Below are 141054 nucleotides of genomic sequence, written 5' to 3'. Positions count from 1 at the left end.
AGATGAGGAGGAGGAGAAGCTGATTTCTGGCAAGGGTTTAGTGTTCCAATAGTTCCCCAAAGTTCCCAAAGAAGGCCAGTATTTAGAAGAACTGCTAATTCTCTGCAAAACAAGACTGAGGGAAATTGCATGTAGGTCAGTCAAAACAAGCAGAGAGAGTGAGGAGGTCTGATGGGATGTGACTTAGGTAAATGAGTAAGGTGATGGCAGATGCCATGCAGAGTTATCAATGCAAGAAATGTGCAGGCATATGGCATATTAGCACTGTTGACACTGCTCATACAGCAGAGTGGGCTATAGACATCATTTTTCTGTCAGACAGAAGATCTATGTTGAAAGCAGCCCAAGGCAGACATCTGCCCAGTGAGGTTCAGCAGTACAACCAGTTAGGAAGCAGGGAGGAATGGAACAGAAACTACTGCAAATATTACAGTGGTAGACTACATACCGGGAGAAGCATTCCCCTGTTCACTTCTGTTGACCCCCATCTTTGAAAAGGCAATTTCCAGACAGGGAGAATGGAGGTGCAGGTTGGGAGGAGCTGGGCACCAGGAGAAAGAGACTGGAATACAAGGCTGTTAGGCATTGAAAGAAGACAAAGAGAGTGTCCATACACAAACACACAGTTTAAAATAGTCTAGGGAAAAATTACAGACACAAGGTCAGACCACTGGTAAAGCTCTGCTGGTGTCTGTGTAGCTGCACTGATTCCTACCAGCCTTGGATAGTCTGAATACCCTCTCTGGAGGGTGATGTGTGCTCCCATACTTGGTACATCCAGGGAGAGGTTGGTGTGATTCCCCTTCACAACACCCCATGTGCCCCAGGGAATGAATACTAGCGCTTCAGAGACCTTTGGAGCATTGTCCTTCTGTCAGTGCAGGATGTGTCTCTTTTCAGATCATCCTTGGCCAATCTGGAAGCATTATTTTTCTTCAAACACACAAACACAGAGTCAAGCATCAGAAAGTCAAAGCAGGCAAAAAGCAGCATCATCCCTTCCAGGTCAGTCCTCACCTCACAGTGTCATGAACAGATTGTGTTTTTGAGTGATGGATCATTCAGGTCGCACCAGGTGGCCAGTTTCACTTCTTCCAGGTATGTGGTGTGGGAGCAGTACTCCTGGGGCCTCCCAAGTAGTCTGTAGCAGACCTGTAGTGCAATGGCATATGGGGATAAACTACCATGGTACCACTCTAACTATGGTGAGGCACAGGCAGCGTTTGATGGCTCGCTGGTCCCAGCCTGCTGTTAGCCTCATCTTCCCTCATAGACTTTGCAATGACAGGTAAGTGGCATGTCCAGCAGACAGCACACACTCTGCTACTGCACAGGACATGGGAGGAGGCTTCAGCCTCTCCCTTTCTCCAAACATCCATGCAAAAGACAGAGCTCATCACATCATGCCAGCTCAGCTGCAGAACTTTGCCAATGCCCCACTGTTCATGGTGGCTGCACGTTTGCTATTTAAAATCTGCTGTTTTTTAAAAATGCTTCATTTCCCAATAGGGAGCCAGGATATCTGAATGTAGCCCCACTTCCAAAGGGGGTGTGTCATCATCACTCCGACAGACTGTGTAAATACCAAAGGAAAGGTGACGTGAGACCATGCTTTGCAAAGTAAAGAAAATATCCGGCATGTCAAGCTAGTAAATAAAACAGGCCTCTCCTGAGCTGCTCTCTTCAAAAACAGGAGATAGTGAATAAGGCCTCTCTCCATCTTTACACTGCTCCTTAACCTTAGCTAATCTTACAGATCATAATCTTACAGATTTCCTCTGCTTTCCCTTTCACCATCAGAGTCTCCCACTCTGAGATGCATGAACATGAGAGTTTGACAGCTGTGGACTGGCTAAAGGCTGAGTTAAAATCTGCAGACCATGGGATCTTTTCATGAACTGGGAAACCATTTTGATATGTGTTAGGACTCCAAAAGCAGTCTGGGGTCCTGCTGTATGAGCAGAAAGAGTAGCTGTTCTTGGAGAGGAACCTTGTGCCTTGCACCTTGTGCTCAAAATGTTGGAGTTTGCTTCTCGGCTCAACACCCTGCTGCTGAAGATTGTAGGTGGAGCAAAGTGAAGTCAAGCAACCATTCTCTTGGTTTGATAGGCTCAGCACCCTGCTGAAAACTTCAGAAGACTACTGTGTTTGAGGTCTGGGTTGGGACACTTTTTCCACTGTTTTGTCCTCTCAAGCCAATACCCTGAGTGCTAATGTATGCATGAGCTGAGACAGTGACTGGCCTTGGCCCTGACCCCTCTGTCAAGATGCTTAAGCCTCTAAGGAGTGTGCCCCTGCATAAGAGTCCAGCTAGGGGTACATGCTCCACATTTTCTTCCCCTTTCCACCTCCCCTCCAACTTTTATTTTTAAGCATTCACCTGTGACCAGAAGAATTTGCACTGTGGCTGCTGGATAAATGAGCAACCTGTACTTTGGCATTTGTGAGTACAGCAGATTTAACCCTGATTCATACTGTGATAAGTTAGCCACTGTTGGGTCTGAGCTGAACTGCTCCCAGTGGCTATGTCTCCCGTTAAAAACAGGACAGCTTGACTTGTAACCAGTTAATCCTTTAATTCAGCTATGGTTGCTAAGGGTGGGAATCACCTCACCTAGCCACCAGGCAGGTGTGTGTCCTGTTTGAGCTGTCATGTGTGCCCTCTGTGTCACATCCTTAGGGTACTTCATGCTACCTCTGCTATGGTAGTGCAGATTGCCCTCTGAAGCTGTCTATACCCTTGGATAATAGAGGAAACCTAGATTTAACTTTTAGAGGGCTAAAGTAGGGTGAGATGATTCCTTCTTTTGGTTTCTCCAAAACCCATAAGGCAAATGTTGCTAATAATTTATTAATTCCTCTGTCACATATGGAGTCTGGAAGAGCTACTAAGATAGGAGTATTATGTTAATGAATGAAAGATGGTTGCTCTTCTGGTGTAAAATGCTCCACTAAGAAGATTTTTCGCTTTCTGTGCAGTCCTCTTACATTTATGCTAGCATCCTTCAGGAGGCAGGAAAGGAGGCATTGGCTGGCAAAGGATGGTATTTACTGGACGAATGTTGCAGCTTCCCTGAAGCCCTCTGTCATTACACAAGTCTGATGTCCTTGATTAAAGGCTGACCTTGTCTTCTCCTGGGGATTTCCCACTTCAGGTGGAATGTGCTAGAACAAATATTTTGTTTGCAAGAGGATCTTCATAAAGTCTTTCCTGCTCTTTCTTCATGTTATTTCTACATGGCTTGTTTAGAGAAGACAGTGACGATGTCAGCTCAGTGCTGTGGAGCCACGTGGGATGTCTTCAAGAGACGGCACTCAGTAGAAAAGATAGGCACCACTTCAGTGGGATATATTTTCTGCCACATATAAAAAACAATTGCCTAGAATAACATGGACTATAAATGGATTAGCACATTAACTCGCTGTCCTACAAGACAGTTGATATTTTGTTTTTCATTCCCTTGTCTAGCCATGAGATAGCTTTGTATTGCTCTCTTCCATGTATCAGGGCACCACACGGGATGGTGGCTTCCTAGCGGCTGGTGACAGTGGGGGCTCCCCATGATGGCAGGGCAGGGCCTCGCAACCAGGGCCTGTCCCACTGCCCCCCATGAGGGAGCAGGGCAGGATGGGGGGCAGCTTCCAGCCCTAGGCATCAGGCATCTCCGTGGGGATGGGGCCAGGCCAGGCAGTCGGTTTGTGGGTCAGGGTCCAGATCTGGTTCAGTGATCACTGGGCAGGTCCACAGTGATGAGGCAGGACTGACATCAAGCTGGGAAGTGAGTCTGCAGGTCCAAGTCAGGATCAACAGGAGGCCAGGCACAGGCCTCCTCCTGCACAGCTCAGGCAGGGCCTGAAGGCCCTGGGCTGACCTGAAATAGGCTCCAGGGCCCATGGGCAGGTGTGGGGGGGAGGCTCCAGATGAGGCTGCTCTGGGCCATTAAGGCCTATTAGTGCCCTCAGGGCCCTAACACTGTGCAGCATTTTTGGCTTTGGTCTGTGTGGTTAAAAAATGAGAGAGCATGGGGTTGTAATAGGTGCTGATACGTTTCACTGAAGGACATTTCTTCTGGCACTGCATAGTTGACCATATATCTATTTGTTTTTCCAAGGCTTGCTGTCCCTTTCTGCCCTCAACACATGGTCCCAGTGCATTGTGGCTGTTGTTGCGTCCATCCAGGATTTGAATGGCACAACAGAGAAAGGGGTTTCTGCCTGGAGTTGATCCCAATGGCTGATGCACAAGATGTGAAAAGGGTTTTGGTGATCAAAGAAGCATGTGGTGAAGGGCAAAACTGCTGGTGGAGGGATGTTCAGAAAGGACTGGGCCAAAACAGCAGCTCTGGGCTCAGGCACCATAGACCTGTGGGGATGGCTGTGCTGAGACCCTCAGTCACTGCCAGCAGTCAAAGGCTTCCAGCCTATGGCAGAAACCCCAGCAGGAGTTAATTTTCCTCTGTGATTAGATTTGTGGCATGAAGCCATTTCTCCCCACCAAGCATACAGTATCCTTTGTCTATAACATGACCAATCATCAGACCTACAGAGCAAAACCAAGTTCCCTCACCTTATGCAACTTTCAGTAAAACATCTGAAGCAAGACATTCTTTTAGTTCCTTCCTTATTCTTCCAACAGTTTTCAGGAGCTGTTAGGGCAGACATGCAAGGCACAGGGTGTCCTGGCTGCTCCAGAGGCTAACGAACTGCCGGAGCTCTGGGAGACAGCTGCTGAGTCCTGTTCAAATTATTTTGAGACCAAGAGAAGCTTTCCTTGCAAGACAAAATCAGTTGCCATTTTTTTTCTGTCTGAACAATGTCTCATTTCTGTTTGATTCGAATCAAAATGAACAACAGCAAATCAGATTTTAAATCACACCCCTCATAAAAGCAGGAATGGGGGATATGGGAAGGAAGGAGAAAACAAATATGAGGGAGAAAAAGAAGGACAATTCTTGTCTTGCTTCTGACAAAAGATTCAGGCAAAGGCAAACAGGTAGGTGCCCCATGTTAACGTCACCTCTCCCTGCTCTACAGTCATACCCCAAACCTCCTCTGACCCCAAACCTCCCCTTCTCTTCTTTACCACCCGATCCCAGAACTCACTCCCTGGGACCTAGGCCCCAGCTGGACACATGCCCTGGAGCCCTGCCCAAGGCCCTGCACATCTGTCTATGTTCCTTTGTCTTTACAGTTGGAAATGCTGAGAGGATTAAAAAGCCAAGGGGGCCTAAAAGCCTTCAGGAGGGGGTTTGAAATCTTCTTAGCTTGGCCTTTTGTCTCCCCCTTCTTTGCTCCTCCCTCGTTTCTTAATATCCCTGAGACTTTTATTATTTTCCATATTGCAAAACAGCAATTACTGAAAGGTACAAGGAAGTTTGAGAGCCAGGGCCCAGCAGTGCCTGCAAAGCTGTGCCAAGCCAAGGTGACCAGGGAGCAGAGTGGCAAGAACAGGAGGAGCTGTTCCCCTGGCCTGCTTGAGCCAGAATTTTATCTTGGTGAGAACATCCTGACTGACAGGCCAGGAAATTAATTTCTGGGCTTCTTGGGAGGGAGGTGGGGTTTGAAAGGTCAAGCCTGCCTTTGGACTTATTAGAGATCCTGCAATGAGGTGAGGTCTTTCACTAATGATATGGTAGTCACCAGTACTGACAGGGGAGAGGATCCTCCTGGGTCCTCTCTGCCTGCCATGCAAGAAATGCTGGGTTGTTGTGAATAATGCATCTTACAGGGTCCAGCCCTGGCTGCGGCAGGCTGCCATCCTTTGCAGAGGGGCAAAGGTAGGCGAGGGCACAGCAGTAACACATCCCCATCTCTGCATTACCTGGGAAATAAGATATGCTGCCTCGAGAGGACCTGTATCCTTCTTTACTGGGACATCATTGCTGTACTCCACCACCCTGCAGGTGTGTGGTATATCAAGTTCATAGACACCTCGGGCCTTTTGCAGCTTTCACAAAACACCAGCTCTTTGGAAGCATGTTCGTTAATGCTAAGTTTCATTGTGAGGGCCAGTGTCCCTCAGGCAATAGGCTTAGTTGCAGTCCCTGACATCAAACTGTTCTTTCAAACCCAGATGAGAAGAGAATGTGGGGTCCTAGGCCAACATTCCCCTCCCACAGCCCTGGGATACCCAAAGTGTGGTCTGTCCACACCTCAAAGTAACCAGGACATGGTAGAATAAGCTGAGAGTAATGTGGCCTGGCTCACTGGCTTGCACTGGACACAGGTTAAAAAAATCCTTCTTTCCCTTCTCCTTCTGCAAAATGCTGAGTGAGATTGCAATCTGCATCAGGTACTGGAAACAGGGAATGCAATATTAGGTTCTTGGGAATGCAGAAAGCCAAACAGACAGTGTGCAATAGCTCTAAGGGTTACTTTCAAGAATTGTAGGTGGGATTGCAGGTAGGTGTTTCAAAGGTCATTTTGGCTGTCTAATCTCTGGTCTGTAACGACCTGCGTTTTGTGTTTGTTAGCTGTTAAACCAGGCACCAAGATCCATGCGTGTCCTTGCCCATTTGCAAAGCCTGTTTTACTAGTAACTGTAAAGCTGCAAAGACCTGAGCTCTCTGGGGCTTTCTGGGCACATCAGGTGGCACGTTGGGGTCTTGACAGAGTGCCTGCAGCTGAGAGCTGGGGGGAGCTCACTGTGTTCTGCGTGGCTGGGGCAATGAGGCATTTCATACCAAGGAAACAAATTGCCAGGACATGCTCTTAGTATGTAGGTCTGAACAAAGAAAGCAGATGTTCCTGAAAGCAAAGGTTAATCATGTATCACTTCTTCAGGGACTCCAGCCTCCCTCTAAAAACAGCATTGAATGCCTTTTAGGATTTGATCTCAGCTATAGTGTCTGGGCATCCAAAGCAAGAATTCTTTGATTACATTTTTTTGCTTCACTTTTAATCAAATTAATGATTTTCATGAACTCTCCTTATTTTGAGTCTAACAGCCCTGTAAATTAATTGCCAGCAGTTAATGAGTTCATGAAAAATCTTTCTTCACCTACTTCATTGCATCAGTTTTTCTAGAAGAAAATATTGCTGCTAGGTTTTCATGGGCTAGTATTTAGTCACTGATATCATATTTTAATTAGCTATTTAGTATGGAAGGGTGAGATGTTTGCAAGACTCATGACTGTTGACCTGCCAGAACACCTCTGAAAATTTCAAACACAGAGGAAAATTAATTTGACTGGAGTTCAAGGGGTCTCCAATAAAGATTAAGCCTTTCTGTTATTTGAGGTCTCATTTCTATTAATTTCCTATAATGCTGCTTTGAAACATTTACAAAATGGCAACAAAAGTGCTGCAGAAAGGAATGATGGCTAACAATTTTTTGGTGCTTTCAAAACACCCATTATTAATCAATGAGGAAAATGAATAGCCATAGGACAGTGTTAAAATGCTATCAGGGAAGATGGCTACAAACAGGTCTTGTAACAACATGTAGTTGTCATGACAGTTTAAAAATGAGTTATTGTGAGATTCTATACATGCCAGGGATTCAATATTAATGATTACCGCGAATTAACTAACTGGAAAGGGGCTGAACAGCAAGAAGTAAAGTTCAGCTTGACCCATTGGTGAGCTGACCCTTTTCCTGTTCATTTAATGCCCAAATCTCTTTTTTTTTGCCAGAGAGGCTATCAAACAGTTGAATACAATGCTTGGGCGCAACAGTGGGCTGGCATGCCAGCCTGGGCAGGCTGCTTGTAGGCTTGGGAGGATGACAAGAGGTTCAGCCTCCTGCTCCTTGGGCCAGATTCAGCGCCAAGAGCTGCTCTCTGGCAGCCAGCGAGCACTGCTGGCCCGGGGCTCAGGCTGCGAAGCACTGCTCTGTGTAGCTGTGCTTAGGTTGTGCCTCTGCACCAGGCTGCTCCAGCTCAAGCCAACAATGTTAGTGGAGAGGCACTTTGTTTGCCTGAGTGAGAATCCTCGAGCCCAGCCAGTGTCTATAGGGCACAGGAATCTTTTGCATCACTATGGATGTGTGTTCTCTTGCTGTCCTTCTGGCCAGCATCCAGCACCTTTCTCTTAAATATCTTGGACTTCCCTTAATTTTTCTCCTGGGAAAGGCTTATGAATCATGAAGTCACAGGTTTTCCTTTCTTGGTGTTTTTCCTTGCTTTCTCCTATGGTTTCCTTTTGGTTGCCCATCTCTGCTATCTGTCCTCAGGGGGAACTCTGTGCCCACTGCTTGTGTAAAATTATTCTTTGTCCACATCGACCTTCTGCCTCCCCCTCCAGCTCAAGCAGGGCTCATCCACTTGCAAGGCTGGCTGCATTTGCCGGGTGCCTTTTCTGTTCCCTGTTTCAATGACATCCAATTGCTGAAGGGAGGCAGCACCCAAAGCTCCTGCAGTGTAGGGCCTGGCCAGGTGTCCCATAATGTTGGCCTGTCCCCTGGGATGCAGTGACCACGGCTCAGTTCTGGGGCTCTTCTTGCTTCTCAGGTCTTGCTACTCTCTTGCTCTGGGGACTCCTGGCTCTACTACCATCTTGCCTTCATCCCTGTCCCATGTGCAGGGTGTTCAGAGCCTCAGCTTGATGGCCTGTGACTGCAGGAGAACATCCCTGCTCACACTGCTTCTCCCTTGTCCCAGATGTGTGCATGGGGGCTCACATGAGCCAGAGACCCCTCCTTCCCTGGAAACAAACTGCCCTTTCTCCTGTTCTCTCCCTTCCTTCAAATGAATCATCTGTGACAGCCCAGAGATGGTCCTTGTGGAGATAGGCCCCAGTGGAGACAGTCTGACATGTCCTTCAGAGCTGGACACAGCCATTTTATGAACACAGTAGTTGTGCAACTGTTTGGCTTTTGCACCAGAGTGAGATCTGGGCATGCAGGCTGCGGGAGAGCTGAGGGCACTGTGGCTATGCAGGGCAACTGGCACTCCTGGCCCTTCCAGACTATTGGTATTTACTGGTTTGTTCCCATGTGTCTTTGTATACAGGGAACATGCTTGGAAAACCCCTTGGAAACAGGTATGAATGCTATCTGGCTGTATTTACAAGTGTCTTCAGCAGGAATGATTAACCCACTGCCTTTTGCTTTGTTCCCTTCCAAAAGCCCTTTGAGAATATTGCAGTTCCCAAAGTTGCACAGAGTAGCTGGTAATCCTGTTAACCATTGGGTTAATTAAGCAAACTGGAATGCTTCATTAGTAGGAATGTCACTAATTAAATATCTGATGGGAGTTTCCCATTGACCTCTGGCTGACAGAGCAGAAATCACTGCTTACTTCAGGAATGGGGCTGGTGGCTTTTACAGAGAATAGGCAGCATGGCTGCTTCTTGATTAAGAAAACCTTTTTCCCCCCCATCAATGTCGGACTGGTTGGCATTTGCCAGATGGGAAACGTGCATGGATAGGATTGTGGGCAGTGACACCTTCCTGCAGAACAGCTGTGTGAGGTAGAAAGAACTGGGTTTCTGGCACCTGGCTGTTGCGTTGATTAGTTACAGCCAAAAACAAAAGCCTGTAATGGTATGACATGGTAAGCAGCTTCAGAAAAGAGACTACAGTCTGTAGCTGAGCTTAGAGCTCTGAGCCGGAAAGAGCTACTTAAAATTGACAGAGTACTCTTTGTTTGCTGTGTGTCATTTGGAAATTAAGCAATATTTAGAAGCAAATATTGATTCAGAGATCACCAGTTCCCACTCTCCTCTGGCCAGTTCAGCTCATCCCAGGTGGAAAACAGCATATTGCAACACAGTCATAACCTGACACCAAGTATTTCTCCTAACCAACAGGAAAATGGGTTTGTGGCATTGCCTGTGAATAAACTAACCACAGTGACTCTGGAGTTGGAGCACAGCCTCAAAATTGGCCCAAGTGTTCAAACAGGGGATGAAAACAGGTTTCTGGAAAGAGTGCCACAGCTCTTCAGGTATCTAAGCAGATATCTGGGCCTTGGGAACCACAGGGAATGTACAACTGGTTCTAGTACATCATTGGTCATGGACATGCTTGTGGAGCTGGCCTTCCCATGGCATGGCTTTACAGCTTCTGCAAGATCCATCCCTACCCAGGCTCTGGAGAGGAACGATCTAGTCCCTCTTCCAGGGGACCACTGGGATCAGGGAGGGGTGGAGGAATTTTCCCCAGATGCTTACACTAAATAGGTAAGCCAGTCCTGCAGAAGCCCCCTGACTTCTCCCTGCCCTTCCTGGCACCCACCGTCATCTTCTCCCATACGTTGATATGGACACCTTTGCCAATTCAGAGCCAGTTTTGATGCTGCTCCCCATCCTGGCTATAGATAGAGGAGCAGGGAAGAAGTTCTAGAAAAGTGGGTTCCCATCAGGCTACGGATGGCCTACTCCACTGGCCTTCAGATTGCTGTGACATGATCTCTGTGGCCAGGACAGGAAGAAAACTTGAGGACTAAGCCCATTTTCATGGTTGAACAAGTTAGTACATTTGTTACTAGCAGAATCCAGTCTTTTCTGAGTCACAACCTAGAAATTCCCATTTCTGAGAGGAAACAAGATGTTGAATAGATGAGGCCAGCGTCCTGGTGGGTGTATATTGCCCTCTGCCCTTAGTCTATCCCAACTCAGTGGTTGGATTGAATCCTTTTTTTTTTTTTCCTCATTTTTAAAGCTTTATCTCCTTAATATCTTGAGGTGAGCTGGGTGTCTGTGCAAGTGCCAGCCTGGTGACCCCTGGGAACAGCAGCACTATCTCCAAATGCCTTTGTTGTTAGATAGGAACACCTCTAATGAAATAACTGCTTCAGAGAGTCAGGTGAGATGCCTGTGTTGGTATGGTGTCTTGATCACAGCTTTTCTTCTCCCTGGTTAATGTTTTCCCCACATGCACACAGCCAGAGCTCCAATCCAGCCTCCTTTCAAATGAGAGCTGCTCCATAGGCTTAGTGCTAGCCTTTGGCTCTAGGTTGAATTCTGCCATGGGGACAGTTAACATAGTAGTAAAGCAGAGCCATCTCACAGATGGTTGTGCTGGCTCTAACTTTATCCCAGCCCAATCACAATTATGTTCTTTCCTCAGGATGTAACTAAAACTGCAGTCCAGCCTTGTTTCAGCCATAAACCACAGAGTACACGTGTGGATTTATGGTAATGTTTTCCACTGGGAGATGTAGGAATAAGTAGTATTACTTCACCTTCAATTTTATTTAACATGGGGCGGAGCCCTGTTCTTTTCTTAGGGGTCAGATGTGTTTATGCATCACCAATGGCCTGTAGTTGGTCAGAAGGGTGTGTTAATTTGTATTTCTTCATCATTCATGTAATTTTTAGCAGCATCCTCTTTCTGAAAACAGAACAGCCAGGATCTGTAATGTTGCAATACAACGAACTTGTGATATGTAGTAATACTGCAACTTTCTTCATGAACATGTACTGTAGAAGACTTAAGATGATCTGAATAACAAGGCCAAAGTCCTAAAGAGGCACTGACCTAGCTCTGTTCTTTATGATAATGCTGCTCCTGCTTCCATGAGCCAGAGTTTTGACTTGTTAACTTCAAAAACAACAAGAATTTCCATCTTCACTAAGAAAAAGGGTTAATAGAAAGACATGTGAAACTACCCATCATAGCACTGCCATACCCTCAGCAGATTTGCAGAGAGCATTGGGGATGGAGGTGGGGTGTGAGAAGAAGAGAAAGGAGCAGTGGGTGGTCCGTGTGAAAAAGGCTGGGAACTGCCGTATTTGAGCACAGGATTATCTGACCATATGCAAAAGGCAAGATAGTATGGGCTCTTACAGCAACTGCCCCTGTGTCATGTGAACAGACCTTTTAAGATTTCCATGCTTCCTTATGTGTACTTCCACTTCATCTCTCAGGTGGCAAATACCTTTTCTGCTCTGGGTAGTGTTGTAACCACGTATTTTATGGAGTCAATATCTCCACATATTTTCACTTTTATTTATATGTTCAAATAAACTCCTTTTTCAGTGACGCTAATTTCTAGGCTCTCTTGGGATGTCTGTTAGAAGAGGCATCTTAGAACAAACCAACAAAAAACTATGGAAGAAACTTGTAGGACAGCTTCCTGTGAGTCCTTGTGTCTCTTGTTCCCATGAATGGGGGTATTGTTAAAGGTATCCTGAATTGTGGAAGGATTGGTAAGATCTACAGGAAGCTGGGGATGGTGAGATCTACAGGAAGCTCAGTGGGATCTACCTGTTTCAGTTGAGGAAGACCTCAAAGGGCCACAGCTTCCCCAAAACTGTCCTGAAAATGCTCTGGTTGTAGTAAATATGGATAGGAGAGTGGCATTGCCTAGTGGTGGGAGCGAGGCATTCCCTGCCTTGGTACAGTGTGTTTGGAGATGCTACAAACACAAGAAGTGCTGCTTTCCTAGGAGAGCAGGGGATGAAGGAGTGAGAAACTGGAACTACCCATGCTGAGAGAATCTCTAAGTATAATGCTGAAACAGCCAACATGGTCATGGGTGCTTCTCACCCAACTGGTGGGGACCTCCAGCAGCCTGGGCCACACAGACAATGGGAAAAATCCAGCTTCCCCTAAGGGCAGGCTCAAAGCCCCACAGTGGAGGGGTCATTGCCTGAAGGTCTTCAGCAGCTCCCTCCCCTGGGCCACTTAGTAGAGAGATATCCTTGACCTCACTCTGGGCTAGTATCTGCTCTAGAGCCATCTCTGCTCCACCCTGCTCTGGCATGGAGTGGCACCTGGCCACCACCAACCACCAGCAGGTTTCTGTGCCATGAGCCAGGCAGGAGAAGGCAGAAGAGTCAACCCAGAATGCTTCCAGCCTGCACCAGCTGAGGAGCAGGGACAGACTGTGGGTAAGCGCATGTCAGTGCTGCCTAGAGGTTGCAGGCAGTGGGAGAGGTAAGGGCCTATATGGGAGATCCAGAACATCGCAAAGGGAGGTTGGTGATCAAGCCTGGGAGCTGGGCTTTACCACTGGGCTTCCTGCAGGTGAACAGAAGGTGAGTATACAGCATGCTCATGTAGCCAGTGTCTGCTGCCCCTTGTGTCTCATGGGAGCTTCAAGGCAGTTGTTTGCCCAGCTACTCCAGCTGTGTCAGCTGTGCTTGGCTCTGTGGCTGATGGGCCAGTCTGGCCTGTGTGTTTAGTTTGGGACAGTCAGACACTGTGGACAAGGGCTTCCTAGGCACTCCTGATCTCTGGCAACTCCTGAACTGCTTTGCTGCAGAGGAGGCCAAGGCATGGCTTTGGCTGGGAACTGGATAACAAAAGCTATCTCCTGACTCGAGGATCCCAGGCTGAGCACAGCCTCCATCTGTAGTAGGGCAGGAAGACCAGCAGACCCTTGAGTCCCTGATGGTGACATCCTGAAATTGGTGGCTGCCTGCTGGTCATCCCAGTGAATGGCCCCACTAGTGAATGCTATTGGTGCCAATGCATACCTGCTCTCCAGGACAGCACTGTCCTGTAACTGGGCGTACATGGCAGGGGTGTCAACCCTAACAGGTGATGGCCAGGGATGCTGCTGGGGCTTGTGGACTAGCTGTTGTGGTCCAGGAACTCCCAGTTTGTGTGTGTGTGAGACAGAGTCTATCTGCAGTTTGTTTTGTAGCCTGCACCATAGATTGGGACATCAAGCCTGCAGCAACATCACAGAGGCAGGTCTTAGAAAAGTCTAGCCATGACCCATTGGTTCTGGATGCAGAGAGAGAAACCAGGAGTGACTGCAGCTGGCTGGAGAAGGTTTTCAGGGGAAGGGGGTGAGCAGTACCTTTGGGGAGAGAAGTGGACCACTAATTCAAGCATTTCATCGCAGGTGGTGACAACAGTGTGGTGATGGGGCAGTGTGTTGATACCTTCTGGCTGCAGGGTGGTATCTAGCTATCTGATAGCTGTCACTGTCTTCTCTTGGCCTGCTGCAAGGAGCTTGCCAGGCTGTCTGTAAAGCATGTTTGCTGCCTTTGCACCCTCTCACCATTGCTAGGGCAGTGCAAAGGAGAAAGTATGTGCTCAGAGTACTGCAAGCCAAAGGGTGATGAGCACAATAGCAATAGTTACTGGCAAACACACAAAACTCGGGGCTGGGTCATGTCTCAGTAGGGACTTTCTGAGATTAGGCTGTGCAAGGCAGGGGGTAGCCGAAACAAAGAAAATAGCCCCTCCCATGGCATTTTAGCCTGCAGGGGAATTCAAATGTCACAAATTGGGAATTTTCCATTTGAAGCCCCTTGGACAAACAAAAAGCTCTTTGCCTTGCTCCGACTCCCACCTGTGATGGGATTCAGTGCCAAAGTGAAAGGCTTCTTAAAAATGGGCTGATCCAGGGAGGGGGGCAATCTAGGAGCTATTGAGAAACAAGGAAGGACAAACAGTGTTAGGTCATTGCTTTTGCAAACACAGCCAAGGCTGTTTCTCTATAAAAGGGTGAGAAAGCGGTTCCAGAGCCATCACAGACTTGGAGGGGACAGTCTGTGACCAAGGCTGCTGCACCCCCCTCCTCTGCATCTGACTCCCTGGTCAAATATGAAACTCGTCCTCTCTACAGTGCTGTCCTTCGGGATAGTGGGTAAGTGTCTGCTGAAGGCAGTTTTGGGGAATGGAGGAATCAAAAGCTATCAGGATTCCAGGCTTTACTCCCTAGACCAGGGTGTTTTATAGAGGAATCTGTTGAGCTGCAGCATGTACCAAACCAGGCAGCTGTTAAGTAAAAAGCAGAACATAAAGCAAAAGAGAATCTGCCAGACTCCTGCTTTGGCAGATGCGTCTGGGGGTCTCTAAATGAAGATGGTGTTTTTAACCCTAATGACAGCAGTTTCCTCACTCTGCCTGCCACAGCTCTGAATGCAACCCAAGCCCATTGAGGCTGGAGGGAAATCTGCTGCTGTCCGCAGAGGGTGGCAGAGCAGCCCCTCCAGTGAGGAGGAAGGCTGCTTGTCATCCACAGCCCCTGCTTCAGAAGCCAGAGGGAAGGGATAGCTTGTGAGAGGTGCTCCGCTTACATTGGTATGCTCCCTCTGCCACAGAGGGCAGAGAAAAAAGACCCTCTGGCAAGCTGCTGCTGTATCAGGAGAGGTATTCAGTGAGTGGGAGAGAAACTAGAAAAAGACCCCTCTGCTGAGCCTGCATGTGTGTTGGGTTAAACCTGAAGGCAGTAACAGTCAAAAGGAGCTTAAAGAATGCTTATATAATGAAAGACCACTGAGGGACACCTCCACATGCTCCCCTCTCTGCTCCTGCACTGCTTCTCCAGAAGGTAGCATGGCTGTTGCAATGTTCTTATGTCTCTGCTTGCTCCTGGGGTGCTGCCCCTTCTTGCCACCTCCTGCTGGTGCACCCTTGGGTCTCCGAGACCTTGACAGCTGTAAGAGGGGAGTCTTGTGTCCCACCTTGCACCAGTGGCTTGTCATGCTTCCAGCCCGGTTCCACTGGCTCTTTGCCAGGCTTGGAAAGCTCCCAGAGCATCTTTAATAAGTGGAGTTCTGTCCTGCTGCTGTAGCTGCACTTTGCTCAGGCTCCCATGTGCTTTTACGCTCAAACTGTGCTGCTGTAGATCTGGCTCTGTTTGAAGAGGTATTTCGCTCTTTTTCTGTTCATGATTTTGTAAGGTAATGGTCAGGTGGCCATGTAAAGGATGTTGCTGCTGTCTACACCTATCAGGGCACCCCTGCGCGGAAAGGTAAAGAGGTGGGGGCTTCTCCTAGTAGCAAGCAGGTGACAGTCTCTTCTGATTCCCTCAAAAAATGTGGTGATGGTTAATGTCCTCCCATGGGAAGTGCTCCCTATGCCACTGGAGTTATACAATTCTCTAGCACCAAAAGTCTTTGCTGAGTATTAGCATGCAATGATATGTTACTAACCATGAATAGTCCCTCCTCCTCCTCCTCCTCTACGTGGAAGGAGATAAGAGGTTGTCCAAAAGCTCTGTGACAGAGGCCATGGCACTTGGGCTCCCTTTGCCTTCCCAAATTTCATCAGTGCAGCTGGGCTGACTGGTGGCTGTGAAAGAAAGCGAACGCCTGCACCCAGCATATCCTTGCCGGCAACTTCCTGGATGCCAGTGCTACTGCTCTGGATGAAGGTGCTCATGCCGTGTCTACCTGTAGAGGCCTGTTAGTGCTGGTGGGAGTGCCCTTGGGAGGTCCCCAGTCCAGTCTCTGCCCAGAGCAGGACCTTTGCCAGCACTATATCAGGGTGGCTGTGGCTTTGTCCAGCCAAGACTAAAAGTTTAGATTATGTCAGGAGGAAAAAGGGCTAAAATTTCTCTATGTGGCCAAACTTAGCATCTCCACTGGGAAGACGAGAAGTGTCTTCTGGCAGAGTTATGGTTCAAAAAGAAAACAAGAGGTAAAACTGGAAACAGCACAGGTTATTCTGAAGATGTTTGAATGATATTTGCCACCAGGGGTTTGGAGAAAGTAAGCTGTGCATATAACCTCTTGGTCTGTACAGTCCTGAGAGGAAGGGGCAGAGTTAAGGCGAAGTGTGTAGTATGGGCCAGCTAGAATGGTGGTATGAAACTGGTCATATACTTTAACTGCAAGTTTCCAAAGTTTCTGGTGTTTAGGTTGCTGAAGTCCTAGTCCAAAGTCAGTGTCCACCTGAGTCTTTGCTCTGTTCCAGTCTCCCAGAGCTGCCAGTCAGCAGCACTTACTGGCTACTGTTGGGGAACCCTTAGAGGAGAGGGCTGTGGGTATTGTGGAGCTGGTATGTCATCTCCATTATTGGATGTGGGGGAGGAGGTGGGAAATAAAGAGAGAGTTAAATATTTCAGATCATCTAGCTGCTAAGGAGGTTGTATGTGGCAAGGCACTGAAATAGTCTGGCTGGGTCACAGATGCTGGCCCTCTGGGGTTATTTGCAAAGAGACTGCTGCAAAGGAGAGTCTTTGCTCTCCCTTTTTTGCAAACCATTCTGATTTTTTGCAAACCATTCAATTTCTATTGGAGTGTGTGGATTTGTACTTCTGTTCCTGTGGATGCTGCTGTGAGCTCAGGCTGGTTGAATCAGGATGCCATGGAAGATGCCCACACTGACAAAGCTATTGTGAGCCTTTCCCAGGGCCAGGAATCATCCTCCTGGATGTTCCTGATGGTGCACATGACAGGCAAGAAGGAAACTACCTTCTTGTGTGCCTTAGGAGATGTGCAAGGGACCATGTCCTGTCCTGCTGCTCACTTGAGGGCAATGACTGCAGGGAACCAGAATCCCAGAGATCATGTATTCACAGAGATGCTTCTTTTCTCCACTTGTTGCCTTTATCCCTGTCTAAGACTATCTATTTGTGGTTGTTTGTACAGCTCTGTGTTTTGCTGCGCCTCCCAAGGCAACCATCAGATGGTGCACAATATCCTCACCAGAACAGAAGAAATGCAATGACCTAAAGGACCGCATGCAACAAGAGAGCATTGGATTGTCTTGTGTGCAGAAAACGACATACTTTGACTGCATAACGGCCATTGCGGTGAGTGGTCAGCAAAACATCTGCGCTGGGCACTGAGGATGTTTCAGCAGCCTGTTCCACTTGGAGAATGTTGGGGTTTCCTCTGAGTCACTGGTTGTTGCCTGTGATCCCACTATAGAGAAGGAGTCACCCACAAGGATCCAGGAGAGACAGGTGTTTTCCCTTATGCATGCCTGCTCTTTCCTTATCGATTGAAATCTCTTTTTGTTTAGAGAAATGAAACAGATGCCATTAGCTTGGATGGTGGTCACCTTTTTGATGCAGGCCTTGGCCCCTACAAACTGAAGCCCATTGTTGCTGAAGTCTATGAAGCAAGTGGAGGTATGTTTTCATGCAATATGTTTAAGCCAAGTAGTGGTAGCAAACAGGTAGCACAGAGGCCCTTCCTTTCCATACAGTGTTCCCATGTTGTTTCTTCTGGGTGTCTGAGACAGTGTCCCCCACTTTCAAATCCCAGAGGAAAAGAGAGGGGGCCAGTCACACCAAAAATGTGAATGCTTTGCTACTACTCGTGGACATAGAGTCACTGCAATGGAAAGCGGCTTTGCAAGAGGGCAGAGCCAGTGCCCCATTTCTGCTGTTACCTGTGATGAAAGTCACTGATCACACAGTGATGCAGAGGCCATGGAAGGACAGCCACAAACAGCAGTCATGACCCTCCCAAAACATGGCATAAAAACTGTGCTGAATAGAGCCCAGAGATCTTTTGCTTTCAGTGACCTTGAACAATGCTGATAATAAACTAAGGTAGGTAGCAGAGAGAAACTGTGCATCTTCCTGCAGATAGTTATCAAGACAAAAGTGATTAAAGAATGACAGCAGCATTACCATTACTGGCTGTGGAGGAACACCTAGTTGAGCTGACCAAGGCAAAAGGACCAGGCAGTGCATGGTAAAATGAAGAGAAGCAGAAAGAAAGATAAATGGAATTCTGGAGCAATCCTATCCGTTATGAGTTAGCTCTGATGCTCCATCCCTACCCATTCTCTGTACTGTCTCTCCTCTCTCCTATGCTTCTCCTGGGACCTGAATGGACACTGTTTCTCCATTTTTGTCATTATTGCCTCTTACAGTCCCACCACATCCAAGCTCCCAACCTCTTTTGGAAGAACCCTCTGCTCTGGAGGTCACCCTGTTTGTATGCAGTGTTCAGGATCAAAGCAACACAACGGGGTTATTCTCAGCGTGGTACTTAAGAAATGCAAATATTAAATTCAAGGCTGTCTCTAGCACCCCTAAAACTCAGTCACTTTATCCATATGTAATATTTAATGAACTTGATATAATTTTAAAGACTACATGTGGAATTCCAGTCTTGCAAGGCTTGTATCTGTGCTTCAGTGAGCAATGGCATTTGAAAAAAGATTTGCCAAAAAAGATTTGCCAGAAAACCTGCAAGGCATCCTTCCAGCACTACATGAATGTCTAATGCCTGTTCAGTGACAGAGTATTTTGCATGTGATAGTATTTTCATGTCACTTACCCTTCAAATTGTAATGATGCAGTATTGGTTCAATATTGGCAGCGTAACACACCCCTAACAACATCAGAAGTCCACAAGTGTTCAAGAGTTATTTGGTAGTACAGCACTTTATTCTCTGAAATCGAGGGTTTGGTAAGATTTGAAATCAGGATTTCAAATGCTCAGAATTCCTGCCTTTTCAGTGCTTTCCTCCTTCTTGTATTACAGGATCCTCAACCTCCTACTATGCTGTGGCTGTTGTGAAGAAAGGAACAGACCTCACAATAAATGACTTGAAAGGCAAGACTTCCTGCCACACAGGCCTGGGCAAGTCTGCTGGCTGGAATATTCCCATTGGGACACTCATCCGCCGGGGAGACATTCCGTGGGATGGCATAGACTCAGGCTCGATTGAGCAAGGTGAGGTGGGAAAGTGTGAGATAAATGGGGTGGTATTAAAACCAGTGGCGGTGGTGAGGTGAAAGTGATGGTGTCTGATCTTCTGCGGAGGTTCAGTGGTGACGCAACGAGCAGCTGAGTCATTTACATTCCTGATCTTGCTCTTCCCGCTCCCCCTCCTCCATCCCAAATACACTAGGTGTTCCTTCATTTAGGAATATCTCATTTTATCCCCAAGCGCAAAACTTCACTGTGCTGCACATAGTTAAGTTTGCTAAACAGTTAATGCTCCACTCTGGCATATACCCCAGGAGGGGGAAAATCAAGCCATTAAAAGAGTCAGCCCTACCACTGAGAGCTGACAGCCTTCCCCTAAGGCACGCCTTCCCTCCGCAAACCCTTCCAGGTCCTTGCAAAACTGATTTTTAGAGTAACTATTGCATGTTTCCTCTTCCACAGAGGTAGCCAAATTTTTCTCTGCCAGCTGTGTGCCTGGTGCCACTGAAAAAAACCTGTGCCGTCAGTGCAAGGGGGACCCTAAAACCAAATGTGCCCGCACATCACCTTATTCTGGATATTCTGGAGCTTTTCAGTGAGTGAAAGTTATTTTTCTTTGTGGAAATATTCTTGCCTTTATGCATACAAGTTTTCATTATACCAGGGACTGCTGTTTTGTAACTGGGGGTCCTGATGAGACTGAATGTACAGAACAGCTGGGACTCTTGGTAATGGAAGATTCAATTTGTAATAAATGGAGGCTTGGGATTCCAGTAGGCAGCTAGGAGATCAACGAGGGAGCTGGGTTGTATGATTTTGTACAGACTGTTAAGAATATACAGCATTTTGCTAAGTCTAACTGTGTTTCTTATGAATTACTTCTCTGCCATTACATTTTCTTCCCTGCCAATATAGCTTTTTGGGAAGATTACTGCTTTATGGTTGCAGTTTGTGCCAAAGTAACTTGTTGAAACAGGAGATAGGGAACCACAATGTCCGTTTTGTTTAACGTCTCTTCTGCTCCCTCCCACCTGCAGTTGTCTGAAAGATGGAAACGGAGAAGTAGCTTTTGTAAAACACACAACTGTTGAAGGTAGGCCTGTCAGATCGCTCTATTTTTTTCCTTCCTAGTCCAATCTCTTGCTGCTACTCCATTCTCAAATTTAGTCTACGCTCCAACTTCATTCCTCTCCGTATTTTCCCCAAACATCTTCTCCATTCATCTCTAGAAACATGTTCTACACACTAGATTAATTAGTTGACTAGCTCATCCTTGTTCTTGAAAAATATGACTGGTGGGGTGTCACTCAGATGGCCCTCTTTGAAGAATGAAAGCCTGAAAGTTACCTGCTTGATTTAAGCTCAATGATATAATTTGTGCTATATCACAGAGCCAGCTGTAGTGTTTTCACTGCAATGGCAGCATGAGCATTTGCATAGATAATTACCCAGTCTTCACAGACCCACTCAGTCTTCTGGGAGAGAGTCAGTTTTGGAGGAAATTTAGCCCACAGAAAGAATTCACTAACTCTGCACCTTTCAGAGAGGAAAGGCAGCTGTGCTTAGAGCACTGGCCTGGTGCTCAGGGGACCTTCAGTGAGTTCAGTGGAGGGCCACCAAGATGGTCAGGGGACAGGAGCACTTGCCTTGTGAGAAGAGGCTGAGGGAGATGGGTTTGTTCAGTCTGGACAAGAGATGACTTTGGGGGGGCTTCATAGCAGCCTGCCAGTACCTACAAGGAGGTTTCCAAGAAGATGGAACCAAGATCTTTACAGAGGTGCACAGAGGGAAGATGAGAAACAACAGTCATAAATTGAAACAAGAGAGGGTCAGACCAGATACAAAGAGAAAATTTTTCCCCATGAGTCAAGCAGTGGGACAGGTTGCCCAGGACAGTTGTGCAGTTTCCTTAGCTGAGTTGGCCTAAAAGACCATGTGTGTGTCCTGGTCTGTTAAAGGTTTGCATGGCATCTAGCATACTAAAATGTCTAGGCACTACTGCCACATAAAGAGATCCTCCTACTGATAGTTTAATTATGACAGAGGCAGAGATAATCTTTCTTTCATAGGTACATGTATTTTTCTATCTGCATTGCCTTCATATGACTATGATGATCCATCTCTCCTAACACCCACACACTATCATTGCAAAGGGGGTGTGGGGAGCTGTCAAATGACAAAAATTTGCCATTCCTCTATGCTTCATCAGGAAAAAAAAAACCCATTATAAAGCTGCCTTAGATTGGGTTTTTGTTATTGTGATGTTGCAACTTGTGGTTCCTCCCTTCCTCTAGAAAATGCCGCAAAGGAGAAGGATAAGTACGAGTTGCTGTGTTTGGATGGAACCCGGCAGCCTGTGGACAACTATAAAGCCTGCTACTGGGCCAGGGTCCCTGCTCATGCTGTTGTGGCTCGAGACGATAGCAAGGCTGAAGAAATTTGGACTTTTCTCTCAAAAGCACAGGTAGCATAGAGCTTTCCTTTCCTTCCCCTAGCATCCCCTCTTCTGTCCCCTGGTTTTGATCAGTCTCTCCAGCTTTCCAAGCATTTTGGTGTGGTCATTTACTGATTATTTTTTCCCTGTGACAGGAAAAATTTGGTGTTGGCACAACCAGTGACTTCCATCTCTTTGGGACACCTGATGAGAAGGACCCACACCTCAAAGACTTGCTTTTTAAAGACTCTGCTATAAAGTTGAAGAAAATCCCATCACTGATGGATTCCCAGCTCTATCTAGGCTTTGAGTATTACAGTGCCATTCAGAACCTCAGGAAAGGTAGGCAGGACATGGGCCATGGCCAGTGGCCATGACATGCTAATATAGTATCAAGGGAAACTGCAGTGAATCTGGTTGCTACTGTATGAATTCAACAAGCAGTTGCCCCTGACATTGCATTTTCTTCATGCTGTCTAAGTTCTCCTGTCCCAGTAACATCCTCCCTGAACTTCCCCACCTGTAGGACCCCAGTGCTCTCCTCTTTCAATTGGTGGGGTTATGTAGCATCTCCTATTCTGGACTGAGAGCATCTCTGCACAATGAGCTGATCTGAACAAGTTATGGGATGTTGCCTGTTTCCTTTCACAAACTGTCTGGATGCAGTCAGTTGGCCAAGAAGTGTTTGCAGAAGATACTTGGAGAAGTGATCAGCAAATATGTCTAGGGGAATCAATGCGATTTTCTCAAATATAGTCAGTACTGAGTATTCTTGGCAGTCAGAATTCAATACTCTGTATTTCCTATGAAATGTATTTGTTTGTGTGGTTAGTAAGGTCAAAACTGATATGGTCAAAACTGCTGCTCAGAAAAGCCATTTCTGGGATGTAAGAATACAGGATTGGAAGGAACATCCCAGGACATCAGGGCCAGTTCTGGCTATTTGAGGGAAACAGTGTCCTTTATTTCTATCTAGACTCATAAAGTATTTACCGACATCCTCGTTGGCTCTCTGAAGGTCAAACATCCTACAAACAACCTCCATAACCCGCTTAAAAAGCATAGTTTTGCAGACATATCTGTGGTAGACTCAGCCACTATGGCATTTATGGAAGGGGATGCATGGACTTCATGTAGAATCAAAACAGGTTATTCAAATGCTGCTTCACAGAAACATAAAACTGAATTGTGTTTTTCCAGACTGGTCTTACTCTCATTGCTGTCTAGGCTGTGAGGTCTGGAGAAAAGCTGAATATAGTATAACTATCAATACAAAGTACTACCAATGCTTAATGATTTAGTGGCTGTGATGTCTTGGCTAACACAAATCTGAGCAAAAGATCGTGGCAAAGTCCTTTCTAACCAGTAGGTTGAAGTTGATTTTTGATCATCCTTCAGCTTAAGAACCAGGTTCTGCTAATGAATCATCCTTACACACACCTTCTGCTCAGGCTAGTCCAGAATTTAGTAAACAAGATCCTTTTGCACTGGGCATTGGCAGGTTTGTGTGTGCAGATGGCTTGAGGTCTGAGTCCCACTGGCCCAGCAAGTAGCCAGTTGGTAGCTTTATTGTTTAGCAGAGCTCTAGGTTTATTCCTTCTTTCTCTGCTGTTTTTACAGAACCGATGACTTCTATCCCCAAGAAAAACAAGGTACAGTGGTGCGCAGTGGGTAAGGAGGAGAAGAGCAAGTGTGACCGCTGGAGTGTGGTGAGCAATGGGGAGGTGGAGTGTGCTGTGGGAGACAACACAGAGGAGTGCATTATTAAGATCATGGTAAGGCTTTTTTCTTTTCTTCTCCCCGTGACCCTTTCCCATAGCCCCTTCATGGACAGCAGTGTTGCCTCTTTCAGACTGGGAATAGATCTGGTGGGGAATATTAAAATGAAATGGTGGGGGAAAGGGGAGTTGCAAGAAACACCAGTAGGCAGAAACCAACCTCATCATGGGGAAAATGCTTTTTGATTAGTTTTTCATCTATTAACATTTTGGAAAAATATATTTAGAATTTTTTTCTTTGATGTTTTCTAAATAAAAATTATTTTCTGATATAATTTAAAAAATAAATGTTTGTAATTTTTTTGTAATTTAAAAAAGTAATTTTTGGATGTGAAACAATTCTTTATTTGGAAAATGAAGTTAACTAGTAAAATATAAAAAAGAAAATGAAAAAAAGAAATATTTCAAGTTCAAATAAAATGAAATTGTTGTATTGGCCTGAAGATTTTTAAAAAATAATTAGTTCAGGAATGTTTTTTAGATTGAATGGTTTAGATGCCTTGTTCCTGTCATGTTCCTGTCCTGTTCTGTAGGTTTATATTGAGGAACAAATGAGTTTCTGAGATCCAAATAGGGAAATGTTTTTATGCAGTTAACAGATCATATTTTCAGCTGCAATAACTCAGTGTAGCTCTGCTGTCTTGTCTAGTTTTCTACCAGGTGAAGATATGGTTCCTAACATGTTGGCTGACAGGTTGGATCTGGCAAATCCTCTGTGAAATTCTTCAGCCCCGTTTTGTCTTAGATTGAGATTGTGCCATGCCTGCTGATCCAGCCAGCAGTGCAGACGCTCTCATCTTGGAGGCCAAGGTCTCAGGCTACAGATACTGGCTCTTCTTGCAATTTTCCGTCTCAATCAGAGGAAGATCTTTGCTCTTCTAGAAGAGGAGTGGATCCATAGTACAACTGAGGGTGCTGGTGGTAGTTCAGGCGTTGGGTCAGTCCCGTGGTACTTATATAGCCCAAAATGCAAACTCCAAAAGTGAGGTCAGATAAGCATTTGGCAGTGAAACAGGCTAGCAGAGGCATACAGCCTGATACTGTGAGTGCCTGGGGAAGAGAACTGCTGCTGGTGGTGGTTACAAACACACAGGAGTGATAATTTCCTAAGTCCCTTCTTTTGCATCTTCTGTTCATATGCTAAGGAATGGCCTCTCAGACCCTAAGGCCCCTGAGCCCCAAGCCTTTCTCCCTCACAGCAAGTGCTTCTTTTATGATCTGATTTTTGAAAAGAGCTGGTATGGGTAAATATAGCATCATCTTATCAGTAAGTGGTTTTCATTGCAGAAAGGTGAAGCAGATGCTATTAGCCTAGATGGAGGTTTTGTCTACACAGCTGGTGTGTGTGGCTTGGTGCCAGTGATGGGAGAAAACTATGATGGTAAGTACAAGTCTGGATTGCCCCTCTGGCTCCAGGTGATGGCGAATGGACTGGTGCAAAAGCTCTGGTTTTATTATGAAATCTAGAAAGCAGCCTCAGTGCTACAGGAAACATATGGTGCGCTAAGGCAGCTCTGCTCACGACTGCGTGCCTTGCCTCCCAGCGCAGGCACTGGAACAGCCCTGAGCCTGAAAGGGAAAGGGCATCTAAAATCAGGCACACCAGGCGCTATATCTTCTTCATTTTAATCGTGATGCCCCTTTCCTTTAGCACTGGTCTCTATGTAGTTGTAGTAACTCAGAGGAATGGATGGAGGCTATGCTTCATTCTGTTGATGCACTAGGTACTACCTTCAATAGTCACTTCTAGAATGAAGTTTCTCTGGAAATTAGTGAGCTTGATTCAGTTTTGTATTTGCTATATTTTTTGTCTAAAAAATCTTCTTTTTCCTTCTCTCAGATGAAACTGAATGCAGCAAAGCAGGAGAACCAGGTAATTACTGCCAAAAGAGGAACATAAAATAGTCCTGATGGATATAAGTGGAAAAAAAAATATATATATATATGTAGTCACGGGTTGAGAATAAATGGCCAGTCAACACACAAGTAGTCTAGTAAGAACCACAGTATCCAATATAGTTGTTAAAAACCTGGAAGACAAATTTATTAGTCAAATGCAAAGTCTGGATCTGCAAGCAGATATCAAGGCAAAGCACGTGGTAGTGGCAGAGATTTATGTTTAGCTGCTGCTGTCTGGAGCACATCCATGCCATAATGTTGACAGGCCTGCAAATAGGGAAAGAAGACCTGGGTTATAGCATTCAGAAGATGTTTTTATAGAAATAGAAACACAGAGAGGAGGGAAGGTTTTGTCCTTTGTTAAAGAGGGGATAAGAAATCAGGAGGCATGCATCACATATGTCTTGCCAAAGCCTCTTGTATAACTGTTATACCCAAGCGCCAGAATTTTGTGGGGGGAATATGACAGGAATAATAATTTCCCAGAAGCACTGGGGAAGTAGTTGCATCACATCTGCAAACTGTTCTGTTGCCTATGGATGGCAAATTATTTATAAGTACAAAGTATTCTTGTTACACTGTTCATAGATACCCTCTGCTAAGTGGAACCAGTACTCCCCTAAGGGAGCACTGTGGGATCTTCAGGATCAGTCCTGGTTCAGCTGCCAACCTCCCATTTCACTCTCTTCTGTCTTTCCCCTGAAAGCATCTTACTTTGCTGTGGCTGTTGTGAAGAAATCTGACAGGGATATTACATGGAACAATCTGCAGGGCAAGAAATCATGCCATACAGCTGTTGGGAGAACTGCTGGCTGGAACATTCCCATGGGCTTGATTCACAACAGGACTGGGAGCTGCAATTTCGGTGAGTCAAGTTTTGGCATCCTTTGAGAACAAAACTATTTTCCCACCCCTCTCATCTGATCATCAAAGTTTATTGTACCTCAATGATTCTAACTTGGAGATTGAAAATGAAGAAGTGAGGCTTCGGTGAGAGACACACACAAGTGACAAAAGCTTGCTTTAGGTTTCATAGTGAAAACACGATGCATGTAATTTGCTGTCCACTGACAAGACATGCTGCTTTTCTTAGCCTGTTTCCAGCTCACAGGCACTACTAATACGAATTCAGCACAAGAAAGTATTAAAAGAACCCCCAAATTTTCAGTGTATGAAAATGCTTTTTCAGGCTTTTTAAAAAATGCTTCTGTTTTCAGTTCTCTGAGCTGAGGCTCAGAGAAAAGCAGGTGCTTTTCAGGAGAAGAAATGTGCAGTGAATTTTTCATATTCTTCCCTTCAGATGAATACTTCACTGAGGGCTGTGCTCCTGGGTCTCCTCCTGGCTCCCGGCTTTGCAAACTGTGCCAGGGATCAGGTGGGATCCCATCAGAGAAGTGTGTTGCCAGCAGCCATGAGAGATACTATGGATACACTGGAGCTTTCCGGTAGGTGGTGAAAATATTCAGGCCACCCTTGAATACCCTGGGGCTGATCAGAGAGGTTACGGGTAGATCACATAGGAAGTGCAGCCCCATGTCAACGCTAGTTTGCTGACCTTTTCTTTTTCTCCATTATATCACTGAAGGTATATATGTCTTGTGATATTACTTATGTAAGCTTTATGCTTTTTCTTTATGCAGCTATCTTCCCCCTTCCCCTCACCTCATCCTCAACGCAGTTGCAAAATGATGCAAAACATTCCTGTATAATTAGCTTCCTGGTGCCTCCAGGCTAACTAGGAGACACCAGCATTTTGCCCAGACCTCCTACAATGATGGTATTGCTATGTGTTAATGAGGAAGAAGGAGCGTTAACAGAGGGAGACCCTTAAAAAATGTTTCCACTAGATGCTCCCTGTTAAAAATGCTGCTCACTTTAGTTAAAATGAACCCTCCTGTAAAATTTAAAGAGGGAAGTGAAGGGAGGTCAACCAGAGGCCAACCCCAATTCCATCTCCTGGGTATCCTTCTGGTAACAACTCAAGTCTAAGTAATTCATACCGGGCATGAATTTAAAAGGAAAATTAATCTTGTTTCATTTACATCTAGTAGCAAAGAGATCCCTACTGTATGGCAATGCTTCAGGGTTTGCAGTCATATTGGTGCAAGTTAGATTTTTTACAAAGCTATTAAAATGTGCAGCCAGGCATGAGCACTGGGGAAAGCAAAGTGAATTCTGAAACCGGCCAAACAGCCAATAAACTGGTCAAACTGGCAATAAAATAAATCAGCTACTTATGATGTGAACAGGATGAATGTTTTTTTCAGAGTGCAGCTTATATTTTCCTGTCAATAGGGCATGCTGGAACAGATGCATGGGCAATGTTCAAAGACTGTGCTTCAGAGAGCCTAAAATATTCATGGCAGGGCTCCTAGACCTGTCTGGGTTCAGAGATTAATTTTACAAAATAAGACACAGGTTAAGAATCAAATCTGAAGGAAAGGATCAGGATTCAAGCAGCTACAACACTTGACTTTCTTTGTACTTTGCAGGTGCCTAGTCGAGCAGGGGGATGTGGCCTTTATTAAGCATTCAATTGTCGAGGAAAACACTAATGGTATGTGGTTATCCTGTCACAGGGAGGAATCTGGAAGTAAATGCAAGGCTAGGTAGACAGCAAATCCAGCGAATAAAGATGGCTCCAGAGAGGAGCACTTTGCTTTGCTGGTGTGAATGCCCCCACGCTGCCTAAGCTGCTTGTGAAGGATGTGGACTTGGCAGAACTGCCTTCCCCTAGCTCCATTATTTTTGTTCCCAACACAGAAGATAAGAGCTATCTTTATCTGCTTGTTCTGTCGATCTTAGCAATCACCCAGGAGTAGCTGAATCCAAGCATAAGCACATGCTGTCTGCCCAAAGTGGCTGTTCCCATGCATTTCTGCAGGGCCCCCACTGACCATCATTTCATTTCTGCTGCACAAGAATTCAGGTGGAATTAACCACAGACTCCTGCCTCGACACCTCTGTGCAGTCCTCTAGCTCCCTGCACTATCCACTTGTCTGAAACTTGAAAGTTCAGTTTACTTTTAGAAAAGCAGTGGCTGAAGTTTTCAAAACAGTATGAAAAATGAAGACATATGCTTTTTAATACACTGAATATTAAGGAAGGAGATGTAAATAAATCTTGCAGCCTGTTCTGAGAGTCTGACTTATCCCATTAACTTTTTCTGAATTTTACTTAAAGCTCTTTCGTACATGTAAGGTATCCAAGTGTCAGTGCATATACATGCAGTGAAAAATACCTTGATTAGGTGTGAGGCTGATATGCTTCTGCTATGGAAGATGTCTGAATCTCCAAACCAATTATCTTTGAAGGCAAAAATAAAGAGGAGTGGGCCAAAAATTTGAAAATGGACCAATTTGAGTTATTGTGCACTGATGGGCGACGGGGAAATATCATGGATTACAGAACCTGCCACCTGGCAAAAGTTCCTACCCATGCTGTGGTCTCACGTCCTGAGAAAGCAAGTAAAATCCGTGAGCTGCTGGAGAGACAAGAGGTTAGTACTGACGGTGGAAGAAATGTTCTGGGCTTGTTTTTGCACTGCATGTTTGCATTTTTACAGCAATGATGCTCTGAGTTTTACTGAGTCAGTGATGTGAAAGATTTTGACTTACCGATACGGGGTCACAACTCTGCACCTCCATATCCCTTAGCTGCCTCCTCCTTCCATCCTTTCAGATCTGTTCTTTCTCCTTTGGCACCTTAGCAAATACCCATAGGTAAAACCTGGATCCCGGTGGGTGCTATTGCCACACTATAATTGGGTGACATGAGATTATCACAGCTGCCACCTCCTTCTGTAGCCATGTCTTTAAAAAGAGGCAGTCTGCTCCGATAGGTGTGTTTAGGAAACTCCTCTGGGACGCCTGGTCTCTAACCTACCTGGGTTTGGGCATGAGGTAGGCACAGAGTTGGGCAGCCCTGGGAGGACAGCAGCCTCCTTGCACATACACAGTATTTCATCTACTGGTGTAAATGTAACCAGATTAAATCAGCTCTCTGGCTTTACACTGAAAATGCTGAGATGAGCTCCACCACCAGGGGCTGCTAGGAGGCACTTTGGAAGTCAGCTCCTTTTGCTTTCAACTCTTGCCTGGCAGCAACTGCAGATGGGCTTTGCATGCACTGTGTTAAAACAGAAAAACTTGTTGTTTTGGCAGTCAGGCCACAACTGCACTTACCACTGAGAGCTGAGTCAACTAACCACATGGACAGAAGATTAAATCCTAAATTTTTGGAGCTAAGGGCTTTCCAGGATAATGAGTTCTTCATGGTGAAGAACTAAGACTAAGAACTAGACTTGTATCAAGCTAATTCTTACTTTCTTTCTACTTTTTACATACACTTATTTTTCATGCCTTTATTTCAGAAATTATTTGGAGAAAAAGGAACTGATAAAGAGAAGTTCATGATGTTTAAGTCTCGGACCAAGGATCTTCTGTTTAAAGACTTGACCAAGTGTCTGGTTAAACTCCGTGAAGGAATAACATACAGGGAATTCCTGGGATATCAATACCATGCTTCAGTTGCTAGTCTCAATACATGCAATCCATCAGGTAATTGTAACATCCTCAGGAAGAAGTCAATGAAATGCAGTTCGTAGCCTCACAGATGTGGACAGTTATTTCTGTTGCTGTCCATTTAATTTTTAAAGCAAATGAGGATAACTCATGAAGATGTCTACTTTCCCAGTTATCTGAATGAACTGAAAACTGACTCAAAATTTGTTGCTCTGGCATCAATAGGAATCAAAGATTTTTTTACTTATCTTTAGAAAATACGCAGTTTGAGAAACAGTAAAAGAACCCACCCTGTCCCATCAGTGCATGTTCAGACTGATCTGTGGTTAATACACCTTAAAGTTAGAAAGTGATAGTTCATATTTCACACCCATTAATTTATTGGCTTTCCACGTAAGCCCCTCTGTGCTCAATGAATAATGGTGATTTTTAGTTATTTGAACCAGTGTTACAGTCCCCTGATTCCGTCTAGTCTGCTAGATACCGATTCACGCGAACTGTTTCAGTGAGAGCTCTGGAAATTAAACATACATCTGCAAGCTCACCATCCAAGTATTCTCACGCTGTCCCCTACAGGGCTTCCGCTTGGTTAACATACTACAAGAACAGGTAGTAATTCCAGACCTTGCTCCACTCCAGTCAGTCAAATCAGTTGGGACTGGGAGAGTTTTTTTGTGGTACACTGGATATGTTTTCCATGCTCTGAAGTTGTTCCCATGGTTGTGTGTGTTCTGGTGAGACAGGAGTGGTTGTGTGTCACCTGTTCAAATGAGCTGCAGGCAGGGTCTGAACTTCTCCCTGTTCCTTCCCTTTTCAGATCTCCTCCAGACGTGCAACTTCCTTGAGTACTAGTAGTGGGACGTGAGGGACCCTCGTCAAAAGGGGAGGAAACTTTGAGCCATGACTCTTCCTTGTGTCCTCAGCACCGAACACGTACTCATGGAGAGCCTTCTGCCTTTGCTGCTTTCTTTACCCTTCCACATCATTCTGAAAGTGGCTGTTTGAACTTCAGTTCTCTGCTGCCATCACAGCAAAAAATAAAATCTTAAAGTCTAAATGGGATTCCTGAGATTTTTCAAAACATTAATTGAGCCCATTCCTTTCCCCCCCTTGCTGTAGTCCAGTCCCAGATACCACTTTGGCTGTTGTCATTTAAAGCTAATGCTACCCAGTGGAGAAATTTGTTTCAGCATTTTTTCAAAGCAAAATGGTTAAATATATCCTAGGCCCTAATTAGCAGTGCTTTTGCCTCACTCAGGTTATCCCATTATTCTAGGCAGATGACGGTTGGCTAGTGTGGTTGGCATATAGGAAGAGTGTATGTGTGCGGGGAACTGAAGGGTGGAGAAGGAAGAACAAAAGAACAAAAAATATAGTGGTCATGAGAGGGAAGGTGTGAACATAAACCCCTCCATCTTGTATCTCAACTGGCTGGGTCTGAATAATGCAGACAGCAGAACTATTTCCACCAGGCAGTGCTCTTAAAACACAGAATATTTGACTTGGAGATTCCAAGCTCAGACTTTTTTTTTTTTGAACACATCTAGGACTTATTTAGAAACATGTATTTTGGTAGTTCACTCACTCTTATGTGCTGCTGACCTGAAAATAAACAAGTAGGTGGGTAGCCTGACTCTGATCCATGATGCAAATAAAAAGGCAAGATTAAAAAGGGCCTACTGAGGTTCTGTGCTTCAGAGGAACAGAGTCTGAAACAAGCCATCAGGCCCCACTCCTGAGGTCAAAGCAGGCATGGAAGAGGCAATGACTGCAGTAAAATGCTAACAACTTCTGATTTTCAGGGAATATTTTGATGGACTTGCAGTTATGACTTCTGAATGGCATACGGTATGTGTTGTGAAAAGTCCACTAGCTTGACTGAAGATTAGCTCAGAAGACAGAAATGTAGAGTATGAAGGGAAGCAATGAAATTCGGTTCATTTATGCAGGATCAAGTATATTGGACAGATGGCTTGTTTAACCTGCTCTTAAAGACTACAGATTATGCAGTATCCTCTGAATGGTTTTGTGTATTTATAGAGCTTTTTGTCCCTTTTTCATGTTCCTTGCTAATCAAAACTCACTTTAGACCTTACACTTTCTGAATATGTATCCCTTGTTTATGCTATCTGCACTACTTTTTTCATGTGCTCTACTTCTTCAATTTTTCAGTTGTTTTATGTCCAGGTAGTTAAAGAGCTCTATCAGGAGTTCTGCAGTTGCTTTGTCTTTCTTTTCAAGGCATTGTTGTGCATTTAATACAGACTCCTGCAGTAATGGCCAACATGCTCCTTCACCTCCTAGACTAGGATGAGCCATGGAGCCTGCATCTGGGTTTGGGGACCATTTTGATGAATCCCTGCCCTCCACCCACCCTCGTAACAGTAGTTGTTCCTCTTCTTCTAACAGTTTCCAAACGCATGTTCCTGCAGGCAGCAGAGAACCAGGATGTCATTGCTGCTGCATGCAGAGGGCAGGATGAGAGGTACCAGCTAAGGGCCTGCCTTGTTGACTTCCCAACAGACACTGGGCGAAATTGCAGTTTCCCATTACTAATCAGTTCTAACTTTTGAACGCTTCCTGCAAGCTCCCCACAGCAGCCCTGTCCATCCGCCTCCCGCCAAGTGGCCTGCTGGGCACCTCTGCCCTGGCGCTTCCCGGGGTCCTTCATGCCCCGTGTGCACGCCATGCTCCCTGCGGCACGTGCCCAGGCCTGCAGCATGAGGCACCAGCTCCCTGCTGCCCCTCGAGACTGCTGACCTTGGGGGCCCTGCCACACCGCCTCACCTCAGCGCCCCACGCGACAGGGCTGAGGGGGCGGCCACGAAGGCCACGTCTGCGGCCATGGCCGCTAGGGCCCGTCTTCCCCACCCGCCACGACCCGGGGCGGCCAGGCCGAGGAACTACGGTTCCCATGGTGCTCCGCGCGGGACTACAGCCCCCGACAGGCCGCGCGCCGGCGGGGGGGGCGGCCTGCGCTTCCCAGGAGGCGGCGGGAACGGAAGCGGAGTGCTGTGGCGCGGCGCGGTGGGGCCACGTGTGCGGGCGGCCATGGCGGCGGGTGGGCTGGAGCCGTACCTGGACTCGCTGCGGCGGGAGCTGCGGGCCCCTGACCCCGCCGTCCTCTCCGTCCTCCTGGCGCTGCTCGCCGTGGCCCTCACGCTGCGTGAGTCGGGTCCCCGGGCCGCGCGGGGCCGCTGCGCGGCCTGCCGCGGCGCCGCCTCGGCTGACCCGGCAGTGCGCGGGCCGGCCTCGGGGTGCGCTTAAGTCCCCCGGGCTCCCCCTGGGAGCGCCCGGGTGCCGCTAGCGGCGGGTTTAGGGGATTTTCCTCTCTCCCGCAGTGATCTGGAGGTTTATCCAGGGCAGGAAGAGCAGCCGGAAGGCAGTGCTGCTGCTGGGCCTGTGCGATGCGGGGAAAACACTGCTTTTCGCCAGGGTGAGTGGCGGCCGGCGTCTCGCTGTGGCTGCGAAAGGACCCAACGTGAGGGAGAGGTGCCCGGCTCGTGCGCCTTCCTCTCTGCTGTCTGACCCTCTTCGGTAGTGAGGTGAAGGTGCTCGGGAGGATTTGCAGGCCCACTTTCTTCCTTATTTTTAAAAACATGAAGATTCAGTATATAAACGCAGGGTTTTTTTTTTCATTCCTGGGTGTATTTCAAAGTTCTTTAGAAAAAAAGGAAGTTGTTTTATACGTGTTAAGATTTAAGGCGGATGTTTGAAGTCTGTTACTGTTTACAGATCACTTAAACTTTTGAGTGGATGAAATGTGAAGTCCGTGTTCCTTCAGTCTCCCTTTCTTGAAAATGTTTGATTTCCCTTCACAGCTGTTGACAGGCAAGTACCGAGATACCCAGACTTCTATAACCGACAGTTCTGCTATTTACAGAGTCAGCAGCGACAAGGTGAGTAGGCACTTGTTTGATGGTTCATAAACTTACGCAAAATTGTTTCAGCCAGCTGATACCTTTGTCTGGGTGAAGTTGGCTTCCTTTGTTAAGCCTGGCTTGATTGTGCATTTCAGTCTTCCCAGCTTGAAATTAGTCCCTAGTTTGGTCCAAGTGTAGGGTAGGATTTTTCTGCAATAGTCAGTGCACACTGGAAATGCAAGAAAAAATTGGGAGGTATTATAGGGATCCCTTGGCTCTGCAAGTTTTTTTTTTCTTTGCTTATCAGTGTATTAAACTTGTCCAGCTGAAAGCCACAGTTGTGAGTCAGTTTTGTAAAGATGGGCAAGTGTGGGGGTGTTTTTTTTAATTAAAAGAAAAAAGGAGCTGCTTTTGCAAGCTGAATAAAATATGTAGTACTGTGAGGACAGGGACCTGGTTTGGAGCAGGAGGGAGATGTATGAAGGGAATGTTCCATCCTGTTCCATTTATCTGCTTGGCGGTAATTTCTGTCACTCCCCAGAAGATAAAAAGATCCTCTGGTTGAACTTCAGATAATCTCAAAAAACATGGTTACTTTCAGTTTCTGGGTTATGTCACAGACCTAGTTATTTTCAATTTATGATGATCTTTTACACTTTTTTACACTTTGATGGAAATACAGTAAAGTTCTAGCTTTTGTTGCGAAATTTCAGAACTAGTATTATTACCGATTACAGAGGAATAAAGAGTGTTTCACTTAACAGAAAAAGAGACCTTCATCTGCTTTTGAGTATTGCTAGAAGCTCTTAGCGTTTGAAAAAGATTTTATCTGTGATTCTGTGATCTCTCTTTAGATTTAGAAATGTTTCTTTTCCTGTTGCTGGGTGAACACATAGCAGGGGAAAATGGCAAGCTGGCAGCATGTTGAGTGCTGGCGAATGTATAAAGTGACTTGTAAGGTAGAGAATGTTGCATTCTGGCAATCTTCACTGTCAGTAGTAATAGGCTAAAAACTTAGCAAAATGAAGTTTATGGCTCTTTTTTTTTTATCAGTGTTTCTTTAAGGTTGAGCAGACAGATAGGAAATAATTTGGAGGGGGAGAGGTGGAAGAATGTTGTAAAAGGGACTGCTGCTTTTGTGATTACTTTTTTTTTTTTTTAAATTGCAGTCAAGGTTTCCACTAAAATCCCAAAGCAGTAAGTGGATAGGGTCTTGTGTAGTGCTCTCTCCCCATCTTGAGAACAACTGGAGTGGTGTTGAGAAAGATGACACGGCCCCATCTTGACTAGGAGTGTGCGTGAAGAATTCTCTTTAATGTCACTGCTTTGTCTGGCAGCCTGTGGAAAAAGGCGTTCACTGCTTTCAGTTCAAAAAGTGCTTTGCAAGGGCCTTCCTTCCTGTTACTCCCCCCAGATTTATACGTATTTTAGGTAGAATTGTAGTTGGATGGATTGTCTGTGTGTGTGAATATGGATATCTTGATTCAGAGGTTATGGGATCAGCGTTATGTATCAGGAACTTGCAGGACAGGAATCTGTGATTGTGGTGGTCTACTTGCTGCCAGGGACAGTGTAAATCTGCTGGTGTATTGAGAAAGATAACTCTGATAGAGCTTTGTCTTTCAGCTATGCCTGTAGGTTAGTTGGAGGGCAGATACTGTGAAGGAGAAATGGGTTGGGCATTCTCTTAAGTCATGCTCTGTTCTCTCAGCTCTGCTGGATGGTTTGCTGGTGTTGGCTGCCTGCTTAACAAGTGCTGACCGTGAATGTCGCTTCTCAGCATTTCTTTTGCCTGTTGGAATTGTTTGGGCTGGGAGAGAGACTGCTCTTTGGCGAGAGTTGTGTGCTTCTGTCCTGTATGGGGATTCACCAGCTCACTTCTGCCCCAGCACCAAGCTAACTGGAATCTGCTACCAGACTGTTTTTTCCCAGGCCTTGAGCATGTGTACTGCTAGATCACGTGTTGCTAATATCTTCTTTCTTCTGTCTCCAGAGTGCTAATGTGACCTTGATCGACCTCCCAGGCCATGAGAGTTTACGGCTTCAGTTCTTGGAGAGGTTCAAGGCTGCTGCCAGGTAAGTTGGAGGAGGTTGGCAGGGAGGAGGGAGCAGGTGATGTTGTTGATAGTGATAAACCAGGATGATGGCCCTGAGAATGTGTTGCGCTGTGAGCTGGGCTGGATTCACCCCGTATGGCTGTGCCTTGAAAATCGTTAGCTGTGCCTTGCGGTGGTGGGAGTTGGTTACTGTTTGACTTTCCCCACTTGCCTGAGTTTGTAGTGGGTTAGAAGGCAAAGGACATGCAGCTGGGAGGGTCAGGGGTTGTAGTATGTCCCTGGGACAGAGAGCGGCAGATTTCTTGCCGGGACTGTACGTCAGGTGTATTTCAGCCAGCGTGCACTAATCTGCAGAAGATACCCTGCTCATGACGAGAAGAGGAGGTGGTTTGAATCCTGCTCTTACCACGTGCTGGGACTGTGCCAGCTCCACGAGGAGCAAAGCATCAACCTGGCATTCTGGTGAAAGGGAGCCTTCGTCGGCCATGCTTCTTTATCAGTCCTGTCTGAGGACAGGTTCGGTGCTGCATTTTGGCAGAAACCCCCCTCTGTACGCAGCACCATATTCCCTTGCAGGTCAATATTGCATCCAGCCTTCCACAGCCCCAGATGGTGTTTGCCTAGCTCAAGGAGTCTGTGGTAGAAGCAGAAGTTGCATTCCCAGGGCCTTACTCAGCATTTTAAGTCTCCTCCTGGTGGAAAGAGTTCAGTCTGCAGGGCCTTCCTGGTGAAGGCAACTGTACATTGACACTGGCTCTTGGCAATGATGTCTATGCAGTCAGATGCATGCTTGCATGCCCTACTGAGCTTTAAGACTAGACCTTCCAACACCCAGGCCCAGCCTGGCTTTTGCTCCCAGAGACTCTCCTCTTTCTTGGGTTGAATGAGATCAGGTGTGGAAATGAATGTGTTAGCCTAGGCTGGAATATCTGCGGTGGCCAGATGGTTACAGAGCTTCTAGCCCAGCATGTGTTCTTTCCCCTTTCCTCCAGAGCAATCGTGTTTGTGGTGGACAGTGTGGCATTCCAGCGGGAGGTGAAGGACGTGGCAGAATTCCTGTACCAGGTCCTGGTCGATAGCACCGTGCTCAAAAATGCACCTGCATTGCTGATTGCTTGCAATAAGCAAGGTATTATTTGCTGCTCTGCAGGATAAAATAGTGATTCAGTCATTGAGTAACAGGGGTTTATGCCATGGGTGCTGGATTCCTTAGGAAATGGGACTTCGGCAAAATGAAGGCTGGAAATTAATTGTAGATTCAGAGACCACTCAGCAGAAACATTTCTAGCAGCTTTTGGAAGAATTATTAGGTCAGATATCTCAAACAACTATGCAGATAGGCACCGCTCGAAGAGCTGCAGGAGTTTAGGTAGGCTTAAGTAAGGCAGATAGCTTTCTAGAAGGGAACAGAAGCCTGTGCAGAACTCTGTCTTCTTGAATCTGTAGGCAGCAGAAAATAAGATCCGTTTGAGCATAGTGAGCTACTACCTCTGTACACCTGGTAACCTCAGTCTTAAAATCAAACAGCTGTTCATCTGCCATGATTATGTGCTTTCTCTTGCTTCAATGAGCAGCAAGATCCAGTTACTGAAAAGTGCCAAATTTTCAAATCTCTGCAACTTTTCCAGTGGAGGTGCGGTTCCCTATGTAACAATTTGATGCTTTCTGTCAGAACAAGACTTTTTTTTTCCCCTTAGTTATTTCCTGTAGGCACTTTAGGAGCAATGTGGGGCCTTCAGGGGTCCATGTGCCATAGGTTAAAAAACACTGTGCTGAACTCTGCTAATGCCAGAACAGGTGCCAGTGCTAGGCCTGTGGGTGGAAGATTATGCTGTGTCCTCTCTTTGAAGTGACTTACTGCCCTGCTCCCAGAGAGCAAAAAGAGAGACATTCCCTAAATTATATCAGACTTTTGGCTTGCTCCCATTCATGCCTGTAAACTCAGAGCTCCAGTGTCACTTATCCTAGCACAGAAACTACTGACTTTATCCTGGTAACTTTTATGGCAGCACAGTATAAGCAGGCCTTGCTGTACCTGTTGGGCTGGTTTGGGAGCAGGGTGATGTTATGATTGCACAGTCTCATCACCAGGGTCTTGTTCTGTGCAGAGCTTGCCTTGCCCAGTCTTAAGAGGGAAACAGGTTCTGAATTCTCACTTAAAACCAAAAAGCTAATTCCTCCTTTTCTCTTTCTAGATGTCACAATGGCAAAATCAGCAAAACTTATTCAACAGCAGCTGGAGAAAGAGCTGTAAGTGGGAGATGGGCTCTTAAACCCTCTGAACATCTCTCTCTCTTCTCTTTTCTTCTTTCTGCCTCTTCTTGCAATGCTCAGCAAGCTCAGTACGTAGCAGAAAAAGAGCAGTCCATTGTGTATGTGTAGGTGTACCCAGGATGAGAGAAGTGACCCCCGCTAAAGCATTAAGATCTAGTAACATTCCTGTCTGGCCAAAAAAAGCCCCAACAGTAGGTACAAAAAATGCCTTGCCTCCTAGGAGCTGTAGTTTGGAGAAACATCACTATTCTTTCCTAAAGGCTGCCATCCCCAGGTTAAGGGATGTCTCCCGTGCCCCAGGGCTCTGTCTGCTTTGATGTACAGGTGGGGTTGCCTTCTCAAATGTCAGGCTTTCTGTGACTGGTGTGAAGACCTGTGTAGTTCTGCTCAGTTGTACTGGCAGAGGAGGCTTTTGGTATGGGCCACCCTGATGTGAAAGGGTCTGGAGTGCAGAATTGGGGAGATAGTGCCCTCTGCCTGTCTAGTTGACCTGCACAGTTGACAGAGGCTCCCACGCAGCATTGCAGGAGCCTGGTTGGGGCCCCTGTGTTACCATTTTATCCTGCTGAGGAAGGGCATTTACCTAGGAGGGCAGGTGATGTACAATCTATTGCTAATTTTAGGTTTTAAAAGCAAGTGGGAGGTGGAGAAAGTAGGTTGTAGGCTGCTGCCACATCGTAAGCTGCCACCTGAATGAATTGCAGCATCATCACTTGCAAGTTTCTCCTGGAAGGGTGCAAATAGAACATGATCTTTTAGTTCAGTTTAATCTTTGTGCACGAAGTCTGCCTAATATGAGTCCCGTAATTGTAATGGGGCCAAATCTGCTGTGGGAGAAATCTGGACAGCTCTTGTGCAGTTTGTGCCATGGCCTAATGTTGTGTGGAGGCATCTTCTGCAGACAACTATTTCACGAGTTTCACCACCAGCATCTGACAGAGATTTTGCTCCCCCTGCCCAGGCACACAGCTGGATGATCTGCCTGTCTGTTCCTTGCAGGGCTGGTTTGCAGGATTGCAGTTAACAACCAGGAGCTCTTGGAGTCAGGAGGAGGAGTGCAGATCTTTGGTATCCGAACAGATGCATTTTCATGGGGCACAGCCATGTTGTCGGTGGTCCCTTTGGCCAGTAGATGGCAGCAGGGTTATTTGCACTCCTGCCTCTTCCAGACTGAATAGCTGATCTTTCATAAGGGAGGAGTTAGTTGCCACATAATCAATCTCTCCAGGAAAATAAATTTTCCTTGGTTCTGATGTTGGATGTTTGCCAGTTATTTTTGTATAAAAGTAGGATTTTTATACGAGTTACGTATTCTGTCCCCTGTTAGTCAGTGTTGTTTCAGCAGGTTGGCAAATTGCTGCCATTCCCTTGCTGATCTGCAGTACTTTGATGTGCTTGTGTGGAGAACTCAAGGAAATGTTTGCGCTCTCATTCCTGAACTCACATCTCTGGGGGGGCTTTGTTCTTTCCCTGTGTCCAGTTGTTTGAGCTTGAGTCTGTGAAAAAGGAGTAGCTGTGGGTGACTGAGAGCAGGCATTGCCAAACTGTTCTGTCACACTGAAAAAGATCTAGCAGTCCTCTTCTAGTCAGTCAAAGGCCTGGGACAGAATGCTGTTTAAATCTGTGCCTGGTGAAGCCCCTTGACTCCCCCGGTGCTGGCCTGGCTTGGGACCTCAGAGGCAGTTGAATCTCAGCGCCTCTGTTTCTTTTGGTCCGTTCCTTCTCCTTGCACTGCCTCCAACTTGTGTTCTGCAGGAGCAGGATGCCTGGCAAGTGTGGGCAAGGGGGTCCCTCCTTCCTCCCTGCACACGGCAAGGCACTGAGGTGCTGCAAAGCTGAAGGGCAGAAACAGCAGCAACTTTGCAGCCTGGGAACCTTGGGCAGGGTTTGCTCACAGGAGCAGTGGAGAGAGTCAGTCTCCATCTCCATCCCCAAAGGCACTCAGCACACTCAGTGCAGTGAGCTGAGCTTGATCCCTGATGTCCTGGTGCCTCTCTCTCCCCAGTTACGTCTTAAACTAGTGCGGATCTTGAGCACCATGGGCTGAATAGCCTTTATGTCCAGGCACCTGCAGTCAGACAAGCAGCTCTCATAGACAGGATTCAGCCTCTACTGCCAGAACTTGTCTTTTTGCTTAGCAATGGTGCACGTGTGAGTTGAGACCAGTGCTGTTGCCTCATCTTGTGCTCTTTGGCCTGTTTGAACTCATGCATGGGCTTGACCGTGGTTGTGCCCTGCTCCTACTCCAGGGTTCCTGCTGAGGGAGCATTTTGGGGAAGAAGCTTTCCTTCTCTCTCCAGACTGATATTAGAGTTGGAAGTTTTGCTTTGCTGAGGAAATGAGCAGTAACATTTCCCTGCATGAGCCCTTCCCACCCAGAGAGCTGTGTTTTGGGGGGGTGATGTGCCCTGTGACAACTGCTGTCCAGCTTTGAGGGCAGGGCATAAAAACCCCAGGATGGTGTGGGCTGACCATTGGAAGTGGCAGTGAACCCACTAACACTGGAGGCCCATGGCAGCTGGTGTCCAGCCTCATCTGCCCTTTGAGGCATGGCTCAGGGTGAGCCTCCAGATCCCTGACATTATGCCATCCTGGAAGTGGTACCTTGCAGGGAGGTGTGTCCACTCCTGATGCAGGCATGGTCTTGGGTCTTTGCCTTTCCCCCTCTCTGTGCAACTCAAGGGTTTTTTGCCTTTGGCTTTTTTTTTCTTCCCCTTATAGTCCTAAATTAGAGCCAGTTCAATCTGCAGCATGTCCATTTTCCTGCTTGCATCAGATTATCTTGTTTTTGCTGAGGAATGATCAGATCTGGGAATGACTGAATGTGTTAATCCACTAGCTGAATAAAAGCTGAGTAATTTTACTCTCCTAATTAGCCCTCTGTAATCTGCTTAGTATGTGTCAGGCTGTGCTCTTGGCAAGCTAATTGCATTGATGGATAAGGAAATTTGCCTTGCACCAAGATGATGGGTGGGCTTTTTAAAGTGATACTGCTTCTGCTGCAAGGAGGATGGGGCATTACTGCTTGTTAGGCTGCTGTTTTCTTCCAGAGTAGGAGACTTTGGGAGTCTGGACTGACTCGGGGAGTGGAGGAAAAAGCTGCATCTGGCTTGAAGAACTTGACTTTGTTCTCAGCCTTTTGCATCCTACCAGCAGCACTGCTTCCAGCCCTTGTAGGGAAGCAGAACCAGAGAGAGAACCACAGTCCTCCAGGACTGAGTGAGAAATCATACTGAGCCAGCTTGTTTGGTGCTGTTTGCTTCCTCTCATCTGCTGGAGGATCCCAGTGGAGATGGGAAGAGACCAGATTCAGCAACTCTCTTGGAGTCTAACCCAAAAACTGAGGTTACCAAATCACACGGCGAGTTTCTCTGTAGGTTGTATTTGGGAATTACAGCTACCAGGTGATGCTTTCTCAGCCTTCGCAAGAAAAGTACCAAGGGGCTTAGGCATTTGTCTTAGGCTTTAGCTTCAATGCTTCAAGTCTGCTGGCTCAAAATCATTAGCTGAAAGTAGCCTGGGGAGGACACTTATAAAGCAGATGCAGTGAACACTTGAATGCTTTGGGCTTGTCCTGACTGCGGGTGGCTGCACATTTTCTCTCATGGATGTCTAGGGGAGGGAGGGCTGATGTTTGTGGAGGTGTCTTCTACCCCTCCCACCCCATACACACAGCTGACTTAATCCTGGCCCCTGCAGCCTGCACTTTTGTACTGGTGTATGTGCTGTCATGAGGATGGGTCTCTAGTAAATGCAGAGTAGAACATTCTCTTGGTGATGTTATCAATGGTACCTTGGTCTGATACAGCAAATATGTCTTCCGGGGGAGAATAAACTCCCTCAGGAGGCCTCCATGCAAGCAAGCCCAGATCAGTTATTGGCTCAGTTTGCTAACCCCATGCTCTCTCCATATTGCAGCATCTATCTGATCCACTGTAACCACGTGTAGCTTCTGGTGACTGGTGTCTGCTGTGGGGATATTGGGGAGATTAAGACCAGGGCATTGCTGCCTGACTGTTGCTGCTGTTTATTGTGGAACAAAACCCACTTAAACACTGTCTCTTTGAGGGTCTTCCTGTCCGGTTTGCTCTCTTGGGCCTGTCTTCAATTGTGCCTTCCAGCAGATAACTGGGAGAAGTGGCCAAAGTGCCTGTTCCTGCCTGTGCCTCACAGGACAGAGCCATGCACCTGCCCCTGGAACCCTTCCATCCTTGGTGTAACTGGGGTCCTATTGACAGAGCCAGGTCTAAAACATCTCAGCAGCCATGCTGTAGGTGAGTGCCTCTGGGCCGTTCCTCTTGTTCACAGTTCTTGATTCTTTCCCTTCTCTCTCTGCAGCAACACCTTACGAGTAACCCGGTCTGCAGCCCCCACCAGTTTGGATGGCTCAGCTGCTGGAGGCCCCACTCAGCTGGGGAAGAAGGGCAAGGATTTTGACTTCTCCCAGCTGCCCATGAAGGTGGAATTCGTGGAGTGCAGTGCCCGGGGCAGCAAGGGAGAGGATGGAGATGCTGACTTCGAGGGTCTTGAAAAATGGCTGGCCAAGATTGCCTGAGTGGAGGAAGGCAGGGCCACACAAAGAGAGACAGGGAGGTGGGGTTGGGATACTTGGGGACTGAAAGGAACAGGATGGGTTTGAAGTATTCAGATCTTCCTATAGAGGAAACGTAAGCTAGAAACCAGTGCTGCAGTGTCCACCTCATAGGCTTGGAAGCAATGTAACATAATTGCTGATGTGATTTCCTCTCACTGTGTCCATTACACTGCAACCTTGCTTTCCCCTCCTCTCTTTCTCTGGCCCTCTGGACTTCTTTGATCCCTTGAAATCTTTGGGCTTTTAGTTTGACAGCTGCGAGGCAAATTAGGAAGGAGTGCACTGCCCAGGGAGTCTTTTGGAGATTGGACTCTGCGTGTCCTCTTCTGCCTCAGTTTAGCATTGCAACCCTGTTACCTCTTGGAGCTACTGATCATGACCTGGTTCTGACTTCTTTCCCCAACCTCTTGCTGGTTGGGAATACTGCGCGTATCATCTGTGCTGCCCTGGCAAAGTGCACAGAGCAACTTTCTGCTGGGCAAGCACTGAGGAGAGTATAAAAGCTGTTTTTTCCCTGCATCTCCTCCCTCTCAGTTCTTCTAGACTGGTGCAGTTGTTATATGCCAAAAGCAGGCTGGCTGCTCTGCCTCTGTCACTGTCCGCTGCCTGTTTCTGGCTGCAGTGCCTGTATCTTTGGGTGATTTCTGCTGTTGGACAGTTCTTGAGAACTTTTTATTAACTTGGGGCTCTAAGTCCTTGAGTCCTAAGTCCAACCTTGTGAAGCCCATGACTCTTCAGGTGCAACTGGCCCATTCCTCAGCAGCTGAGAGAATCATATGTTTTGAGAGTAGCCCTGGGCGAGGGGCCTTGCCCCTCCTGTATTAGGAAGGCTGGAGGCTGATTGATAACCAGGAACAGAACTGAGACAGATGTTCTGATCAAGCCTGAAGGCACCTTTTCCTTATGGGAGGTTGGGGGGGGGAGGGGCATATTTGTGAAGAATGCTACATGCTTATTTCCTGCAGCCAGAGAGTTGTTGGAACATGTTTGTTGGGCTTTGAACTCAGTTAACTGGAGCCCCTTCTTGGGCCTTCTCATTTGAATCCATAATGCTGAAGCAAAAATATTGCTATCTCTTTGGGTTGTTACTCTGTTTGCAAAGACTGCCTCCTTGAAGAGTAGAGGCCCTTGGTAGGGTAAGGTTGAACAAGGCCACGTTTGTGTTTTAAGTTATTCTTAATTAAAGTTATTCCTTAAATAAAAATGTTTGGCTAAAATGTTTGTGTGCTCTATCAGTTACCTCTCCAGTCCTGGTTTAGTGTGTCTGTATTGGTCTCTCCCTTGACTCTTCTCAGCTGTGTCAAATCCACATGGGCTGAGACTTTGCTTCTGCTTGACCTGGTGTTGGAGAATAACCTTCCAGCTCGGTGGCCAGGCCTGTGTTAGTCAGCTATCTGTGCCTTCTGTAGCTCCACGCAGAGCTTTTTGGTGTTTTGAGCTCCTCCTTCATTTGGGCCTTAGAGGCTTGATGATCTAAGTAGCAAAGAAAAGCACTTTATTTGCACTAAAGCCCAGGAATATTCAAGCCATTTGCAGTGAAGTGTGCACAGCTGTTGTGGTTTAAGTTGCAGAGCATTTTCCCCTGCTCTGTAGTGGAGGTGGCTCTTGTCCCCTGCAGCTTTACAGCTGGATGGAGAAACCTCTGCTGTCCCTGTGTGAGCATGGCTGTGGGGCTGCACATGCCACCACTCGGCATGCGGACTGTGGGCCGGGTGCTCAGCTGGGCCTGTGTTGTTTGCTAATTGTGCTAGTGGAGGAGTGGAGCACATCTTGGGGTATTGTAGAGCTGTGTGTGTTCCTTTGGTCACACTTTGTGATTTGTCTGTTTTAAATATTTAGGGCTGTTTCTCTCCAGTAGCTGAGGGAACAAAGGACGAACCGGAAACTGAAGTTTTCTGTTTTTTGCCAGCTCTGCGTGCCTCTTTTTTCCCATTATGTGTAGCACTCGCTCCCAGCCTGGAGCACAGCCATTGCTATGGTTTTGTGCTGGGGCAAGTGTTTTTCCAAACACCTGCCCCTGCTCCGTAGGGAGAAGATGCTTTGCAAATGCATGGAATGGTTATGTATACCCACAGGAGCAAAGAGCTTTTTCTGCAAGGGAAAAAAAAATATTTATTTTTTTTGAATTGCTGACTTATCAGTGATAGCTAAAGAAAGTTTCCTGGCTGGTGGGGAGAGGGCTTCTCTGGAGCAGAGAAATGGTGTCCAAGAAACTACTCTGAGTAATAATTTTGTACTATGAATGCTAAGCAGACACCTGCACCACCTGCCTCCCAGTGTATGGGCTGTCCTGGTATCTTTGAGACCAGGCTCTGGAGCTGTGAATTCCGTGACACTATTTCTTAAGAAAGAGCCATCCCATAAAACTGCAGATACAAGCCAGTACCAGGACTGCAGAGGAAGGATGCCTCTGGAGAGTGAGAAGCACAGTGAGATCCAGGACAGAAGAAGCCACAGGAAAGTGGAGGAGAGAGTGCTAAAAAACAGGCAAATGCACCTGTGAAATGGCTTCAACTTGCTTGTATCTCATGAGCCCAAATTAGCAATTTTCATGAGCCCAGTTCTTGGGGTGTAGTCATCATGTAAATCCTGGGCCAGGGCTGCAGTGGGAGCTAGCTGAATCTCAGCAATGGGACTGCTCCCATGGTCGACCTTTTGTGTGCTGTGGGTGCATCACTGCATCTCGAGGGCATCTTCCCTCATGCCTTCATGCCTTTAAGTTGTGCCCTGATGATGTGATGGGCCACCTCACTTCACAGCTCCTCCAGCAGTGAGGAGCCCTGGCTGCTGGGGCCGATGGCTTGTGTTGTCCCAGTTCTCTGCATGCCCAGATCAGCTACAGGAGGAGGTCCCAAGACGTATGCTGTGAAGACTGGCACTGAGTTGGCATGGCTGTGGCAATGTGAGTTTTCAGCTCCCTGGTGGGCTGAGGAGACCTAGCCATGGTAAATCAGGGACTGAATAACATGGATTTGCTGGTAATTTTGACTTTCTTGCCATGCCAGTAATCTCCCTTGGATTGACAGGTGTGCTGCAGCACCTGCAGGATGCTTTACCTGTGCAGCATCTTGCCAAGGAAGTAGACACTCTGAAAAAATGCAATTTAGTGTTGGCAAAAAATGAGTGGCAAATTCCTGCAGCATTTGGGCGAGCAGATTTGGGGGAAACAGGAGCAAAGTGCAGGAAAGAAACATTTCCAGAGAGATGCAGAGATTATGGGGGAGGTATGTTGTGATAAAATGTGTTTTGTTTGGAAATTTGCTTCCCTCTTGAGTTTCTTAAGGCAAAGAAAAGCAAAAATAACATGCTGCTTGGAAGTTGGCTTCCCAGCAGTGGTTTCCAAGGGTCCCAGCTAAACCTTGTACATCCTCTGCATTTGGTGTTGATGGTCTGATCTTATCAGGAAAATGGGTGATGATCACCCCCATGCAAAGTGGGCCAATTCACTTACCTTCCTTTTTAGCAAAAATGCACATATGGGAAAGCTAGGACACTCTGGAAAATATTTTCTTTCTGATTTCTCTGTGCTAGTATGCTTATTCCTTACCAATAATTCATATGGCTGGACCAGTGCATATAACACCCCTGTGTGTTCACTTCATTGTGACTTGCCAGACGTAAGCTCCACTCAGAGATGGTCACTCAAAACTGGAGTGAGCTTTTCCATTCTTGCTCTAGAAACAGGCAGTGCGACTATTTGACCTTTCGGTGCATAGATGTACTGGCCAGTCCCATCTGCACTCTTTGGAGCGAGAAGCTTCCCTTTGCTGCCTGCAATTAGCTTCCCAGGGAGAAAACAGGCCGCCTTGCTCCCTGGGGCTGGAGGATCCTGGCTAATACTTGGCAAGTGCCTGGGCTTGACAGATAGCTACAGCAACAGCAGCTAAGGTGGTTTCAGTTATATCCGTGAGTATGTCTTAATACCAGTGAGATAAATGTAACTGTGAGCTCTCTGCACGTTGTACTCTTGGGCTTAACTAGAACCGCATGGGAAGAAGAGGTGTTATGCCTCCCCAGGGGAAATCCCTGCCCTGTAACTTGGGGCCACTATGGAGAGTGAGTGACACACACACACACATACCTGGGGTTGGCTTATTTGCAATGCGCCTTGTTGCACTGCTTTTTTATTAGTATTTGCTAGCAGTAGACAGTGTTTTGTGCACACTGCAGGGGCAGATGGGCCGTGTGCCTGCTAGGAGAGATGACCCATGCCATTTTCCAGTGCTGAGACAAACCCTGCTCCCTTGGCTGGACAGCAGTTTACGGATGATCAAAATCCAAAGCTTCCTTCCAAAGAGAAGCACAAAACAATAAAAAGGTACAAGAACCTTCCCCTCCCTCCCCCCAACATGTTATAACGGTTCAGCTGGCAAACATCTGTGGCCCAAATGACAGCCCCCCTTGTTTTCTTTCTCGACATTTTATTTTGGCAGTTGTACAACCTACTTCATTTGTAATTTTTACCAACCTTCCCCCCACCTTTCCCCAATATTTTACAACAAAAAACAACAAAGAAAAACAAACTTTCCATAACTGCAGTTAAGAGCCATGATTGTGAAGAGAACATTTTCCCCACGCCTCCAATCTTCCTGCCCCAGAGAGAGCAAAAAATACAGTTCCCAGCTGCCAACTCCAGTGGCCTCTGTAGGCAGCAAGGTGTTGAGCATGGGATAGCACAGGCACCTGACTGCTCTGGGCTAGCATGAGCACCCACTTTCGCTGGCTGGTGCCTCCTGGGGCTTGTCCAATTTGATGTCAACCACTGATGGGACGAAGGCAGAGAAAACATAGTTAAGGAAGGTCACATAGATGTTACAGGGAAAGCTGCCCAGTGCTGCCTGCTGTCTCTCTAACCTGGTAGGTAACAAAAACCACTAGGGGAAAGAAACAAAACAAAACACTGGGGCACCCTAGAAAGGGAAACAAATGGAAAATATGAAGTTATCACCAGAATTTCTGATCAGATCCTGGCCAGGTTGTTTGCTGGAGCATCCCAGGCTTTAAACACTTAGTTGCAATGGTGACAGGGAAAGCTGGCCCTTGCTGAGAACAGGGTGGTGGAGAGCATCATGCATCTCTAAGCCATGGCTGCGCTCTAGGAAGTGTCAGCATGAAGCTTGCCAAGATGCCCCTTCTCCTTTGGGACAAAACAGCCTGCAAAGTTTAAAAACAAGCAAGGAGCTTGTTTTTAAGCTTTAAAAAGTTTTAAAAGCTCACCTAGTTGGGACTGAAGTGCATCATGCCCAGAGCAAATGCTGGGGCTGATGTGCTGGGACTGGCCAGCATTCCCTCCTGGGGCACTGCCTATGGCCCGGCCCCTGCCGGCACCAGGAGCATTACTGCTGTCCTTCAGCCAGTTTCTACATCATAAATAAGCCTTACTGGGAACCGAGCTGTTAGCCAGCCAGCTGGAAAGCCGGCAACTAATGCTCTTCTCCGATGTGTGGTACTTGGACAAAGGGGTTGAGGGAGCTGGGGTAACACAGCTTGCTGGTGAAGGGGGAACCAGTTCCTGCTGGCAGTTTCTGCCACAAGCTTCCTGATTCCTCAGTCTCTTCCCAAATCTTATAGCAATAGTATGCTGGGATATCATTTGGCAATGACCTGGATTTGGGCTCACAGGGGAACCATGGGTTGGTTAGTGTCACCTCAGTCCCTGAAAACAAAACAAAAAAAACCCACCACAGCACATCCTCTTGGAGTACAGTTCCAAAATTGTTATGGGCAGGAGGGGCACAGGAACAGGAGGTATGGATTTACAGAGGCCAACACAAATCCTCCTCTGGCAAAAAAGCCAGCAACATTGATTGGGGGGAGGGGGGGCTAGTAACACTTTGATGTTACCAAGCCTTTTGACACCATCTGCTGCAGCATTCAGGTTTGGAAGCTGCAGGAGCCAGATGAATGGGTTGAAAGGACAGCGATGGATGCTCAGTATCTGGCCAGGACTGGTAACACAGGGAGGGTCCTGGGACTCAGTATGGGGGGCCTGTATCATTCAACATCTCCACTGACAACTGCACGTTGAGTCAGAGCATGCCCTCAGCACATCTGTGAATGATACAAAACTGGGAGGGGAAGATGGGTGGCCAACAGGCCAAATGACACAGCTCCTGTCCAGAGAGACCTGGAAGGACTCGAGGCTGGGGCCAATGGCAACCTTGCTAAGCTCAACATCAAGAAGTGCAAAGCCCTGGGCCAGGATTGAAATAACCTTGTGCTTATCCATCAGTCGAGGCTGCCTCAGTGGCAGCACTGCTGAAATCCTACGGCCTTCATTGTAAGGCTATCCACTCATTATAGCCAGCTAAAGACAGACCTAAAATTGCTTTATAAATAGAGTGGTGTTTCAGGACCTTGCCCCACAATTCATTCACTGTAAAAGGGAGCAATGTCTTGGTTACTACGCTTCACGGCCCATGCACGGGGGAATCACTCCATAAGGCTGCTCTTTATCAGAGGACAGCCCCAGATCATGGCTTTTGTCCCTCCTGAGTACTGTGGAAACTGGAGTGAGATGCAGCATGACTGTGGGTACCTGACATGTCAGAGATGTACACTTGAACCAGTGTTCCTACATCTTGGCAAAAGCGTTCATTTTTCTGCTTTCACCAAGAAACAACTCCTGCCTTGAACCTGAACTCCTGAGAAAGCATGCTGAATTTGGGGGCGCTGAGCATCTCAGGCCTGACTGTGGCCCACAAGCTACATCAGTTGGAGCCAGGGCTGGTCCACACAGACCTGTGACCGGAGTCTCTCCTTGTGCTTCACCAGCATCAGCCTCCACTGAGCACATCCCTGAACATATTCATACACTCTTCACCTCAAAAGAGGCTTTCCTGCTAGCACAGAAGGGATGAGTTGCTTTGAGTCTAAATAGGCAAGACACCATACATTGCTTCCTGCACCCTAGTGTATGTGCATGAAGCAATCAATTAGCAAAGCAAGTAGGCTGGTGACAACGCCTATGGACAAAGAGCTACCTCAGCCTGAGTGCAACACACAGTGGGCACACACAAACCAAAACCTGTTGCATTCCCCATGGAGTTAGGCTATTAGGTACCAAACTCCTCCCCCTGGATTTGGCAGCGAATCCCTTGTGTTTATAAGAGTTACCTTTAAGAGTCCGGGCCCTGGTGTCTCCTGAGCGAGTGGCCCAGCCCCAAGCCCAGGTACCACAAGCAGTCCCTGCTGTCAGCATCCATCCCTCCAACTGCAAGCACTTTCTCTGGCCTGCCTTCAGCACCCCTTGAGATGGTCTTCCCAACTCTCACCCACTTCTGCCAGAGCCTCCTGTGTCCTGCCTTCCCCACATTCCCTTTGCCCCCCCCCCCCCCCCATGCAACTCCTATGGCTTCAAACTCTTGTGGCTTCTTCCCACACTGATTTCAGCCATCACCTTCAAGACTGGAGAGAGAAGTCCCCCACTGCTATCCTAGCTTGTCCTGGCTACTCCTGGCAAGGGGAGATGGTGAGACCCAGCAGGCAGAACAGTGGCCAGACTCTGTACCCAGGCCTGGTGCTGCGGGGCTGTGCAACTTCAGGGAAATCCCTTTGCCTGCCTCGGCCTCCAGCTTCCTCACCTGTATGATGGAGGGGACAAAACCCCAAACTCTATTTGCAAAGTCCTCCTGGGGGTCTGCAGGTGGGAAGAGCTGGAGGGTTATTTCAGAAAGGATACTTCCTTCTTTGCCCTTCTCTTGGGAACTCTCCATTCCTGGCAGAGCTGAGGCCACACGCCGGAAGAGCTGCGGGAGCACAGGGAGTCAGCACTTTGAGCAATCCAAGGTGTAAGGAAAAGCTGCCAGGCTCTGCTTGAGAGCCTGCAGATTTCCCTCTTGCTAAGAGGGTGAGACTGGCCTGAAGGAGGGCAGAAGGCAAAGCTGGTAGAGTTGCCCAGCTAGATATAAATGGCCCTGGCTGTACTGAGTGGATCTCTGCCCATTGCTGCCAAGGGGATATCCAGGCTCTCTGCTCCTCCTCAGCCCGTTTCATGATGATCAGAGCTCAGCATTAGCCACCGAGCATGCCCCGGCAGTGGTGGCCAGTGCATGGGATCCTTTTTCTTCCACCAGCATGCAGCAAGGGGGCCATTACTGTGAATAACTCCAAAGAGGTGCCAGGCCATCTGTATGCAGTGCATGTTCATAAACTGCCAATTTAGGTGCCTGAGATGCTACAAATCTTTTTTCCATTATTGGGGAAAAAAAAAAAACATGTTTTCTGCTTGTCTTTCAACAGTGAAAGAGTGTTATTTATTTAAGATGATCGATTATGGGAGCCCTGGTCATACATGGATGATGGGCATGGATGATTTTATATCCTATCTCCCAGGCTGGAAAAGGAATTAGGTGGTTTCTATCTTGGAACATGATTTATCATGTCTGGGCCACAACAGATACCTACTGGAAATGACAAATGATTATCACTATATTTTGTTGAAATCCTGGCTGGCTTCAGAGGTTTGCAGCAGTGTCTAGACCCAAGGCTGTCTGCCAAGGACAAGAGCAATGCAGCCACATGTTTCTATGCATTGGCTTGTTCAGACACCTCGCGGGGAATGCAAACACCACACTGAACACCTGAAAAAGAGCTCCTGCATGGTGACGAGCTCTGCTGAGCCCCTTCCTTTCTGGTCTCTGTGCTGTGACATCTGTGCTGTAAGCACATCTAACGAACCTGCTCTGCACTGTGGTTTCCCTGAGGCCCAACTGGAGGGCAAGTCCCTACCAGTACTTGCTAGGACCTCCACTGCTACTAGTACTTCCACTAGTACTTCCTTCTCAGCTGACATTGCTTAGTGGCAGCTTGGACCGGAAACACAGATCAGTCAGAGATACGCATACTGTTATATTGTATGGCACACTGTGTCTTGAATGACGGGGCAGCCTGGGGGACCAGAGCACTACAGCAATAGGAATAGTGATGGCCTAAGACTTTTCTGCTCAGGAAGCAAGTGGGTTTCACCCCGGCATTGCAGCTGGATTGCACCGTTCCCCCTTCCTTGCAGCCTGTTGCTCTTGATACACAGTAGGGCTTTGGGAATCGCTGCAAGGACTCCCTTGGATGGCTGCCAGCTCACTAGCATGGTCCTGGCTGGAGCAGGGGCCTCTTACCTGTTTTACGTTGTATCCTGTTTTTGCACTGGTCTCAATGAACATGACCTTCAGTTCTTTGGCTCGCTGTTCCCCTTCTTCAATTGTTATCTGCCTGAGGACGCAGAGGAGGGGACAGGTAACTAATCCCACTGGCACGAACACTGCAAAAAAGGCTTTGCTGCACAGGGTCAGGGCAAAATGTGCCCCCACCTGCCACCCTCCCCAGGCACTGCCTTATTTTTCCAGGCCATTTTTCCAGTTGATCAGTGGAAAAATAGGATTTGGCAGCCACAGTGCCTTCCACCTGACCCGAGCTTTCCCCACTTCGCCACGTTTCCCTGGGGTCAGCCTGCAGCCTGTCACATCTGCTTGGTTGCCTCCCATCCATGTTTCTTGCACATCTCTCCTTTGCTTAAGCCTTTGCTACCCTCCCCAACAGGGTCTTTTCAATCACAGACTAGGAAAAAGGAAGACCCTGCCAGCTCCGGGCAGCCTCCCACCGTTGGCACAGCCAGGAATGAACTCCCCGAAAAATGTTCCCTGACTCTTTTGCCTCAGGTTGGCCCCGCTTCTACCAGAAAAATCCAGCTTGGCCTGGAGCAGTATCACACATGGTTGCACTGAGAGCCACCTGCCTCAAGGGGCTTCCTGCTAGCGCACAAACAGGACCTTTGCCACCCCAAAATGCCAGCTGCCCCAGCAGTTGCCCCCAAAGGCATGCCGGCCCCGCTGATGAGCTGATGCCCCAGTAAGTACTATCACGGCCAGATGCCCGCTTCACCTCTTGTCCGCGAGGTCCGTCTTGTTGCCGACAAGCATGATGATGACGTCGCTTCCCCTTTCTGTCCTGACATCATCAATCCATTTGGCTGTCTGCTGGAAGGAGTTGAGATCTGTGGGAGAGGAGGCAGAATGACACAGGTGCTTAGCCCTGAGGGGCGCTCCTGGGCCAGGTTTGGTGCTGCTGCCCAGGCCCAGAGCTGCAAGAGCAAACACGATGGGAAAAGTAATTCCAGCTTAAACATAAAAAATTTGCTTCTAGCTCTTCCAGCTTTTCCATGAAAAGCTGCTTGTCCTCAGAGCCGTAGGGGTGTCTTATTGGAGTGAAGGGACTCGTGGCTGCTGGGCCACTTCCTGGCTGCAGGAATGCCGAGGCACTGGGACACAGCCAGTGTCCCCGAAGGTGTACTCCGAGGCGAGGCAGAGCCAAAGAGAAGGGGGCACAGAGCCGAGAGCAGAGCAGGGAGCGAGGTGTGAAGTAAGACAGTGTTCCCAGCCGCAGGATGAGGGGAGTTGTCAGGGTGAGGGGAAGCAGGGACACCGAGCCGGGAGGCATGGGGCTGCTTTTGCCCGGAGGGGAGCTCTGGGTGTCAGCTGTGCTGGATGATCCAGTGCTCCCTTTGGTTCTTGCGCATGCCATCACACCTCACTCCCTGTACTGAAGTGTTTGAAAGCTCTCAGCATAATGCTGCCTCTTAAAAATGTGATCTGTTTCTCCTGCAAGTATTAATTAGCTATGCACAAAGGACTGGGCTCAGTCTCTCCTCGGGAGCTCTGCTCTTCTGCCGCCTGAATTTTTCCCAGAGACCCTATTGCCACTTAAAATGCAAATGCAAATAGCACTGGGAACAAGATTAGCACCTTCCAGACTCTTCAGAGAACATTTTTAATGACCCGGCTGCTGGCAGCCCTGTTGCTACAGCCAGCCTGGCAGCCACGCAGTCAGCAGACACACACAGGCACAGCAGCACCCCCATCATGCCCCAGGTGCCAGGCAGAAGGTCCAACTCACTAGTGATATCGTAGACGACCACGGCCACAGTGGAGTCTCGGATGTAGCTGGGGATGAGGCTCCGGAAGCGCTCCTGGCCCGCAGTGTCCCAGAGCTGCAACCGGACCTTCCGGGGGGGGGCAAGAGGGAACAAGAGAGATGGTCAGCAAACAGAGCGGTGGGAGAGGTCTCGAAACGCAGAAGGGAGCATATGAGAGACAGTGATTGAGGGTGAACTCTCTAAAGGAGCCCAGAGGAATTTGGCTCCAGGTGTCCCCCCAAAACACCACCCCAACCTGCAGCGTGTCCTTGGCTGTCACCTGCATATGTGGTACTTCTCTCCGGCCAGCAGCAGCTTGAGAGCAGCCACTTCTGTCCCTTTCATGGGACCTTCCACTGGCAGGGAAGGGCCAGTGGAGGAGAGTGCTCAGAGTGGCAAGGAGGAGTATCAGTCAGGAGCTGTGTAACATGGGGTCTCAGGAGCGCAGACCTGGCCGGAGGCACCCACACTGCCAGCTCAGGATGGGCAAAAGGCCCTGGGTGAATTTGTTAATCCATGCAGAGGTTTGCCGAAGGAACTGCAAGGAAGATAGATAGATGCCATGCTCCCCATGACATGAGATCTCTGTTCCTCTTAGGTCCCCAAAACACTGCAGGGAGGAACCTGCTGGGCAGGAAAATGGCAAGGTCCATTGCAGAGCAGGGAGCAGCCCGCCTCCTTGGCTGGATGCGGATGAAGAAAGGCCGGATGCCTGAGGAGGGGAGGCAAGCCAGATGCAGGCATATTTGCTCAGGCTCAGAGCCACATGCAGCTCCCAGCTGGCTCAGGACAGAGGCAGAGGCAGTGCCTGCCTGTGCAGGCCTGGGGCATCCCAGGCCAGCCCAGCGGCGTGCTGGCAGAGCTGCTATGGCTTGGCACCGACTCGCACCTGGGTCAAGGCCAGTGCTTGCACAGGCACTGCATCTCCTCAGGGTCCTTCTTGCAGGAGCTGTGGCTCGGTGGCTCTCTGCGGGAACCTGCCCGCCCTGCTGCTGGCTACTCCATTGCTGTGGGTCGTCAGTGGGTTTGATTAGGATGGCGTTTGGTAATGGAGCCAGCCCAAGAGAGATGTTAGACTGCATATCTGTGCTAGCACAGTGGCTTTCCTCTCCCTACTATCTGCTTCCATTTTCATTGACATTTCCCAAATTCCCTCCCCTCTAAATCAATAAATCAGAAAGCTTTAAGTAGTCACCTGACCTTTCACGGCCATTTTCCATAATGCCTGTGAGCACCTGGGGAATAACCAAGCTCTCCTTCCCCTCTCCATGCATGCTTTTCAGGAGCAGCGTGGACACAACTAGCCCCAGGGAGGCCACAGAAAGGCCTTTCCGCCCATTCAGGCTGGCTGGGAAGCCCAAACCAGTGGCCAAGAGAGGGTTCGCTCTCGTGGAGAGCTCCGGGTGGGCACAGCCCTCCTCTGGAGGTCAGCTGGGCAAAGGCAGCAATTGCAACTCCGGCTACTCACCGTCCGGTCCTCCAGGTACATGGTTTTTGATAAGAAGTCGATGCCAATTGTAGCCTGTAATAGAAGAAGAAGAGAAATGAAGAGCAAGAAGAGTTGGGGGGGACCTAAAGCTCTGCTTCTGCTTTCAACAGAGCAAGTGGGCACAGAAGTATCCCCGAGAGTCCCCTAACCAACACAGTCCGACTGCAGAATGCATCAAATACGTCTTACAAGCCCAGGCCTGGTATTTAGGTGACGTGGCCGGCTCACCAGCTTCATGCCCCCACATTGAAAATGCCAGCTGTGAGAGCAACCAGCCAAGTGGCTCAGCCCCTTGCCCCATGTTGCTCCTGCTCCATGGGGCATACAGCTCTGATTCCCTTGCAAGGAGCAGGAGCAGCATGCATGCAGGCCAGCATCATCCCTGCGGCTGTCCCTAGGAGTTGGCTCCAGGCTGGGCCCACAGGCAGCGTGCACTGGCTCAGCTGTGCAAGCCTACAAACAGCCACTTCCAGCTGAAAGCCCTTCCATGGAGGTTGAGGACATCCCCAGGGCCCTGCGACTGCTGTGTTTTGAATTGTCTGCCAAAGGCAAATGGGAATTGAAGAAATAAAAGTGATGGAGCCTGGGAAATGATTAGCTCAGTATCTGGTCCCTGGCCCTAGCAAGGCAAGTAACCTCGTTTCAGTGCTCAGGCTCTCGCTGGCACTCAGACAAACATCACTTAAGCGGAGTTGGTGCAGGAGAGCTGGGGCAGAGGGAGGGGAATGGAGGATGAGATCATGCCGCTGCAGAAGGAAGGAGACCTGGGTCCCCTATGGGGGGACAGGCGAGGTGGGTGAAACAGGCCATGTGGCTAGTCTCAGGGGCACATTAGGTGGCTAGAAAGCAGTGGTGCCAGCCAGAACATCCTCTTAATTGAATCGCTTTTGCATGTGGAGAAAGGCCATTAGCAGTGGTTTCTATTAGCAGGCACTGAGGAAATGGGATGCATTGCACGGAAATGTTCACCTCTACTTAACAGAGACCTTTTAAAACCGAGCATAGTCCAGGGCTTTAAAGAAAAACGGCAGTGGCAGGAGAGTGACAAGCTCAGCAAAAAGCTTTCACGGGCTCAAGGGGTGATCGGACAAGCATCTGGAAATGATCCAACAGGGGTTACTAAACAGAAAAATCATGCCAGCCTCAGCGTGGGCTCTGCATTCCCTCTACACTGTGCCTGGAGTCATAGAAACATGGGTCCCACAACTAAAGGTCGTCAAAACTGGGGCAGTCGTGTTTAGAGATGATTGAGGGGTAACACAGCAGCAGCCTGCAGAGACCTTGAAAGGGCACTGTGGAAGAGGAAAGCAAGGGAAAGGAGACAATGCAGTCAGGGAAAAAAAGCTACAGGCTCACATGACAGCGAGGGAAGATTTCGAACAGGCAGTGGGAATACTTCCTAATACTGGAGCAGGGTGCCCAGGGAGGTTGCGTGTTCCCCATCATCTTTATTTTGGGTTACAGTGAGATAATGAGTTGTTCGGAAGGGGGTCAGGCAGGGCCAAAGCTGCCTTTGGGCAGGAGCGTGGCCTGGAGCTTCTGCCTTCCTCCCAGCTCTACCTTTCTAGGGCTGTTCCATGAGTAACACCCTTTCCGCTTGCAACCTAACGAGCTATTGCCTGTCCCAGTGCTGCTAGTACTCACAGCAAGCACTTCCCAGGTGGAAACATAAACAAGGATGAACATGAACTGCCCAGAACAACTTGTCCTTTCGGGATGCCCAGCTCACACACATGGACACCCCAGCCTCATTTCTGGTGCTGGAAACGCTGTCAATATTGGGCTGGAGGAAAGCAGGCTCCCAAATGGGAAGGCTGCATTCTCCCCAGGGAAGTTAGGTCTCTGCTGTCCTGCTGCTAACCACCCTGTTCCTAGATACAGTGACACAAGGAAGCAACAGAAAGGCAAATGGTCCCTGTGATTTTGGGACTGGTTGAGCACTGACCTGGCCTGTGGCACAGAGCGGGGGAGATTTGCTTGCACAGGATGGGCTAGGTGCCGTTATGTGTGCAGGGAGGTCCTGAAGAGGTGCTGTACTCATGCATGCACCTTCAGGTGAGGGATTGTAGCCTGCCTTGACAGCTCAGCACAGCTCTCCATCCATCTTTGGAGGAGTGGCTGCCCTGGGGCCAATTCCATTTCCTCCAGACCACAGCCAGCCTGAGGTGTGGTGGAAAGTGGACTTTTAGACAGAGGTATTTTATCAAACGGCTCTGAGGCAACAATGTTCCTCTCTCAGGTGAAAGAAAGAGGCTGCAGACACCGTTGTCAACAAGCACCATGACAGGAAAAGCAAGGCACATTGAGACAGAAGAGCATCTGCCAAGAGGCAGTGAATTTGGGGCAGCTCCCACCACAACTCTGCTGGAGTGACTCAACTGCATTCAGTGGAATCTCTTGATATTCACACATGAGCTGAGCAGGAAAAAAATGACATCTCTGTGTTTTTAAGTCTCAGCAATGTGCACAGAGCAACAGGGAAACATGAGATCACTGGCATTTACTCATCGATCACAACAGCAGGTGTTGCGAGAACTGGCAAATTCAGCAGTAACCCCAGCGCACTCACGGATTTTGGCCTTCCCCCATGCACGAGCAGAGACTCCTGTTGTCACTCAGCCAAAAGGCTGCTCCCCCGATAGACCAGCCTGATCTCATCCATGCACACCATCTCAGGAAAGGAGGTCAGATGCAAATCCTTTGGCAGAGCTGTACGTAGGTGCACCTAGCTGGCACATCATCCCGCCAGCTGCCCCTCGGCAGCACTGAGGGACCCATTCCCAGCCTCTTATGAAGGGCAGTAGTCTGAGAGGCTCAGCTGAGAGCACAAGTATGAAGCAGTTTGGGTCAGAGCACGACTGGAGGCAGCGAGGCTCTCACCTGATACGTGTTGTCGAAGCTGTCATACATGAACCTCGTGATCAGTGATGTCTTCCCAACTGCAAGAGAAGAAGGAGAAGGGATAAGGTGGAGAGGTTGGGAGCTGGGGAAATGCATCTGCAAGCTAGCAGGCTCACTGATGGTCACCATCCAGCACGGTTCACCAAGGAAGATGGTTAAGGGAAATGCAGGTTCCCTTTATCACTACCTGGTGCAGTGGGCGTTACTGCCCCTGGCAAGAGAGACTGGTCCCAGGTGTGAAGACCTCTCTCCCCCAGCCTATTCAGACTCCGGGCTGAAAGTAGCCCTGCTTGCTGCCCTTCCGCTGCTGCTTGTGAACATAAAGGACAGAGGATGGTGAGAGAACAGGCATGCTGGCTGCCTACAAAGGAGCACAGAGCTAACTTCCACTGCAGAGCACCAGGGACTCAGTGCCAAACTCTAACTGAACCTTTTCTGATGCCGGGAAACAACAACTGCTAAGAGCAACCTGCCGGCTCGAGAGAGTGCAGTCTTCCTGGTATTTGAGAGGCATTCCTCCAGGTGGGAGACAGCCAGCAATCGCAGGGGGCAGTGCAGGTGTGCCAACAATCCCACTCCAGCTCCAGAAGGGCAAAACCCAAGGGCTGTGCCTTGCCTCTACCCTGCTAAAGTCCTGCCTTCCCCTTCCATACTTTCTCCAGGCCAGCACAGGCACAGGAGCTGTTAGGTTTTCTCTGGCCATGCTAGGTGAGCTACTGTGCTGCTAAACATGGGAATAGCCCCTCCAACTTCATGGAGAGGGAATGTTTTTAGACCACTGAGGAAATCCAGCCTTCTGCATGTAGCTCTTTGGAACACTTTCCCTCTGTCAGTCAAGTAGTTCTAGTGATTCCCATTACATGCCACGCCTGCATCTCCATGGGGCCAGGTACCTCTGAAGATCAAGTCATGTCTTCTCAACAAGAGTTACGGACCGTGTCTTACATTCATCTGCGAACCCCCCCTTGGAGAATGCAGACCACTCAACAGGAGATCTGTTTTGGAGAAAAGCCATCTCTAGACATTGTCGCTGCCTCCTGAAACCTGAGCCAAGGCAGCATCTCTGATGCTCCCAGGGCTAATGCCCAAGTAAATATGCAGAGGAGGGGCTAGATCACTCCGGCAGTGCAGTCCACTCACTAATGACCTCACTAATGACCTCACTAATGACCTCATTTAGTGGCACCAAGCCAGCAGGGACCTTCCAACCCAGCCTCCAGCACCTTTATTTCTCCCAGCACTGACATGGGGTCAGCCAACTCTGATACGTCCCTGCCTCCTCTCTCCTCCCAATCACAGTGATCCAGCCTTTGCTGAATGTTTCTGGCATGCCACGTGCTATGATCTGCTCCATGAGGCTGAGAGAGGGGGACCAGCCAGGGCAGTTTCAATTATCCAACCACCCAGGTGGAGAAACTGCTTCCCTCCCCTTTCCCTCCAGCACCCAAGAACATTTCCACACATATGTGTGCAAATCTATCCCAAAGAAAGCCATGGGCGCTACTAGCCAGGGGGTGAAAAGGAAGAAGGTGGTGAGATTTGCGTTGCTACCTATAGGGGACTTAAAAGCACTCAGGTAAGAAACACTCATATGTTTGCTGACCCCTCACATGGCCAGACTTCAAAGCAACAAGATATGTGCCAATGTCCATGCTCACTCTGTTTCCATGACCAAAAGATGTAATTTCCTCAACAAAAACAACAGCCCTTTCAAACCTTTAGGGGACACAATTAATCAAATCCTCAAAATAAAAGGCATTTCCTTGCCCGCAAAGCTTGCATGTCTGTCTTAGTAAACCTCCCTGGGCACAAAGCCTTCCCTCTCCCCTGATAAAGCCTTACTAGATTCTGTTTGGGTTTAGAAATCTCCACTTTGCACTGGATTTTTGCCCATTCTCAGTTCCACGACACAGTGGCACAGTCTACCTAGGTGGCAGGAAGATGTCTTGCGCCCTGGGCAGCAGTTGCTGGACAAAGCGGTGATGCATGTTGCATCTCCCTTCCCACACATGCTCGGGAAGTCCACCTCCTGAGGATGTAGCAGTTAATTAAGGAACTGTGTGATGCCGTTCACCAGAAACCTTAATTAAATATGCTAATTTCCCCTGAGTTGCACCTTCCGCAGGGATCAGATGTGTTTCATGGTTTAACACCTGTGCCAGCAAACAGCGATGTTGGAGGGAGTAGGGCCCACATGGGCCCGGCCTCAGCCATGCAAAGCTCAACCAAATGCGTCATAACACAAAGAGCAAGAAATTTTGGCTTATGTTTCGGGATCTCATTACGGGATAATGCTGGAGTAAGCCTCAGTGACTGGGAATTGCCTGACCACATATCCCTCCCCCCATCCATCCCACTCGAGCTATAAACCTTTTCTTGCTGAGGCACATTTGACTCAATTTCTGGTGCCTGTCAAGAGGGACCAAAGCAGAGCCCTTCAGCAAAGAGCTCAGCACCAGCTTTCATCCCACCTCGGGGAGAGAAATGCTTGCCTGCACCTTGCTCCCCGCACACCATGGCTGCAGCTCGATATACTCGTGGCGGAAAAAAAGCTCCCTGCGACAGGGACAAAGAAAGGATGCACAACAAAGCCTATGTAAAGGCAAGCAAGGACTCGCCAGAAGACAAACAAGCTTATTAGCAGAGGAGTCCAAAGTAAGCATCCTGCTTTGGGGAACAAGCAGCCCCCCTGCAGCTTGGGACCACTGGATGGACAAACTACCCCAAGCCCCTCATTACAAGAAGAGCTCATCCCACACTTGCACTGAATCCTGACTTGCATCTACCAAGTCTTTCCTAATTACCAGCACACTGCTCTGGACTTGCCTTGTACCATCTGGGCTTCCCACAGTGGTGCAAAGATTGTTCAGAAACTACCCCTCAAGATGCAAGTGAAACCTGGTGTTCTGGCAACATGAATAATTTCAAAGAAAGCAGGTGCTGAATGTTTTGAGCTTTTAAACAGAAAAACCCCAAATGCCACACACTGGGTATTCTGACCAAGAAACAGAAGACAATGTTAATAGTTTGGGAGAAGGTTTTAGACTTTGCTCTCTCCCTTTTCTGCCCTTGCAGTATTTTGCTAGTCAAAGAGGTGAAAACCCCCAGGATTTTAGCTGCAAATCATGGCGAGCCTCAATATTTTTCCTCCCTTCAGGCTTCTCCTGTAGCTTCCAGCTCTTTTGCACACCCGTTGCAATTATGCCCAGCCGCACATGTCACAGGCATCCCACCTTCTCTCGACGCAAGCATCTCCCCGCCCGTGGAACACCCTGTCCCCGGAATACCCCGTCCCCACCAGAGCCATATCAGAACAGTCACAGAAAAAGGTAAGAAACTTCAAGGAATTACAGGCTAAACTACCTAGAAGAAAAGTTTATTCATCTTCTCTCGCAGCCCCAGACCGTGTAAACTCCAGGAAATCCACAAACCATCCACCTCAAACATGCCTTATACCAGGCATTTCAGAACCCAGTGAGGCAATCCCCCAAAAACCAGTCACTGGATGAAAAACCCCAGATGACAGAAACAAGATGAGAGAAACCCCAAAGAAAAAGACAGACCAAAGAAAAGAAAATGAGCGCACACATGGATACATCAATGAGCAACACGGCTAAAGCGAGGCCATGATCCTCCTGGCTCTGCTTGGCAATGTCACACACATGCCAGCATATCAATGCGGAGGAGGATCCTCAGTGCAATGGTTTCCTAAAGTACAGGCAAGCACGGCAGACATTCATCTCTCTGCCAGGGCCACTCCTTCTTACACTCACCTCCCACTTTTTGACTATTTTTGATTTGCAGCTAGCAGATTTTTTTTCTGCTCCATCCTTTTTGAGGCAATACAAGGACACCTGAGCAGCCCGCTGTGCTGTGCTGGCCCACCATTACCCAACAAGCTGATTAACTTTGCATGCTCGTCTCTCCTTCCTTTTTATCCAGCTGATCAGGCAAGTCGCTTGTTCTCCACCAAGCAGTCCCTACGTTCAGCTATTCCCTGTGCACACACTGATCCTTTCCCCATGGTCTGAAGCCAATTAAGCAAGTCGGGGATGAAAGCAGAGCAGAACAATTGAGCATGCTCTTCCATCCTCTGCCAGCCCACAAGCAGGAGATATGCAGGATGCAACACTCAGGCATCTCTCTGTGCTACGGCTCAAACAAAGTCACAGGCAGGAAATCTCTCTCAGGCTGGGTGCAGTGGTACACACTTTGGCAGAGCACACCAATATCCCAGCCACCCCAAAGATGCCCTTCCAAAGCATTAGAGAGCGCAAAATTAGCAGGGAAAATCCCTTCCACCCTGACAATTATTCATTTTAGAATATTCTGATTTTTTTTTGGTACAGGATTGCCTAGGGGCCTAGCAGCTTGTCTTCTGAGCTCTGAGCATCCGGGACTTGAGAGACATCTGCACTGCTATTTCACCTGGGTCCTCCTTGACCTGTAACTCCTCTTCCATCACTCTGGGCCTTTTGTGAGCTCTTTTTGGCCCCTGCTTAGGAAGAAAGCAGATGATAACGTGCAGTGAACCGACAGCAAACTTTGCAGATCGCAGCGTGTCAGCACTTACCATGCAAAGGGCATTCTTTGACACCTTTTTCCATGAGTTCCAAATACGCAAACACTTTATACAGTGCCTGATAACAGCTTGTCATCTGACACGACTTCATACTGCAGAGTGCCCACAACCTGCCTGCTGATTGCAAGACTGGCTATTTTAGAAAGTGGAAACCATATTGATAGTTTTTTGGGTTTTTTTATGTCATAATATATGAAATCCTTCTTACAGAGGAGAAGCCAATTAAAGAAAACCACTGGAAATTTTCCACCCAGTTTGAGCTCCTGTTCTCCTTCCTTTGGATTTTCAGACTGACACATTGCAGGAACGGAGAAGACTGAAGTGAGACAGTGGGTACAGAAAATGAGGTGGACTTATTTCAACAGCTTCTAGTCTAGAGGAGGGGTGCTGAAGCTACAGACCTTTATGAAAAGGATTTTTTTGCATGGCTACTTCACCTGTATGCATCAGGGACAGCTTTGTTAGCTTCCCAGCAGTAGGTCTGCAGCAATCGTGCAAGCTGGCAGAGACCTCCCCATGCAGGGCTTCATGACTCTATACTCACTGCATAGCAAAACGGATTTCACTTGGGTCCATAGGAATTTGGCAGTTATATTATTTTCTCTTCCTCAAAGTATCTTGGAGTTAGGATCAGGAAACAGGAAAGGATTGATCAACACATAAACCTAAAAATCTGGAGCTACTTTGAAAGAGTCTCTAATGATCTTTGATCTCGTGTATTTAAACTCCAATTAGTAATTTTTGTCCCATGTGAAACATGGGATGCAGCTGGAAAGATGAGGGGTGCTGCGGGAATGCTGTTTAGCCATATTATTTCCTTTCCACTGATTAAGCCTCGCCCTCCCTGCTGTTTTTTGTATCATTAGTAAATATGGGGCTGCACGACCACCTTATCTGAGGAGCTGTCATCTCTCAGATTAGGAAGCCAGCTATAAAGAGGAGCCCATGTACCAGTGCACAGACATATATTGGGTTGATGGTAACACAATGTGTAATTGGGTTCATTTCCTCCTAACAAGTATTATAAAGGCCCAAGGATGCATCAGACAAGCATCTGAGCTGTGTTGCTTTGGCTCCAGGTTTTCCGCTTCCAGGATACTTGCATTCATTTAGGGAAACACAAGTGCAACGCAGAACTGCAGGCAGGGGGAAGTCAGGCTTTGCACACAAATTGCAGTCTTTTTTCACAAGTGGGATTTATTTCCTCCCAGCAGCAGCTGCACCATTATAAGAAGAGTGATTGGTCCCAGCATGCTGCAGCTTTGGTTAAACTGGAAGTTTGCCGAGCTGTCTCCCTTGCCTGCTGCCCCGATCATCTTCATCCTCCTATTCCCTGCCAGCCTTTGCTCACACTAAGCACACTTGTATCTGCAAGCACTTTCCGTTGGGGTTTTTGCTCTTACAGAAGAAAAAAGAAGCCACAATTTCAGTCTCACTCCTTGATCCTCCACCTCCTCTACTCCCCATCAAAGGCACACCAGACCTCGGTGCAGCTCTCTAGCAATGCAGCCATGTCTTGAGCCCAAGAGCTCAGAGGGAAGGTCCTTTCTGCCCGAATGCCTCAGCCATTCCCCCCCCTGCCATGCACAGCCTCAGTTTTAAAGCAGACAGATCTTGAAATACTGGATTTGCTCAATTTTGCACTGTTTTTTTTTTTTTAATCTCTTGCTTTTAGACATCCTTGCTTTCCACTGTTTCCTTCTGTTGTAGCTCAACTCCGATATCCATGTGACAGCTGCCCAATGCTTTTACAGACTCTTTGCAAGAATAATAGTCTAGAAGTTGTATTTTTACTGCTGGGGTTTGCTTTGGAAGACCAAGATTAACACAGGAATAACAATAACAACTGATTATTGCTTTCCCTCACTCAGCATCTAGCTGGTGGCTGCCACACTACTTGCTTTGGGCGAAAAACTTGGCCCTGTTAAAAGGGAGCTACTTTGCCATTTACGCATCTGGAGCTGGGTTTCCCTCTGGGAGCCCTAGAGGACAACGAGACCTTCTGGCCTGCAACTCCAAGAGGAGCTGTCAGAAACAGCTGAAATCATCAGAAACAATGCAGATGTCAGGAGCATCAAGACCAGCCTGTCCCAGATCTAGCTGCTGACACCCTCTTAATTCTCCCCATAAATCCACATCTGCGGGCAGAGCTGAGCAAGCGTTTAGCAGAAGCTCATTGCTGATTGCCTTTCTGCTACACAGCCATTTCCCGCATTTGCAGGCACACGCACATTTGACGTCTCCTCTTCCCAGGCAGCGTATGTACCTTGAGGTATGTTCAGTTGCTTGCTTTCACCATTTCTCCAGCTCTAGCCCTAACGCTGCCCTCCAAAACACCTGGAACACCTTTCCAGCCACATGGATATTCCTTGGCATCACCCAACTTGTTAATGGAAATGCTGAGCAACAGCAGCCTGGGCATCCTCACCAGACACTGCTGGGGTGTATCATGGGCGGTCCAACTGGGTGGGACGTCTCCAGTCTCCCAAAGAGGCTCACAGGTGACCACTCGAACCCTTAGAGAAGCCCAAAGATTTCACCTTTATGACTTTTTCTCCTTCCCCTCTTAGGGCAGGGAACCCGATGAAGAAGGAAATCATGCTGCTGATAAAATTTGGACTGGGCCCTGGCTGCTCATCAGATTATTTTCCCAGGTGTTTGCACGCAGGCCAATAATTTGTTCCAGGTATATAATCATTTTTCCAGGTACTGATGTGACGTCCCTCACTCACCATTTTTAAAACAGAGTCAAGCCTAGCAATTTCCTCAGCTTTTGGGACCTGTGTGTTCCCCACTCACTGCTAATGATGCGCAGACCATTTGGACTGCTGCCTTATGATAGGGTTCACCAAGTGCCATTGTTTAAGAACACATTTGGAGAAGGCAGGTGTATTTATCTACTCTTCCCCTGTCTGGCCTGCTCCATTCTCTTCTTCTTAAACCTTCAGTTCTCTTAAGCATCAGATCACAACTAGCTTTTTTTTAGTATTGTAAATGAAAGCAGAAGCAAAAAAGAGCGTCAATTGTTCCAGCCTTCTTTGATATATCCTATTTGCTCACCTCCTCTATTAAGCAAGGGACCTGCACTATACTTTGTTCTACTTATTTGGCGTTTATCTATCAGATCCCCTTTTTTGCCTGCTGCATCTCTAGTTCATTGTTCACTATACCCCTTAGCATCTGATTTTGTTCTTGCAAACTTGTGCTATACTGTTACACTCCTCACTGAGCAGCACAGTGTCCTACTTTCTGCTCCTGGTGAAGGCCACTGCTCAAATGTTTTAACCACTGGTGGGTGGAGAAAAGCGGAACAACCGAAATTCTCAGGTGTCCCTTCGCTGCACACAGCAGCAGCCTGCCTTGGATGGGGAACACATCTCTAAGAAAGGGTGAGAGCAGGTTTAAGGCATGAGATGGGAACTCAGGAGTTTTGAACTCTGTCCTGTATGCATTATTTACAACTTTCAGCACTTAAAATGCACTTGAATGCCTGTGCACCATGCACAGAGGTGCTCTGGCAGTCTGAGTCTAAGCCCGAAACAGAGCCTCAGTCTTGCAAGCTTCAGGCTGAAGCCAGAAGCACGTGCAAGCGTGGAGCAACCACTGGCCTGAAACAGCACCCACACACAGCCAGGTCCCAGCACAAGAGCTGAACAGGCAGCGTGTGGGGGTAAAGCTGGGCAACCCAAAGCTGATTTGAGATAGGGGTCAGGGAGCTTATTCCTGGGCAAAATATCTCCTCCAGGCATGAGTGCTGCACCAGCGGAGGGTAAATGGGTGCGCAGATCCAGTGAAAGGATGCTTCCCAGGTCAACTCTTCTCTTTATGCTTTCTAGCATGAAAAGTGTTATGGTCATTTCAAGGTATCAGGAGGCTCAGCAGGACCTCAGGTGCCTGGAGGTGTGCATAAGGAGAGTTATCCAAGGCCTGGGGGTTGTTGTGTGAGAACAAAATGACAGCCCCTCAGTCTTTGGTTGGTATAGTGGTGACAGTGGGCAGAAGGCATGGCATACGGAAAATCTTTACAAAGCAGATGCTCTAAGAGACAGGTCTAGTACTCGAGCAGTGATGTCCCAGCCACAGCAAGCTCAGGATACTGACTTGGAGAGCTCATATAGCCCCTCCAAGGTCTATGGCAGGAGCAGCAGGAGGAAAGCATCACCACTTTTTCACCTGAGGGTGTCGAGTAGCACTGCATGGAGACCCACTACAGTGACTTGGTCCTGTCCTGCAATGAAACACGGGCAGTTCTAGGCTACCATCTCCTGCTCTTCTCATCTCCCTCCTCTCTCAGCCAATGCTGCTGAGCTGGTCCTTCTAGCTATTCTCCAAGGCACTACACATTAAGCCTGGCAAGGCTTGCCAATAGCCTTAGGTAGTTATTAAAAACTAGGGTAATTACAGACAATGTATAATTAGAACTCCACTCTACAGCAAACCCCAGCACAGAGTCAGCTTCTGAAATGCGGGAAAAAGCCAGGAAAAGGGAAACTGATGTCATCATGGATACATAGATACCATTTCATCAAGGATACCTGCCAGGCACCAGAGGCCTCGAAGGCCCCAAAGGTGAGAGCACAGAGGTATGAAATACTGCAGCGAGGGAGCAGCCTGCTACTCTGGCCATCTCCAGCGAGGCAGAGAGAGTCTGCTGAGCACTGTGGGTGATTTGTGCTGCAGGTCCTCCAGGCTAGTCCCACTTGCCTGGGGCTGCTGCTCTTAGACACCTCTCAAATAAGCGTGTGCTCAAGATGCTTAGGCTGAGAGCTGGAAATGGATGGGATTTGCTTTTGGAGCCTGGGCTACAGAGGGGAAGCGAAGGGAGCTCTTACGGAGTGAAGGAGGTGACACAACAAGGGAGATGTGCCTTGTTCTTGTGCACCCTGAACCCAGGGACACAAGGCCATTGAGCTCCCCTTCTCATGGCCCTCTGGAAGGACAGCTCCAAGATGTGTGATAGCAGCAAACAGCCCTGGCTACCTCCTGCAAGCTGTGCAGGGTCCTGAGGCTTGTCACATGGGGAAACTCCAGCTGACAGGGACAGGAGAGCAGACCAAAAAGAAGGGACAGAAAGAGATGGGATGGGCATAGTGAGGAAAGTGCAGATCAAACACTACGAAAATGAAAAATGGAAGGAGGAAGGCTGGAATGAAAGAGAACAGAGTGAGTCAGCGAGAACCAAATGCAAACCAGAACTATTCAGATGTGTAATTAAACCATGTTGGCCTCCCTGCTGAACAGAGAGTGCCCCGTTCCTGCCTGCATTGCCAAACGAGCCTTGCTCAGGCAGCGGGAGCGTACAGCACACCTAACAGCTGCCTTGAAGGCAAGGAAGCGTGCAAGAGAGCTGTGCATTAGATGCTGCCAGCTAAAGGCACCACTGGGACCTGCTCCTAGACCAGCTGGTGCTATTTAAGCATGATGGGCAGAGTAAGTGCAAGGGGAACAGAAGCAGGGTCCCTTGTGCCTTCAGAGGTATGTCCAGCCCAGCTACTTCTCCATGGGGTGGGATGAGCATTTACAGACTCTCTTGGCGCATAAACCAAACCTGGGAAGGGAGCATTCAAGGGAGTGTGGACCACTGTCACAGCGAGGCCCAGCTTCTTTTCCCCATGACCATGTCATCATGCTCTGCACAGCCCCCTAAGCAGCAGGGCCACCACACCAACACGCTCAGATCCCAGTCCTTCACCATGTTTATGCTGTACACTGCTAACCAGCTAGAGCAGCTCCCACGGGCACCAGACTGGAACCACAGCTGAGGTCTCCTCCATCAGCACCCCCATCCACATGATGCAGCTCCAGAGCAGGAGGCTGGATTTCCCAGGAGCAGCGAGCTATTGCATTCACCATCCCCTCCGCAATGAGGTCTCCCAAATCAGAGAGGCCGGGACAGGTGTCTGAGGGTTCCCAAGCTCAAGTGCATGTGTGAGATGAGAGGGACAACTCAGGAGCTCTGCTCTCTACAGGATTTTTTTTTTACCTAGTGCTAATGTTCATGGCAAGGAAGGTATCTTTTTCACATTTGGCTTTGCCACCTGGGTGATGGCACAGGACTGGAGCCAGACCAGCCTGCTCTCTGCGCTCTCATTAAATGCAAAGACCTGGCAAGGGTCAGATGAACAACAACAGGCAGAGGAATCCCAGTAACATCACTAGGGAGCATGAGCACCCTGATCCAACTACTCTAGGACTGTCACAGGAGAAGGACTGGACCATTGTCCCTGGTCTGAAACTCACTGAGATGAGCCAGCAAAAGAAACTGTCTGTCTCCTTCAACATGACTCACCACATAAGGGGGTTCTTGCCTGAAAGGGTATAGGGCTTAGTACAGGAGGCAGGGGGAAGAGAAGTTTGGGAGAGTGTAAAACTTATTAAAGGATATTTTAAGGAGATAGTGGGATGCACAAAACTTATTATGCAACATTTATGGGAAGAGCCGTAAGTGGAAAAATGGAGGGATCGAGGTGGTTTGAGGAGGAACACGCATGGGAAACTGCAGTGACCACATCTATGGGCCTGGGACTGGAGAAATCCCCTGGCTCCCAAAGCCCACGGAATTAGCCTACCTCTAACACATGGGTTACCTCTACTCATTCTGGAGCAGAAAAGGGCTCAGGGGTATGTCTCAAGGGGAACTGCTGCTCCTCTGCATCCCCAGACAGAGGACTCAGTCCCCGCACACACATATGCACCTGCAGACAAGGCATCAGCCTGTGAATGAAAGCAGCTTTACTTTGGGGGAGAACATATTCTGCAGCTGCAATGGCATTGTCCCCTGGCAGTGATACAAAAGAGGACTAGATAAATCCAAGATGGACCTGCTGCACAGATCCCGTCTTGTAACAATATTTATGGCCACAATATTGTTCTCTGGCTTGCATCAGAGAGAGCTGGTGGGCGTGGGCTTCCTGCAGAAGTCCTGGGAAAGAATATTTTGCCCTTGCCTTTAGATGCTTCCTCTGCTGACAGTCTTCAGGAAGGGGTACCTGGGCTCTACTTTCTCACACTCGTGTCCTAGAGACCAGTGCTTAGCAAAAGCTGGTGAGAGCAGAGGAAAAGACACTGCAACACTTCTGAGGAGAAGGAAAATACAAAGTGGGCTGTGTGACCTACTGTTTGAAGAAAGGCTAAAAAAATCTTCCAAGAAAAGGTTTCCCTGCATATAGAAGGCATTCCTTAATTTTATTTCCTTCTAACATCATCTGCTGCTCTCAGAGCTTTCATAGGATTTAAAAAACACAGGGAAGTACAAGAGAAGGCACACTTCGGAGAAGGTGCCTACTCTGAAGTGCTTATGACCTGAGAGACTGGGACAGATCACGGCAACAACATGAACTCCATTTTGCAGCTGGAGACCTGCAGCTGCAAGATGCGGACACCTTGCTCAGCATCACCTCTTGCAGGAGACCTTGCTTCGAAGCTAAGCATTGAGTCCACAGCTTGTGCCGTCAGAATTTGGGATGGATTTCTCAGAGAATGCCACTGAGATTAAATTAAAGGGCTGACAACCAACAAAACAGGGTTTTCCTGCAAGACAGCAAACAGGCAACTCCCCTGAATGCAGCAAGTCCTACTTCACCCCTGTGGAGGAGTAATGCACAGGGGTGGCACATCCTGGCCCCTACCCAGACCCCCTCCATCTCCCGGGGCATAGGTTTACGCTGCGTCTAGCAGTCAGCCTCCAGCAAGGGAAGGTTAGTAAGAAGCAGTTCCTGTCTTCACGCAGCAGCTTCAGGGCTGGGAACAGACCAGATGATGGAACAGCTCTGGGGTTATTATCATGGAGCAATGCTCAGCGCAGCGCCAACAACATTACATGCACCTACTCAGCTTTGTTTCTGCCCACAAAGCCGGCCAGTGCAGCTAATGCTGCCTGCATTCACATGCAAGAAGAAAGGATACAGATACATTAACTATTTCTGGCTCCGTTTCTGTCCCTCTGCTGCAGATAGGCGTTAGCAATCCTCTTTTGAGTTTTATTTGAACACGTGAATTCCTATTTTCTCCTCTTTGGTTTAATCCAGGTCATGATGGGAAACTGGCCGTGCTCAGTAAAAGCTGGATATGTGAAAGCAAGCACAGAACAGAGGGAAGCATTCAAGCGGTCACCAGCTTTCTTTGGGAATGCACTTGGGAAGAGAAAAAGTAAGTCCAGAAGAGCAAGGAAGGGACACATAGGTGGGAACCAGGTCCCTCCTTGGCCACATCTTTATAAGTGGAGGGAATTTTTGGCAGGAGGCCTGTGAAGCAAAGCAGCAAGCGAGAACTGGTGCACCCCATCCAAACAGCATCCTTATATGCGAGGTAGCAGAGAAGCAAAGAAAGTTCATGAGAGTTGGGAGATACGAGGGGCAAGCATCCATGGGAGAAGCAGGTCTCCAAATCGCTAGGCATCTTTGCGAGCTGGAGGTGATCTCCCCAAAAGCAGCATGCAGAAATGCGTGTGCTCAAACAGGAGAGCAGTGCAGAAAATACTACCCTTTGACCTGCAGAGAAGTGCTTTCTTCTTCAAGCCTCGACTAACATGTAATGCCTCTTCTTTTTTTCCCCCTTAATTAAAACCAAAGAAAGCGTTTCCAATCAGTGCTGAAACACCTCATTTAGAAAATAGTTGAAAGAACTGCTATTGTTTTTCCAGAATCTTAAAGCTGCTTTTCTCAGCTGAAACACATGCATTTGCAGGAAGCTGAATCTACTTTTTAAGGAAAAAATTGGGCAAGAAGTACTGCTCATCTTTTAGCAGTGGGCTTACAAGGAAGATGCTGCTGCTCACCAGAGTCATCCAGTGGTACAAACACAAAAGGCTTATCCTGACTGCAATTGCACCAAAAAGCAATGGGAAATAATGCCCGACAGAATCAGGGTGCAGACCAGGCTCTTGTTTCTCCTTCCACAACAGCAGTGCTCAAAGTTGACCTGAAACCGGGGTGGGAATGCCTCTATAAATAAGAAATAGTGGGAGGAAATGCAATGCAACGTTAACCCTGTTGCTGGTTTAACCTCCTTCACTCTGAACAATACAAGATGCTGAAGAAAGCAGCAGGTATATGCAGTACTACAAACTGGCTCAGCCCTTTGCATCCTTACAAGGCACAACGGAGGCTTCTTGGGTTTCTCCATATGGATTTTCACCAGCAGAAGCCAAGCTCCCAGGTCAAGATTCACAGGATATTTTCTCCTAGTCATGCTAGCAAGCAGCAAGACTTACTACTGGTAGAAAAATAGTGCTCTGCCCTGCACCGAGGGAGTAACAGCATTTGCTCACTCACATGATCCAGAGAAATGTGCCAGGAAGGTCTGGTTCATCTCCCCCAACCATGGCCATCTTGAAGCCAGGAGTCCCTCGAAGGCAAGCCATTCCTGCAGCCCAGCATCCCTCTGAGAGCAAGAGGAATTGCCTTTGAAATGGGAGAAATTGTCCTCTACTGCCCCGAAAGCAGGTTTGGAAGCTTTCCTTCTGTAACCAGTGTCTTCCCTTGACCTCAATCAGAAGATCATTATCCATGGATACAAAGCACAAAATTTTTTTTTGCGCACATGACAGGTTCATTTAGTTCAGCCCCTAGAGAAGAGACCCAGAGTGCTCACTTTACTAGAATGCCATTAACCGAGATCAGCACTGTAACCGTGCTGCAACTGCACACCAGGGCCTCTTCTGCCCATGGTCCCCACAGCACTGGGAGAAGCACAACTGCCACCAGAGTGAAATGACAGCAGCCCAGTACCCCAGCAAAGGTCTTGCAGGCACACATTTCAGAAAGGTGAAAAAAAACCACCCAAGTTCCCTAGCTAGCTCTCCATGGCGACTGACTGCTGTTTAATGAATTTGTCTCCCCGTACTGAGAGCATGGATGGGGGGAAGAAGAGGAATGCTGTGAAAATGCAGGCTAAATCCTTTGCTTTGAAGGCATCCATCTGCAGATTATCATCGAACAGCTTGCCAGCCGCAGCTGGCTGTGGATGCAACAGGGTAAAGGGCCAGTGCTTGGGTAGAGGGACCTTGTGGTTTGTTCCATACAGGAACAAAGCTCAGAAGCAGAGGGTGCAAATGCAGATCTTCTCCAGGATGCTCAGGAAAGGCAGCTTGTACTGCCACCTCCTATCCTGGTCCAACAAGGTCTCATGCAGTTAAAATACAAATGGCTATTATAAGAGACTGGCTGTATTTACAGCACTCCCTGTTAATCAGTGAGGTATCCTGCAGCTCAGAGACTGCAGCTGGGCAATGTCCTGCACAGACAGCGCAGTGCCCAGAATGTCCATCTGGGAGCTTCTTGCTGCTTTAAAGAAAGAAAGAAAAGAAAAAAAAAAAAAAAGGAATTATATAGCAGTAAAGTCACACGGAGATGCTACATGGGATTTACCAGTTGCACGAGGCTGTCCTCAATTAAAAGGCAGAAATTGCAGAAAACTGCAAAGTGGGAAGTAGAGAACGCAAGGCAAGATGGGCACCATGGGCAACCAGCAGCCTTCTGTGCCATTGGCGGGGCGAGAAGTTGTTCAGCTCAGCCCTAACAATGCAGCAGCCAGGAATGCTGCCTGTAATCAGGATGCTTGAACTGAAGAGCAGCCTGAACAGACTCCTGCTGAGGCTGTCACCAAATCCTCCCTGTCATGCTCCAAACCTTTATCATCTTTACCCTGACAACATATTAGCTTTTCCAGAAGGGCTGAGAAATGACTGCTGCCCTTGCATTACGCTAGCTCAAAAAAACGCAAGCAAGCTACAACCATGTGATTTGGGAACAGTAAAGTCCAGCAATCCCTCCTTCTTGATGCTGCAAACAGAGCTACTAAGGAAGTTATAAAACCATCGCTTTTCCCCATGGCAGTCAGGCTCTTCATGTCACATTCTCTTGCATTCTGCAACATTTTTCCTTTTGCACACATAGGTGGCAATTCAGGAGCAGGAAAACAGAAGCAGGAAGAAGAAATCCTAGCACAGCTCGGAAGCTCTGGAGCCCCACGTACTGGCCAAACCATTTTGCACCCTGCAGCATTTCCCCCGCTTCTTTTTTTTCCCCTTTCTTTTTAATCTCTCCAAGGGGTGAGCATTAGGGCAGGGGACCACCAAAGGGAAAGCTGAGCTGCTTGGCTCGCATCAGGGTGGACCCTAGCCTGTCCTTCACCTGTAATCCCAGCTGGCACAGACCCTCCACCCTCTCCTGAACGGTCCTCCAAGCATCCCTCATCCCACTAGCGCACAGGCCAGGCAGAGAGGATCCTGCCTACCAGAGCGGCCCCCAGTCTCCAGCCAGCCAGAACCCATCTCCCAGGAGGGACACCCTGCTCCCTGGCTTGGGGGCAGCAGCAAGCCCCCCACATCTTCTGTGGCCACCGTTCTGGGCAAAGACAAGCAGTCCCTGGGGCCTCCAGTGCTGGTTGCCAGTGCCTCACTGTGGCCCCCTCTCCAGCACAGCTCAGTTTCCACCAGGTTTCTGCCCCACTGCAGCTGCCTCCAGCCCAGTTTGGTCCTCCTTACCCCACTGCAGCCCCCTCTGCAGTCCCACCAGTCCAGCTCGGTTCCCACTACCCCACTGCAGCCCCCTGCCCTGCTGCAGCCCCCTGCCTGGCTCAGTCCCTCCAAGCCCTTACCCCACTGCAGCTCCCTGCCCCAGTGTGTCCCCCCCCCAACAGCCCAGATCGGTCCCCCCCCTCCCTGAGTTCTCACCCCACTGCAGCACCTTGACCCGCTGCAGTCCCCCCCATCCTGGTTTGGTCTCCCCTACCCCACTGCAGCTCCTTGACACTCTGCAACCCCTTCCCCCATCCTGGCTTGCTCCTTCCAAGCTTCTACCCCACTGCAACTCTCTGCCCCACTGCAGCTGCCTCCAGCCCAGCTCGGTCCCCACTACCCCATTACAACCACCTGCCCCAGTGCAGACCCCCAGCACAGCTCAGTTCCCCTGCACCAGTACAGCCCTCTAGCCCAGCTCACTCCCCCTACCCTACTGCAGCGCCCTGCCCCGCTGCAGCCCCCACTCCCCCTACCCCACTGCAGCGCCCTGCCCCGCTGCAGCCCCCACTCCCCCTACCCCACTGCAGCGCCCTGCCCCGCTGCAGCCCCCCCCAGCCCCCCTACCCCACTGTATCCCCCCAGTCCCCCTGCCCCCCCGCAGCCCCTGCCTGCTGTGGCCGTGCCCCCGCCCACACTCACCGCTCTGCTCCCCCAGGAAGACCAGCTTGAATTTCCGCAGGGGGTTCCCCAGCTCCCCTCCGGCGGACATGGTGCCGGGCCGAGCCGGGCCGGCCCGCGCTAGCCACCGCCCCCGGCCCTGCGGCGCGGCCCGCGGCGAGCGGGGGGGCGAAGGGGGCCGCGCCTGCGCGAGGCCGCCGCTGCCGCTGCTGCCTGTCGCTGCCGCTGCTGCCCGCCGCTGCCTGCCGCTGGGCCATCTCCAGTGACGCCCTCGCAGAGCTGCCCACCGCCTCTCCTGGGAGACTCAGCCGGGCAGATCTGTGCCCCTCATATTCATACCTCTCCTGGCCCTTACTCTTTATTGCACACGCTCGCCGCAGTGCTGCCTCTCCAGCCCCAGCGCTCAGCAGCTGTCACAGATGCATGCAGAGCTGCTCCAAGGCAGCAGTGAAATAAGTCCTTGCGTTTAATTACATGAATCTTGCTTCTGTTGCTGGCCCCTGGCCACAACAGCTTAAAGCAGGATGGCTCCCCCATGCAGAGCATTTCTGCGTCCCCAGCACAGCAGGCAGGCTCTGCAGCTCCTGTTGGGCTGCATGCTCGGCAGAGCCTGCTGCGCGATGTAGGGGACATTGGGTGGGACCGCATACAGCCCACCTGTGTAAATCCTTGCTGGCCCCTCAGCTTCGCTGCAAGCTAGCTTTGTCCAGGTAGCAGGGTACATGGCCAGGCAGGGGCATGGCTGCAACACAGCGGTGCCGCAGCTCAGGCAGGGCAGGGGCAAGAGGCTCAGCTTAATAGTGGCTCCCACGGGCAGAAGGGGCAAGCCCTTTCTGTTGATTTTTCCAGCTCTTTCTTCACACCAGCTCTTACCAGAGAGCCTTGAATGCTGCCAACTAACCTCCTACAAATGGGGTGAATGCACCCAGCATCTTCCTTTCACATTTATTTGTGCGGTACAGTTCATCCAAGCGGCAAGTGAGGAGGCTGTCTGGAAACAGTTCACTGCAGGTACTTTGAACCCTCTGCCTCAGCGGGCCCATCTCAGCCCTGTCCCATCTCAAACCCACGTGGGCAGCACCTTGTGCCCTGAGTGACTGTGAGGTGCTCAGTGAGGGCAACTCCAGACTCTGCACAGGTGAAATAGGGCTTTGCAAAGCAGCCTTGATGGGAAGGGGAAGCTCTGGGGTCCCCATGTTGGAGGACTCTGTGCACTGCAGGTGCTGGGAGCATCACCCCCACCCTTCAAGCACTGCTCCAGGCACCTGCAGACACCTCACGGCAGTGTGCAGGTGGCCTTCGGGAGGGCACCAGTGACATCTCGTGGCAGTGACAGTGCAGGTCTAGGTGGGGAGGGCCCAGGCCACCACACCAGGGGAGGATAGGGAAGGCTCCTATTCTCCCTGGCTGGCCATGGTAGTCAGCCGGTCAGACCCAAAGGACCTGTCTCATAGCCACAGGAGCATGAGGTGGTGTTAGGTGAGGTAAGACCATGGTGAGATTTACCCCTGGATTAAAACCTGAAGTTCCAAGTCAGGAAACAACCCAAAGAGATGAGGGAACCAAGTCTGTGTCTTGTCTGAGAGGGAGCAAAGACCTATACCTAGCCGTGTCACACCATGCAGAGCTCAGTGTAGTGTGGGGTGCCTCCTGACAGCAGCATCCAACCAGCTCGGATGTCACCTGTTGCTGCCCCACCAGCCTATGGGCAACCCAGCCAGCTGCTCTGGGGTTTGGAGCCCAGCTGCCAAGTTCATTAGGATAAATGACTCATTAGGCATCAAGAATCACTGAAGTCTGACCCCCACCCTCTGGGAGCCAGCTTTTAAAGCTGAGATCTGCTAGTGCGACACTACATAAAGTGACCCAGCACCCTCCTGACACTCTCCTTCACTTCAGGCCTCTGTAGGTATTTCATGTTGCACACTTAAAATCGATGACCAGTTTAGAAAGCACAGTGTACAGGATTGTGAGCTTAATTGCTGATGGGCACAGAGCTCTCATGGCCCCTCTCAGGGCCATGCTTTCTAAGATATGTGTTCCTCTGCATAGATTTGTCTGGAGCTTGATAGCAAATTGTTGGGTGCTGGAGAACAAGTACCTGGGCCAGATTTCTGCCTAGAGGAGCTGAGCTACTCCTTCATTACCTAAAGGTAATCTGAAAGATGCTGAGCTCCGTTGAATCTCCTCAGTCCTGGGGTCAGGAGAGCAGGAGCTCCATGGTGGAGCTGCAAAGGCCACTGTGAGGAACACCTCTGCTGTCATCCCTTTCCAGAGGTCTCCCAAAGGGCCTGTTGCTCAGAGGGAGACTTTCTTCCATAGAAAAGTCTGCCAAACACAGTGCGCCAAAGCTGCAATTCTTCCTTTTAGCTGGCAAGGGATAACAGCACCTCCCAGGATGTGACCTGCAGCCATCACAGGAACCTAACCCATGGTGAAAGGGGAAGGAGCTCATGGGGAGATCAGCAAAACACGATTGAAAAAGTGATGTTTATTAAAAAACACACAAACAAATATTCTGTAATAAACCACTAGTAATAACTTTTTACAATTTTCATGTACTGTGTCCACAGTGACCTGTGTGAGGGATACAGGGAAGGAGAGGGAAAGGGACAGTTCCCCAGTGCTTCTCAGACTTCTCCCCTGCTCTTGTCCCAGCCAGGCAGACATTGCCTGGCTTGTAACATGCTGAACCAAAGCAGGCTCTTTGGCCTGAGCAGGCACCTCTGTGGAAAAGGGATGAGGCTGGGCTGCAGACCTCTCCCGGCTCCTGCTCTCCTGCCCTTACCTCCTCCTGGAGACCTGTAACAGCTCAAATGTTCCTGCTTGCCTCGTGACAAGCCTTCAGCATTTCCCAAGAGGCAGTCATTGTGGCTGGAGGCTGCCCCCTTCCCAAAGCGATGGACAGGGCTTCGCCAGAGAACGTAGGAGGACCCGGTCCTGGACATGGCTAGTCCTGAGCTAGCCCTGGCACCCACGACCTAGCCCACAATCACCCTGGCAGGTTCCTACTGAGGTTGGTTACAGAGCTGGCACAAGGCAGTGCTTGCATTGTAACGTGGGTGAGCTGCTGGTGGGTGATCGCAGTCCTCCCGAAGATCCTGGCTGGCAAGTCCCTTCTCGGCAGCACAGATGTTTCACTGCGGGCTGGGTAGGTGGGTTGCAGTGCAAGTTGCAGTAGAGGAGTTTGGAGCTTGTCTGCTAATATGAAGTTGCTCCCTTACAAAAAAAACATTGACAAAGTACTGGTAGTGGGTACAGGCAGGCTGGGGAGGTGCATTCAGAATCAATCCTTGGGCAGGCTACACCAGACCAGCTGCCTTCTCTTGCACATTGTATTCCTTGCTTTTCTTCACTTTCCAGCTGATGAGGACAAGAAGCATGGTGCCTATCACTTTGTACCCAATCTGCAGGCCTAAGTATCTGTCAAGAGAAAAGAGAAGAGCATCGTTCCTGTCAGGAGCAACACAGGGCCTTGTCCTGTCTAAAGATGGCATTGCTACGGTGCAGGGAATGGAGCCCAGCTAGCCCCATCCTGCTCAGCACTGAGTTGAGTTGTGGCCTGTTCCCATTCCAGCTTCAGGTGCTGCTGTACTGGGACACACTAGGGCAGGATTCTTCCTCTACATCAGGACATGGCCTGTGCTGCGCTTGTGTGTTTGGAGCCAGACCTAGAGGTATGCAGGGGCCATGAGAACTCAGGGACCTGCTTTGTTGTCCTCCAATTTCTACCTTGAAAATAATCCCAAGGGAGCTGGATTTTCTTGGTGAGGCAAGATGACTAGTGAACCTGACAAGGACACACATCTCTCCAGGATGGAGCCCCAAGCACCCAAGCCTAGGCTCCAGGAACTGCCTCTTAGCAAGTCCAGGGGATGTTGAGAACGAGTGTGGGGCATGAGCATGGTACATTCACCTTCCTGGGGGTATTTCTGGACCTAGCCAAAGGTTTTTGAGGTTTCTGCAGAAACACTGCACGTGTGTGTGCATGCGGCGGTGACCCAGTGGAGTGAGCGCGCGCGTGGGTACCTGTTGCGGAGGAAGTCATTGTTGTAGTAGGCGCAGAACCTGCGTTGGGTACACTGTTTCTGCCAGTAGATGCAGGAAGAGTCAATGAGGGCACCGAACATGGCTGGAGCTGGCAACCAGGCTTTGGAGAGAGAGGCTGGGTCAGGCCACATGTCGCCTGCCGGCACTACTGACTCCCCTTCCTGTCCTGCAGTGTCACATGCTTGTGTGCCTAAATACCTCAACCTCTGGGGTCAAACCCAGCAGCTCTCAAAGCAAGCCTGAATGGTACTCTGTTTATTGATTTCCCTTTGCCTGCTGCCCCTTTGCCTCCCTGAGAAGGTTCAACATCTCTTGTCCTCCGAGTGAACGCTTTAGCAAGTTATCCACTTCCTGTTGTTTCTTGGAGACCCTTCAACACCACCAGGGAGAGATCTCAGTTGGTTGCTGGAGCTATGGCAAATCAGGATCTGTCCCTTACTGCTGCATCACAGAGCGTGGTTGTAAATGAGGGTTTGCAGCCTTTTATTCGAATGGGGAAAAATAAGGATCAAACCCAAACCAGGTTGCACACTGCAGGGACCTGCCAAATGGCCCAAGTTAGTCATACCAGAAAGGGACAAGAGGCTCTGAGAGCCCTGCTGTCTTCCCTTTGTTTTCCCCCTGTTTAGGCAGTTGTTGAAAGGTTGTGTGGGAGCTGTAAAGAGATGGACACTCACCTAACACTCTCATTAGTAAGAACTGGACTCCAATAGCAAATGACTTCTCATCTTGATTCACCACCCTGCAGGAGAGAAGTCACAAGAGTTGAGAGTTAGCAGAAAGCTGTGCTTGTCGCTGAGTGCGGACAGCTACCATGCATGGCTGTGGCACTGCATTCAGGGTTTCTGGGTTCACTGAATCTAACAGGAGCCATCAGGTTTAGCTACTTCAAACCACATTTCTCCCCGGGGACTAAGAACAGAAGAGAGCTGGGAAGCTGGGGAGCAGTTGCTGAATGATTCTCAGGAGAGTGGGATGAGATCAGAGGTCCTCACTAGAGAGCTCTGCCTGGAAACCCATAGGGATTTTCAGGGAAAAGTCATGAAGGCAAAGTGTGGAGTTTAGTTTTTAAGAAATGTCTTGCTCAGTTTTCCCAGAAAGCCAAACACAAACAGCAGTGTTATTGAAAACTGGGAACACTCCACTTTTTAGAAAATGTCATCTTAAGTAGCTGGTTTCCCAACTAGGAGTGGTGGGGGATGGTGGGGGTCACTGATAGGGGCATTCAAAGTGTGCAAACAAGAGGCGTTCCTGCTTTCTACAGACCCTCTTTGGCAAGTTTCCTAAGAAAAGGGAAACCTGCAAAATTGGTTCACTTAGTGAAAAAGCCCATCTCCTCGTCAGATGTTTATTCAACACTAACATATTGCCTGGCTCTCATGGCGATGCTCAGTCACATTTCACATACCCCACCCTGGGCAGATGTCCTCACTGCCCCAACTCAATGACAGGTAATTTACACCCCCTCTGAATTTAGCCCTGTCCAAACTTGGCATATTTACATGTTTAAGAGGCAAGTTCTGCAACTGGTCACATGACAACTTTCCTTGTGACTTCATGGGCATGAAAGTGCTATGGGTTTGAAAACCCAGTCTCTGGCCTGGAAGAAGGGGGTAAATAGTGGATTGGAAATGAAGAAGAAATCACTCTGGGCTGAGCCTTTTGTGTCCCAAAGTGGGGGGGGGAGGAAGGAGAGCTGAGAGAGGTTTCTTCCTTCCACAACTCCTAAGAAGCTGCTTGGAGGCTCCATTAATCCCAGTGCAAGAAGCCCGGCAGATTGTGCTTTACATGTGCCTTGTGAAACCCTGGCCTGTTACTCACCGTAAAACCATCATGTAGAGGGGATTGTGGGACAGGCATGCTACCAGTGCAGCAAATGAGATGAGGAATATGGCAGGAAGGAGCATGTGGGAACAGCTGAGGGGACAGGACCCAGTCTTTGCTGAGGACAGCCCATTCACAGCAGGGATCAGGGAACAGTTCTTGTAGGCCTGCTGGAAACAGTTGGAAAAACTGTAAAGCTCCAGAAGTCAAGAGTGGGATTTTCAGCAACACGACAGGCTATGGAGCTAGCTGGAGGAAAATTACTTCCTGAACCTGTGGCAGGAGTGAGAGAAGGACAGGGGCAATGTTTTGAGAAATACTGTCAATGAGTGTTTACTGCACGCAGGAATTTGGCAACCATAAGGATAGAGGCAAATCGAAATCATTGCTCCCGGGCCCTGACTTTGTGTGAGTGTGATGAGTGCATCAATTCCAATTTTAATGGAACAGCCCTGGCTTCCCATCAGGTGACCCAGCATCCTGCAACATGGTGTGCTGCCATTTTTCATTTTGCTGAGCAAACTCCCAGGGCTTTATAGAAATTCCCCAGTATTGTTGTGATGGTGCGCTACACCAAGGCAGATCTGCCCTCATCTAAGTGAGGACTAGCAGCCTGGTGCTCCAAGTCATGAGAAATGGTTGGTGTGAACCTCAGAGGCATTGGAGGTCTTGCTTCGCTTGGAAGAACCACTGATGATCTCCTGGTGTTTTATGACCGATTTATTCAGAATATTAAATTACTGGAAGATCTGCATACCAGCAGCACAATGAAGTCTCACTCTCCAGCTGCCCATCTCCCAGCTCTAGCCCTTGACATGCATTCACACAGTGTCTTGCAGTCTCTATCACCTAGTGACATCTACCCTGTGCTAGTCAGGCACCACCTAATTCTCCATCCTTTATGCACACACAGATGCCTGTTTTTGGCAGTGCAATGTGCCCAGTTCATGCTGTCCAACTTCAGATGCAGCATTCTGACATTTCCCAGTTTTCATGTCCTTGCTCACACAGTATCGAAGGAGTCTGGCTTCCTCCATCATGCCTTTGAAAGACTCCAACTCCTCAGACACACCTCCCTGCTTGCCAGGTCTAAACTGCTCCACTGTGTTGTTACAGTTCACATTTTTCATATTTTACGTCATTGCTGTAGCCTCCACTGTCACCAGCAAGAAAGGTGCATTCTGCTTTGCAAACCCTCAAATTTTTAGGAAACACTTTGAATTCTGGCTCTTCAAGGCAACTGCATGGACAAGATAGCTCAGCTGTGTGGCCACGTCCTGGCCCTGCTACTCACCACATGTTTGGGTGTGGAAGAATTAGCAGTGCTGTTCGTGCAGCCAGCAAAACAAGGAGAGATGTACTCCACATTGTTTTCTCCACATACTGGGTGAAAGATGTGTTCAGAGCAGTAGCACCCACTGGGGGACTTAACCTGCTGTTGGGAACTTGATGTACTGCCAAAAGTCAGAGAATAAAAAAAGAATTAAAAAATAGGACAGGAGGAAAAAAATCTTTCCCCAGACCTGTTACTAGTTAACCAATTTACCCGTTCCTATTTGTGTTGGGTCATTGCCAGTAGCAGTCTGGCCTTCTGCCGGATCCCGATCCCCTACAGGTACCTCTGCAGTTTATAATGAACTTAGCAGTAATTATATTATGTCTGCAAATGAGCACTCACACACCTTTTTTTTTCTCCAGCTGAAAACTAATCAGCAAATACCTGGGGAAATGTGTCTGGGCCCTATCCGAAACTGCACAAACAGATGTGCAAAAAGCACTGGCTGGAAACACCATTCAGATGGAAACTGGAAGCAGGCTAGTTTCCAAACAAACCTGATGACAGAGTGAAAGTCAAGAGGACAAAACTAATTTATCTGTTCTGTCTTGCCTTACTACCTAAGGGAATTCATTTGATTTGCTGGAGAAGCACAGTTCATATTCTACAGGAATCCAACATCAGGGCCCCATCCTTGGGCATGATGGGCAAGGGGTAGAGCTCAGGTTTGCACATCTGCATAGCTAACAGCTACCTAGAGCTCTACATGAAAGGCGTTTTCATTCTTATGCACTGCTGCCATTGCAAGGGGAAAGGTTTCCAATGTAATACAGGGTAACAGCTGGAGGTGGCCAGGGCAGTCTGGGTAACAAACTGGACTCATGAAGCTTGCAGGTGTTGCAGAAGAATACATGAGAAGAGGGAGAGGGGAGAAGATCTGAAAGCTGTGATTATAAGAAGCTGAGAGGAGCTGAGCCCAACTATTGCTTGAGAAGTGAGATTTACTGAGCCCCTGATAAAGTCCCTGATGAGGTGAATGGTTCTACTTGCTTATAATCTCCAAGGAGATGACCTCTTTGGGTTTGTCAGGCAGTGCTTTTGTGTTTTCGGTTCCCTTCTAGACAGCACAAGGCAGGGAAGGTGCAAGCACCCCTTAGCATACCTTTTCCTCCTGGTACTTACTGCAAACTGTTGCAAGAAAGAGCACAGGCAACTTATTCACAGGTCTTTCTGAAGCAGCCTTGTGACACTTGTGGACTGACTCTTACCAGGTAGACACCAGCAGCTCTGCAAGCCCAGAAGCTGCTAGAGGCTAGAGGATCCACCCTAAGCTCTCAGAAGCCTACAGCCCCAACGGTCCCACCCCATATGTTACATAAGTTTGCAGAAAAGGAAAGCAGTGAGCTACATCTGTGAGCTAAGGACTCTGGCAACAAATATGGAAGGCATAAAACGAGTCGCTGCCTTCCCCTAGCCTCTTCTTTCATGGACATCCCTCTGCCAGCTCCCAGCTATGTCAGCAAAGCCCATCAAGACTGGTGTATCTCAGAGAGGCTGAGACAGGCAGTCAATCTGACACTAGTAGCAGGAGACAAACATTGTATGAAGGCTATGTGGCAGTTCCTGGCTTTCAGACGCGGAGGTTTTGCAAAGGTGATGACAAGATGCCTTCTAAAATTTAGCTCAGAAAGAACTGGGTCTTGAGCTGAGGGATATCCTTGTATTTGAAGTCTTGCTCTCACATAAAAAGCAGGGATGTCAGTGCCTCACTGGGTATCTTCAGAGCTGAGGCCATTCTCTCCAGATAATGCTTCTGGCTGGGACTGCATCCAGCAGGGCTGCACACTGAGCTCTTTTACTTCCCTGTGATACATGGATGCAGGGAGTGGGGAGAGAAGGGATGCCGTGGTGCTGCTAGGGATCTTACATGTCTCCCGTTCCACTTCTGCCCTCAGTTTAGCTACTTGGACACTGGCAAGCAGCTTCATTACCAAAATGAAGGGAAAAAAGCGTCTGGGAATGTCCTTGTTCATATGCCTTCACATGCTCCTGACTTTCACAGCACATTCTGTGCAGATCTCATTGCAAACTATAAACACGCCATCCACTAACTATACATTCGCTTGCAGAGTTCTGTTGCTTTCCTTTGCTCTGGTTATTTGAGTGGTTTTTTTAAGTGGGCAAGGGGAGAAGTGCATTGACTGCCCTGTCCCTCACCCCTCTGACATACCCCTGGGACAAGTGGCTTATCACTGGTGAAGGGAAATATTTGTATGAAAGCCCCTTGCTGAAATGTTGGCAGTGCATTGGGAAATGGGTCGAGTATGAGGCACTTGACAACAAGCTTGGAGTGGAGTCTAAATGTGGTTTTTATCTTAAAAAAGTAAAAAGATGTGATAAGAGCCAGAAGTTTCCACCCAGGCGAGCACAAATGCAACTCCCAGCCGGGATGAGGAGAGCAGGCAACCTGCCCATGTGTGGGGCTGATTTGGACATGGGCACTGATACCACACATCAGTGACTCTTTCCCCCCTAGAAATCCAGAGCTCGAGTGAAAAATATACCCTGTTTGCTTGATACAGACAATCATGGATAAATGCCCTCACCATTAGATCTCCTCCTGGCAGTGGGATTCAGGAGTGAACAGGAGAGTGGCCAGATCTCCTGCCCTTTCTCCTCCATGTGCATATATTCCACCCCCACAGATATTCAGGTCAGAAAGGGTCATTAGATCATCTGATTTGAACTAAGTTGTGCATGACAGGCCAGAGCTGTTCCAAAGGCTCTGCTGGAGCCCTCACTGTCTAAAAATGACTACAGAGTGCAGGGGCTGAGATAAGGTGTCTGAAGAGTTTGTTACTATGGAGCAGAGCACTCCTATTCTGAAGGACTCCTGGCATGTCCTCCTCCAACAGCTGACACTCAGGTAGCCAAACAGCCTTCAGAAACTCACTGCGTGGTGCCATGTCCTATCCCAGGGGCTCCTTCCTAACCCCAAACAGCCTAGCTCTGTCAACTGGGAACAGCTCATAGGAATGGGATCCACAGCTTGCTTTGCCTGGTCTCGTGTGCAGGCTGGTGGGACTCTGCCCTGTCTGCTTTGATGGGACCAAGCTGCATCATGTTCAAGGAAACACAGTCACTGTGAGCAGAAGTAGCAGGAAAACAGTCTACAGGGATCTTGTCGATGAGCAGCTAGCACTTCCTGCCTGGCCTGCCTGCTTATGTGTGAGCCAAGGGCCACTGTGGACCACAGGATGGGTTACCCTCAGATGGGTGTAGGGGATTTGCCAGTTGACAGTGAGAGACATCCCTGCAGTAAGTCAAGAGCTAGTGAGAGGAGGAATTAAGGCATAGAAACAACCCAAGTGGGTGTGTTGTTACCTGGAGGGGTAGATCCCATCAATGCGCCCTGTGGAGCAGCCCATGAAGAAGATAGGCAGGCAGATGAGGATGGAGAAGACAAGCACCACCACAGCAAACCGTGGGATGGCCCGGAGGGAGAAGGCAAAGCGTTTCATGACTATTCCTCCTAAGAGCATCCCAAGTGCTGCTGCTGGCAGGTTCACAGCTCCTGCAGAGGAACAGAGGTATTAGCCTGAGGTCCTGCCAAGACCTATCTGCTATCGGGGGTGGAGGCAGTAGTTTTGTGGCCCTCATGGTGGCTGGGCTGACCACGCTGTTACTGAAGATGGACCAAAGACAAAGGCAGCTGACACCTACAAGAGGTCTCAGCCTCAGAAGTCTGACTAGAGATGCAGGATCAAGCTTGGTGCATAATCATTGTCTGTTGACTTGCTTTTGCCAACTTCTTTAAGCATCATTGAGATCTGTTCCTGCTTCACCCGTGTAGCAGGGCTGCACGTTTCCAATGAGAGCTGTTTCTGGCCCACAAGTGCAAGCAAACAAATGCAGTCAGTCACTGAGAGGCTGCATGACAGGGATCAGCCTGGCCTCACCCCTGCTGGCATCTCAGGGCAGGAAAAGGAAAAACTCATCAACTGGCTCAAGGTGGTTGCCAGGTCTCACCTGCACCCTTCCCGGATGCTGCACTAGGAAAATGAGTTTCCAGTAACTTCCTGATAAAAAAGCCTAGGAAATGTGGGCAGGTGGTTCCTTGTTGGTGAATGTATTTTCCACCCTATGGCTGCACCTGTTAGAGTTCAGGTGCATGTGCCTTCATCAGGCCGTGCTCACCAATGAGAAAGTTGGCATAGGAGGATGTGGCACCATACTGCTTCTCCAGAAACTTGTTGAGGAAGGTGGCAAGACCTGCAATGACTGAGGAGAAGCTGCACTGAGCCAGCACTAGGAGGATGAAGAGAGGGTTGAGGAGCAGTCTGAGGAAGATCTTTGGGAATCCTACAAGGAAACAGTGGGAAAAATATAATTCAGCCATATGTTCCTCACATCAGCAATTCATACCATGAAAGAAACCCCTTAGACAGACTATTCCCAGTGAGCTAATGCAGGGGGCGTCTAAGGACATGGGAAAAATGGAGAGAGGGAACCCTGATTTGGCCAGGCAGCTGACAGGACAGTGACCAAACTGCCCTGAGAGACAAGGTGGAGGGCCGATTCTGCCCACCACCCTCCCTCCCTCCCACACTGTCCATGATTCCAAATCCACAAGCCTTCAGAGCGTTTAGCAGCCATAGTGCATTTATTTTTTGAAGTTGGGGCCATATTCTTGGATGGCACAAATGAGCAAAAGGGCATGGGTTTCAGTGGAGCTACATTGACTGAGCATGGGGAAGGTCTGATGCCTGACACTGTGGATCATGATGTATTTTCCTTATGGGATGATGTATCACCCCTGCCCTAACCAGGACAGCCTGGCTTTTCAGCACAGTCAGAGTGACTCCAAGCTACTCAGGAGCTGCTCTGTTTGTTTGCTGTCTAATTAGCTTTCCTTTTCTAGCATAGAGTGCTGTGGAGACCTGGCATCATTCATCAAAGTCCAGTGAGAAGGAAAAGGGAACTGACAGCCACAAGATGTGACTGCAGTGGATGGGGAGGGAGGGAATGTGTTTATCTGGAAAGAAGGCATTATGCAGCTAAAAAAAATCATTAAACTGGTCCCTCTGTCTCATCAGCGACATCCCTGCTCAAGCCCATTTCAGCTGAACATAAACAAATTGGTGTAAGCTGCAACGTAGCAATCTTCTTAAAGCAATGGCTAGTGGTGCCTGCAGTCCCTACCGTTCCCATGCAACAGCAGGCTAAACACTCTGCGTAGCATTTTCCAGGGTACTCATGTCATTTAAGAATCTCAGACTTATTTTCAGAAATGACTCAGGCCCCACAGACTTCTTGTGAGATGGAGGCTGTGTCTGTCTTCCTGTAGTTCTTAGTGAATGACTGTGTCTGCACAGCATGTTGTGCTGTGCAGTTAGGGGCTTAGGCGTTGGGCATGGTAAGACCCTGGAGGTCCCCAAGCTGGCTCCAGTGTCTCCACACAATGCAATGGAGACACCTGAAGACTCTTGACAAACACTCTCAGCTCAAAAATGTGCACATGGTGGAGACCACCATGCCCTGGTATGTCTGGAGGCAGCAGTGTGGGGCACAACGCCTTCCACATACACTATCCCCCTTGCCATTAAGTGACAGTTCTTTACTTTTTATGAATTCCAGCAAGGAGATTTCTTCAGCCTCTCCCTTCTCCGTCTTCCTCAGCATGCCAGACTCTGAATTTGGGTCCTGGGGAGGGAGAGAAGAACAGCCAGAGGTGAGAGGGGAGCACTTGTGTGTGGTTAGTACAGTCCAGGTAAGGAGCTAGGTTGGAGGGGGACGATATTGCTGTTTATCAGAAATGATCTTTTACTTCCTGCCAAGCCTGACAATTTGCTTGAGTTTGCTCAAAGACTCACTGCAACTATTCAGTAGAGCTGAAAGACAAAAAAGCTTGTCCTATCCTGAGAGTTTTAAAGAGTTTGGGGAGTTTTCCTCTCCTGAACCCTGACAGAAGTAAAGACATCACTTTTTTAATTCTGCAAAAGGTCTGAAAATGAAACTTGGAGGTGAATCAACTGAAGTCTGTTGTGTCCTCTAATTGTAATTATGAAATATTTTGGTTTTAATTTTGACCTTAAAAATGATAATTAAGCTACTTCAAACAACAAACTATTTTTGAACCTAAACCATGAGTCTTGGGTTTAAAAACGCTGAATTGGAGCATTTTGATAATTTTGGATTTTTTTTTGTTTTAATAGGAAACTTGTCTCTTTTCTTTAACATTTTTCCAAAGAAAAAGCACATTTTTCAAACACCTCTGCCTGACTTTATTCCAGCACTCCTCCCCTATATCCTGCACTTTGAGATACTCTGCTTCGAGCAGAGGCTCTCTATGCTGATGACTTTGCTAATGTCAGCGGAGTGAAACCTTGCAGAGGACTGGGCAGTAGGGTGTTAAGATACAGCCTTTGCCAGCAGACTGGAGCACAATCAGTTAGGGTACCCCAGAAGGGTCAAGTCACCAAGTGTAGACCCCAGGAAGCCATCTAGCCACCCCCTCCCAGGTCTACCAAAAACCTTCTCAACAGATGCTGTCTAATTTTGTCTTAGGAGCTTGTAACGCTGGAGCTTACACAGCTTTGCTCTGCTAGAGGAAATCACACCAGTGCTCAGCTGGCCTGCCTGTAAGAAAGACTTCCACTTGCTCTAACATGAGTCTTTCAGAGTTTTCCGTTTGTGTAATGGAAGCTCATCCCATTTGCTTTGTATCTGGCCCTACTCTTCAGCTGAGCAGTTTCACTGCTAGGCTGTATGACATATGGCACTCCTCAGTCTGTCCAGTGATCTGAACCAACACCAGCTTCCCCTGCTCTGCTGGTGGATGGCAGCACCAGGGTGGATGGACTCATTTTACCATAGTTTAAGGTCCATGAGAGAGTGACTCTCAGTAAGCCTGTTGAGACCAGGGCCAGGCTGGCCACACAGAGCAGAGCCTGCAGGAATTCCACACAAGGAGAGGGCAAACAGGAAAGGAGGCACAAGAAGGGAAGCAGCTGATGGTAAAGGTGCGAGGTCTGCTTTTTGCCTGCAGAGCTGTGGCAGTTCTGGCTTTCCCACTTATGGTGAAGGAATGAAGGGCCCTGCCCCTCATCTGCTAGAGGCATGGAGCTGGTTTGGAAGATTTTTCACTTATGAGTAATTACAAACTCATCTCAGAAAGGTTCCTGTAGTCTCTTCCTCCCCTGCATCCATCTTCTCTAGGGGCAGGTATTCCCACCCAGAGCAGCTCTGGCAAGAAGATGTCTGGCCCTCCAGAGCTTGGGTCTTACCTCTCCTTTGAGCATGTACCGAGGGAAAAAGAAATAAGGAATGGAGGTGATCACCAAGCAGCCTGAGGAGATCAACAGTCCTAGCCACCAGGCTCCAATCCACCGCTGGTCCTTTGGTGTCAGACTCACTGTGGCTGCAAGACACAAGGACCCATCTTAAGAGTTCTGTTCCTGCATGTCTTAACAGCAAAAGGGGCAAACTGTCCATTCAAATATGGACCAGTGGAGCACAAAGGATTGGTATGGGCCTGTGTGTGGCACAGTCCCTTCTACACCAGTTGCCTTCTGCGCAAATGGAAAAAGTGGCGCTCCCACCAGTGTCCATAATGAGCGCATCAGCCATGAGTGCTACATATCTGTGGGTCCCTTCACTTGACTAGATGTGGTCGTGTTTTTACTTCCTTTCCTCTAGCAAGGAACCTGTCCCACCACTCCTTATCCAAACCACACTGAGCTTCACAAGTGCATGTAATTCAAATTTAGTTTGCCAAAATATGCATATGGCACAGATTCAAGTATTCCCTGTCGAGCCAGTCAGCAACACAGTGATTATGGGGGCCTAACTCTATCCCTCTTTGCCTCAGGCACATGATTTGTTTGGAATGTGGTTGGCTACAGAGCTTGTCTAGTGAAGATGGGGAGTGGAAAATTGCACAGCCGCTTTCTTGGAAATAATTGCTTTCCCATTGTTCCAGCCTTGGTAACTGTCTGCTTGCAGAGATCAAGGGAAGGACCTGTGCTGGTGGAAGAGCATTTTTAATGAGAGCAATTTCCGAGTGGATAAAGCTCCGGGCACTCACACCCTTCTCCGGAAAAAGGAGGAGAGACGAGAGCCATTCCATCCCCAACACAGACATCCTTCAGATGGGCCAGTGTTACTCACAGGAGGTCGAAAGATTGCTTGGCTTGGCATGGAGAGCACATCTCCCCATTGTTACGATTTTATGAGTGGAAAAGGAACAAACAGTAGTCTCAGGCCTTTGCTGGTCTGTGCAGGCTTCCTGCCAGGCAGGAATAACCCGGGGTGCGGTGTGAGAAGAGCCCACACCCCGCCAAAACAATCGCCTGACTTCCCCAAACAGGACCAATCCACTCCGGGTGCAGACGTCATCATGAAGCGACCACACAGAGACTGCTAAATCTGTCTGTCGCCACAAGGACCAAGCCAAGGCTTTTTTGCCATTTCCTGCTTTGGATTCATTTATTATTCTTATCAGGCACCAGACAAAAATGTCACACGGGCTCTGATCTCTTTATGGAAACACAGGAAAAACCACATTAATGATGAAGTTGGGGAGAATTCTTTAGTGATTAAGTTACCAGAAATCATAAGCACGCACCGCAGATAAAGAAAATAAGCCCTGTGGCAGGATGCTGACCTGGTCCCACTCTCTACAGAGGCTGTGTACTGCTGAAGGGTAGAGGAGAGCATGCCGAGCAGATTCGAGCCTCCCCGTGCACACTTAGGACAATGGCTGCCAATGGTAGTCTTCTCCCTCCCAGGACACTTCACTACTGTCTCTGCTCCTCTCCACTGTGCTAGAATAATGCAACACTTTCTCAGCATGGTGGCAGCAGGCACATTTCAGCAGTGACAGGCAGTATTTCAGTTCGGCACAATACATGATTAAGATGTGAGAACATCCCCACTGCTGGACTCTGCCTGAACAGCAACTGCAGGTACAACCTACGGCCATCCATAGCCTTCTTCGTGGGGAGACAGAGTGGATAAGCACACTCAGTGGTGTTATTCCAGGTCAGGTCTTTCTGGGAGAGTGGGTTTTGTGAGTCACTGGAGCAAGGCACATGCTCCTGCCACCAATCATTTCAGAATGACCTTCTGATTCACAGAGGGCTGTTAGAAAGTCCAGCGCTACCTGGGAAATACTCACCAATGTCAACTCTTCCAATATCCACAAAGAGCCGCAGCACCACAGATCCCAGCAAATATCCAAAAGCAGGGCCAAACACTGCGATGGAGAATAGGATGGCTAAAAGGAGGGGAAGGAACCAGTGTAAGCAAGCCATTACTGAGGCAACAGTAGCTTCACTGCAGATATGGCATTTGTCTTCTTATGTGAAGCAGGGAAGACATCACAACATGCAGAAGACAGAAAATCATCTTTTATTGAGTGACAGATGATGAACAGCTCCCTGCTGTTCATATATTGAATGTGCTGTTTATCCAACAGTGTTAGAAGTTAGACAGGTACCTGCCTTTCAAAAAAAGCCTCTCTGCTCTATTGAGATCAAAGCTTTCCTGATATGCTCAAAGTTTGCAGCTATGTTTTTAGTATCAGTGATTCACCATGACAAAATGGGAAACTTTGGGAGTCTAATCCCAAAGGCTTTCCCTTCTCCTTAAATGCTTACCTTATTTTGAAATATCTGGTTTTGACTTCTAAATCACTCTGATGCCTTTGGCTGCTTCAAAGACATTGTTCAGCACCAAGAGAAATCAGGTTCTTAAATAACTTACACACTGAACTGGAAGATCATGTAGGGGCTCCAGGCCCAGCTGAGCTCTACCATTCACAGGGAAAAGATTCACAGTTTAACATGTAAGCCAACACCTACTTCAATGGGATCAGAAATCCTCCTAAGCTTGGGAACCTCTCTCTTGGAGGGGCTGGTGGCTGATTCCATAGCAACAATGTCAACTTTGAAGCCTTGCTGCAAAACCTGCATTAATTGTACAGTGTGTGGCTCCTGTAGCCTGTCATGTCTCTGACCAAAGCCTAATAAACAGATGCTAAATAAGAACAGGGAAAGGCCTCTGAGAAGGTTTTCTTACTACTTTCCCCCCATGAATGGCATCATGTTTTCTCAGACACTAAAGCAAGGGAGAAGTTCCAGCTCATTCATCTCTTTGGATACCCACCTGGCCTGAACCAGCTACACCTATTGTCCTATTCAGTTACACTCCTATGTGGGCTTCCTAACACCCACACCATAAGTATAACCCTGTAGAGAACAAGGGGACTAACAAGGGGAGAGGCAGCCCAGCATTTTAATGGGGAGAACCTCATCTGAGTCCCCTGGATGCTCAGTGGGAAGACACACCATGAGAAATTGTCATAATGCGGTAGCAAACCTTTGTTAGGGCTGCCACTCTCGTTAGAGCTGTGATTGCTATGATTCTGCTGGTTCTTTGGGGAGACAGGGCTGAGAAGGGCCTCACTGCACTTTGCTCAGAATCTCTCATCTTTTTCAAGTACTATGTTTAACAGGTCTCTGCCTCAACTACACAGTTCCAGGACATGTGGAAAACTTGAGAACCTGCAGTTTTAAGCAGTGTGAGGGTAAATCTGTCTAGTAGAATTGGTTAAAAGTAATCTTTCTTCACTAAGGAAACTTAAGTCTTGCTGGTGGACTGCAAAAACCAAAATGTCTAGGTACACTTGATTCTGCCTCAGAATCAAACCTGGATGAGATCACAGAGTCACAGAATAACAGAACAGTTGAGGTTGGAAGGCACCTCTGGAGATCATCTGGTCCCACCACCCCCCACCCCCCCCCGCTCAAGCAGTTAGAGCAGGTTGCCCAGGACCATGTCAGTTGGGTTTTGAATATCTCCAAAGATAGAGACTCCACAGTCTCTCTGGGCAACTTGTTTCAGTGTTCAGCCACCCTCACAGTAAAGAAGTGTTTTGTGTTCAAGTGGAGTTTTCTGTGTTTCATTTTGTGCCCACTGCCTCCCATCCTGTCACTGCACACCACTGGGAAGAGTCTGGCCCTATTTTTACACCCTCCCATCAAAAATTATAAACGTTGATAAGACCCACCCTTGATCTTCCTCCTTCTCTTCTCTAGGCTCAACAGTCCCAGCTCCCTCAGGCTCTCCAGTCCTTTAATTATCTTTGTGGCCCCTCACTGCAGTTGCTCCAGCGTCAGGTTCCTTTGTCTCCTGCCTTTCAGTTCTGTGGCCTGGGGCAGTGTTGGGCCTTGGGAGAGATGTTATCCAAGCACCTTCTACATCCATTGCCCTCTCTGGGCTGGGTTTTTTGTCCAGACCATATCTTGTCTTGGTTCACAAGACGTTAAAGGAAAATTGGAGCCTATGGCTGCCAAACTACACCTTCGCTGAGTGATAACAAGGTTGAAACTGGGGTTTTCTGGTTTGCTTATCTGGTTATTTTCAGATTTCCTTATCTGTCCATTTACTGAAATAATCTGCGAGAAGTAGTCTCTTTTTTGTGGAGAATTTTACTAGGTGAGAAGTCTGTATTTCTCTGCTAAATCCTACTGGGCAAATTTTCACCAGTCCTAATCTTGCTCTGGAGTTCATTCCCCGCAGTGAATTGCTGCCCACACACCTACTCTTGCCCAGAGCAATAATATTCCCTGTCCCTGCACTGCAGCCCTAGCCTGTCTCCTGGAGGGCAGCAGATTCATCTCCAAACAAGCATCTGTCCATTTCAGCTCAAAGGTCTGGAGGACAGGGAATCTGCAATGAAATAATGTAAACAATTGTCCTGCTTCAGCAGAAGATGGATCTTTCCACTTACCAACATACAGAGGGGAATTGTTTGCTTCTGCAAAGTCATCTACATAGGATATCCCAAAGGGCTGTATGGGAACTGTCCCGATTCCAGCCAACAGTTGGGCGATGACCATCATTGCCCATATACTGCTGGCCTCCTTCTGGGGATCCTGAGTGGTGTTTGGACACACAAACTTATTCTCTGCATAACAGAGTTCACCTTGGATCTGGCTTTTGTTATCTGGAATGGAAAAAAAAAGAACATTATAACCATTGGCATGTTTCCTGCCTCCTCCTTTCTGACCCTACCCCTGCATCACCTCTGCTCAGAGGGGATGCATGGCAAACTAGCTGAAAGAACTAGTTCAGGCTAACCCTAGTTCCCATTTCCCCTTCTGCAATGTTACTTTTAACTTTGCTCCATCATTATGTGGCCTGACAAGCAGTTATGGTGCATGAGTGGCGGGAATGTCAGCATTGCTGCCAGCATGTGGAAGCCCCTCTCCTTCCATTTCCATCAGTTCTGGGAGCAGATCTGCACCTTGAGCCAGAAATTGCATTCTTGTCCCCAAAATCTGAAGGCTGTTCTAAATGCCTTAATTTCTAGGTACCAGGAATCGCCCAAATTTCCCAAATAGTCACGCATTATTGGAGTTCAGCTGAACTTGCTCATTTTAATCAGTAGTTATCATCACCTTTCCATTCCTTTGCAGCATTATATTGAGGTCAGTGTAGCAAATGAACAGAGTGTGATTTTTTTATTAAACTTTTCAGGACAGACTGATTAGAAAAGAAGGAAGCAAAATAATTTGTCCTGTGTGCTGTGACTGTGCAGGTGAAAGGTCCACCCTAAGTCCAACTCCAGCAAGTCACATTTCAGCTGTCAGCAGAGGATAAAAAGTTCTTCATAAAAGTTGAAGTAAAGCTGGGCTCAGCCAGTTGACATAAGCCTTTGGATGGACTGTGTCAAAGTCAGTGGAAAAGCGTAAATATTCATGGATGGAAAAACCTGTTCCTCATGCAAAATAAAGGCATTACAGAGCAAACAGAGCAATCCTGGTCTTTTAATATTAGCTTTTTTCATTCTGTGTTTTTTTTTTATTTGTAATTGTTTCAACATTCCTATCACATATTTCTAGATAAAGAAATAACTTTGTGGATTTTCTATACTTCTGAGCAAATAGAAACAAAACAAAAACAAATATTTGTCAGGTGATTAAGGATTTTCATTGGCATAATATGGCAGCACATTCCTAATAGTAGGTCACCACAAAAATCATTATGTAAGTTTATTTGAAGCAGTGCTTGTCTTAAGGGTCTGTCTTTTCAGAAAGAATGAGCCTCCTTTGCTAATAAAGATTTTACTATAATGAAAAGTGAGAGCCACAGAAGCCTCTCATGCCAAATTGCACATTGTGGAACGAGGCCACTCTCAGTTTAACGAAGACAGTGATACATTCAAAACCCAAGCCATGACTCGTTTTCCCTGTCAGCAATCTTTGTTCCCTCATGGTACCTGGGCGGAAACATGGAGGAATGCACCCTAGGATGGCCAAGCTGCCAAGTCTCTGTTGCCCTCAGAGCTCAGGAGCAGCTCAGATCCTTCTAAAGCATGGACCATAATTCCTCACATCATCCTTGCAGTCAGGACATTAGGAGGTTTTCATCCCGTTTAAGGCATCTCACTGCAATACTAACTCTACCCAGGACTGTAACACCTTCACAGGCTGTGCCAGCCCCTCATCCATCTGGTACACCTGTCACAACAGTTGCCTGCAAATGCCCTGCCAAGCGGGATGTGGATCTCACCACCAGCTAGATGGTGACAGCAAAGGGCATTAATGGATTTGGGCCATTGCCAGCATTACGGCAGGGCCATCCACACTGTGTACTTGGAGCCTGGTAGTTGAAGATATCCATTAATGGCCACCCTCCGAGGCATTCATGTGGGTGTCCTTAGGCTCCTTTGATTCCCACTCCTTGGGGTGAGGAAAGAGAGCCCTGATATCATTTCATATCACAAGTGGTATCACTGGTGTGAACAACGCCATGACTAAATGCGGTTTCATGAGGCACTGGCTTGCCTGGGGCTCAGACCAGTTTCCTGCATGACAGCATTAGTCATAGCAGCCACGAAGACAGGGTGAGGTGCATGCTTCAGACCAAGCGTGCAAATCAGTCTATGCAAATGCCCAGGCTAACAATATAGCCCAGCCCAGAGGAAGAGGGCAGGCAGCTGTGCCAGCACCACACTGGGACCAGCATGGGGTTGCATATAAACACATATGGCTCTAGGCAGGGAGGCAGGATAATATGTTGCTTTGACTTGTTTCCTTAATGATAAAGAGCAGCCCTTGTCCCAAATCCTGACCAGTTCATAGTCTGACTAATGAATTTAAAGCCTCCTTTTTTTTTTTTTTTTGGTAGAAGGGAGGCAGCTGCAAGCCAGCAGAGAGCTGGTTTTCATATTTCTGAGTGAACTCTGGAACACTTTCAGCCCCACACTGGGCCATTATTTATAAGCGTTTCATAGAGTCTAGGCTGCAGATCAGCTCTGATGGTGCCAGCTTTCCCAAAGCAGAGTTGATGTGGGATAACAAAGCAAGAGGGCTTCTAATCCTTTGGTAGGAGCAGAGATCGTCAAGTACATATGAGCGTCTTTCTCCTAGCTGCCTTGCTTCCTATCCAGGATTCAAATTCCATTGTGCTAGATGATGTACAGACAGACAACAGAAGACTCCTGCTGTGGTAAACTCATGACCTAACTAGAGAAAGCAACTTGCCTAAGGCCACCCAGCAGCTCCATGACAAGCCAAGGCTCCCCTCCTCAGAGTATCAGGCTAACATTCAATGCACACAGCCCAAAACCTTTTCAGAAGAATTAATCTTCTCACTAGAAGTGCAAGATTTTCTCTGGCTGGCACTGCTAAAACCTCTGCCATTCCTCTCTGTGGCACAGGCACAGAGAGAGAAGCTTGGCATAGAGCTGAAGTGACTTAGGAGCCTAAGTCCCATTTTCAAAAGTGGCAGGCCTTGAGGAGACTAGGTTCATTGGCATCCCAAGGATTTAGGGGCTGAAGTCACTCTGGAAACCTGAAGTCAGCCTTGCATGTAATGTATATGCTTCTGAGTATTGCACTCTGCATGGAAACTGGAGCTGTCATCATGCACACCAGCCTGTTCCCAAAGCCTGCCTTGGTTAAATCAGTAGCCCTTCTTAGTATAGATCGTATGACCTACCGGCTACTGTAGGAGAGGCATCAGGGACAGACAGTCTAAACTCTGCTTTATTGCCAACGTGCTGCTCAGCAGCAGGGAGACGACCTCATTTCTCATGTTTTAATTTCTCTGTGACTCAAATGAAGATAACAATGCTTTCCTACCCTTTGCAAAAAGGCTTTGATCTATAGGTGAAACATCAACTGCATTTGCATTCAGCTTGGGTGCTCAGCAAGGCTGCAGGTCACTTGGACACCTAGCTCCTGGGAGAGGAATTTGCAGTCTTCTCTCTGGCACCACCACAGCTCTCAGCCACCTGAACTGAGACCATCAAGAGCAACATCTGTTGTCACACAGCAAAACCATGAGAAAGGAGAGGGGGTCCAAACCATAGCCAATGTGACAAGGCATACACGCTCATCAACACTATTCTTTCAGATCTGTCAGATGAATTGCTTTGGCCTGAGAGCACATGAAGACTGATCCACAGTGCCATAGCTATTAATTTCTTGAGCAGATAACAGCCATCCAAACAGGACCAATGTGACCAGGACTGTTCTGGTATAAATTCAGCTCAGCATTCAGACAGCACAAAGCCTCAGTGGGCAAGGCACTGCAGAGCCTGCAGCCTGCCACAGGGGGACTGGAGGAAGGCAGAGAGCTTTGAGCCCCCCAGGAAGTGCACCATTGCCCCAGAGAAGCCAGAAATGAAGTGACTTGTTCACAGTCACACAGGACATCAATAGCAGAATCATCATCTCCTGCATTCCAGGGCTTCTGTCTAGTCTGCTGCCCCAGAGGCAACTCTGTGCATCATGTGTCACATTCTCTCTTCAGCTGGCTTTTTGCATAGCTGAATGACATTTCATCGTTAATAATGATGCTGTCAGCAACAGCAAGTCATGAAGTTTTAGAGCTGCAGCTGGGACACTTCTGATGCCATGGAAAGCAAATCTGTTTCCAGGATGCTCAGGAGTGGGTTGGAAGGACACACAGGGCCCGTGCAGAAAGCAGGGACATAGTATGCTTAGGGGTCCAAATAAAGGAGGGCTTAGCCAGGAGAGAAATAGATTAAAAATAATGGGTTAAGTCAGTAACATGATTAACTTTCAAAGCAAATATGTATTATAACTATTTCATAATTTCCATGTTGGAAGATATGCTTCTCTCACTTAACGTGGAGCCCTTTTACAAATATTCCTGAGGCTGGCATGTCCATGTGGGATGCTGTCTACCTCATATATTACAGCTGAGGATATCAGCCCTATAGCAAGCTCCTTGTGCAGTTGTGGGAGGAAGAGGTGTCTTGACAGCCTCCAGAGAGATCCTGTCCTGCTTAACTTGAAAAACAGACTTATGTGGAGAGATACTCCCTCTGGAGGCCTTCAGGAGCATCTGTGGGGAATTTAGGTACTTCACAATGGCAATTAAACTTGTGACTTAAAAGTGTGGCTCAGATAACACACCCAGAGGAGGCAGAAGGGATCCCACATATAACTGTTGCATTCAAAAGGGGTTGTAAAACCCTGTTGAAGTCAGACTTAAAATAGAAAATACCTGCCTTAAATCCTTCCCTCCAAACACTGTGCTTGAATTCAGTGTACACTGAATACAACCATTCCCCTGTTTTCAAGGAGGCATGGGAAATCCAGCCCAATGCAACTGTGGCCAGATTTGTGATGGGGAAGGTGATGACAATAAGACGACTCGGTGGCCGTATGGTTCTGTGGGGCGTGACATGACGATAAGAGATGAGGTGGACATCTTTATTTGCATTAAAGGTTACTTTTTAGTTGCAAATCACTTCTTTCTCTGATACGTGCAGGCAAGAAGGGCAGAGGGCAGTTGAAAAGTCAAAAGGCAAATGGAAAATGGTGTGATCCACCAAGAATGATCTGATGGATTGCTACATCCTGTTATGCAGGAGCTGATCCTCCAGTGTATGTACTTCTTACTCATAGTTGTGCTCTCATGAAGTTGTCAGTCCTCAAACAAGTAAGTGTGCTTCTTCAAATGTCCTACATATCCACCAGATTTGATAAGAAAACAACAAGGATCAGAGGAGCAGGACTTCTGATTGGTTCAGCTAAAAACTGGCAGAGCACAGCACTCAAAATGCCTGTAGAGGATGATGCTCAGGGTGTACATCTCCATGCCAAGACCCAGGCATGATGTTAGCCTTTGGTTGAACCATCTAATCTGATCCACGATGGCTACCAGCATAAGAAAAGGCCCTCTCAACTCACCTTTTCTGCTGTGTTACCCATGCAGCCTGGACTGAATCAGAGAAGGTACATCAGCTGTGTTGTGCCGCTGTGTGTTACAGACACTTCAGGGAGGAATGGAGGCACTTACCCGCACTCAATGTAGTGTATTCATAGCGGTCTGAGAGGAAGTGAGGAAGGGTCACCAGGAAAGCTCCAAGTGCCAGTAGCAGGCCCCCCACACCTATCACCCGAGGGCGGTGAACTCGGCTGCCAAAGTAGCTGACAAAGATGATGAGGACCACATTGCCAATCTGGAAAGAGCAGAGTGAAATGGGAAGAACATTAGAAGACATCATGGAGGAAGTCAGACCCTGTCCTAAAACTTCTGTCCCAGCTCTGCAGCTCTGTGTATAGCTGGGTGGAGAGCTGTCTTGGTCAGATGGTGCTTGGCCCCTGAAGAGCTAGAACAGGGCAGCCCTCAGCTACACCCTGCATATTCACAATGATTCAGTGCTTCCTTCTTATCGAAAACTAGCGGGCCAACTCCTTGGGTCCTGTAACCTGTGTGCCTCCTTTCTTATCATGGACTGCTTCACACCTGCTGGTGATTTGGCTGGGGCTTTCTTCAGCACCCACATGCTCTCCACCCAGTAGGACGTGACATAAACTAATGATTCCCCCAAATCCAGCAAAAACTTTTGCAGTGTATTGCCTCTGCTCCCATGGTTCTAAGCAGACGTGAGCCCAGCCACAAAATCCGGCTCACTGCAAATGTTTGTAACACCGGACATTTGGAACTACAGATATGATCACAGTCCCATTCTCCTCATTCTGCTAAAAAGATATGAAAATGTGCAGCTTATTCAACACAATATACAAGCTGTAGCTCTTAGGCACAGGGACGAACACCATAAAATTACAATTGTATGCATTTTGTCAGTGTGGGACAAACTAAATATTATTTTAACTTTGGTATTTATGTCTAAGTATCCTCTTATATATGTTTACATGAACTCCCTTGTTTTGTCTCTTGTGGTTTTTGTTCTTGGAATTGATGCAGCAATAAATGAGAAAAGACTATCATCCTAGACAAGCAGGGGAGCTTACACAGAACTAGAAAAAAGAGCAGAAAGATCTTTCTTAAAGCAGAGGAGTAATGTTGTATCTGTCATCTGAAAGCAGACAGTATTTAACAGCATGGCGCATATCATATTCCAATCCTTTTCCCTTTACGCTCTTGCAGTAAGAGACTGCTCTATATGAATTTTATTTTGCTATTACTTCTCCAAACATAAACTCTCTAAGTAAAAGTAATTTCTCTAGTGGATAAGAAGCACACAGGTTATTGATGTATCACTACTGTGAGTGGTAGGATACCCCACGGGGCACAACTATGCTAGTTCAGGGCTACCAACAATAATCATCAGTACTGGATCTCTTTCTTCTCATGGTTTGAGCCTGATTGAAGTCAGTGGGAGGTCTTTCATTGGTTTAAGTGGGCTTTGGATCAGTCCTTTTAATCTCAGACGAATGTGCTGGTTGGGGTAAGACCTGGGCACCTACTTCTCAGAGGTCCCTGGAGGATTGCAGCCTAAATGCCCAAACTCTTGGTGAAGTATCCCATGCAAAAAGACCAGCAGTATGCAAGGTGAGCTGAGACCAAGTGCTTCTCTCTCTCTGCCTTCAAAAGATATTCTCTCCCAGCAGGCCCCTTCGTAGTTGGGCTTGAAGTGCTACCAGAACAGATACAATTCATGACAATACGAACAAGAAAACAATGTGCTTGTTTAACAAGAGATTTGCTGAGTGCCTTAGGATTCATTTCAAGAGAACAAAAAGACCTTCCTCCAAATTGAGCAATTACAACTTCCTCTCCCTGCACACAAAGTTGGGGAAGGAAGGAGACAGGTCCTGTGCTGAAGACTAACAAACATGGGGCCTATCAGGCTAGCAGCGGAAGTGGGCTCTTAGGGAATGTTAGAGTCCAGTTCTGTTCGGTGAGGTGCCTGGACTGACCTCAGAAACACATGTCCAGGCTTGCTGACAAGGCAAGACACCCAAACATCGGTACTCTAAAACCTAGGTCTCATAGGTCTAATACATTACCAATGGCCATCCTGTGAAAAAAAGACAAAGGCACCATTTACGGTTTCTGAGAGGTTTTCAAATTTATCCAAGCAATTCCAGAGCAATAAGTGATTAGAAAGTGTCTATAAGAATTTCTTTAGTTCAGGCACAACAAGCTTTGCCCTGCTGCAGGGCAGTGCCACACACATCTGTGTCCTTCCAGTCCTTTCCCAAAGCAACACAGGCACCATGCTTCAGAGCTGGGCTCTCCCCCCACCCCCAGTATATTGAGATCATCAGTTCAGGGGGGAAAAGGTGTCTGGATATCTAGCCTCAAGCCATTCTCCAAATGTGACCCCAGGAAGTTTGGATCTGTCTATACTCTTGGCAACACTAACACACCCAGTGAAAAAACTGTTGCAGTGGTTGGGCTGGTACAAGTCTGGCCCTGAATGTCTCAGCATCTTGACAGAGCAGACAGCTAGCAGCTCTGCTGAAGACAAGGTATATGTTCTTGCAGCATATGCCTCAGGGGGTTGCATATCTCCCGAGACATCCAGAACTGCTTAAGGAACTTCTCATAAAGCAGCCATTCATCAAGTATCAGATTTAAATTGAAGCTCTTTTCACACAGAGTCAAAAGAAGCTGAGTTGCAACTTGAACACAGTTTATACTGAGGCCAGCCTAGCAAGAGGATGCCAATGAAAGTTAATCCTTCACCACTGGGCCATCAGAGCTGGGAACACTGGGGAAAGGGGTAGACACTGGAGAGGTTGCTGGCCAATGTCTCCTTTTAGCAGTCATGAGAAAGCTTGCAATGACTCAGGCCAGGATCATTCCTACAGCTGAAACCTATCAAAATAAGGAGTTCTAATGGAAACCACTGATGGAGCTGTAGTCATGGGTGTGTTTTCTCTCCATTCTGGCCAGCTCTCAGGGCCCCCACACAAGCATCTCACCCAATTACCTCATGCAAGCTGGAGATGAAACCTGAAGAGAGACTTGAGAGCCCAAAGCGCTTCTCAATAGTAGTGAGGCTACTCTTGAAGTTGGCACTGTAGAGGAGCTGCGAGAGCTGGAGAAGGCCATGGCACACCACGAACACCTGCGGGCAAAATAGTGCCATCCCAGTTAGTACCTGATAGCTGCCCAGCTGATGTGTAACTGCTGGCAACCATGCCCCATGTGAGTGATTTGAGAGTCATACACACATGGACTCAAGTAGGCCAACATGACTGCATCTCTGTTGTGCAACAAACCTAACAAAGAGCTGGACTCACCATGCCCTACTGCCATCCAGCACCACCCTTCCCTTCCCTTCCCTTCCCTTCCCTTCCCTTCCCTTCCCTTCCCTTCCCTTCCCTTCCCTTCCCTTCCCTTCCCTCCCATTCGTTCACTGCACTGCATGTGTCTGAGGGCATCGGTTCTGAATGCAGGACACACATATCTATGCTGTGGACATTCTTATATACTGCAAGGTATTTATGCTGCTTCTCAAACCCCAAATGTGTATTTCATTGCGTTTATTGGTTGCTGCAAGCAAACAAGTGAATTCTTCTTTTCTGCTGAGAAGTTATTAATTTAGCTTTGCAAAATGAGGAATCCAGTGTTTAGAAGAGAGGACAAGGAGCTCTGTTTTTAACTTTCCTCTGCTTTACTGTTACTAATATTCATTATTACTTGCACTGTGGCAGCACTTGGTGGAAGGAGGACCTGATGCGCAGGGAGCTGTACAATGATAAAGCTGCTGTACTGCAGCTGAAATGGAGCTATGCTGGTTCAGACTAGCTGAGACCTAATATTTCCAGTTGGTCCCTTGGATTCACTCAGCTGTAAAGTAAGTTAACAGTGCTTTCTCCAAAGGGTTTTGCAAGACAAAGTTCACGTTAGTAAAGGGCTTTTAAAGCTCCAGCAGGAAAGGATGAAATATGTGCAATGTATTCTCACTACTGGAAGACCTTTGTGGTTTTCTAAAAACAGCATTGTTGCCTTGAGCCATCTAAATCACTGAGTCAAGCAAGAAACCAAACCAAACGAACACAGCACAGGCAAGGAGCAGAAGAGGGAATACGCAGAATATACGGGGCAGGGCATAAGCATGGTCAAACAAGCCAGGGTGGCCAGAGAAAGGAAAGCATCCTCAGCCGGGGATGGAAGAGACGGCTCAAAAGTGTCTTTTGATCTATATTTAGTCAGAACAGTTTTCCTTTATTTTCCTTGGAATGGAATGTGTCCACATGGTGCCAGAAGTATTTTAAAATCATTTAAAAAAGGAAAAAGGCTTTTTTATTTAAATTCACAGGAAATCAAATATTTGCTGAACACCGGAAGCATGTCTCACAAAGATAACGGCGGGAAGCCCAAGATGATGGATGGGGGATCAAAGGTACTGCAATGCTGACAAATTCCTTACGTCCTTGGCTAGGAGAATAGCAATAATTGTTATTATTATTTATTTGAAATGATCGTAGCACCCAGAAGCCAAAGTCTGAAAGAAGACTCCGTTGTGTGAAGTGCAGCACAGAAAAAGAGTGAAACCATCAATCCGACACAGAGGATGCAAGTGCAACAGGTGGGTAAAATGGACTTCTGGGGAGCACAGGAGGTCACAGAGGCCTGGGAATCTGCCTGGGTTTGTTCCAGCAATTACAAGAGAATTTGAATGAGGACAATGTGTCTGCTTTGTGGAGATTCTGGGAAGCTTCTCCTGTGAGGGAGAAGAGCATCAGGCAAAGCACAGAGTTGGATATCTAAAAATATGAGAAACAGGGAATAGAAACTTAGGGCAGAGGTGAAAGGGAAAAAGCAAATGATGCCCTGTCAGTGTGCCACTAGGATATAAATAACCTGGAGAGCACAGAAAAACAGTAAAAGAAGATGAATGCAAAAAGATGGAAGAAGGGTCACAGGAACAAATTAAAATCATGAGTTCTCCATCCATGTCTTGAGGGGATATAAGCCCACTAAAACATCAAGAACGCAGCTGGCACCATGGTAGTTGAGCAGGAGAAAACAAGATCCCAAGCTAGCATTTTGCTGCGACAAAAAGCTACAGAGCCACAATGTGCAGTGTAACATGGGAATCACTCCCAGAAAGGAGACAAAACAAAAGAAATATTTGAAAATAAACTTCTGAAGCTGAATGAACTTTAAACCTTCCAGCTATCAGCTCCTATATTCAAAAACACACTGAAACACATGGTCTTGTGGATGATAGCTGGATCCACCACCTTCACTTTCCCAAGCCCTGACCTGGGATCATGCATAACTAATCCAACCAGGGCTGGCCTGGAGCAGAGAGGTGACTCCTGTGGGGATGAGAAATGGACAGGGAATCTTGTTGCCAGAGAGCATTAATTTTTGTTTCTGCAACTCTGGCCAGATCCTACTGAAGTCATTCTAATAAGGAAGTGTTAGGGAAACAGAGGAGGGTCAGGAGCGCATAAGATGCAGAACAGCTGGAGAGAGCATTCTCCTGGTGCAAGGCGTTAGCTAGAGAAGCAGAGATGTTTACCAATGGGGAGGGAAGAGGGTGGATCACGGAGGCTGAATTTAGCGCAGCAAATGTCAGCCTAATCCCAGGACAAACGGGAAGATGAGATGTGTTTGGGAGAGTGAAGATGCTGGTGGCGGAGGGCAGAGCTGAGAGAACAGCAGGAGGAGAGGTACTGACTGTCCCGCAGAAATGCTGGGATCAGCAGGAGATGGGGAGAAGATGAGGACAAAGGGCAGTGGGGAATTATCACTAAAGGGACTGCACTTCATGAGAGGATATGGGGCAGGAGACTAGAGGGACAAACAGAGGTCAGAGAGGGCAAGCAGGAAGAGAGGGCATAATTGCCTGAAATGGGCTTATGCATTAGCGATACCCTGAAGCTGGACAAAGCAGGGTAGCAGATCTGGAGAACTTGCTTGGGAGCAAGGTGGGGCTCCGCAGGGTGAGGGAAGGCAACCCATGAGAAATACAGCTGGAGACCAAACAAAAGGGAAGGAGGAAGACTTTGGGGCATGACTGCTCCCCCTCGGCCTGTGAACCTCATCCTGCAGAATGACACTGGCCTGATGCCTGGGTGACAGATTAGTCTGACAAGCTTGGCAAGCCTGCTGAGCCCCAAGACAGGGTGACAGGGATGGGGGCAGGCGTGCCAGCAGGGCCTTGAGTAGCCAGGCTGGAAAGGCCTGGCAGACCGGTGCTCACTAATGACTGAATCACATACTTCCATTACATGGAAGACTTGCCACCAGCATTACCCAACTAATGGAAAATCAGCCTTTTCTGGCTGACTGGGCTTTCTGCTACCCTGCCTTGCTGCAGCATGCCGGGAGATGCTGGGCTGCCACAGCTAGTATGCAGACCACTGGCTCTGGAGTCCTGGGCTGAGCTCAGCTGTCCAACTCATTGGGCTGTTTAAACTAGAACAGTCCTGAGCCTAGTACAAGTACCCAGTTTTCTTTTACTCTGCATTGCTCCCTTCCTCTCCTGATCCCATCACAGGAGTGCAGGATTTGGATACTCACAGCTGGAGCAGACAGTTTAATAACAGTCTTTCTACTGTGGCTTCTGTGAGCAGAGTTAGTAAGAAAGGCAGAGATGCATGAGGATTGCTCAGGGGAGCTGATCCCACCCGTCACTGCTGCTGGCACTGTGATGACACAACACACACAGCAGCCTCATCTCTTGGGTGCGGAGAAGCTGGAGGATGGGAGGGGAAGGCAGAAGAGATTTTTTTTGCATGGGAAGAAGCCAAGGTTGGAATGCCACACAAAATAGTCAAAGTAAAGAAAAACAGCCTTTGCTCCAGGACTTCTGCAGCTGGAGTTTGGCTTTTCCAGACATGCTTTAACTGTCCCGAGGTGAGAGCCGTGCCTGATTTAAGACTTCCCCTGCATCCAGGAGGCTTCCCCTGCATCCAGTTTTAATTAAAATAACGACTGTCCAAACCTTTATGGCCCTGCAGATAGCTGGGAAAGGGCCTACTTGGCTGGTTGCAGTGCTCCACAAGGGGAACCTCTGCACTGCCTGACCTCAGCACAGAACAAGATATGCTGGCTGTGAAGGGCAGGCTTCCAAGGCTGGAGGAGGCACGGTGCACAACTCTCCCCCTGGCACCACGTGTACCCTAGCAGGCTGTCTTGAGTTTCTCCTGTCTCACTCCTCCCCACACACTGTTCATGCTGATGTGGCCCACCTGCACGTTGCTCTGACCTCCTTGTTTTCCCTCAGGCTTGCTTGACAATAATCCTTCATTTTCTCTGAAATGTTTTTGGATTTTCTGCCCTTGCTCTTTCATTATTACTCTCTGTCTTACAGCAGAGCAAGCAGCCCCAGCTGAGATGCGACACTTGCTGTGAGAGGGACATGCATCCATATGTACCCCGGAACACTCGCTCCCCAGTTAGACAGGGTAGATGGAAGGGAAGCACAGAAATAGAGGGACATTTGCCCAAGGCTTGTGGTAGAGCTAGGAAGAGAAGCCAGATCTCCTGCCCAGTAGTCAAGATCTTCAATCTTTTCTGGCATGCTAGTCTCTCCCAATTTTTACACCTATTTTTCTCATCTGTCACCCACAGGTCCCTACCTCCATTCATCATCTCTCTTTCCCGTTCCTTCCTCAGAAGCCAGAAAAAGCCCTGCTGCCCCTGCACACCTTCCTGAATGGTGTGAGTGGGCTTGGGGAGAACAGCAGGTCACTGCACTTTGTGGAGGCACCCGTGATTGTAAGACCACCCCAAAGCCGCCCACAATCTGCTGGTTCCTGGAAACCAGCATGGCAGCAGTCATTTCCCCCAGCACTGACCTGGTCCCTTCCAGCTGTAGAGAGCACCAGATGTGCTGCATTAGCTCTGCACATGCACTGAGCATCCCCATGACAGGACAGAGCTACTATTATCCATATTTCTTAACACTTAACAAAGAAGATGATTTAAAGAAGAGTAAATGAACTCATTTGAAGGGAAGTTTTGCTGACATAAAACAGGTGTAATGGCACCAAAGGCGAAGGCGTGGTTAGAGGTTAAGGAGTTGGGGACAATCCTACGAATATAAAGCGCTGCTCTTAGCCTATTTCTGACCCTTGTGAGCAGATGCTCCGATCAGATCCCAGAGTATTTTTAGAGCTGCAGGTGAGTTCCAGCTAATGGTGCAATTACAGGCACCTGGGGTGCAGTGCAGAAAGGCTGAAGGCATGCACCCACATGCACATGAACATGCACATGCACACACACACACACACACACACACACACTTGTACAAAATCCCCTCTTAATCATCCTGACATTTCCTTCAGAACGCTTGAGTGATCCTGACTCCAGGCTGTTTATACAAGACACTTGACTCCTTTCCAAGATACACTTTATTTAAAATGGAAGCAAATGCCTGGGGAGAGGTTCCTCACACACACACTGCTCCCCCCGGCCTCACCAACTCTCAGAGACCAGCAGCTTCCAGGGCAATGTTTTTTGTAAGGAAGAAAATCCCACCCTGTTTCATGGAACAGAGGGGTTTGATCCCTCCATGGCCTAGACAACACTTCCCTGCCTCCTCACCTCAGGTTCAAAATAGAGAGAGTTGCTAGATATTCAGACAGTCCAGACCCAGCTCTCCCTTAGAGGAGATGTACTCAACAAATGCTTGTCCGGCAGGGCTGGTGGAGCTCAGCGGGGAGGCAGGCTGGCCTGCAAACAGCTTCCAAGCACAAATAAAGCACTCCCTTGAAGAGGTAGCAAGGCTGAGATCCAACTTACCTATACTAGGGGCCTAAAAGTCCCCAAGGAAGGCTAGGTATGGCCACAGTCGCCTGCACACTCTTGGGGGAACGTATGAGGCCTTGGTTCAGCCCCCTCTGCCACATCAGAAGATCCAGACTCACTCTTTCCTTTTCCCTGAAGTCTGTCCTAGCCCATAGGCAATAAAATCAATGCTCTGGGAGGAGAGAGGAGTCTCCCAACCTCCTGTTGAACCCAGTTCACTATCTAAAAGGCAGACAAGAATTCAGAGGCCAGAGACAGAGGGCAAATCTGTCCTTGGGGTGGCTGCTGCCCTGAGCTTTTGGAATCAGGATGAAGTTGCTGCTCCTGGGGCTGGATCTGTGCCAGGGTGGGCCTAGGGGCAGGATCCACTTGGCTACTGGCCACCAGTGCCATGATTGACTGCCCTGGCTGCGTGTTGTCTGATGGGTAGGCTCCGCTTGACAAGGCAGCATCCTCAGGGTGGCCTCGGTCCTTGGCATCCCCCTGGCATGAGGACGGTCAGATGGGCAGCCCCAGGGCAGATGTGCCTCCACGACCTTGAGTCCTTAGTGTCATGGTGATTTCTCAGCAGGGCCCTAGGAGCAGCCAGTTTTGAACACAGTACCAGTTTCCAGCATGTGTTTGCACTACCCCACAACACATGCTGGGTCACCTAGGCTGTATTGTCTTATCTCATGGCTCTCCCTTTCTATTATTGCTTACGTAAGATAACACATTGTCAACACAGTCACTGGCCTTACTAAACAATTGTTAACTAAAGGTACTCTGAGACTACTTTAAAGAGGCCTATTATGAAAGATGGACTGTTTTGTAAAAGACTTTTTTGGGGGAATGTCCCTTGGTCACCAAAGCAGCCAATAAAATGCTTGGGAAGTCTGGCTAAATGAGAAAAAAAGTGAGGAGCTTGATAATCCCAGCATGCATCTTCTGAAAGTGGGTCAGAGTTGAGGTCATGGCAAGGTAACTGTATGCAAGCTTCTTTTTATTTAGAAGGAATAACTGCCTCCGTGGAGCCTCCAGAAGCCAATAGAAGTTCAGAGGTTTTCTCTAGCTGGGAGCATGGCTCTATTCTGTAGGGATCCAAGGTTTATGAAGAGTATTGCTACATGCAACTACAGGAATTGACATGGCCCCTGCCCGTTCCTATCTACTCCCTGGAGAAGTAAGTGGCTAGTTTGTCACTGTCCTACCACAGCTTCATGCTATGGATACAGCAGTCACGTCTGAAGCCCTCTCTCACACCAGATTTCAGTGCCTTCACCTTGGAAGCCCTACCCCGAGATAGAGAATGCAGAAATCCTGTGGTGCAGCTCATTCTGCTAAAAAAGAGCATTAGCAACACCACAGATCACCCCACAGATCTTGGGGTCTAAATCCACAAAAGGTGCTGGAGAAACACGGCTGTGGAGAGGAAAATGAACTGGCCATGCCCCATAGCAGAACATGAATGAAGCCTGTGCTCTCGTCTTCATCCAAGCACTCATTTGAAAAATGCAGGGACATAACCACAGCCCAGAGACAAGCAGAACAAGCAAACAGGAGAACACACTGGAAAAAAATGGTAAAGAAGCATGTGGGAAAATGAGTGTGAAAGAAAGGGCTTTTTTTACCAGAAGGTTGAATTAACTGGGGAGAAAGAAGATGATAGTGGGACTTTCAAAGCATAGTTACTTGATTTACTTTTTACTGCTTTTAAAATATCTAGGACAGAAGTCCCCCACCCATGGAAACTAATGAACGCAACAGGAGACTGTGGCCTCCCCACAGTCCCACAGAGTAACCAGTCCTATGGGCTCCAGCCTGTGTTATCCCCTCTACCCTACTCTGGTTTTTATGTGCACACATCAGTGCTAATGTAAGTGCCAGAAAGCTTTTCCATGGTAGCACTGCTAACTACGCAGATGGAAAGAGCCAGGGCTTAATTCATTTGATTGACACAAGAGCTGTCTGGGGAGCACTAAAAAGAAGTGAAGATACTTACAGAACCTATCAAACTGTTCTCAGCTAATTGATGACACTGAGTTATGATGTGGCCAAGAACAATTGTTACAGGAAGACACACAATGAATCTGGCAGGAGTAAATATTTGGAAAGGACTAGGAGTAAGGACACTCTGTTAGGTCTTTCTGTCCATACAGTGCTATTAGAGTTGTATTTTGGACTCCAGAGTACCAAATCAAAACTTTTTGAATTCAGTGGAATGTCTCCTCAATGACTTTAGCCCGGACCCCACATATATATACTGGACAGGTCAGACTAAAAGGCTGCAGCTGAGTTTTGGGGAAGTCAGATCATGAATTTGTCCTCATTTAACGGAGATCCCCTCCCTTCTCTCATCTGAAGTGCCCCTAGTCTGTATCTGGGAGAGAAGAGTTCCAAGAATCCCGGCCCAAAGCAGGACGCCCCTGACCTTTACACCTCAAAAGGCTTCTTCCACTTTCAGTCCTCGCCTGACATTGAGTGAGGGGCCTTGAGTTAGATTCAGACAACTCCCTGTGCAGGGAGGTGGAGTGAGGCAAGGATGTAATTTCATTGAGGAGAACATAGGTATGGGCTCAGCAAGACCAGCTGCCCTAGATTTGCTCTTTGGAGGGAATCTCAGAGCACTGCCAGTCTCCAGGAGGCAATGCAATGTAAAGCATTTTCTAATGCCACTAGGAATTTGCTTCTCTGTGCTGAAGTTATGTAAAGACCAAGTCAGCAGTGGCACCAATGCAGATAGTTTCCTAGGGCCGCACATCCTTCACTACCTAAGTCACTACTATGCAACAACCTCAAGCCAGCACACATAGACTGGCATGTTTGCAGTTAAGCAGAGCACACAGTACTCAGCCTTGCATTTGAACTGATGGGAGTGCTCACTGGAAACAGGCCTGCCTCCTGATCACCCCTCTGCACTTCTCAAGGTCATGCATCCAGTCCCTCAGGGGTCAAATGCTGCTAAGGTCCAGCTCTTTCCAGAGATACCATGTTGGTCCTTGCAAAACCATGATGCCTCCCCTGCTTCTGTCCACCTTCAACACATCTGCGTTCAGCTTTCTCCAGCCACAGACCCTGACCTCAGAACTGAACCACTGTAAGAGCTTTATTATCTGGCTGTTTTTTTGCCTGGTTTATTTGAAATTAGCCAATGGATTCAGAAGTTACTTGGGGGACGACAATGGCATTCAAACCCCAGAAGTTACTTGGTAGGGACCACACTGGCATTTGAACCCCACAACCACATGAGTTCTGAGGATAAGCTTAATCCTCTAAAGAATCCTCCATAAATTCAGAACACCAGGATTTTATATTCCTAAATTTCCAAGGAAAAGAGAACATCCCCAAAAGGATAAATACTCAGGAAGAAGACTGGCTGTTTCTTTTAGAGCTTGTGTGTAGTCAATGCTCACTATACTAAGTGACTCTCTTGCGGTAGAATGGCTGAGGTCACACAGTCTCAAAGAAATACATCAGATGGAAATGAAAAGTAAATTAATTTGTGTGGAGAAATCTGTCCTGCCTTGGCATCTCTTTCTTACATGCAGCTGCCGGTTTTTCTATGTCAAAAAGCACCAGGAAAGATAAAAAAAACCCCTGTGTTTCCACAGAGGGAACCAAATAACCTGACACACACAATGTCCCTTAGCACAACACCTTGGAGCCAGGTATGTAGTCCAGTGACAGAAGCTGAGTCCTAAACTTTATTTATATTGCAAAAAATAAACAAATAAAAAGGTTAGGGATTTCTAAAGCATTCTGCTGTCTAAATTATGAGTTGCAATAACGACTGTCTCCTGCCAAATAACCCACACTTTACAACCAGCCATTGTCAAGTGCAAAGACAGTGTTTGTTCTTTCCTCAATCAATGCACACATGTATCCCAATGCTCTTGCAAGGTCCATGTAAGTTTTGCTTTGCTCAGTTGCCCTAAAGGGAGCGCTCCAAGGCACAAATAAAAAAATGTGTTCCTGCTTCACGTGCAAATTTCACAAAGAAAGGAGGCATTTGGTCATGGGGGATTACTGAGACCAGACCTTCAGTGTGTGAGGAGCAAGGGCTGTTACTGCTCCTTCCCACAGTCCTTGCTGTGAAAAATATTTGTGCTTACAAAATATGATGCATATCCTTAAGCAGTCTTCTCTTCTCCTGGCAACCCGACTGAGTGAGCAGGTAGGTTGTGTTACTGGGTCTTTTCTCTTTCAGGGTTTTCCTAAGGTTTTTCCCCTTTGTGGTGTGTCAGGACCTGATCATGATTTCCTTGAAGGTAGCTTCAGATTCCCTTTGTCTTTCTTGACCCACAGATGAACGTAAACACTCCTCTCACACACCCACAGCCCTGGCCATACCTTGTGCTCCCTATCAGCGACACTCCTCTCCCATTTTGCTTGTGATAATCTTATCTACGCTGACCACTCCTTGGTTGTGTTTGGGCACTGAACCACCTCGCCCCTCATAAAATTAACTTGTTTCATTTCTCCTAGACCTTGATCCCACTAAACTTTCCAGCCTGTTTTACTCTCCGGATCTTCCCCATCTTCTTCCTTATCCTGCTGTAGATGTTACTGATGAAGGCCAGGAAGTTCTTCCCTTTTATAATCAAAACCAGATCTAAATGCCCCTTGCTGTATTCACACCAGTTTCAGAGCCATCAAAACCCAGCCTGTGCTTTCTAATGCCCACACTCTTACACCATGAATGCTGGAAGACTCCAGTCCCAATGGATATTTCTTCCAGTGCCAACCCACTTGTCTCTTGTTCTAAGAGCCCTGCCTGCTTTGTTGCTTCATCCAACTCACCATCACTCCTTGCCTTTCCCAGGCAGGTACTGGATGTATCCTTTGTTCTTATTTAAGAACAAAGGCTCTAATCCACAATGACTGCCTCCTCGTAATGCTTCCCTCTCCAAAACTAAAGTTGTACTCTCTTCTGACCAAATGTCAATGACTGTATGGATCTCCTATTCTTGCTAACTCTTCAACAGCTAAATAAAGGCAGTACAAGTGCAGTTCATGATCTTTTTCATCGGGTGTGAGACTCCAGGCTTCTGAAATACACTCCTCTCAGCAAATTTCTTTAGTCCTTTTAAAGTAAAGGACAAAACTTGCCTTGATGCTGTTGGGACCTTAGACTCCAAGGCAAGGTTCCCATTTCTCCCACAGAAGACATCCTGTTGCACACTGTCTTCCCAGAGAGGAGAGAGCAAGCACACAGAAGATGCTGGCTGTGTTGTGCTTTGCACAACTGGCTGCAGTCCAGATACTGCAAATCTCAGCTTGCAGTATCTGGATCTAAGGGCTTGCAGAGCACAGAGTGAGGTGTGAGACCCTCCCTGGAGTTCAGTGCCCAGCTCTCTGTCTTCCTTCAAAACCCCAGCCAAGGCACTACACTGCACAGGGACAAGCAGGCATCCCTCCACAGAGGCAGGAATGCAAAGGAGAAGAGGGGGCATCTGGTTTCAAGCAGTGGTGTTGCTTTTGGTGCAAAAAAGTGCTGAGCATGAACAAGGATGGTGGGACATGATACAAACTGCAGCATCATGCAGGAACCATCATTTGCAGATGGGCCTCAACAAGCAGTTCTGATTTGAGAGGTCCAGCCATTCTTGCAGAATGAATGCTACAAGGCTGTGTGGAGGAGACCGAGAGGATCTGCTGTCTGGACCATGCAAGTCCTTCCGCTTGAAATCCACTCAGGTAAGCAAGCAAAGGGCAGCCCTGCTTCCACTCTCCTCTCCCAGCCAGTGCTCTCTTCCATGCTGTAACAATGCCTGAAGATGTTTTAAACCCTTACCACACATCTGAGAGCCCACAGTCTCCTCCTGATCTTCCTATCCCCTCTCCTCTATACTCCCATATTGCCCCTCTACTTGCCCCTTATCTAGTAGCTTTATGCTGAGGCTGCACTGCCAGATGTACGGTTAATGACCTATGTTTTCACAGTGTGTCTTAAACCAAAGATCTGAAGCTTCCCTTGCAAATAATTTGCCCTCTATGACACCATCATTCCTTCTTCATTACCTTTTCTAGCTTGAAAGCCCTCTTTCCTGTGGACTCACAATCATTTTGGTGCAAATCTGGAGGCTGAATGTGCCTTTTCCTTGCACATCTCATATACATCCAGATATGCTTGTGTCTGTGTCATTTGCATCTATCTCATGGTGCCCTCGCCCTGGCAGGAACCCAGCTGCTTTGTTTCAGTCTCTTCCTCAGTCCCTTCAGCTACCTGCGTTTGGCTTTGCTGGTTCTCCAGGAGACACCACATGCACAACAATGCTGAATCCCTTTGTGCAGATCAGAAAAGAATCACTTCAGCAGTGCCCTGTTGAGGCAGCTTGCTGTCTTGAGCTTCTTTATAGCATCCAGTTTAAATCTGCCCCCAGGCTTTTGAATCTCCCCCTGGACTTACTCCAGCTGACATACCTGACATTTTTCCCCTCTCTTCTTCTCCAGCCTCCTTTTACACATCAGGTGGTCTCACTGGGCTGGAATAACAGGGTAAAAGTCTCCTCCCATCTGTTCTCCCAACCATTTCACTCTGCTCCTCTGCACTCTTGAGCTAGCTGTCTTCCAGATGAAGACAGTCCAGCTAAGCTAAGCAACATGAAATTTACAAAGCTCTCTCTTGCATGTTTCTGGGGATACAGAACAAGCCATTAGCTATCAATTAAAATAGCACAAAACCATGAAAGAGACAATAAATGCAAAGATGCCAAAACATTAGACACGGGGCTTAGGCATTGGGAATAGAGAACGCCATTGAAATAATCTTTGTTCAGTGGCTGTGGAGTTACCAAGATGCTGCAGGCTTCTCATATGGGATAGTGCTCAGCAGCAACTTCCCAGACATCTGTTCATGGCTGATTGCCTTACTGCACTCTGCTTCCTCTCTCCAAGGTGACTCCTAGAATGGTTCAGGCAGCCCCAGCATATCTGAAAGTGCACTCAAAAAATAAGCACAACAACCAGGTTTATACAAGTTCTGAGATATGGCACAGACAGAAAACATGCCATAGGCTGAGTCAGGTGGAGCTGATCTCCTGACTCCCTCAAATAACAATTAGATAGTGGTTTAGTGCTATTCAGTTTAACTGCAATATGTTAGCTACAGTCATTAATATCCACATATGACATGGAGTAATTTCTACAGCAGCAACAAGGAACTGTCACCAACTACGTTACCGCAGAGTACAGAGATCAGCTGTAAATGCCTGTTTGTGTCAGAGCATTGGTATGAGCCAGCAGTAATCTGGCAGCAGTTACATCTAAAGCATCATTTGCTCCTAGAGCACTTGTTTCTGCACTGGTCCTTCCACATCTCCAGCTACTTCCAGACCCAGCCATCAACAGGGTTACCAGCCCTATCCTGCTCTTCAAATAGTTGCATATAGGCCATAATGTGGATCATGTGGGGGGAGCAGTACATGAGACCTGGCCAGGACATCCCCTGGCACAATCATGCTTCTGACCCCCCAGCGCCAGCTCTAACTGGGCTGGTGCCAAACAGCACCAAAGTCCTTCACACTTCAGAGAACTGGGAAATGGTGAAGGAAAGCTGGGGTCCCCTTCACAGGAGATGGCACAGGGAACATGGAGGAGCAAGGCAGTCTACAGGGAAAAATCAGTTGTTATTTTCAGTCTCTGCCCTGCAAAAGGCACCTTGAAAATGATGCTGGCATGTGAGCACTGCCTCATAGAATAAATCTGAGCTTCGTTATTAGGACTTGGAACACGCTGCAACTTAGAGATTTCGTTGTGTTGGAAGTACTGCCCCAGTCAGGAACAGCCATTGCTTATGTGAGGATGCTATGTCTAATTAATTCAAACTCATATATAGTAACTGTATCTGTGTGGGCAGATGCTAGCAGTTTCCCACACAACTAGGTGCTAGATGAAAACTTTATATAATATGTTATTTGTAGCACCAAGGACTTCTCATACAAATAAGAGGTGTAATGCCAGATAAATTGAGAAGTTTACTGTACACCTTGCCCTTTGGGTTAGCAATGGCCTATTCATGACAGAATGACTTTCCAGCATGTCCTTTTTCTGCCACTTCTTTGGGCTGAGAATATTAACAACTGCTGACAGGCTGCCACTTTTCAACCTTAAAAAAATTTTTTATATATATATATATATTTTTTTAACACAAACTGCAGCACAGGAAGAGTAAACAGGTCATGAAGGGACGGGGGGTATGTCATCTCCTGTCACTTTAGCGTTGTAAGTGCCCTCTGTTTAGTATACATTGGCTTTTAAGAGCAAGAACCTCTCTCTACTGGAGGGATGACCTGATTCCCCATCATCCCAGATGATACAGATCATCAGTCTGATGCTGATAAGAGCATGTTTCAATAGACCCTAACACAGTTCCTTAATGTGTTTGTGTGGTGCCAGCACTGGAATGAGCTAAACCAAGGGCTGTTCCCGGTGGTACTGACAGTCCATCCTAGGCAATCCTTCCACTTGCTCTGCCTGGGTAAATGTGCTCAGGCAGCTTGAGAAGAGGCAGCTGGTGACTCCTCATCCCTCTGGAGCATGTGGCACTTGGCCATCGCTCCATCAGTGGTGTCAGACAAAGCCATCGCCAGAGGTCAGCTCAGAACATGGGTCCACGGTACATGGAGGAGCCAGTTTTTGTTCCTACCCTATCTACAGGCGCTAAATCTGCTGCCCTCCCTTACTTTTGTCCTCTCCCATCAGCTGGACCAATTTGACTGTGGTCAAATGAACCTGCAGAGATGAAATGATGCATCTAAAACAAAAATGCTCCTTTTAACTTTCTCTTTTTCCACACCTGTCAGCACACAGCCACAGAACAACTGTATTTGCACCACCTGGGGCAGGAGAAAAGAGGAGCAGGAGGTGGGAATCTCCTACATCCCACTCCCTGCTCATGGGATCACAGTCTGGAAGTGTCCCTGAGCACTATTGTAACATCCTTTAGCAGGATAATGGATGCTGCAGCATCTCTCACCTAAAACACCTCTTAGGAGCCTCCCAAACAATGTCAGCTCTGTGTGCCTTGTTCCCCATGACCACTTTGGCCTGTCAAGAGCTGCTCAGCTGATGCGTGAGATATGCAAACATAAAAACAAGTGCAGGAGAGGAGACAGCAAACTCGCACCTTCCCTGCCAGACCCTGCTGCTTTGGCCCCAGCTCTTCTCACTTCCCCGGAGTTTGGTGTTCTGCTTCATCTGAGGGCATGAAAACAGCCTGTTGCCTGCTATTGATTCAGTTTGTGGAGTTCCAGGGTCTTTTCTCACTTTGAAAATAAGGCCCAAGATCTCTAGCTGTCACTAGACACTGGGAGATTTAAGCTAGAACTTATGGACTCAGCACAACCTGACCATGCGGGCAGCGGACGGCTGGCTAGGCACCTTAAGGCATCAGCAAGAGCTCCTGCATCTTCTCTGTGTTGTCTGCAGTGCGGCAAGGCAGAGGCAGCTGGTAGGTGATGCCTAGGCCTCCCTGCAGCTCAGTCCTCACCTGGGGTGGCCAACGGCTTTTGGGAGCCTGGATGCAAAGTGGCAGTCCTGTGTCATCCATGATCAGCCAGATGTCACAGAAAACTAGGAGGTCCTGGACACAGCCACTGACCAAATGATGCTCACATCCTTAGGCCTGTGTGGTGTTGAATGTATAGCCTGAACACTATGGCAATGTGGATGACTAGAGAAGGCAGAAAAGGGTTAACATCCATTTCTACTTTAAAGTTTTACAGCCTTAAAAAGGCATTGAGGTCAACAACGTTCTTATAATCCCAGGATATTTTTGCATGCTCCTCTCTAAGTGCACAGCTAAAAGGAGCTGTATGTATTTCCAGAAAAGAATACTTACTGTGAAGATTCTGTTTTCAGGTAACCCTACTCACTTTGATCCATGGTCACTCCAGATGCAGTGCAAAGGCAGTTTGTGCCGTCATTTGATCCTCCACTGGAGGCAGGAGTCAGGTCTTAGAGCCCATCCACCCCACAAAAGTTTGTCAGAGTAGCCCAGAGGCAGCTCTTGATTACCCAAGGTGCCAAGATCTCAAGTTTTTCCTCCTAGAATTTGCAGCCAAAAAGGGTCATCACATCACCTGCTAGGACAACTCAACCCAGGCAATGGGGAACTGCAGGGGCATAGTGTTGGAAGGGCCAATCTGAGCCATCAGCACCAGCTATGAAATCAGTCCCGGGAGCCCCCAGATTTTCACTCGCTGGCCCCAGTGAACCTGAAGCACTGCTGCTTACTACACCTCACTGCTCACTGCTTGAGGAGCCCTCAGCTCAGGGCTTGCCTGGTCAGAGCAGCACCAAGACAGCCCCATGCAGATGAAAGAGCAGAGCTACCACTCTCCCCGTGCTGCTTGGGGCTGGCACCCAGGTGACAGTGCAGAATTGGGCCCCACAATTCAGTGAAACTTTTGCTCCCTGGAGACCAACAAATAACCATGACAGCCTGAGGAGGTGAGGGGGGAGTGCTCTCCTTCACGCAGGGCAAGGAAAGAATGATTGCAGATAAAATTTGCCTTTCAGGAAAGAAAAATCCATCCCAGACCATGACATCATGTTCACGGCAGCATGCTTATAACCTGAGATTTGCTAGCACCTTCTCAGTTTACGACGAAAGTGCTGACAAATCCTTCCTTGCAGTGCTGCTATCAGTCCATAAACGCATGCTAGTATTATATAACACTAGTGGGAAATCACACCCAGGCCTGTGGCATGACCTGCAGTGCCAGCTCAAGGAAAGGCAGGTGGGTCCTGCTGGCTGTTCCCCTGCCTGCCCTCTGTGTGGGCTGTCACTCAGGACACACGTGGCATCTCATAGGGCAGCGACCTCAGGGTCCCACTCCACTCATGGTCCACTCTCATCCTTAACCCCTCTGAGGGACCCATCAGTGTGACGGCCTCTCTTGGGCACCCTGACCAGCTCTACGCCCCCAGTAGCACCCAGGACACTGGCTTCCATTAGCGCTGAGCACACAGACAAGTGCTGCAGGGAGCTGTCGCTCCCCAAAAGACCTAGTTTAGGTGTCAGCTTGAGAAGATGCTGCCAAGTGAAGCACAAAAATCTCCCTGGGAAAATTCTGATGAGCTGAATGAACACAGACAGTCTTTCAGGGGCTGGAAACCAGCACATGCAGCAATATTTATGCCTGTCCAGAAATAGGCCAAACAGTGCTGTAAGGGAAAAAAAAAAGTGGTGTGTGTGTGTGTGTGTGTGTGTGTGTGTGTGTGTGTGGGAGGGTTTAAAGCCTGATAGTTAGCATGATTTAAAATGCTAGAGGTGGACAGGACGGCTGGTGTTTTATCATGCAGGCAGTGAGCTCAGAGTCCGATTGAAGCTCACGCTAGGGACTAGCTTTAAAATGCCAGTTCTGGCCTTCTTAAGCAGGGGCAGGTTAATAACTTGGCAGTGACTGTAAGAAATCAAACTTTCACTGGCTGAGAAGCATCTCAGACTTTGTCCCTGTCAGTCTCAAAAATACTCTTCTCCTTGCTGAGATTTTTAAAGCAAATCAATATTATTTTAAGGCAGTGTTTTCTTTTCACACCAGGATGTGGTTAATCATTCCCTAAGCAACAGCACACTATGTACTGGACACTGTGGGCAAGCACCACAACAAGTGTAGAGCAGCATAGCCGCTTGAGTTGAGGAGCTAGTTGTATGTGCTCGTGCCTCTTCCAAGAGGCATAACACACACACATGCACATGCACACTGAGCGCAGAGCGTATGTTCCACCGTGAATGGTACCATGCCAATATCAGACAAGCCCCCCAGTGCCCTGTCAAGCTCTTGTGTGAGCCAGCCGGATAGATCTCAGTAGCGTGATTCCGGACTTTGTGCTGCCTGAGGATTTGAGTTTCAAATTCTGCATCTTAGCAAACACCCTTAATTTTACTAGTGGTTCTTAATGGGGATGTGTAGACCCAAGTGCTGGGGTAAGGGTCTTTCACTGTGCAAATGTGCTCCTCCCTCCCAAGCCAGGAAAGTAGTACATCTCCATGGAAGTGCTGCTCCTTACCTTAATATTGCAGAAGATGTTTCGATAACAGAGGCTGGAGTTTTTGGGGCCACTGCCGTTGACCGCGGACTTGCTGGCTTCGGGCTGAACTCCCATCATGTGAAGGTGACCACTGCAGGAGGCAAGGACACGGGTAGTTAGCTTCCCAGCAGATCCAAAGTGCCCTGAGGATCTGGGTTGCTTGCAGGCTCCTGAGAAAGCAAGCGCTCTCTAAAGCCTTTCCTCTCTTTCCTTTCCCTCCGCCGGGATCTTGTACAGTCAGAACTGAAAACTGTCCAAGTCTGTGAGTGAGGGAGCATGAGCGCAAAGTTTTTATAAGTCTGGTCTCTGAGCGATGATGAAACTGTTTCTCCTCCCTCTTTTCCTTTGTGTGTAGAGGGAACTTTAAAGCCGCAGGAAATGTAAGTGAGCTTGCACCAAGCCTCTGAGCAGGTGTGAGTAAGGATCCATCAAACCCCTTCCATTCCTGGGACATTTTGTCATTTTCTGCCTTCCCCGCCACCTCCCAGCCCTGCGGAGCTGGGAAGCACAGCAGCAGCTGCGCCCGCTGTGAGAGTGCCTGCCCGCCCGCCTGAGAGAGGAGAGAGAGAGAGAGAGAGAGATTTATAGCCCCCTTCATGCTGCTCGCCCTCCGCAGCAGCTCCCGTCCTCAGGAAGCCTTTATCCAAGTCCGAGACTCCAGGAAGCCTGCGTGGGACATTGCTGCTGCCAGGCGATTTTAATTCAGGTCTCCCGAAGGGGAAAGATGAAGGGGATGCACGCTTAAGCAAACTTAGAGACTGTGAGAGGGAGGGAAATCAGACAGCAAAAGGATGAAATTACTCCCTCAGGCAAGGGGGTTACATGGAACAAACTTCTGCTTTTTGCTTCTTTCCTCTCATGGAAAAACTACATTTGTGAAAAGCTCCCAGACACTGTTTTTACTGAGATCTCACTGCAGTTTTGTTTGTGCAAAGAACTGATTTATTTTGCAGGCTCCTCACAGGGAGAGAAAATGACAGAGGGAGAGGGCAGGTTATTCTCAGCTGAGGGGGAGCCGGCTTAAAATATTTTGTCAAAATTATTGACTTTCCACTGTGCAAAGCAGGGGAAGGTGCGAACGGCTGATGGGAGGACCCTGTAGGAAACAGTCAAGTCCACCTTGGGGTGCCCTGAGCCTGAAGGAACCAAACGTCATACCCCTGAATTGTGTCCTTGCAGGGGTCATGCCACCTTGAGTAAGTACAAATTACTTGATGATGATGGTAAGGATGCTGGCAAGCCCTTAAATATGCCACAGGGATAATGGGACATGCAGGCAGGGAGCAGGGGACACACAAAATTCTTTAAGCCCAGTTTCAGCGGTGTAAGTATGTGGTGCAAAATTGCTTTCTCTGTACAGTCACTTGGTGCTGGAGCTGCAGCAGCACAAGTCTGAACCGAGACAGAGGGGAGGCTGCCCTGGGCAAGAAAGCTACCAGTGCATGTGCAGGAATGGGCAAGGAAGGGGCTGCAAAGGGAACCTGCCTACTCAAACCCCTCTCTACAAACACATGGAGTCCTAGAGAAATCAGAGAGGTGGCTGAATGGGAGTGTCCCACCACTTCTCCTGCATGGGCACAAGCACCGCCCTGGCTGGTCCTGTCGGCAGGATGGTGGGCTGAGGCAGCCCCAGGCAGTGGAGGGCAGCTGTGCCTGCAAGCAGACCCCATGGTGGGCACCCACTCTGCCATCTCCCACCGCCGACACCCTGGTCCTGCCTGAGCACCTGCTGGGGCCTCTCGCCACGAGAGGGTGTGCTGTGCCCGCGGGAGAGCCCCGCACACTGGGGACTGAACCTCATGCCAGGACCAGCACAGATGCTCACTTCCCCTCTGGCTGTGGTCAACCCTTTCATTTGTCTCCTCTCTTGATAGATGTGCCCCCAGGTTAGTCTCTTCAGGCTTTGGCCCTCATTTGAACGGCTGCCGAGCTTGAAAATGGTGCAGAAACTAATTTTGCTAAGGTAAAAAGAGCTGCTTTGGGATATCAGCTTCTTGATTTCCTAATCATGTCCCACAAGTATTATTTGGAGGGGACAGGCAAATTCTAGGGGCCTGTGGGTGGCAAAAAAAGTATCCATCTTCCCCATCCCTCTCTTTTTCCACCCTCACCATTCCCATCCCCAAATTTGCTATATCTGCGGTCAGGACACAATATGGAGAGATACATTTCCTCTGTATGAGGGGAGCTGGCGGTGACTCATGTGTTAGTCAAGCTGAATACCCTTGTATCCACTTCTCAATCAGAAGAGACAAGGCTGCATCAAAGTTTCAGTCTTGCTGACGGAAAATTAGCTCGTTCCAAAAAAGTAAATGCCTCCTCTGATTGCCTCCCTTCCTCCACATGAACCCAATATATTGCTGATCTCATTTCTCAGGGAACGTCTCATCTGCTCTCTAATGGCTCTGTCACTTCAGTTTATTTTGCAGAAAGGCATGACGTTTTCTTTGTTATAACAATCACCTCCACACAGCAGCTGTTTCAGCCACCAACTTCAGCCTTTGCTCACAAATTTGTCTCTACTCAGATGAACTGCCCTGGCTGAAATGCTCCCGTGAAGAAGCACAGCACCTGACAAACCTCTACATAGCCTGACCATGGGAAGGATGGGCAGCAAGCAGAAAGCTCTCTACCCCAGCACTGCAGCTCTGCCATCACACTCTCACCCCCCCCCCTTTGAAGCTCTGATACATCTAATGCGCAGGGTTGGTAAACTCATACTGATGGGGTTAATAACCCTATAAGAGGAAGTAAAAGACTGAAGTGAGTCAAAGGGACTCATGGTTCTGGTGAACACCCCCATGCCTGGAAGTTGCTGCCCAGCAGGGACCTGGCCCTCAGTGGGACCCAACTGCAAGACAGGGCTGGCCAAGGAAGGGTAAGAGGCTGCTCAGCAGCTGAGGCAGCCTCTGATGCTCTCAGATCCAAAGGATGGTGGTGATTTAGGGGACCTATGCACACGAAGGCTGTATAACAGCTTCGCCTTTGCAAGGCCCAGTGCTCATTGACACCTGCTGTCCCCCTGCAACTCTCCACCGTGCACCCTTCTTCATGCACCACCAGCCAGTTTCCTTCCCTGGGGAAAAGGCAAGTCTTGATTCTGGGCCTTTCTTGGCACCTGGCATTCATCGTCTCAAATCCAGGAGCCTCTCTGCAAACCAGCCACCACATGGAGGGCTGGGCCTAGCAGCACAACCCACAGCAGCCTTTCAGCTACTCCATTGGTCTGCATGCAGCACCTCCTGGCCTGTTCCTGTGCTGGCTGCCGGAGCTGCCATGACACAATGATACCTCCCAAGCTCAGCAATACCTCCTGGTCTTCCAGCATTTGGCAGAGTGCCAGCCTTGTGAGGGGGTGAGAACAGCAAGGGGGGCAAAACAGTTCCCTAGGGAGGTGAGCAGCCTGATGGGTCCAGCACCAACCCTGCCCAGCCTGGCTATCTTCCACCCCAAAAGTAGTAGTGACAGTGCTTGGCCATTGCCTTTTGGTTACGTGTTGCACCCATTTAACAACACTGCACCCCCGGGAGAGACTGCTCTGTGCACAGCTCTGTCAGACCCCAAACCCCGCCTGCTTCACTGGATGTCAACAGTACTCTTGGGAAGGCTGTGCAATGCCCTCAGGATGGCTCACCAGGACACCCTGGACCTTTCTGCAGCCAAGGGGGGCTCCCAGGCAGCGCTGTGCTCCCCAGGTCTGGCTGCCTCCCAGGAAATCCTGGCCTGATCCTGTACACTGAGAGATGCCCCAATGGGACTGATGCACAGGAGGGCAGGAGGAAACTGTGTTGGCAACCCACTCTGGTGATATGTTTCTCAGTCTGCAGCTCTCACAGTCAGTAATGTAAGAAAACACCTGTTTCTCACCCTGCCATGAACTATTTACAGCCATTGGAGACCTTGCGGGGTGGCTATGCACTGTACTTATCTGTTGTGCACAGTATCTGTGTCTATTTTCAAATGAATAAGCTTGCAATGTTCCAATGAATGCTTTTCCCAAGCAGAGAGCATTGCCCCAGCTTTGGCAGCTTACCTGGTTGTAGTAAATAATATAATAAAAGCTGGAAAATCTAAATTTAAATGTCTAATTGTTGTAGTTTCAATTATTAAAGGCATGCACAGTTTAAGGACACTTCCAGTACTTTGTGTATTTTAGCAGCTCTGTGAGGTTCACCATTAAGAGACCAGGTGTTTTTTCTGGCAAGAGCTAGCAAAGGGCTGTCCTGAATAGACCTTATGGGGTGATTTTGTCCCACATGCAGCCAGAATAATTTGTTGGATTGGGGTTTCCAATCCAAAGGGATAGTTTTTGTCTCACCTACTTAAAAAACGCATTATGCATAAATTCTCAAGGTTGCCTTTTGCACTTTGCTTACAAAAAGCTAGCACAAGTGCTGGGACCTGGCCCAGGGTATTTTACAGGGACAGGGGCATGGAAGGCACATGGCATCCTGCATGGCTCAGTGTGCAATTCAATGCTAAATGTTTCACTCACTTGATTTTCTAGAGTGCCTTATTCTTCTCCAGAGATGTTCCTTACTGAAGATGCAATGCTGACCTGGCTGCACTCTGATCTGACCTAGCATGTTATGTGTTTATTTTCACACAGAGAGCTAGTCTGAGGGCTTGGCAAGGGTTCAAGAGATGAGACCTGGGCTACTTATACCTGATACATGGCTACCTTTTATATTTAGAGACACCTGCATGAAGGAAAAGTTGGTTAGACCCTCTCATGGCCAGCTTCTGCAGAGATGTGCTGCAGTAGCTCACATTGCTTCCTGTTTTGGGGGGGTCTTCTGAGCGACTGTCAGACAGCAGTGGGAGGTCATCTTCAAGGAAAGAAGAAGGCCTTGCCTTGGTTTGAAAGCCTCTGTGATGCTCTGCTAAGCCTTCTGAGAAATCAGAGGCTGAATGCTAACTGGGAGCAAAGACAAGGTACCACTTGCTGAATTGCAGGGAGATCTGGGAGATCCCCACTGTGATGAAGCTAGTCCCGGAGACTCTCGATCTCTGCCTGTACTCTGATGCCTTTGCTCCCTAAGAGTGGAAAGGTGCCAGCAGGTCCTTCCCTAAACTGCTGCCTGCTGGAGGCTTAGCTGGCTTCCTGGGGTAGTGATCATCCTTTTTGCTCTGTTCCTTAGCCTGCTAGCTAGTATCAGATGGGGCAGCAGGTTGACAGACCTGTGCAGCAGGTTTTGCAGTCTTATAGTTGCAGCTCAGGGAAGAGGAGTTTCCTTTCATACCCCCATAACATCACCTGTGCAAAGACTAAAGCTTAATCAGCCTTGGAGTGCGTGCTTTGCCAGGACTAACCAGTAGCCCTGGAGTAAGTTCTCAGCACATCTTTGTGTAACAAGCAAACGCCCTGTTTCTGGAGCTGACTCACTGAGCTGACTCTGCATGCCAGTGATCTGGCTCTGCTTCAGCCTGGTGCTGAGCGTCTGTCCCCTTGCTGTCCTCACCTAACACCTATGTGATGTGATCCCTGGTATTCCCCAACCTGCATGGGATACTGAGTCTTTCCCCAGTCTAGATGAGACTATCAGAGAGCAGTACTCACATCCCTCAGTTTTCATCCTGCTGGAAGAGAAATTCCAACACTTGGGCACAAATTTATCTCCTTTAGCTCCTTTCTTACAGTGACATTACTTTTAAATTACAGACCTTAGGCAACAGATTGTGAAACAGAAGTAACCAAATGAGATGTATACAGGGAAATATGACTCTTGCCTAATTTTGAGGATTCTCCTCTGCCATTTTAATACTTCCTCTGTTATAGCCCCAGCAAGGAATGATATCGCCTGCAGATTGAGTGCACAGGAGGAAAGTGATTTACAGTGACGAGGAGGGGAGTTTGGTTTCAAATTCTTTTCATTATGCTTTGTTAGTCAATACAGTTGAAGTTAAGTGCCTGGCAGGAAAATCACACATTGATGGGGTTTGGTTCATTTTACACAGCTCCTGGGGCTGCATTTCTTTCTAAGGCTTTGAAAAGAGTTCCTCCTACATCAGTCACACTTCACCATGCCAGATGATAGCATAGTCTTGGTAAAGACATCATCTGTAAGGAGAAGAATTTGCTGCCATTAACTGAATAGGAACCAGCCAGAGCTGAGGCTGCCCTGTGCTGCTGCAGGGTTGCTTTTGATTGCCACACTTCCCAGAAGGTGATGACAGGCAGCAGCAGCAAACCATAAGATAGGTAGACAGATAACATTCTCCACCAGGGGGACCGGAAAGCCAATAGCAGATTTCGGAAATGCCTATAGAGGATATTAATACTTGTTCCAGCTCTGAGTTCCGGAGGGCCTTAGTCCATTCTGTACTACACAGCGGGTCTGCAGCCTGAGAGATCATCTCCTTTTACAGCAGCCACTATGCAGCCATGCTGCTTTTCCTAATGATTTGCGGCACCCTCTGTCTAGAGGATATCCCCATCCAACAGGATCCACCAGCTCTATAGCTACTTCGACCAGCAAACCAATGTAAAGTGCAGAAGATGGCACTGAATCAGGCCCATGGTTCTCCATATACATCACCAGTTCATCCTCTACAGGCCCCATGGCTCCTCATCCAAAATAAGGTATTGACTGAAACACACCCATGGGGCATGTTTTCCACTGGCAGACCAAATTTACATCAGCATAGCTACATGGAAGCTGAGGTAAGTCCCTCTTTGCTAATGGGAGCCTAATGTAATTAAATGGAGCTGCATCAAATGCATGGAATGCTCACCTTGCATGCAGAATATTAGCACCCTCAAAAACCATGTTCCTTCTGCTAGGAAGTAGATTTGATCAAACCCTCCTGTCTTTCCCAAAGCAGCTCTCATAATGACCACAGCTCTTCTCTTTCCCTGCATCTTCCTCATTATTTCTTTCTACCGAGCAGTGTGTTGATGCTTCTAAGGGGTGAGGCCCAGACTGGCTCTGCTTTTCCATCTGGTTTCAATCTGGCAGGGACTGAATTACACATCTTAGTTTTCTTCCGCTGTCTCCCCATCATAAGCTTCTTGACAATCATTTGCCTGTTGGGTTTTAAAAGGCAACAGTGCACTCACACACACACCCGGCACATACATATCCACAAACACTGAAATCAGCAGGAAGATTGTTCCAGCCCCTGGAAAGACTAAAACTGCTTGTTACTCAGGGAAGAGATATTGATGTTTATTCTCTGGGAGGGAACAGTCTCCATCACAGCATGGAGGATACTTTCCCACTGCTCTGTACAGGCAGAGTAGGATGGCTCCTTGCTACATCTGAAGCTGGATCAGCAGACTGGGTTCTTTCTTAAAGGAAGGTGTTTCATTCCCAGTAACTTTCCCAATTGGTGAATTAGGGCTACGACTTGGACATGTCCAGCCAGTACTTGTTTTAGAACAGACCTACTGGATTTACTGCACTGGATTTACTGCACTGCCTGATCCTTCAAGTGGAGAGATCTGGCCACTGGAGACCAGCTGTGAGCACAGATGATACCCACCAGAGTGCTTCCTAGGCAGAGTGACTTGTCTCCCTCTCAGCCATTGGGCAGAAATGCAGGTGTGTATTTATTTGAACCATTCTGTGAAGGATATAGGGACAAATTTCCAAGCAATAGGAGATGCAAGCAGAAGTCCTTGGACTTTGGATGCCAAAGTTGTGATGCAGGACTTGCGTTCTTACATCCAGGTATGTCTCTTAAGTTCATGACATTGTTATGGCTAGAAAAATAAAGTAGGCCTGATATTACTGATTGTAATCTAAAAAAATAAGCATCTTCCAAGGTCAGGAGCAAGGCAGCCACTGCTCCAAGGGAACTATGGGCAAAGGAACTTATTTTCCCATTTTGAAGCTGGTAAAATATGAACTGTGTTGTTAAATGTCCTGAGGAACCTGGTACCTGGTAACTTGGAAATTATTTCCTCAGATCCAGTTCCATGGATCCAGAAAACTCCACTCAGCTCTCTTCTAAATTTTTTTATGGACTTCATGTGATCCAACAATGACAGGAAAACACAGAGCATACCTGTATCCAGCTGCCAGCCTGTGAAATCCTTGGTTATTGGATAAAATGCATTACTAGAAGCTGGATCGGGGACTGGAACTTAGGACCCAGCTTGGGCATACTTCTTAATCACTATCTTAGAGTTCTACACACTCGCTGCTGTAGTTGAGATCTAGCCACAAAAACCAACCTTCCTCCTTGTCTGAAGCAACAGCCAATGCTCTGGCTGCGCAGACCATCAGCCTAGACCAACAACAGCCACAGAACCAAATGCTGATGTCTTTTATAGTTGTTTATTGTGTGGTTAGTCATGCTGTAAAACAGGTAATCAAAGTTGAAGTGCAGGACAGGATTGGGTTCAAAGGTGCTCCAGTGTGACCTGTCCAGAACTTTTTTGACAGTCCTGGCCGCTATTTAGAGAACTAAAAGGCAACTGTGTGAGCTGATGTCTGACTATCACCAAGAAAGTTATCCAGTTGAAAAAGATGGCCTTTAGGACTGTTAAAAACTTGACCATAATAATGAACAGCTCAGTTAATGAGGGGCAAGCCTCAAAGCATTGTAAATTATCCACCTGGCAACTTCTGAAAGATCAAGACCCCTAGGCTCTGCAAAAAGAGGAAATTAGAAGCAATCCAAGTGAGTTACTGATCTCTTTGGACATAGCAGTGAGGAAGAGCCCGCTGTAGATATCAGCTATGGAAGGAGTCACAAAGATGACTGAACACTGGAAAGATTCATTATGATGTGAAGACCATGAGATGCTCTGCCAGAGAGGAAGGAACAAAAGTAGGATTATAACCCTAAATAAAGTGCATAAAATGAGGTAAGATGAGAGCCTTCCTTAAAGCATGTAAAATGAACTGATTCCTAGAGGCAGGTTATCATTTGAGATGTGCTGGGTCTCAAGCTTAGTGGCTGGTGCTGTTGGAACAGGCATAGGAGCAGAGCTAAAGGCTATCCCTGTATTTACTCAGGGACCTGCACAGCCTAAAAACAAACTTCCTGGAGCTGTGTGACTCCTGTTGTACTTCCTGCACATGAGTACCGAGGCACAAGTCTCTTCAGAAGCAAACACAAAGCCTCCAGGCTCCTGGAGGCTTTTAGGCTTTTACAGACAGTGCTCTGGGAACACAAGGTAAAAAGAAACACCTGACTGATCAGGTTCAATTCCTGTGGTTGCAGACCAGAACACCATATAAACCCATTGAAAAACAGTTTATTTCCCAGAGCTCCCGATGTGATACAGTGGGGGACTAGAACTCCTCCAAAGAGGACAGGTCTAGGAGCAAGCCTGGGAACCATGCGGAAATCTTCCCATTGCCTCGCAGCCAGGGCTGGGCGCACAGCATGCACCAGTGATTTTTGTCAAGGGTTGTGGCTGTGATGAAAATTACAACCCATAACAGGCTAGTTTAAATTTACCAACAATTTATATTTGATCAGGAGCAGAAATACTGGTCAGAGGAAGGTGTACAGTGATACCTGAAGAACAGGCTCTGCTGACTCACAACCCAACCTGCTCTTCGGGATGGTGAGTGAGTGAAAGGCAGTTTATCAGCACCCAAGGAGTAATTCTTCTGATGGCAGGAGACCCTCTGGGGAAAGGGGTCATAGCTCTGTGGTGCCTGTGGCAGCAAGGTACATGCAGAGGAACTTTTGAGATGAGTGACAACTGAGCCCAAGAGTGGGACATGACACTGTTTGCCCTCCCATGGAGGCCTCGGCCAGCTCTGAAGGGAAGCCAGCCAAACCCATAGATTAGGAGTGAGGTCAAGGTTAGATGAGAGAGCAGTTAAATTATACTAAGTGACCTTGGCAGAGGTGCATGTCAGCACTGAACCATCCATCCCATGGCTGGCTGCCCACAATCAGCTAACTTGAAGTAGAGGATTATTCATCTGCACTGATGACTATATGTTAAGCCACTCTGCCCTGTTCTCTATCCTTTACGCTAACCTGCTCAATCAGATGAACCTCTTGCAAGCAGTGATAGAAGCAATATGCATTTTGGAGGAATAAATGGGAACATAAGCATTACAGAGGTGCAACTGCACTGCAAGGATGATTTAAGAGCCTGGAAACTAGAAAGACGTGATTTTGGCAGACTGAGGCTTTAAAAAGAGCAGTGAGGAAAGCGGAGAACTCCTCTGTTTTTACAAGTGTTGAAGATGGACAGGACAGGGGGTGTCTTTTTAAATGAGCCCTTGTGGTGGTTTGTGTCTGATCTCCTAAACAAACACTTTCTTTTTATATGCTTTTTCTGTTTTAAATAAGTCTGGTTTATAATTAGGCCACTTGAGTTTCATGATCAAATTAATCTCTGCCATAATATACCAAAGGCTCTTGAGTTAAACTGAAGATGATTTGACTGAATTATTTTGATGGGTTCCAGTTGGCCAGCTGCTCCTTCCTTTATAACAGCTTTTGGGTATCCCAGTCCCTTAACTTCTGAAGTGTCATGTTTGAGGCCTTTTGCTCAGAATGCTCCAGCAAGGAAACATAGATGGCTGGTAAAAGGACGTGAGAGAAAGAACTTTGATTAAGATTTTTTTTCCCCATCTAGCTTCTGTCGTTTGCCAAAATGGCCAAATGGCCAAAAAAATGCACAATAAATCCTGGCTCACCATAAAGAAGGGCAAATTCAAGGATGAAAAGACAATGTACATCACTCAATACAACATGGGTGCTATGAATTCCAAGGCTCACTGCTCAAAAGGGCCGTGGGATGGAGGTCCCTACATCTTTCACATCCTCCAGCCACTGCTGTTAAATTCTCACACTCTGAGTACAGTATTCAAAATAACCATATGTTTGTACTAGCACCAAGGGCCTCAGGCCAGAGCCTTGGCCTTTGCTGCACGATGCACTCTGCAAAACCAGAACAAAGAGACAGTCCCTGCCTCAAAGGATTTACAGTCTAAAGCATCAGTATCCTGTAGTAAAAGCAATTAAATGAGACAGACAAGGATATGACTGTGCCATTCAAAGCAGGACTGCAATTCCTTGCAATGCCTTCAAGTGAATGTGATGAGAAATAATCTAATTTAACTGTGCCCACTGCCAATGAATTTTACAGACACTAAATATTTCAGGAACAGTGCACCTAAGCAAGACTTCTGTAGTCTAGAAAGGTAGAGGGTCAAGCATTTTTTGTAAAATTCCATAATGCTGTTAGACTCTTTTCTCTGTGAACCTGCATGCCCAGTAGTAACGGAAGGATCCCAGTAACTTTTTGAGGCCCTCCTGTGTGTAAGTGCAGGTCTATCTTTGAAATTGGTTGCAGGGCAATTCTGTTATTTCACACCAAAAGGACTGCATACAACCATGAAACTGTCTACCAAAACCCTCTGGTGCTCATAGGAATGTTGTTAAACCCCTGGCAGTAGGTTTACAGAGATGTTAATGCAGACCAAGAGGCTCACTAAGGGGTGAGGGAGAGAAGTGTGACCAAATCAGACCTTCAGCAGTTCAAGGAGGCTCCCATCCAGGATGATATCCCATATCCTGCTGCTGGAGATGGGACACCACAGCAGAGGGAGGAAGGAGGTGTTGGGGGGTTCTGAAGTGCCTCCAGGACTCAGCCGCACATTCACTCCAGCCCTGCAATGGAGACGAGGGATTGTTGGAGAAATCACTATCACTGGGTTATGGTAAAGCTCTGTAGCTGACCTTCCTCTCGATCTCTCTTTATCTCAGCTTCATCTCACCTCAACAGCTGCTTTCAGCTGGACAATCCAGAAGCACCTGCCTGTCAGAGGGAGCTATTCCAGAAAAGGAGCTGAGGGAGTTCACAGAGGGCTCAATTTCATCCTCTTCTTTCTGCTGTGAAGGTCTGGCACCCAATGTTTGTGAGATACATCAGCCTCTCTTCAGTGAGGAGCAGAGACTTGTCATGAAGAGGAATTACAGAAACATTTTACTCAGCCTGATGCCAAACCTCCAAAGCCCATTGCTTACTGCTGAGCATCCCATAGCAGGCCCCTAAGAAGCCCCCCATGCACACAGCACTGTGGTAGAGCAGAGCACCCCACAGCTGTCTGCTAAATATGTGTGGTGCTTATTCCAATATATCATGTTGCAACCTGGCTGTGCTGGTGTGGGAAGGAAATGATGTTGGGACAGCAACCTTGCAAGCTTGCACTGCTTGCAGGGCAGCTTTCCTGCCTTGTTTAACACAGACATGCAAAGCCTGCGAAAGCATCTTCACTCTGTCTCAAAAAAGAAAGTAAGTTATGTTCTCTTTGCTGCTGAGCTTAGGAGTCACTACCACTGTTTTCAGACAAGCCACCAGGGAAAAACAAGATGCTTTTAAAGGAATACTCCCATTAGTACTCCAGCACCCAAACTGTGCTTGCTGGAATTGGCCTCCTTCCCTGTTCAGTCTCAAAGCGTTTGCTCCGTTCTAGTGAAATTTGGTGTTATTGTCCAGTCAGATTTGCTGCAGCAATCTCTGGTAAGGGCTGCATGGAAAGAGCCCCCATAGCTCTGGCTGTTAGAGACTTGACCTCTTGCTTCGGTTGTTATCACCAGTGAAATCCCAGGCACCTGCCATCAGCACATTTTTCTTCCTGAAGCAGAGGAAAACTTTTTTTCCTATTTTTCCCCTTCTTTTTCCCCTTTCTGCAGCAGAGAGAGACTGAGGATTGCAGTTTAACACCTGGTTCAGGAATTCACACAGTGCCGGAAGCAAGGGCCAGATGGGAGTGAGTCTAACTGCCATGAAGGTGTCTAAAACGCTTCATAAATCATTTTTGCAAGGTTCTAAGGTACTGTGGAGAATTTCTGCTCCTTGCTGAGGAGGGGGTGGCACATGGCTTTGCTGTCCCAATGCCACCTCATGCTGACCACCTGCCTACACTGCTTCCCATATGTGGGGCCAGCAGTGACTGGGGGACCGTGTCTCAAGGTTTTGGTGCGGGCGAGCAGGCAAGGAAACCTTGTCCAGTTTGGCCTGGCCTGTGTGTCGCTCTCTGTCCTCTCCTCCCTTCAGTCCCTGTCCTAAGACAGAGGGAGAGGAGCTGGGCAGAGGCCGTGCTGGTGGGGTGTCCAGGGCCATATGCAGGACCCCCCACACACACACCCCCGGGGATGGGGGCTCTCCAGCCTCTTCTTCCTGGCTAAAAGTGAGGGCCATTCTGACCCAGCCAGCTCAACATGTTGCCTGGAATCTTTCCCACATGGCACATGTGGTCCCCAAAGCATCCTGGCTGCAGCTGTCCCTGTGCTCCTGGCTGGAGCTGGCCTTGACCAGGCGGTCAGAACAGTTACAGACTCTGCTTGGGTCAGCGTGAGGCACGCAGACTGACACCAGCCTTGCTCCTGGGCCTTTTGGCAAGATTTACCCCCAAATCCCCAGCCAGGTACTGTAAATATTTGAGTTTCTAGAGGAAGAACAGCCTTGTTTCCCTACCGAGAAAGCACCCAAAAGCCCTGGAGAGGAAATTTTGCTTTGGTCCTCATGGTAAGTCTCCACTCTCTGAGAGGCAAAGAGTCAACATGACTACAAAGTTCCTGCAAAAGCCCCTCAAACCAGCAGAAAGGCAAAGGTGCTCTTAATGGCTTAGGAGATGGGAAGACTCATGTATCTATATCTGTTATGTCACGCTGCAAATCTTCAGCTTCTTGAAGAGCTGATGTTTGGGGGGTTTATTGACCTTTTACCTTGGGAAGTTATTTTATTTAGCTGCTCTTCCCCCTCTTAAGGACATCACAGTGCTCTGGCAGGCACCATTAGAACAGAAATTAAAAAAAAAAAAAGTACACAAAAAGCTTTAATGAAACTATTTAGCCTACTACCTGAAAGGAGCTAATCCAAATATGGAGAGCTGCAAGATTTTAATGGTTCTGATTTGTTCCCTCATGAAGTCGTGGTAAGGACAGTTAAACCACAATGCTGGGCTGCTTGTCAAGCTTCTTTTTGGAAAAGGTTAAATTCAATAAAAAGAGAGTGGATTCAACACATCTTATTCCTAAAATTTAGCCACAAGATTGTATTCATTTCATTGCAAGCCTTGAAGTTCTGGGCACTGTTAAATACAGAATGACAGTTATGTGTTGGATGTGCAGTTTGCAATGAAAACGGTTCAGAATCTAATAATTTGCAGCAAAATATTTTTATAATACTGTGTACTAACTTTTAATGACAGTGGCAACAAGAGTTCCAACAAAGTTGCATAATCCTCTAACTCTTGCTTTCAAGTACTTGGAAACTTCAAAAAATCTTCATGTTTGGTTTGAAATCTTCCAAATTTCCCTCTGCCAGACAGAGATATTGTGAGAGTGTGTGCCTGTGTGATTTTGTTGTTATTGTGTTAGGGTCAATTCATTAAATAAAACATCCTGAATTTCAATAAGAAGCAAATCAAAACAAACCAATAAAACCTGTTCTCCTTGCAGTGGGCGTGAGCAAAGGCAGTGCTGAGACAGTTGTGAGTAAGACACTGAGATTTGGCAGTCACTAGCCCCTGCTGACATGTGTTTTTCAGAGCTTTGCTAGAAATTAGTTTTGACAGACCCGTTTTTGCATGAACAAAGTAGTTCAGATCTCTTCATTTCCCTCCTCCTCCAGAGATATCCTTTTCTTCTCCTTCCTGAAAGGAGCCAGGTTCCTTGTCACAACAGCTCCACTGTTGGCCTGCAGTCCAGTTCCCCAACTTGGAGGCTTTTTGGCTTGGCTGTTGTTCCTACTCTTCTGAACGTGTTTTGCACCACTTCCTCTGTCCGAGCTGCTTTGTCAGCTCAGTCTCTTCCCAAGGCTGCTCCAGCAATTGCACCGAGGACAGTCTCTTCACCCCAAGTGGATTTCACTTTTCATTCCGTCCTCTTGCTTCCTCCTTTCTTTGCCTGAGAGGTGGCTTTGTATGTTGTCTCCATTTATGCCCAAGACTGACAGAGAATCACAAATCAGCAGGAAGAAAAGCTGCAACACCTGTTGTGCAAAAAGTGCTGGAAATTTTCTGTTTAGAGAAGCTGAAACAAAAATGACAAAGAAAATTTTGATCACAGCAAAATCGTCTCCTAACTATGAATGTGCAGTAAGACAGATTCGTTCTGAATTGGTATCAACATTAGCCATTTAAAGTCAAAATGTGTTTGTTTTCCTTGGAAACTGCTGTTCAAACTGGAACAATGGCTGGACCTGACATTTTGCAAGGAAAGATTTTGTTTCATCTTGAAAGTCTGAAACACCTTGAAATATTTTCCAATGGAAATGACATTTTGTTTCTGCTGATGCACAACTAAATCGTTTCATCACAATTTCCGTCCTCCTCTGACTGCTTCCATTTCAGCATAAGGGACCTGAGGAACTATCGAACACATGCAGCGCATGGGCTGAGCGTGATGGAGAGACATCAAACTGTTACATCCAATGTGACAGAGAGCAATCCAACCAGACACCACAGGTGCAGCTAATGAAACCATCCTTTTTAAAGGGGAAAATGCAGACACAAGAAATTTCAGCGGGATCTGTGTTAGTCTCTATGAGCAAATCACAAAAGGAGTCATGAGACCTTAAGAGTCAAGGCTAGCCTAGAGCTAGGGAAACAAATAAATAAGCTACCCAGTCTATACTCTAAATGGACTATGAGCAAAAGTAACTGGGTACAAAAATGTGAAAAGACCTCTTGGTTCATAAAATAAGTAAGCAGCAGGCCTTGGAATAGGTTTTGAAGCTCTTGATTTCTACCTTCCTGGAACACGCTGACTCTTTGCATCTCCTCCATGGACTGCTGAGGGAGACGAGCATGGGAGCAAGTTCCTACCTCAGTTTTCTCATCTCTGGAGAGCTTGAACAATTTCAAACCACTCTCACCCCAAATCCAGATAAAAAGTCCTATTCTTGTAGAGGTTCATTGACAGAGAGAAGTTTCCAGTTCAGATTGGCTGAAATGTTTCCCCTTCACAATTTCAACACATTTCTGTTTGATCATGGCTTTTTCAACACTATGGGATTAGCTCACATTCCAAAAAAAATCATTTCAGAAAAAAATAAGCTGCTGCATTTTTCCCTCAAAAATGGGTTGATGATTCTGAAACTTTTTCTAAATGGACCTGAGAAGTCTTGGTTTTGAAACAAAATATGCCATTTTTGATACTAAAAAAAAAAAAGCTTTCACAGTCAAACAGGTTGGAAACAGGATCCTTTCTTTCATGTTTTCCTTCATTTTGTGGGGACAAATTGAAGGGTTCCCAAAGGTGTCATGAGCTGGAAAGATACATGGGCTTATTTGCTAAAGATTCAGAGTCAGCCTGTTCCAATAGCCAGAACTTTTCTCCCTTTAGTGAGCACTTCTCTTGATTTTGAAACAGCTTTGCTGCACAAAGCTCTATATGAATACTCATGGCAAAATATGGCCCTCTGAATGTGGTGTGACCTCACTGGAGAAGATTAGAGCTTGCGTTGGCTAGAGTGGTGGACTCAAGCCTTGTGAAATACTTGTACTGTTGTCCCCAAGAAACTTGTAAAGAACTAGAGATTTAAGACACAGCAAGGTTTCTTTTTCTGTTTTGGTTTTGCTTTTCTAATGACATGCATGAGGTTTCTGTCAGCATTTGAAGTTCTTGGTATCCCTGAGCACAGGCTGCCCTGAGTCTTCTCTGGAAATCATGCAGAATGCTGTGAATACTGTCTTACTCTGATATCTCTCCAAGAACTGCCTGTCAGAGAAAGCCTTTTTGCTCTTGGACTGTCTCATGTATTGCAGACCACTGTCTTTGCTGCGGTGGGGCTGAAGGAATGATTCACAGACCACATCTTTAGACCAAGTCCAGCAAACATAGTTCTGTACCTCATGGATTTCAACACTATCAGGCAAGCTTAGATTTAGCGTCAGTGAAGAAACCTGACCTATTTATAGCTGTTCCAAGAAGAGTAATGATCATTGATTGAAACATAAACAAGGAAGCAGAGCATCAAGAAATACATACATCTTGTGAAGAACTGTCACCTCTGATTAGACTTGACTCACAGCTTGCCTTCACAAATTACTGGTATTTGTTTCAGAACCACCCCATAAGGTGACAGACTGACTTCTCAGCCAAGTATGCCTTTTCGATGGCTGGTTAACTTCAGTTTCCAACCTCACCCAAAAAATGAGACAAATATTTATTTTTTACAGGGAAATCAGTAAATTGCTCTGACAGCTATGATAGATCACTCCTACCTAAAAGAAGCCTTTTGGACAAGACAGATGCTGTGTTCTTGTTGGGGATGAATTCTCTCAACTTAAAAATTAATTATTTTGGTTCAGGGATATTGTGTTCCTAGTCTGTATCTGACAACTGTGACTGAAAGGACCTGACATTAGGTTTTGGCTTCAGAACAAAAGGGAAGGCTGAGATCCCGCTGACAGTTAGGAGCTCTACTGATGGGCTGCAGAGAGACCTCACTCCAGCTCCCTTTTGCATCCCAACACTGAGCCAGGATGTGGTTTACAGGCCAGTGGCTGTCCACTGAACACCACCCAAGGGCAATTGTTTCAACAGTGAGCTGATGGCTTAGGGAGCAAGCTACCTGTTTTCCCTTAGAAATAGTACTGTAAATAGTCTTTGCGCCCTCAGAAAGAGGGAAGGTTCAGGAGATGCTGTTGTTCTTTAGAAAAGAAACTCCCTTGAACTCCTTGCTGGAGTTCACCATATGTGTGGGATGGCAGAGGATAAGGCCTGCACAAGTAGTCTTTGGTCAACATTTAGCATTACACGGTCCTTCTGCAGTTACCTTCTTTCTTCAGATCTTCTTGTGGAACTGGTATTCAGCAGGAATAGCTGCATTTGACAGGATTGGTCAATGCCAAGGAAATCTCAGGTTAGGACAGTGAAAATCTGCACAGACACCAATGTGTTTTTTGTGGCCAGCTGTTCAACTTTTTGCAAATGACCTTTCATATTAGGTCAACAGGGTATGCCAAGCCGTCCCTTTCCAAGTTCCAGCCTCCTTTAGGTGAGGAACCACTGAAGTCCTCATCCCATTCAGCACAGACCCTCTCCTCCATAATGCCAAAAAGACAACAGAATATCCACACTCTTGCGCTCCCCTAATCATCATGAAAGCAAAAGCTCTGTGACTCACTCTTAACGGCATGCTATCCTTGCAAATGCATTAATTTCAACTTGAGAACATTTCCTCAATGCCTGTTCCTGTTGTTTGACCCCTGGCTTCACTTTTCTTTCTTTTGCAAGGACAGCCTTTAGTTCAAGTCATACCAATAGGAAATTTTAAGCCAGTTCTGGGAACTGCTTCCTGAAATGTGTCTGCCTGCATTATCTGTGTGCTGACACTCTTTTGAGAGGGTGTCTTGACTGGAAACACTCAAGAGGGGTCTCCACAGCTAAATGGAAACAGAATCAGGTTATCTTACTTCTGGTCTTGCCTCCTTCCTGCTCCTTTGGGGGACCATCGCTAAGAAATAAAAATATGTCCCTCTCAGAGAACACGCCTGTAGTGGGATGGGGCTTTTCTGGCATGAAGTCTTGATCATGTGACGGCAGCAACTCATCTCACCATGGCACTGAACATTTGACAATGGCTTTCCTCACATGACTTTTGGACTATTTGTTCATAATTTAAGAGAGACACAATGAGACTGTCAAGACAAAAATAGCAGTTTAAATTTAGGCAGAATAGACTGAAAGGCACCGTGAACACTTCCCCTTTCAGAGACAACACTCTACGGCCAGGAGGCAACAAGCAAAACAGGACATGAAGAAGCCAGGACAGCTGTAGGATGCAGTTGCTGAGAAGATAGCCAGGGAAATAAGATATGATATCTATCCCTTGGAGACTTTCTGGACAATGACTGACTCATAGCTTACAGGCGGTATCTCTGGGCTTGAACCATCTCCCCTGCTAGACCAAACAACGCAGCAGTTGTAACATAGCTGGAATAGGTGGAGCCCAGCAACAGTTCCTCTCTTGCATGACTCAGAGTGCAAGACAATATCTCCTCCCATCCTCAGAGGCCCTTGCGTGTGGGGTCTTCCGGAGACCCAAGCCATCCTCTTTGACACCTCCAGTTGCCAACAACAGGCCAAAGGCACTTTGAGAGCCTTCTCCTTTTCCCAAGATGCAACCAATCCCACCATGAGATTGACTCTCAGGGGAGCAACACTGGCTTAGGCTCAGTTTGGGCACAAATGAAGCAATGGTGGTAGGAGAGGAATATGCCATGAAGAATTAGGATTAACCAGAGCCCTGTTCCCTTCTCCTTCCATGAACAGCAGCACCCATTTCACTTGATTCATCCAAACTGTGGGAAGCCGGTTCTTAACTCACCCAGAGTCTCAAGAACTATTAATTCCTACAGATCTTGTTGGAACTGGCTGCTGGCTGAGGAAAGAAAACCTAGATTAATAGGTAACCCTGCTGAAAGAGAAGGGGAGAGCGTCTGTTGTTTCATGTCCTGCTGAGCAGCAGCTGGTCAGCCAGCTGTCGTGTGCATATTCCTAGCCTGCCAGCACATCTTTAGCTCCAGATTGGTCTCAAGCACCTGCTTCTCTCTTCTTGACAGGAAGGGAAAAGAGCAGGGTTGTACTCATGCAAAGACAGCTAAAGGTCCAAACATGCAATTCCATTAAAAATAACTGCCCCCCCCACCCCAGCTTCATTGTTTCCACTTCTTGTCAAACACTGTCTATGATTTTTCAGAATAGCAAAGGAGCCAAACTATCAGCACTGATCCTGACTCACTCCTGGCCTGATGTGAAACCCCACGCCTCTCACACAAACGCACATCTGGCCCTCTGTGCCTGCCTCCATTCCTGTGATGCTCTGCATGCACTGCTGCCTGTGACAACACACAGTCCCAGCTGATATGCAAGGCACTTTCCCCTTTCTACAGCTCAGGTGGCTGTGAACATATCAAAACCATTCTCAAGCCCTTCCCTTCCTCCTCCCTGGCTTCCAGTGCCCACATGAGACCATGATCCTGTCTATCAGAACAGCGATGGTCTTCAGGACTGGGACAGACCCAAAACAGAGGGGGGTGCAGTTATCACACTGTGAAGAGTCACAGAACATTAAAGAAGAATCATTCAAACCCTGAACTGTGCTGGGAGGTCTTCTCTGGTGAGGTTTCAGCACTTTAATCTGGCACATCTGCTGCCTCTTTAAGATGTGGGGGAAGACCCAAGGACTGTCACATTGATCAAGCTAGTTATTCGTTTGTCTTGTTAACCAGACAAGTCACAGAGGGTTCAGTCCAGAGCTGAAGACAGATGGAAACCAGAAGGGGCTTTAATAATTATTGTCCCTTACATCTGGAAGAAAGAGGGGGAATTCTATAACCTGGCTGCGAACGCAAACCACGAAGTAACTACAATAGGCACAAATGGCAGGTTCCTACGTAGGAGATGATGTCTTCTGCAATACTAAAGAACCTGGGGACCATAGCTGAGTTTTCCTATGGTCACAGGGCAATGCCGTTCCCTGGCTGCCATGTGCAGATGCTTGGGAAAAAAATATATATATTACATGACCAATGTGCTTCCTGGCATAACAAACTGGGTGTCCTTCTCATAGGTCATCAACATAAGAGCTGCTGAAACAGCAGCAGTGACAGGGAACCCTGGTAACAGCCAGATGGGGATAGCCTGTACCCTAGCTGCATTCAGCAGCACTCAGGGGCCATTTCTAGGCTGTACTGGCAGGACCTTGGAAGAAGGCCCCACAGACTCTGTAGGACCAGGCCCCACCAGTGGCCTCTTACCCCACAGTGTGAGATCAGTCATTTCCTTGCAGATCAGCACCATAGGAAATCACAGCTGCCTACCTCTGGCAGTGCAGGAATTCAGGCTTTTTTCCCCTTTCTGAGAACACGCTGCTCCCCAGGCAGCAAGTCCACAGCCTTTTTCTGCCTTCTTTAGTTTGTACCCATGAAATCAGCCCCCTTTGCATCTATGCAGGCTTGGTTCAGCCAAGACATTTCACAAAAGAGCCCAGCAGCACCCACCAGGAGAAATTGTTCTGTAAATAGCCTGCTGTTTGCACCCTCAGCTGAAAACTAGCCCAGGACTTCTCATTCCAAAGCACAGCCCTCCATCACCAGAGATGAGGCTGAGCCACTTCCTGTGAGCTGAGCCACAGCCAGCATCTGTCCCAGGGCTAGCCACAGGAACCCTGTCTCCTGCACCCAAGTCCTTTGTGAAGGGCAAGGGGTTTCCCCTGGCAGTGGCCCTCATTTTACAATGACCGTGCGAGGTGG

General features: G+C 47.9%; 4 protein-coding genes across 10 annotated transcripts in view; 1 reads left to right on the top strand and 3 right to left on the bottom strand.

Moving 5' to 3' along the window:
* LOC106492607 (galactose-3-O-sulfotransferase 2-like) overlaps positions 1-13406 on the bottom strand; it is a 37967-nt gene extending 24561 nt beyond the window's left edge. The window contains exon 1 of the mRNA XM_013952466.2: positions 13366-13406. Coding sequence (XP_013807920.2) covers positions 13366-13406 — 41 coding nt within the window. The remainder of the gene's footprint in view (positions 1-13365) is intronic.
* Positions 13407-14389: 983 nt separating this feature from the next.
* On the top strand, positions 14390-43874 carry LOC106492614 (ovotransferrin). The gene is made up of 24 exons (XM_067302211.1): positions 14390-14489; positions 17221-17384; positions 17597-17705; positions 19075-19266; positions 19705-19837; positions 20280-20335; positions 21537-21706; positions 21832-22018; positions 23297-23451; positions 24742-24835; positions 25295-25327; positions 26060-26218; positions 26654-26798; positions 27846-27910; positions 28669-28853; positions 29727-29913; positions 30695-30722; positions 32685-33043; positions 33219-33313; positions 33699-33776; positions 35734-35816; positions 36790-36926; positions 37993-38047; positions 42410-43874. Exons 1-24 carry the CDS (start codon positions 14447-14449, stop codon positions 42624-42626), a joined length of 3129 nt encoding a protein of 1042 aa, XP_067158312.1. The 5' UTR covers positions 14390-14446; the 3' UTR covers positions 42627-43874.
* A 2878-nt stretch (positions 43875-46752) lies between these two features.
* On the bottom strand, positions 46753-74853 carry RAB6B (RAB6B, member RAS oncogene family). 4 transcript variants are annotated; one of them, XM_067301500.1, is made up of 8 exons: positions 74707-74853; positions 57944-58002; positions 55043-55096; positions 53556-53661; positions 52545-52656; positions 51782-51875; positions 50347-50413; positions 46753-47442 (listed from the first exon to the last, which is right to left on the bottom strand). In XM_067301500.1, the coding sequence occupies exons 1-8, from the start codon at positions 74774-74776 to the stop codon at positions 47363-47365; spliced, it is 642 nt and encodes a 213-aa protein (XP_067157601.1). In that variant the 5' UTR covers positions 74777-74853; the 3' UTR covers positions 46753-47362. The 4 variants fall into 4 exon arrangements, with proteins under 4 accessions (XP_067157601.1, XP_067157603.1, XP_067157602.1 ...); XM_067301502.1 differs by having other exon boundaries at positions 46753-47427; XM_067301501.1 differs by having other exon boundaries at positions 53556-53649.
* Positions 74854-77161: 2308 nt separating this feature from the next.
* Positions 77162-120135, bottom strand: SLCO2A1 (solute carrier organic anion transporter family member 2A1). 4 transcript variants are annotated; one of them, XM_013952493.2, is made up of 14 exons: positions 119843-120134; positions 102066-102203; positions 99179-99341; positions 93630-93845; positions 91014-91112; positions 89122-89255; positions 87457-87538; positions 86033-86197; positions 85220-85409; positions 81854-82013; positions 80557-80729; positions 79413-79477; positions 78715-78835; positions 77162-78108 (listed from the first exon to the last, which is right to left on the bottom strand). In XM_013952493.2, the coding sequence occupies exons 1-14, from the start codon at positions 119939-119941 to the stop codon at positions 77988-77990; spliced, it is 1926 nt and encodes a 641-aa protein (XP_013807947.2). In that variant the 5' UTR covers positions 119942-120134; the 3' UTR covers positions 77162-77987. The 4 variants fall into 4 exon arrangements, with proteins under 4 accessions (XP_013807947.2, XP_013807948.2, XP_013807949.2 ...); XM_013952494.2 differs by having other exon boundaries at positions 80557-80726; XM_013952495.2 differs by lacking the exon at positions 119843-120134 and adding an exon at positions 114251-114314.
* Between the last annotated feature and the right edge of the window lie 20919 nt (positions 120136-141054).

The sequence above is a fragment of the Apteryx mantelli genome, chromosome 9 (assembly GCF_036417845.1).
Source record: "Apteryx mantelli isolate bAptMan1 chromosome 9, bAptMan1.hap1, whole genome shotgun sequence".
NCBI classification, from domain to species: domain Eukaryota; kingdom Metazoa; phylum Chordata; class Aves; order Apterygiformes; family Apterygidae; genus Apteryx; species Apteryx mantelli.
Note: the sequence above shows the minus strand (reverse complement) of the source record. Positions and strands in the feature narration are given on the sequence as shown.

What these genes read in the sequence shown, in the direction of transcription:
- LOC106492614 (XM_067302211.1), top strand. Translation starts at nt 14,447, where the DNA reads ATGAAACTCGTCCTCTCTACAGTGCTGTCCTTCGGGATAGTGG. An exon ending in AGCTGCTGGAGAGACAAGAG is followed by an intron (nt 28,854 to 29,726) that starts GTTAGTACTGAC and finishes CCTTTATTTCAG; the next exon opens with AAATTATTTGGAGAAAAAGG. An exon ending in AGGTTCAAGGCTGCTGCCAG is followed by an intron (nt 35,817 to 36,789) that starts GTAAGTTGGAGG and finishes CCTTTCCTCCAG; the next exon opens with AGCAATCGTGTTTGTGGTGG.
- SLCO2A1 (XM_013952493.2), bottom strand. Translation starts at nt 119,941, where the DNA reads ATGATGGGAGTTCAGCCCGAAGCCAGCAAGTCCGCGGTCAACGGCAGT. An exon ending in TCATCTCCAGCTTGCATGAG is followed by an intron (nt 99,342 to 102,065) that starts GTAATTGGGTGA and finishes TGCTCTTTCCAG; the next exon opens with ATTGGCAATGTGGTCCTCAT. An exon ending in CTTGCTGGAATTCATAAAAA is followed by an intron (nt 86,198 to 87,456) that starts GTAAAGAACTGT and finishes GTTTCCTTGTAG; the next exon opens with GATTCCCAAAGATCTTCCTC.
- RAB6B (XM_067301500.1), bottom strand. Translation starts at nt 74,776, where the DNA reads ATGTCCGCCGGAGGGGAGCTGGGGAACCCCCTGCGGAAATTCAAGCTG. An exon ending in ACGGACCTCGCGGACAAGAG is followed by an intron (nt 51,876 to 52,544) that starts GTGAAGCGGGCA and finishes CTGCGTCCTCAG; the next exon opens with GCAGATAACAATTGAAGAAG. An exon ending in CAGGATACAACGTAAAACAG is followed by an intron (nt 50,414 to 51,781) that starts GTAAGAGGCCCC and finishes GTGCTCCCGCAG; the next exon opens with CTCTTCCGGCGTGTGGCCTC.